This window comes from Ictalurus furcatus, chromosome 7 (genome assembly GCF_023375685.1).
Source record: "Ictalurus furcatus strain D&B chromosome 7, Billie_1.0, whole genome shotgun sequence".
NCBI classification, from domain to species: Eukaryota; Metazoa; Chordata; class Actinopteri; order Siluriformes; family Ictaluridae; genus Ictalurus; species Ictalurus furcatus.
Window position 1 is genome coordinate 33381684 of NC_071261.1, and position 102367 is coordinate 33484050.

Sequence of the window (102367 nt, forward strand, 5' to 3'; positions counted from 1 at the left end):
GATTAGTACAGGAAGTGAGTCTGGAATCACTAACGACTCGTTTCAGCTGTTCAGAATCGGTTCATTCTTTTGGGAGTCCTGAAACTTTGCCGACGTTTTTACGTTCGCAAACAGCTCTATAACACGCTACATGAAAGGGAATATTTGTTACCATAATAGATGCACTTTAAAGAACAACACATGAGGCTTTTTAACCATTTATGGTTATATTTAATGTTGTGGAATGTTGGCGAAACAAGTTAGTTCCCGTTCTCACATATTTTCAGCTATAAACAGTCGTTCCTTCACCAGCCTCCCTGTATTCTCTCTCGAAGTTAATAAGACAACAACAAACAAACAAAAACACAGCTTATTGTGTCATCTGTCCTGAAGATGTAGGAACGCTTAAAGTTACAGCTTGACCTCTGACTGTTACACAGCGCTGACACTGGAGACTCCTTCCGTAAAGGTTAAATAAACATCTCCTTACAGTAAACCTCACCATATCAAAGATTGCACCTGTTTTTATTCAGTTTATTATTACTGACGGGGCGTCTATGTGAATGACAAGTTCCTGTGAATGTGTTACTGTAGAAATGATAACGTATTAGAACAAGCGCATTTATATAAACTAAAGTACTGGTGTAAAGCACTGAATTAAACAGTGCCAGTCAGCACAGAGAGAGAGAGAGAGAGAGAGAGAGAGAGAGACTGCAATCTGGCACAGCTTCGTTCCAACCTGCACTGAGCACTGACATCATCAGTTTTTCCCTCAGCTCCCTCCCTCTCTTCCTCCCTCCCTCCCTCCGTTGCTGTTCCTGACTGTACAGAACAGTGTCTTCCTCTCAATCTGGGACTGCAGCCAGATTCGAAACAGAACTACACCACATCACACCGCTCGCAAACGCAAAGCACAACACACCAACCTTTACACACCAACACACCAACCACATTACACCAAACAACTGTGAACATTGTTTGTTGATGGAATGGCCTCTATGCCCTTTGTTGTTGACTTCTGCAGGCTCAGACAGTCAGCCCTTAATCGATAGGCACTCTGCAGTTTTATATAAGCATGACGGGACGATCAGATTGGGTTTGCTCTCTGCATTAGTCTAGATCGAGTGTGTAATTTCAGAGCAGGTGTAGAATACGCAGTCTGAGATCAGCCTGTTCTCCTCTTCCCTCACCGATCAGCTCTCTCTCTCTCTCTCTCTCTCTCTCTCTCTGTCTCTCTCTCACACACACACACATACACACACAAGAGGAGATACTAATTACATCAGCATTTTGATTCCACTTCTATATAAAAATCCTCCAGGAGAACTCACTGTACTACTCAACACCGAGAGCTCCAACAAACTGACCATGGAGACAGTCGAAATTATGAATTATTTCTCGACTACGACGCCACTCGGGTGACCTGGTGGTCATTTCCGAATTAATATATCGCGGCCATGAGATGCATTTTCTCGAGATCTATTTCATTGCATGTTAAAATGAGTGACAGACCGAGAAATCAAATGAATTACACCACTGTAGCACATTAACAAGTGAAAGTATCTTCAATATAGTTCCATTTATCTAGCATTAAAAAAAAAAAAAAAGATTACAACAAACAGAATAGATTGTTAAATTTATTTAATAACAAGCTTGAAATTGTCTTTTTTTTTTTTTTTTTTTTTTTTAGAAAGAAGCAACCTTATCTGCCAGTGGAAAAATTTGAAATTGAAATGAGTAAAAATTGTCTAGAAATAGGTTTACTAATCTCATATTTGGGTTATTGTAATCTTACCAATAGGAAATACTAAATACATTTAGACTATATTCAAAATATTTTCATTTGCCATTTAATTTTTTGCACTGTAGTGTTGAGACGTGGATCTTCCAGCTCATGGTTAAACATTTCGAGACTCTAATCAGACTCGATTGATATCCTTTACATGTGATGTGAGGACAGAATCTCATATACAGTAAGATATGTTGAACAATACATATTGGCATATACTCTTAAGTAGCTAACTAGCTACCACTCGTCAGTCAGGTTTCTGAAACTAAACACTGGCCTGGGCAGCACACTGGAGCTCGCTAATCAATTTATATCTAATTCTTCATTAGTTATTATAGCTGGGTTGTTGTTTTTTTTTCATTTAATGAAAGTACACAGATGACACAGTGACACTGACACAGCAGTATCATGAACGAGTGTCTCAGATATACTGTAGCAGCTCTGTTTTCTGCCAAACAACTCAATACTGCTTAAGTACTCCCTTCTTGGTACAGAATTAGGATCCATTTCACACCAGAGTCTTGCAAACACGCACACAGTGGATGACATCACCACACACAAAGTCATTTCTCTCTCGGGGCGCCCAAACCCATACGACCTTGTGTTGCGACAGCGGATGACCTTCAGTCCTTCGCAGCAGCTGGATGTTCCACATAGACAAGGCCAGTAATCAGATTTTAGCCAGTCTAATATGTTTTGCTCCACTTTAAGACCATTGTAGAGATGAACTCAAAAGATCCCTGCATTGATGACTCATTTCAATAAATGCAATCCAAGCAACGGGCTAACTCTCCAGTCAGCACATTTCTCAGTGATTAATTAGCTATATATACAGCCGATGAAGGTCTAAGAGTAGCTTGATGGCCGCGTGCCAAAACAACCAACCAGCAAATGTGATAATTACATATCATTACATCATGAAATTTGTGCAAATTGTGCAAAAACGAAAGGGAAAAAAATGTACAACCTGAAATCCACTAGAAGCTCCTTAATGACTGCCCGTTAATCTGAAGCTGTGTGTCCGTAAATCCCTCGCACAAAAAGCCCTTTTCAGTCTGGAGTATGAGTTCTGAAGATTAACCTTTGGGTAATAAAGCATATCCAGGGAACAAAAGGTATGCCTCAGGAATTTACTAATGAAATTCATGTAATTACTACGTCTCTAAATCACCCCCGACAGCCACAGTTCCTGTTTTCCATCCTACACGAAGCAACGTTGAAATTCCTGAAGTAATATTGCATTAAACCACACCCCCGTCTCAAATCTGATTGGTTGTAAAGTGTTGATTCATTTTCTATAACAGCGGCTCTGATTTATATCAATGCGCTTGTTCTAATACGTTACCGTTTCTATAGTAACACCTCATTCACAGGGACTTGTACGGCGGATGCTGTAAAAAAAAAAAAATGTGTGTAATCATTTTCTGTAAGAAAAGCCTTTATTTCAGATTTATGGAAGGAGTGTCCGGTGTCAGTGCTTTGTAACAGTCAAGAAAGGAAGCTGTGACTTTATGTTTTCTGAAATCTTCAGGACAGAGGAGATTATGCTTCTTCGCGGTTTCTCGGTAACACAACACTGCGTTTTTTGCTCTTAGTAACTTCAAAAGAGAGAAAAGAGGCTTTTGAGGGAACGACTAAGTGCAACCAGGCTCATTTAGAACTGAAATACAAGCAAACATTAATTATACAAGTTACATTTCCAAGGAACTTGATATAAAGACAGAATAAAAAGGGGCCTAATACGGAACATTGTTGGTCACCATATTGCAGTTTTTAAGGCTGTAGAGATTCTCTGTTTTCCACCTCTTTATTTTGGTCTCTGCTATTATGTGACAGAACAAGATCCATGGCATACTTAATAACCTGGATGAATAAGTGTGCACACCCTTTTATAATTGGGGGTGTGGCTGTACTCAGTATTTAACGATCACATTCAAACTCATGTTCAAAAGTAATTATCACACAGCTGTCATCAATGACGTGATTCTGATTAACCCCATACAATGATAAACCGTTTCTATAGGATTTTCGTGACATCTCTTCTTGGTTTCATCTGACCATTAAAACCGTGGTCCTCAGAGAGCGTACAAAGCATGGATGGGATCTCACCATCAAAAGGAATCAATCAGGACAGGGGTACAAAAGAATTTCCCAAGCATTAGATGTAGCATGGAACATTGTGGAGGTCGTCATCAACAAGTGGAGGAAATGGAGCACCACATCAACATTACCAAGAACAGAATGTCCCTCCAAAACTGATGAATGGACAAGAAGAACCGGTCAACAATGTGACAACAATCTCTCATATTCTTCACATGTCTGGGCTGTGAGGTAGGGTGGCTACACAGAAGCATTTTCTAACGAAGAAAAAAAATATCCAAGCCCTAAATCACCCCAAACCATGTGGCAAAATGTGTTACGGTCTGACAATACTAAAGGCGGAACTTTTTGGGCATAATTCTAGAAGATATGTTTGGTGCAAAAAGAAGACAGTATATCACCTAAAGAACTCCACGCCCAGGGTGAAGGATAGTGGTGGCAGCATCATACTATGGGGTTGCTCATCTACATCTGGGACTGGGGCTCTAGTAAAGATAGAGGTAATCATGGATAGCTCTATTTTGGCATCTCATGGTGTGCTAAGTCGGTAGACTCTTACCCAAAATGACTGAGTGCTGTATCACAAGCAAAAGGTGCTTTAACAAAGTATTAGTTAGGGGTGTGTACACTTATGCAAGCAGGTTATTGTAAGTGTTTTCTTTTTTGTTTTTTCCCCCTAAAATGTTTCTATTTCTTTTTCTCTTGAATTTTGTTGGTTGCTGAAAAAACATCTGGCATTTTGGTTAAATTTTTTTTTTTTTTTTTTGCATTACAAAATCCTACTATTTTAACAGGGGTGTGTATACTTTTATATGCACAGTATACTAACAGAGAGAGAGAGAGAGAGAGAGAGAGAATGAGAGAGAGAGAGAGAGAAAATAATTCTTCTACCCTGTGAGGACTCGTGACCATTGATGGTACCACTGAGACAATTTACATTGCTGCCCATAACACAGTAGCCACTAAGACAACATGGGTAAGAGTTTATTCCTGACATAAAGACCACGGCTCATGGCTACCAGTTTTGCTACGTTAATAGATTAATGAAAAACTTTACTTCCTGTAGGAGACCCAGGGCTTGGCAGTGAGGAACGGCCGGAGTAGAGTTTGTACCCGACTCTCCCAGCACCAGAATGGGGGGTAATATGTCTCCGTCACCACGGGGCAATTCTCCTTCAGAAACTCATAAAACTTCTTCCCTCCAGATACAAGCTTTGGTTTCTGCAAGAGAGAGAGAAGCATCACTCTGCAGCTCAAAGGATAAACCAATAAAAATGCTTTCCTAAACTCCTACGAGTACAAACTGAACATAAATATTAGCAAGTTTTCTAGCTAACAAAAGCAGAGAATTCTGTTTTCTCACCAGATATACTATTTTTTTAAGCATCAGGAGTACTTCCATGTACAGAACTAAGGAACATCAGAACAGAGGCTTACAAAAAGTTTTTGTTCTAAGGCCATATTTGTGGATAGTAAAGGCCTCTGTATACGTAAAACGGCGATAACATCTGCAAGGGTGTGTGTGAGGACAAAAACACTACCTTCATGAGTTTACAAGCTCACATACTTGGTGGTTTCCGATTAGCCAACCCATACGAGTGCTCCCGCACTGCAGGTGGCGATGTTAAAATTTCACGCCAAATACCATGTCTACAGATTGCTCGCTGCAACGTGCCAACATTTTAAACTAGAGAGGCTCAGTAGGTGTTAGAAGTACTTAAACAAATAATCAACCATGAGCAAGAGGAAGAACCACTTATTTATAAAGAGAAAAGGGAAAGAAAAGTATGCTGCAGTTGGCATGTGAGACCACTAAATAATTTGATGGTTGAAGATAGTGAGTTTAGCATCGTAATGAAACCTATGCAATACATGGAATGATGCAGTTCTGTCATATTGTTTGTGCCAGCAGAAACTCAACTATGCATGAAGTATGTTGAGGCTTTAAGTGTCACTGTGACCCCACACAACCACCCCATCACTGGCCAGTTAAAGTGATGTGATGCTGGTGTAGTTCTGATGACATTACAGATAATGTAAAGACAATTGTCTTTATGGTGACCTCTAAATTGGGCAGTTTATCTCAGGGAGCACAAACTTCACCTATTATGCAGCCTCTTTCTAGTGGAACACAATGCTAGTGATTATCATTCAAAGTGTCCATGATTACATCCATGAGTGCTTGTTAATTATTGCGGCTAATTGGCGGACTTCGCCTAAATGAATTTACTCATGCTAATATACCTGTATACTGTGCCTGTGCTCACACTCGCCCAACTTCTGCTGAACAGAACAAGACAGTATTGGTAGCAATGGTTGAACTAGGAACTTGTACAGAGCCAGAAATCTAGATACTCCGCCCACTGAGTGTCTGATTAAAAGTTTTGTACACTTATCTGAACACAAGCTTCAGAATCTTGAAGATTCTGCCATCTGAATGGTTATTTACACTTCAGTCTGTATGCACCTCTGTGAATCCAGGAAAAGACAAATGGAAAAATAAACATTTAGACAGTGTTTGTCGCCAAATATAGTGATGAAAAATACTGTACTATACTCTTAGCTTGAAGTCATGAATAATGCCATTCTCAGTGTGATGACTGCTGCCTTCATGTAATTTTGTTTTGGGTTCACGTCATGTGCTTTTATTTACATTTACATGTGCTTTTCTGTTCTAATCCTGTATCAGCCCTAGTCCTGTCACTGGTTGATTATCTTAATGTGTTCACCTGTTCTGTGTCTTTGACTTGTTTTGTTTCTGTGCCCAAGACTTATTCTCAGATTCTGTTTCCTGGTTTTGTTTTGATATTATGAATTATCCTGTTTTATTTTTACCTGCCTGTTGACCCCTGCTATGGACTTTGATGATGTTTCTTGGATTGCTTTAAATAAAACACATGCTGAGTTTTTGCACATGCATCCTGCCTTGATTAAATTGGCATAGAAAGAAGTCTACGTAGCAAGGCTAAGCTCAGCTCAACCTGTTAAAGCCATTTTAGCTGGTTTTCTTCATTGGAGTGATAAACTACTGATGACTCAGGGCAATTCCTCTTAATCAGTCCAAATTTAAACAATATTGTAGTGGTTTCCCTCACTAATTACTGAACTCTCACACTGCTGCTGCATTGTTATGTATAACCCCAATTCTGAAAAAGTTGGGACAGTATGAAAAAAGGTATTCGATGTTTTATCTAATCAACTGCATAGTTTTTGCAAACAAAAGTTTATTTTGAAATTGATGAAAAAAAAGCCTTCAAAAAAGGCCTAGTCCTTCAAGAGCAAGGATGGGTCGATGGTCCCCAATCTGCCAACAGATGCATCAGTGAATAATCCAACACTTTGAGAACAATATTCACCAAAGACAAATAGGTAGGATTTTGGGCACCTTCTACAGTTGACAATATAATAAAAAAAATTCAAGGAATCTGGTCAAATCTCTGTGCGTAAAGGGCAAGGCCAAAAACTGCTTCTGAATGTGAAGAGGGAGGATGGACAGAAGGGAGAGAGGGGACAGCCAGAGCTGCCATGTTTACGGATCACGCCAGGATGAGGCCATGCCAACAGAGTCAGATCCGTCAACCCCAGAAAGAGCCAACAAGCCCTGGCTGGCAGGATGCACCTGCTATACACAGAATCCACCCAGAACACCCACCCTGACAGCAAAAGTGGAAGGACAACCAGTTACACCCCAGACCAACAATCCTGTCAAAAAGACCCCAGAAAAAAGGGACCATAACAGTGACCTGCATACACGAGGATGCCTGTGAAATCCCAGCAGCCGAGGTAAAACTACAAAGCCAAACAGGTACCAGGCCACTCCTGGGGGGCATGATCCCTGACCTCTCAGTGCTTCAACTACTGGGGAGAGACTGGTCAGGATTCCCAGATGGCCCAACTCCCAAAACAAAGAAGGCTTCACTACAAGAGAAAGCTCCATGGGTCCGGCAGGCCTACATGGCCCAAGACAAGGGGGACACCACAGTAGAAGGTGAGCCACACACACACACTAACCCAGTGTCGACTGTGCTCCAACAGGTAACATGACAGGGGAACTTCATGCGGGAGTAGAAAGAAGATGACTGCTTGAAACATTGCTGGGCCCAGGTGTGGCAGATCGAAGGGATCGACCAGGACCCAGACCAGAGACTCCCCACAATGTACTTTCTGGTAAGGGGAGGACTACTGTGGGATCAACTGCAGAGGAGAAACCTGCGACCTCCTGGTGGTCCCCAAGGCAAAGACCCAGCTACTAATGCACCTGGCCAATGCCCATCCACTTGGCAGTCACCTGGGGGCACAAAACACCTTGGAAAAATTGCAAGATTGCTTTCTCTGGCCCGACATGAATGCTGATGTTCGAGCCTTCTGCCAGCAGTGCCCCAGTGCCAACACGTCCCCTTTGAGAGGATTAGCATGGACCTCATAGAGCCGCTCCTGAAATCTGCCTGGGGTCACGAATACATTCTGGTCATCATGGACTACGCCACCAGGTACCCTGAGGCAGTGCTGCTACGAAAAGCCACCTCCCCCAAGATCACCAAAAACTTGTGCTCCTATTCAGCCATGTGGGGATCCCAAAGGACATACTAACTGACCAAGGTACACCCTTCACATCCAAACTACAGTAATGACTGATCTGTGTCAACTTTTTCAGATTAAGCACCTGAGGACGTCCGTCTACCACCCACAGATGGATGGGCTTGTCGAACGCTTCAACCAAACTCTGAAATGGATGTTGTGCTGGGTGGTAGATGAGGAAGGTAGGAACTGGGACCTCCTCCTGCCCTACATCCTCTTCACTGTCTGAGAATGCCCCCAAACATCCACTGGCTTCACACCATTTGAGCTCCTCTTCAGGCAGTGATCTTGAGGACTGCTGGATGTGGCCCAGGAGGCCTGGAAGGAGCAGCCTTCAACCGTTTCACTCTGTCATTTTGTGTGCAAGTGCAGATCAACCGAGTGGCCCAATCATCCAGGAACACATGAAAGCCACTCAAAGAGAACAACAAAGGACATACAACTGTTCGGCTCAACCCCAAGAGTTTCAGCCAGGTGATCGAGTGCTTCTGCTAGTGCCCAATGCTTCCTGTAAGTTCAGGAGTAAGTTCACTGCAAATGGCAAGGCCCATACACAGTCCTCGTGAGGGTGAGTCCCATGAACTACTGCCTGCAATAGGTAAGGCCCTGCAATAGGTAAGGCCCTGGTGAGCAGACACTGAAATATACTACATAAACCTGCTAAAAAAAGTGAGTTTAGCCTGCTCCAGTGGTGACTGCCTTTGCTACCCTAGGCACAGATCACAACGACCATACTTTGGTCCACAGGGAGAATACTTAACCTCCATGCAGAACCAGGAGCTGATGGAGCTGGTGGATCAATTCGCTGATGTGTTCTCAACCACCCTGGGGATGACACAGCTGGTCCAGCACAAGATTGAGACCCATCTGCGAGTCATGGTCAGACAGCAGCCCTACCGTGTCCCGGAGGCCCGCCACAAGGCTATTGAGGAGGAAGTTGGCCGAATGCATCATCCGAGATGGCATCATTGAGGAACCCACCAGCCCCTGGTCCATCCCCATTGTGGTTGTGCCGAAGCCCGACGGAAGTATTCGGCTTTGCAACAACTTCCAGAAGCTGAACCAGGTCTCAGACTTCGACAGTTACCCCCTCTCCTAAGTGAACTTCACAAAAGGTTACTGGTAAGTAGCATTAGCTCCAGACGCAAAACCAAAGACTTTGCACCACTGACAGTGCCAGGTTCTCCCCTTTGGGTTACATGGAGCACCTGCGACTTTCCAGAGATTAATGGATGTCATCTTACACCCTCATCTTTGTTCAAAGCCACCTACCTGGATGACATGGTTATACACTCCTCCCCTTGGTCGAATCGCCTGATCTACCTGGGGGAGTTCCAGAAGGAGCTCCGGAAGTCTGGGCTGATGGCCAACCCAAAAAAGTGTCACCTGGGGCTGACCGAGGTACAGTACTTGGGGTACTGCATCAGCCATGGTCTCCTCAAACCATAAACAAAGAAGATTTAGGCAGTCAAAGACTACCCCTGGCCTACATAGAAGAAACAGATATGTGCTTTCTTAGGGTTGGTAGGGTACTATTGCAGATTTTTGCTTAACTTCTCCTCTCTAGCCTGCCCAGATCCTACAAAGAAAGGACAGCTGGACCGGGTGATATGGTCTGCCGAGGTGGAGCAGGTGTTCCAAGCCTTGAAGGAGGCACTCACCAGCGTTCTGGTGCTACGCAACCAAGACTTCACCCTCTCCATTGCAGTCCACACAGATGCATCTGAGACTGGGCTGGGCGCTGTTCTCTCACAGACCTTCAACAGAATAGAACACCTAGTCCTATACATCAGCAGAAAGCTGTCTCCAGCTGAGAGGAAGTACGCTGCCATGGAGAGAGTAGCCGTGGCTATAAAGTGGGCCACCAAGGACCTGCGGTACTACATGGCAGGCCAACACTTCACCCTCGTGACCAACCACACTCTCTTGTAGTGTATGCAAATGGCAAAGAACACCAACACCAGGATAACACGATGGTTCCTTTCACTGCAGGACTTCTCTTTCCAGGTACAACACAGAGCAGGAGTCCTTTACACAATGTTACACCCTGTGGGCCCAGCACCCAGTGACAATGGGCTTGGAGCTGGGGGACCTGTGGGGGACGGGGGGTGTACTGTGACGGCAGGCCGGTGGCCTGCACACTAAGAAAAAATAGCATTCCTGACGCAACTGCCACCACGGTGCTGAAAGAACAACTCTCCTTCAGCACCACTTCTGTTTTGGACAGCTCGACAGTGCGTTGCTGCAAGGCAGGGCTACAGAAACACACACATCTGGTGGCTAATGATCATAGCAGCAGTTCTCCACCATCCTGCAACTTAAGGGAGAGTATAAAAGGGCTGTACCCCTACAGCCAGGTGAGCTATCACTTCCATGACTCTGTCAATGCCTTTCTCTATGTCTCCTGCAAAGGAAACCGGATCAGAGGAAAACTATGCTCCCTGGCTACCTCTCCAGAACCCCCTGGCTTCTCCACAAATCTGCACACCTCCTGGGTCACTCCACAACGCCACTCAGCCATGATCCCTGGATCCCAGCACCGGCCAAGAGCCACTAGAGCACCTCACTCCACTTCCCTTTTCCCTACTTCAAGACACTTTCTTAAATAAAAGAGTATTATTTTTCACCCAATTCACCTCCTTTGAGTTTGTGCTCAGTCCACCACAGCCTAGAGTTGCTACAGGATGAATGGCGGAAAATTCCACTTGCTAAACTTAACCAATTGGTGTCTTCAGTGCCCAGTGTTGTAGTCATCAGATTTGAAATGAGTGTATATTTTCAAAAATAAATTCAATTCACAAAGTAAAACATCAAATAATGTGCTAATAATGTGTTTTCACTATAGTACAGCGTGAATTGAATTAACAAATGACTCTTTTTGTTTTTTGCACTTTCCATACTGTCCCAACATTTTTGGAACAACTGGCATATTTGGTTTATTATATTGTTCCAACATCATTCTGAATATATCTAAATATTGTCTAGGGTTAGTCATGTTGAGTACGTGCTATTTTAGCACTGCTTGAGGTGAATTAATGAACACTGGAGGAGTTAATGCAACAGTGTTGGTGTTATTTTAATACTGTAGCTGGATAATTAAACACCACTTTTGACATTAATTCAGCTCTGTAGCTGTTGTGGATGTTGATTTAACACTGTAGGCTTTACTCAACACTGGAGTGTTCAATATTCAATCAACACATGTGCATGCATGTTAAACATTAAACAAACGTGAAGTGTTTGCCACAATGATAAACTGAAAACTTACAAAACCAATCATTTTTGTTCAATGTATTGTTATATAAATTATTAAAATATGAAATCATTATTATTATTATTATTATTATTATTATTATTATTAACTAAATTAACTACTTGCCGGTGGTAAATGTGTAAAATTATACAATGGGGGGGGGGGGGGGGTGCAGACAGCCAATCAGCTGTTTGTTACTAAGCAATCTGCTTCTTTTTTTTTATGGAATTTATTAGAAAGTGCAGTGAAGATGATGCTGACGAAATAGTGCGAGCTTTGAGCAACATTAATGATCGATGAGGATTTCATATGATCAAAACAATCACCTCCCAGTGCGGTGACGCCCCTAATAATAATAATAATAATAATAATAATAATAATAATAAGAGGAAGAAGAAGAAGAAGAAGAAGAAGAAGAGAAGATTTATATGAGACCTGGATGCTTGTGTGTGTGTGTGTGTGTGTGTGTGTGTGTGTGTGTATGTGTGTGTGTGTGTGTATTTGTATGAGACCTCGATGGCTGTGTGTGTGTGTGTGTGTGTGTGTGTGTGTGTGTGTGTGTGTGCAGGCCTGCAGAATTTCCTGCATCACTGACGGCGCGAGCTCTGCCGGTATATGTCCCATACGCCCCGTGTGCTGTATAACGGTTTCTGACCTTGCTGCCAGTAATGCATGAAATGAACACATCAGTGTCACCCTGAGCCCTCTTCCGGGTGTTACCTTGGCTACAGACGTCCAGTAGTAGCAAGCGTAGGCGACGCCAAAGCCCAGCGCAAGCGCCAGCCCGACCCCGGAGCCGAGGAACCCACCGACCCGAACCTGGTTCTCCAGATACACTGACAGCTCCTTCGTTAACACGTGCAGGTTGAGATCCAATGTCATCATTGTGGGGCTTTTTCTTCTTCTTCTTCTTTATTTTTTTTAATCAAATATATATATATATATATATATTAATTTATTTATAAGCTCGGCTTGGTCCGGAGCTCGTGCGTCAATCACCCGGTGCGTTGCGGCAGAGCGCGAGCCGGCTGAGCGAGCGCGTCTGTTATCCCTCTCCGCGTCCGTGAAGCGCAGTGTACAGCGGCAGAGGAGGAGCGCCGGACTCTCGCGAGATCTACAGATTGGTATGCAAGGTCTGCACGTTACCAAGGAAACGAAACAACGCTTGGCTTGTGGCTATGTCTTATTTAAATACGTTAAAGGGAGACAAAAGTGTGTGTGTGTGTGTGTGTGTGTGTGTGTGATTATGAAGCCTAACTGTCTGCAGATTTCACTGTTATTGTGTGTAAATATAATACATACTTTTAATAATTAATAATTAACTCCAGTATATACCCATCACAGAAATTCTAATGGTTTCCACCACATATACCATTACAAATCATCCATCAGCTAAAACCATTACCATTATTGGTCCTTAATGGTATCCACTAGACATAACATGCCACAAATAGAAGGCAACAAATTACCATTAGAGTTCCCATTAAAAACCAATACAATTCCCATTATATCCATTAAAACCATTACAACTGCTATGAAGTTTTCTATTGTGGGGGTGTTTTTTTTTTCCCAGCAGGGTAGCCTACGTATTTCTTTTCATACGTAAGCTATTCTACTGTAACTTAAACCAAGGTGCTGTTAAATTCTGGATCGTGATTGGTCAGAAGGTGTTAGTTCTCTGTAACCGCAGCTCTGACAGTAGCGCAGCTGCACATCACAGGTTTATATTAATGCACTCATATTAAATACGTTATCGTTTCTATAGTAACAGCTCGCTCACAGGCTCTCATACAGCAGATGCTCCACATAAATGCATTTTTTTTTAAATTTGTAAAATCGTTGATCTGTAAGGAGACGTGTATTTGACATAAATGGAAGGAGTCTCCAGTGTCAGCACTTTGTAACACCATTCCTTTGTAACAGGCCTTTTTTTGTATTATTAATTTTAAGAGAGACAAAAAAAATAGAGTCTGATGAGGGAACAACTGTTTATAGCTGCTGTAATGTAAGTGAGAACAGGAAGTGATGTGTCTCGTGGATGTTCTACATCGTTCTACATTAAAAAAAAACAGATAAAAAAAAGACATGACATTCACTGATAAATAAATGAGGGTGTAAGAGGAATAGGAGGAACACATTTATTATTATTATTATTATTATTATTATTATTATTATTATTATTATTATTATTCTACACTATCACAGCAACCTGTGGATTATTTTCCTATAATCCACACCACAGCCCATTATGTTTTACTGCTTATTTATCTAATGGCATCTAATTAGAATATGGTAATATTAACAATAACATAACACACATAACACTCATAACACTTAATACAGCGTACAAACTTGTGACATGATGGAGCAGTGCATAAAAAGCACTTGAACAGCCTCTTGTGGCTAAATTAATTAAAGCACTTTTAAATGATTGATGTGAAGGATGCCATGAACACCTTAATGTGCAAGGATTGAAGATGATTCCCTCGCAGCATTGGAACTCAGGCACAACGAAATATAGCTGAATAAGCAGACTCGTTTAAACCCTGAAATAGACATTTCCGTGTTAAACGACAAACTTTTTATCAGCCTACAGAGTTAGGGTGGTTGTGGTTGAAAATGAATGAGCATTTATCGAAGGAAAAGATCAGTATAAAGGGCGTAGAATTCAGGAAACATGTTCTGAAAGCTGTGAGGGAAAAAAACAGTCTGAAATGTTTCATAGTTAAAGTAATTGTGGGCTTTAGATAAAAAATAAAAATGAAGAAAGAAAGAAAGAAGTAAAGAGGAAGCTCTGGAATGGAAAAGAATGGAAAGAGGTGGAGAAAAAAAGATGAATATATACAAACAAATGGAGGAAAAAGGAAAACAATGTGAGAGAAAAAGGATCTAGAGAGAGAGAGAAACATGTCCACAACCCCCATTATTTATGTGAGGATGATGGACATGGAGGGACACAATATAATATGGTAGAATAACTCATACTGAAAAGATAAAAACAAACCAAGCACACTTACAAATATAACACGATCCTGGACAGAGTCTCTCGCAGGTTCCTTGTGCCTAGCATAGCTGCTCTTTGCTGAGGTCTTGCTGGTCAGTATGGTCTCTGCAACTGCACACTGCTCCTACTGTTCTCGCTTAGACGCCAAACGGCAGGGCTCCGCTCCAGAAGGCCATCAGAACAGGGCTTCAGTCTTCAAACGCAGTGGGGTGATCCCGTGCGTTTTTGTTTCTCCTTTTGCACTGCATGAGTCAGGTCAGGGACGCATGGCCTGTGCACAGGTGAACTGTGTACTGTAGTGCTATGGTTTGAAGTGCTTCATTCCAGCCACCAGTGCTCAGGTGGAGTCTCTAGTCCCTACCCTGTAACTGTGACACTCCTATTCTTTTGGGGGTTTTTAATGGCATTTTGGCAGATGCCCTTTTCCAGAGCGACTTACATTTATCTAATTTATACAACTGAGCAATTGAGGGTTAAGGGTCTTGCTCAAGGGCTCAACAGTGGTAGCTTGGCAGTGCTGGGACTTGAACTCCTGACCTTCTGATCAGTAACCCAGAGCTTTTAACCACGGAGCCACCCCTGCCCTGTTGTTACTTGCATCCATGTTAAGAGGCTACCTTGCGCATGCAATACTAACACTGGCCTGGTGGTGAGAGCAGCTTGGAGGTGCTTGGAGAATGCGTCCATGAACTATATGAACACCTCATCGACACTGAGGGCATGGATGAGCAGGTCATCCAAGTGAAGTATTGCTTCAGCAGGTTGGCCAGCACCTGTTTCATTAGGTCTTGAAGTTTTCTGGGGCATTATAGACCCCAAAATGGCATGACCATGATAATCTACAGCCCCACTCCCAGGGTGAACACTGTCTTCATTCATCTCTGGAGTGAGTGCCACCTACTAATAATCACTGCACATGTCCAGGAGCTGAAACACTTGGAACTGCAGCCCGGTCAAAGACGTAGTCAGTGCAGGATAACGAATAGGAGTCCTGCTTGGTGGTGGTGGCATTGTGAGGCTGTGGTTATCCATGCAGAACCGCCAGCCCTCATCATTCTTCGTCACTAGCATTATACGGCTCAATGACTCCTGCTGTCATTCACTTTTGCCTCTGCCAACTATCACTTCTCCAGTGGATGATGATGAGGCCAGAGGAGAAACAAGGGCTGCTGTACTGGTGTCAGTGTAGTGCTGGACCATGTCAGTGTGCATGCCATCTTTCTCACAAGCTGCAAAGATATCGGATAGACCTCGTGCAGCCCCCATGGCCGTTGGCTACCTGCCCAAGCCACTCTCTCAATGCGCAGACAGCCTCACTCGCTGCCGTCACTCCTCTACATTCCCCCTGAAGTGAAGACAACTGTGGCGTCTCGTGTTCTTCTCCCCCAGCCATGTCAGCTGTAAAGGAAAGGACGGGTCAGAATGAATTGCAAACAGTTTATTGAGTTATTAACAGCAGCTGACCTATACTGTATACTTGTTCAGTAGACTGCCAGTGGTCTGGCAGAGACACTAAGAAATAGCACAGAAAAGACATCTTGTTTTGTTATCGGTCTGTGAAACGTCCTGTGGTGAAATCACTATTTGGGGTATTTTTTTTACCCTAAGAAAAGATTTTTAAAAAGCTCCGCAACTCACGCGCCCGTATCTTCTTGCATCCTTAAAGTAAACTTGAAATCTTTATTCTTGATTGCACTTGAAATAAAAGCTGGGTTTTGTTGTTTTTGTTGTACTGGTGTGTACTTGTGCAGAATTTGTGTTCAACGTGTTTGATAAAGAGGAACAAAATCTAGCCCTGAACAAGGCACCCAGTTTTGTGGTCGGCCTTGAGACCCAGTTTTTGAGCATGTGATTGTGAATGTGTTTGCACAATATCTGCTGTATTACTGGTCTGGTAGGTGTAAAAAGGCTGTGTGTGTGTGTGTGTGTGTGTGTGTGTGTGTGTGTGTGTGTGTGTGTGTGTGTGTGTGGTGATCTGTCTGAGGAGAAACAGTATCATTCTGTGATAACAGTGTCCGATGGGCTTTCAAACATGCATCATCTCTGTGTTCTACTTTGGGGGCTTTTTGTTTCCTGTCACTGTGGTAAGTCCGAGAACATACAATTACACATAAACTATACTCTCACATAAGGGTTCATTCAAACTGACCCTTGTTTTTTTTTTAAATTAAATATTATCTAAGTTTAATTAATCACATGAAAAATATATTTATTAATTATTTAATTACACATTATTGGGGGTCCAAGCACTTAGACTGGTACTGGTTTTCTTACCCGTAAGGAACGACATTCTTCTTCTTCTACTTCTTCTTCTTCTTCTACTTATTATTATTATTATTATTATTATTATTATTATTACTATTATTTTGTCCTACTTCTAAAGCGATGCAAAAAAATCTGCAGTGATTCATTGTATATGTTTGTCTATTGTCCTTAATCTCAAATCTCAGATATGTCTGGGTTTTTATCTTCTTTTTCAATAAACTGTTTTAAATGACTTGAATTCAGCATGAGGTCATTTGACTTCACTGTACAGCATTATAAAATGCATTTGAAAAATATCCTTGGCTCATCTCTGAAGGTTTAGTCCATTAAGCTTTCAAATGATATATATATATATATATATATATATATATATATATATATATATATATATATGTATATATATATATATATATATATATATATATATATATATATATAACCATTAAGTATTCAAATGATATATATATATATATATATATATATATATATATATAACCATTAAGTATTCAAATGATATATATATATATATATATATATATATATATATATATATATATATATATATATATATATATATATATAGGGCTAAATATGTAATATAATATAATATATATAAACGTTAGACACAATGATTTAAAATTATAACTCAAAGTACTTCTACACACCAATCCTCTAAAAAAAACACTGTACATTTAAATCAAATGTTCCTAAAGTTTTTGTGCAAATGAACACAAATGGATTTTTGAACTTTTTTTTTTTTAAATCATATGTCAGTTATATGGGGCGCACGATGAGTAACACGTTCGCCTCACACATCCAGGTTTGGGAGTTCAATTCCCGCCGCTGCCCTGTGTGTGTGTGTGTGTGTGTGGAGCTTGCATGTTCTCCCCAGTTCCTCACGGTTCTCCGGTTTCCTCCCCCAGTCCAAAGACATGCATGGTAGGCTGATTGGCGTGTCTAAAGTGTCCGTAGTGTGTGAATGGGTGTGTGAGTGTGTATGTGATTGTGCCCTGCAATGGATTGGCACCCTGTCCAGGGTGTAGCCCGCCTTGTGACCCATGCTCCCTGGGATAGGCTCCAGGTTCCCCGTGACCCAGTAGGATAAGCGGTATAGAGAATGGATGGATGTATGAATGGATGGATGTCAGTAATATATGTGCTACCTAAGGGGATAAAAGCCAAAGAAAAATTTCTTGCACCGACATAAGAGTCAGGAGGTGTTTTTGAAATGGAGCATCTCAGTTCGTCTGTCACATCCAGCTTCGAATGATACGTAATAAAGAAAACACGATTGGGCATGTTGTTATAGGAAAATAATCAACATCAGGTTGGTGAAGTATGGCCCAACACAAAGTAGAGCATGTGAATGAAGTTGAATTTGAACAGAAATGTGCGGAGCTGAGCTGAGCAGAGCTTCATAACTGCTTTAACTGATTTATTTATTTATTTATTTAACTGTTTCTCATTTCATCTGACTCCTTATTTCATTTCATCTTATTCATTTGCGGTTCTGAGTTGATGTTCTTATTCCTCTGTGCTTGATTCTGATCCTTTTGCGTCCCCCTTCCAGGTTCCAGAGATCCCTTTTTTGTGAGTCAGTTTCCGTCCACGCTCGTGCTGAGAGGAGGACAACAGGTTCAGATCCACTGCAGCTGGAACGTTAGCATCACCAGCGCAAAAGTGAAATGGTTTAAAGACTACCGCACATTGACGTTGAGCCGAACCGACAGTGTCATTCATACACAACCCAGCGAACACGATTCAGCCTTAGTTATAAAAAACGCTGATTTACATGACGCAGGATTTTATGAGTGTGAAGTTACACAAGACATACCTCATCTGTCGAAGGTGAACGGAACGGGGACAAACGTCACATTTCAGACAGAAACTGGTTAGTGTTAGTGTTTCTCTCAAACTTATCACTTTATAAGGCTTCACTGAGTAAGATATGTGTTTTGGTAACGTAAATGACTGAGAAACCGATCAAAAGATCTATAAGTCCTACAAGTCCTATAAGGGCATAAAAGGTCAAAATTTTGATTAACAATGAAGTTAACCTTTGTTTCAACTCAGCAAATTTATGTTTTACCAGTTTTACAAGTCAAGACAATGGATTTCTTTAAATCAAGAGATGTATTTCAAGAAATAAGTTCACATAGCTTACTGGGGCTATCATGTTTTACAGTGTAGAAACAGCCTGGATGAGACATTTCCTGACATAAGTATCTTCAAGAAGTGTCTCAGAATGAATCCATTATGCTTTGTTCTTCCACACAGGAAGAGATTAGAGAAAAACGTTGTATTTTTGCAGTTTCTGTTTGAGTAACATGGACGAATTGAGCCGTATTTTAAACACACAAGAACTTTTAAAGAGCAGTTTTACACGCCGGCCAAACGGGAGCGCTAGTGCGCTAATGCAGTTCTCTTACTTTCAGCTGGTCAGATTCACATACTTCTACTATTCCTGTTAACAGTGTCGATTTTTGTGTTAGTGGAATAGCCATGTAATACACAGTAGTAGTATCTACAGATGTACTGTATAGTGTTAGTATGGTAAAGAAGTATAGACTGTTGTATGGTTTTAGTATATGTTGATATGTGTTCAATTACCTTCATATTCATACTTTAACTTTCTATTGTTTCAACCAGAGCCTGTGACTACTGTCAAACCCGTTTCTACTGCCTCACCCAGTACAGAACGTAAGTTTTATCTACACTGGTGTAGTGGTATCGATAGTGCTGTAGTTTTAGTATACTGGTGTCTATAGGGATATAGTGTTAGTATAGCAGGGAGGTATTTACATTCTTTACAGTTGCTCATTTGACTGATGCTTTTATCCAAAGTGACTGGCAACTGAAACAGGATAGAACTGAGCAGTTGGGAATTAACAGTGGTAGCTTGGCTATTAACCTTAACCATTAAAGTCTTAACCATTGAGCTACCATTTCCTTTTCCTATAGATATCTATAGTGGTATAGTGTTAGTATAGCAGAGTAGTATCTATACACATATAGTGTTAATATAGTACAATCTGTAGTCATATAATGTTAGTATAGTACAATCTGTAGTCATATAGTGTTAGTATAGTACAATCTATAGACATATAGTATTAGTATAGTACAATCTGTAGTCATATAGTGTTAGTATAGTACAATCTGTAGACATTTAGGGTTAGTATAGTACAATCTGTAGACATATAGTGTTAGTATAGTACAATCTATAGACATATAGTATTAGTATAGTACAATCTGTAGTCATATAGTGTTAGTATAGTACAATCTGTAGTCATATAGTGTTAGTATAGTACAATCTGTAGACATTTAGGGTTAGTATAGTACAATCTGTAGACATATAGTGTTAGTATAGTACAATCTGTAGTCATATAGTGTTAGTATAGTACAATCTGTAGACATATAGTGTTAGTATAGTACAATCTGTAGACATATAGTGTTAGTATAGTACAATCTGTAGTCATATAGTGTTAGTATAGTACAATCTGTAGTCATATAGTGTTAGTATAGTACAATCTGTAGACATATAGTGTTAGTATAGTACAATCTGTAGACATATAGTGTTAGTATAGTACAATCTGTAGACATATAGTGTTAGTATAGTACAATCTGTAGTCATATAGTGTTAGTATAGTACAATCTGTAGACATTTAGGGTTAGTATAGTACAATCTGTAGACATATAGTGTTAGTATAGTACAATCTATAGACATATAGTATTAGTATAGTACAATCTGTAGTCATATAGTGTTAGTATAGTACAATCTGTAGTCATATAGTGTTAGTATAGTACAATCTGTAGACATTTAGGGTTAGTATAGTACAATCTGTAGACATATAGTGTTAGTATAGTACAATCTGTAGTCATATAGTGTTAGTATAGTACAATCTGTAGACATATAGTGTTAGTATAGTACAATCTGTAGACATATAGTGTTAGTATAGTACAATCTGTAGTCATATAGTGTTAGTATAGTACAATCTGTAGTCATATAGTGTTAGTATAGTACAATCTGTAGACATATAGTGTTAGTATAGTACAATCTGTAGACATATAGTGTTAGTATAGTACAATCTGTAGACATATAGTGTTAGTATAGTACAATCTGTAGTCATATAGTGTTAGTATAGTACAATCTGTAGACATTTAGGGTTAGTATAGTACAATCTGTAGACATATAGTGTTAGTATAGTACAATCTATAGACATATAGTATTAGTATAGTACAATCTGTAGTCATATAGTGTTAGTATAGTACAATCTGTAGTCATATAGTGTTAGTATAGTACAATCTGTAGACATTTAGGGTTAGTATAGTACAATCTGTAGACATATAGTGTTAGTATAGTACAATCTGTAGTCATATAGTGTTAGTATAGTACAATCTGTAGACATATAGTGTTAGTATAGTACAATCTGTAGACATATAGTGTTAGTATAGTACAATCTGTAGTCATATAGTGTTAGTATAGTACAATCTGTAGTCATATAGTGTTAGTATAGTACAATCTGTAGACATATAGTGTTAGTATAGTACAATCTGTAGACATATAGTGTTAGTATAGTACAATCTGTAGACATATAGTGTTAGTATAGTACAATCTGTAGTCATATAGTGTTAGTATAGTACAATCTGTAGACATATAGTGTTAGTATAGTACAATCTGTAGACATATAGTGTTAGTATAGTACAATCTGTAGACATATAGTGTTAGTATAGTACAATCTGTAGTCATATAGTGTTAGTATAGCAGAGTAGTATCTGCAGACATATAGTATTATATAGTACAATCTGCTGTCATAAAGTGTTAGTATAGCAGAGTAGTATCTATAGACATTTAGTGTTAATATAATATTATCTATAGTATTAAAGCGTTAGATTAACTCAGCTAATATATTAATATTTTTGCAAGGGTAAGTGTTTAATTACCTGTTAATATTAACATGATCTTCTATTGTTTCAACCAGAGCCTGTTACTACTACCAAACCAGTGTCTACTGCCTCACCCAATATCATATGTAAGTGAATTACTGTATGTAAGTATGTACAGTAACATTTATACTATGGCTGTGGATCAGGTGGTAGAGCGGGTTGTCCACTAATCATAGGGTTGGCGGTTCGATTCCCGGCCCACGTGACTCCACATGCTGAAGTGTCCTTGGGCAAGACACTGAACCCCAAGTTGTTCCCGATGGCAAAGTTATCGCCTTGCATGGCCGCTCTGCTACCATTGGTGTATGAGTGTGTGTGAATGGGACACAGTGTAAAGCGCTTTGGATAAAAGCGCTATATAAGTGCGCCATTTACCATTTATAATATATATCAGTGTTGTGTTGTACATGCACTGCCATGAGGCTTATGTTTCTTTCCTTATCACAGGCTGATGAACAAAAATCTGATCCGTATTATTCAAGAATTCATTATTTTTTGGGAAAACCAGGTTTGAAAGTATAACCCCTGAACTCCATGTTCGCATACTTTTTTGTTGTTGTTATAGTGAACTTAATTTAACTGGAAACACATATAATAATATAATTTCATAACTGTATTGGAATTTGATAACTGATTAAATAAAAACTAGAGTCGGGCCATACTGAACTCCTTATAACACCACTTATCCCCAATAATCCAACCTCCGCATGGTTTGTGGTTTGGACATACTGCACATGCACATCTCTACAGTACTTCCGCACATGGATTAACCTTAAACAGCTTGCACAGTACTACCTCCATTCCACTTTGCACCTGTGTTCACTGCACTGTACTGTATTTATTACTGTAATCTATGTCTCCATGCTCATTCACACACATTATGCCATTCGCAATGTTGATAACATATTTGCGCTTTACTGCCGACCTGCCTCATTGCCTCTACACTTTACACTGACTGCAACTTGCTGTTTAGATGCTAACTGCATTTCATTGGCTTTGTACTTTGCTCAATGACAATCTAAACTAATCTAATCTAGTATGTAAAGCTCTCTTCTTCAATTAATATCAGGGGCTGCGGAAGAAGTTTATGACAACGAACCCATCATATTTGCAGTTCGATGTGTGCCCTTCATCATGTTACTGCTGGCTGTGTGCTTTCTGAACAGAGGCAAAAAGAATAAAAGACCAAGAGCAGGTGAGTAGGAAAATGTCATAAATTTAAAAAAAGGATGTAAAAATCCTGACATGAAAAGCTGATTATTTAGCTAAGCTACATTAGCATCTCTGTAACATTAAAGCTTTCTTTCATACAAATGTAGCTATATACCTAAAGTACCTAAACCACATAATGGTGTCAGAGAGAGAGAGAGAGAGAGAGAGAGAGAGAGAGAAAGAGATGACTCTTTGGCATCAAGTAACCGCAAGTTAAACAAGGTCAGACCAGCTGCTGTAGATATTACCATGTGTATTTATTCTGGGTTTTACGGTAACCACCAGGCACGTAGTGGGGGTGGGTGGGGGCTTCAGGGTTGAGCTGCCTCTCCTCTGTTTTAGTTAAGCTTTAGACACTCTACTGAACATTACATTATTAATTAATGTCTTAATTACTATTCTGCTGTACTGTGCAGAAAAAAATCATTTAATTTAGCATATGTTTGTTCAGAAATATTCTATGCAAGTTCTATCAGTTACACTAGTTAGTTAAGATAGATTATATTCCTAATTATATTGTTTATCCTCATGTAGATGTCAGATATGTGACAGTTCATGAGACAGAATATGAAATAAACCGCTGTGTATGTGTTTGTAAGGTCCACAAACAGCAGAAAAGCAAGACTTAGTCGTGGAGGAGGAGAACGAACAAAAAGGACGAGATCAACTCGGACAAGAAAGAAACGAAGAATAAAGGGATAAACAACTAGGACAGGAAAGAGGAGTGGAAACTGAGAAGGAATTAACGGCAGAGGAAGGAGACGTGAAATAGAGAGCTGAGCAAACACAGGGAAGAGAAGTGGACGTGGTGAATGAATTAACAGGACAAGAAAGAGACTTGAACAAGAGAAGTGAGGAATTGAATTAATGTGTTGAATTAGCAGATTCATGTAAGTGCTAGAAATCATGATTCTTTAAACAACACCCTCGTCCGGAGGGAGTGTCGGAAACAATGCACTAGCTTGTTTATTGGCAACTCATGTGCTAGTATGACACATACTGAAAACAATAACTAACCACAGAGGCTCACATGTATGCAAATTAGTGTTCCTTATACAGAAGGAAGTCCCCCTCAAGAGTCAGTCGTTCCAGTGTCCCAACAACCCAAACTGCAACACAAAACTATTTACGTCTCAGTCCAGGATAAAGGCTTTAACGTGCAGTGGTAGCCAGCAGTTGTGCTAAAACACTCTTCTTTATTTACAGGCTTTACAGTCCTGTACAGAGTCTCTTGCAGGTTTCTTGCACCTGGCGTAGCTGCTCTTTGATAAAGTCTTGAACAGCCTTGTTGTTCAGTGAGGCCTGTGCACAACTTGGGCTGTTCTTACATAGACTTCTAACATTCACAGCAATGGCAAAGCTCCTCAGCACAAGGAATGGGAGCCTCTGTCCCGACCCCTTTCACCCCCCGTCCCTTTTCCTCTATACTGCTATCTCCGAGTTTAGAGGTAAGGCCCGGGCAGATGTGCTGGCATTGTAGTGAGCTGGGACATTTCCCAGACTAATGCGCATGTTGGAGTTGGAGTCAGTGATCCAGATTCACACTGACACCATTGGCTTCACCCCAATCAAGTTTGGACATACTGCATACTTTAGCTGTGAGTATTCTAGGGGGAACATAACACACATTACTGGATTCAGTTTGGCTTAAACCTTTGTTATTTGAAGTGTGAGAGTTGCTGCAAACCTCCAGCGGGTTCTCCCCATTTAAATGACTATACGGGCTCTCAGAAGCACTCAGAACTCCAACCTGATCAAGGGTGTGGTCAGTGCAGGGCAACACATAGCAGTCCTGCTTGGTGATGGCATGGAGGTGGCAGTAATCCACACAGAACCCCAAGATGCTATTCTTGACTAGTACAGCTCGGACCACCCAGTGTCTATTCAATGGCTCAATCATCTCATTTACCTTTGGCTCTGCCATTTGCTTCTTCTCCAACGGGTCTGTAGTGCGATGGGTTGGGGGTGGGGGGTCCCTCGAGTGGTCTTGTCTACCACCTTGTGCTCTCTCCCTTGTCCGTGTCAGTTGTGGATGAAGGGAGCAGTCAAAATGAACAGGAAATGAGTTATTGTGTTATTAACTGCAGCTTACTTGTATGCTTCTATCAGTAGACTGCCAGTGACCAAAGAGAGACAACGGCAGGAAGAGAGACGAAGAAAGACTAGTGGATGAGATTATGATTGGTTTAGTGGTTAGTGTGAGCCAGACTGTGCTCTGTTTTGAAAGTGTGCACTATTTTGTGTATTTTTGTACCCAAAGTAAAGATAAAAAGAGCTCTCAACTCATACACCTGTTTCTTCCCATGTTCTTAGAGTAAAAAACGTCATTCTTGGTTGTACATAAAATAAATCTGGGGTTATTTTGTTTGTGTGTGTTTGTACAAAACTGTATTAAATGTGTCTGACAAACAGGAACAAAACTCAGCCTTGATCAAGACTCTTAGTGTTTTGTGGTCAGCGTTGAGGCCCAGGGTATGAGCATATGTGACTGTGAAGGTGTTTGCATTACATCTTTTGTATTGCGTATGTGTGTGTGTGTGTGTGTGTGGGGGTGTGTGTGTGAGATGGCCTGTGTGAGATGAAACGATATTGCTGTGTGATATCAGAGTTTGATGGGCTTTCAAACATGCAGCATCTCATTCTTCTACTTGGGGGGCTTTTTGTTTCCTGTGCCATTGGTGAGTCCGAGAACTTACAATTACACACATAATATAATCTCACATATAATCTCAGTTTATTTTGAACTGATCCATGTTCCCTTCTTAAACAGATATTAGATATATTGGAAATTATATACATCATATACAAAATATACTATAACACATTATTAGGGGGCCAAGCACTAAGTGCTGGAATTCACTGGTTTTGTTACTTATAATAATAATAATAAAAATAATAATAATAATAATAATAATAATAATTGGTTATTTATTTATACTCCCACTTCTGGAAAGATGGTGTGATAATGAATAATACTGGTATTTAAAACCACATTTTGTTTTCTTTTGAAGAACCTGTAGCGTTTCAGTGTTTACATGTTTGCGCCTGGTCCTTGATTATTTTGCACGGTTTGTTTTATGTCCTTTTAGGGTATTTACATTTTCTTTTTCTTTTTTTTTTTGGTTTAGCTTGAGTAATTTGACCTCACTGTACAGCACAATTAAAATGCAATTTAAAAAAATAGCCTTGTCTCATTTCTAAAAGTTTATTCCACTAACTTAAAGTTTTTTAATATTATATCTTTTTTGTTGTTAAATTAATCACAATATTCATTTATATTCATTGTTTTATATGCATAGTTTCTTTATTTATACAATACGCATAGTTTCTTTACTTTGAAAAAAAGTAAATGTGCCCATTTTTTGTTTGTTTGTTTGTTTGTTTGTTTGTTTGTATTAAAGTTTCTTATAGGTACAGATTTTTGAATGAGAATATTTCCTTTTTGGCGATTGAATTTTTCTAAATTTGCTTTGAGGTATTTTTTTTTTTTTTCATTGTGCTTAAACAATTGTAGCATGTTGTGAGCCATTTTTTCCTTCCTAAAATGTTTATACATTTATAGAACCTACAAAATTATTGGCACCCTTCAAGATAATGGACAAAAATGATTATATAAAATAACCATGACACACTACAGGGCTCATTTACGGATTTAAACATAAATGCGGCTGAGGATGTCTCACGCCATTAAAGTGCCGTGGATGGTACTGCACATGCGCCTTATAGAAGACCGTGGATGTTCTTTTACGCTCTAGTGTCAATCACTGAACAGTCCGTAACGCCACTCCGATACGATAGATGTAAAGTTAAAACTCTACTGCATTCAGAAATGACTGATGGCCAAGTTCCTTTTAACACACTTAGTACTCTGACTATAGAGTATACAGTTATAAAAGAGAAAATATTCATACCAACTCCTGCTGTTTCTTTGCAAAGGTCCAAATACTTCTTTTTCAAAAATTAATTTAAAATAAATTCCCATAGTCCAAAGTTTTTGTTCTCCACTTTAATCTGACTTTTTCAGATCCAAGTTCAGAGTCTTGTGAGAAGTTTTGTAGATTCTTTATAAATAAAATCACTGGTATCAGATCGCAAATATCACGTTTCAGGTCAAATTTCAAACATTTCAACCACTTGTTCTTCTCCGGTTTCCTACATTTCAGCTCATATCTCTTTCTAATGTGTTGGACGTTATCTCCCAAATGAAACCAACCACCTGCTCTCTGGATGCTAAACCTACTAAGTTGTTCATAGACGTACTGGACACTGTTTCTCCTAGTGTAGTCTCCATCATTAATAACGGCCTAGAAAACAGTACTGCTCCATCTTGCTTTAAACATGCCATAGTCCAGCTGCTGCTTAAATAACCAAACCTTGACCCCACTGATCCCAAAAATTACAGACCATTTTTATCAAAAGTATTGGAGAAAGTCGTACTATCTCAGCTTTCCATTTGCTTAGTTAGTAATAATATCTTGGACCCCCTTCAATCAGGTTTTAGAGAGAAACACAGTACCGAGTCTGCCCTCCTAAAAGTACTCAATAACCTTTTATTAACTGTAGATTCTGGAAACTGTGCCATCCTTGTACTGTTGGACCAAACCATGGATCACTATATCCTCCTAAATAGATTCAAACATGAGGTCGGCATCCACGATGCTGCACTAGACTGGTTTCTATGATATCTTACAAATAGGAGTTTTTCAGTGGGAATTGGAGCGTGCTCATCACCCACAGTCCCCATTACCTTTGGAGTGCCACAAGGCTCTGTTCTAGGTCCGATTTGATTTAATTTACATTTGCTCCCTCTTCTGTCCATTTTTGAGTGTCACAAGGTTTTCTACCACTGTTATGTGGACAATACACAGCTTTACCTCCCATTAAAATCTGGAAAAAATTAATTGACGCCTCTTTTAGACTGTTTAAGGGACTTAAAAGGCTGGATGGATGAACATTTCTTCCAGCTAAATGAGAAAAAGACTGAAGCAGTCCTGTTTGGTCCTTCACATTTGATAGAAAGTCTTAGCTATAGTCTGGGAACCCAACAAGACAACACTCTTCGCCAAATCAAAAATTTGGCGGTGATCTTCGATTTGGATTTAAAGTTTGACAAACAAGTACTGTATATTCTGTTGTCGGAGCTAGTTTTTTTTATCCAGCTTAAGGGACTTCGCAAGTTGAAATCTTTTCTCAGATTTAAAGACCTCAAGACCGTTCTTCACGCTTTTATTTCATCAAGGCTTGATTACTGCAATGCTGGAATTAGCCTGTCTTCAACCTTGTACAGAATGCTGCAGCTCGCTTTTTGACTGCGACCAAAACAAGAGAGCACATAACACCCATCTTAGCCTCACTCCACGTGGTCTCAACCCCACATATATTTCAGATCTTCTCTGCGTTCACTCTCCTGCACGTTCGCTCAGATCCTCCTCTTGGTTGTCATTAGCCACAATTCCCAAGTCGCGATTAAAAACTGAAAGCGATAGGGTCTTTTCTGTAATGGCACCAAGGCTTTGGAATAGCTTGCCCCTCTCTATCAGATCTTCCCCTACAACAAATTTATTTAAATCGTCCCTGAAAACGTATTTCTTCTCTCAGGCTTATTTATAATCTGCCCTTTCTAGCTGCTTATTCTCTGGTCTTACTTATAGCTGGTTTGTTTTCTTATAGTTTATATATTTATTCTAATTATATTTTACGCTCTATTTTTGATGCCTTTCTCATTATGCATGATATGCAGCACTTTGGTCAACACTCGTGTGGTTTTAAATGTGCTATATAAATAAATCTGACTTTGACTTTGATTTTGATTATTTATAATCAGACTATCTGATGTCACCCAGATCAGTGTGATTCTTCTCAAGGGTTCTTCCTCATATTATCTCAGGGAGTTTTTCCTCACCGCATCACCTCTGGCTTGCTGATTAGCGATATATTTATAAATAAAAAATTTATAAATATCCGGAATTTATATAATTCTGGAAAGCTGCTTTGTGACGATATCCATTATTTAATGTATTATATAAATAAAATGTAATTAAATAAATCATTTTGACGAGCCTTTACACTAGAAATGTGATATTCATGAAAATCCTGTAAATTCTAACTAATAGTAAACACTAACTAATATAAACCTCTATTTGATCAACTTCATCATATAATTGGCTGCATTACTGCACTTTTATACCTGGAATATACTGTGGAGTTTAAATGGATTATTTTTTATTACATTCAGAGCGTTTAGTAGACGCCGTTATCCAGAGCGATTTATAGAAGAGCTTTGGACTCTCGATCACAAACACATCCACATGCTAGTTCTCTCGGTCATGGACTCAGAGTATCACTGAGAATATTTAGTGACACTCGTGTTATCTTGTCTGAATTAATTAAAGAATCTAAAAAATGTCAGAAAATGAGCCAACACAAATACGTAAATGAAGAGAATAAAATATAATAACAATAATCATTCAGTTATGACAAAAGAAATGGTGTGGGCTTTTCACATGCCTCAGCTTTAGCACTCGCTTATTATTATAAATATTGATATATTATTAAATATTTTTATTTGCACAGAAGTGAGTCAAAATAACTTCTGCTTGACTTTGATCGCTCATTTCGCGCTCCCAGCTATCTGTGCACTTTACCTTTTATAGAGTTTGTTGGCGTCGCTATATGCAAATGTTGGGAAAGTACTTCCACTTTACGGTTGAACAACATACGCATACTTATACAAAGAAACTTCCGAAATGTTTGTAAATTTTTGAAAATGACTTCGGGGGTTGGGGGTTTGGCTTCGGTAAGCATTTACACACAACTTTACTAAAAGATTAATAAACAAGGCCAGATGATTTGTAAAGTAATACTACTGACCATTCCATTAAGAAAATAAATTTTCTAATAACTTCTACTTTTAAATACATGCATTTTCTTTTTTTTTAAGTTCTAAAAATACTTGCAAAAAATAAATGCAAACAAATCATCGTCCTTAAAAAATGTTTTCATTATTTTATTTTGTTTTATTTTGTTTTATTTATTTATTTGTTTGTTTGTTTATTTATTTATTTTCTCAGTCTCTGGGGATTTTCCTGGTTACACTCATGCACAATCCCTTCACCATTCACTGCCAGAGGGAAAGGCTGATAAACATTTTTAACACATTTTAAAGTTAAATTAAACTAAAAATATTTCAAAAGTCAGCTGAATATCAGCCAGGGGCTGGAATTTGGCCATAAACACCATGTTTGTTTATTTTTAAACACACAAAGCCCCTAAACCCACTGTAAAATATCACTTTATTATTTCACAAAGTGCCAGTAATTGTTTAGTTGACTGTATACACTATGCTACTACATAAACATACATAACATACAAACCTGTATATATTTATGGTACACAATCTACATATATTTTGTACATACAACATAGTAAAACATTGAACATGTGGCCTTATATTTTCCAGCGATATTTATATTTTATTCGGATTTATTATCTGAATACTATAGGGTGTTGGTCTGTGCTGTGGCATGTTAATTTTCAAGAAAGTGAATTTGTAATGATCTTCTTTCTCTGTTGCTGATTTTTACCCCTTTGTACCCTCTTCCAGGTTCCATTGATGGTTTTTTCGTGAGTCAGTCTCCATCCACAGTCACGCTGAGGAGAGGAGAACCAGTTCAGATCACCTGCAGCTGGAACATCAGCATCAGTGGAGTAAAAGTGACATGGTTTAAAGACAATCAGAGAGTTGAATTTAAGCAAACTGATAAATTCACAGAAACCAACAACAACACCACCAGTTCAACATTAGTTATGAATAACACTGATATAAATGATGAAGGGTTTTATATTTGTCAAGTTGTACAGGACATACCTCGCCTGGTTGTGGTATACGGAAAGGGGACAATCGTTACATACGAGAGGGAAAATGGTGAGTGTGCTCCTCACAAACTTATCCTTATGTAAGCCTTGTAAGGTACAAATGAACAGCAGAACAGTAGAAACAGCCTGGATGAGACTTTTGAGCTGAGAAGTATCTCAGAATTCATGAATTCTGCATTATTCTTCTACACAGGAAGTGGTTAAAAAACTTTTTTCTACAGGCCAGTTGCTATTTGAGTAACACGGCTGACTTTAGGGACACACCATCAAATAAAAATACACAGAAATATTTAAGATTTCGCTGAACCTGTTTTTAAAAGTATTCCATAATACCAAAATAAAATTAAAAAGTAAAAATAAAATAAAAAGGTGGTGTCATCTTTTAAGTTAAAGGTTCTGCATTTTAAACAGCAGTAACACACACGGGCCAAATGGGAGCGCTGGTGCACTAATGTAAATATGAGTAATTATTCTTTTAACTCTGATCACACTCATGATATTCCTGTTATTTATGTGTATTTTAAGTATTTTTCTGTTAAAGCAATAGCCATATTGGGATATTGTCAGTATAATATAGTAGTATCTGTAGATGCACAATAAAGTGTTAGTAGTATTGTCTGCAGTTGCAGTTTTACTGTGTTGGTATAAGAGTAAAATTAAATGTGAAGTGTAATAATCTTTAATTCTTTCAACCAGAGCCTACTACAGAGCGACTAGTTTCTACTACCTCACCCCATATAAAGCGTAAGTAACATATATAAATACATACTCTGACCAGCCATAATATTAAAGCCCTCTGCCTAATATTGTGTAGGTCCTCCTCTCCTTGTGCTCCCAAAACAGCTCTGAGTCTTCAAGGCATGGACTCCACAAGACCTCTGAAGGTGTGCTGTGGTTTCTGGCACCAATACGTTAGCAGCAGATCCTTTAAGTCCTGTAAGTTGTGAGGTGGGGCCTCCGTGGATCGGACTTGTTTGTCCAGAACATCCCACAGACGCTGGATCAGATTGAGATCTGGGGAATTTGGAGTCTGAGTCAACACCTTGAACTCTTTGTCATGTTCTTCAAACCGTTCCTGAAGAGTTTTTGCAGTGTGTCAGGGAGCATTATCCTGCTGAAAGAGGACACTGCCGTTAGGGAATACTGTCACCATGAAGGTGTGTACTCGGTCTGCAGCAGTGTTTAGGTAGGTGGTACGTGTCAAAGTAACATCCACATGAATGCCAGCACCCATGGTTTCCCAGCAGAACATTGCCCAGAGCATCACACTTCCTCCACCAGCTTACCTTCTTCCCATCGTGCATCCTGGTGCCGTCTCTTCCCCAGGTAAGCGACGCACACGCACCCGGCCTCCACGTGATGTAAAAGTAAACGTGATTCATCAGACCAGACCACCTTCTTGCATCGCTCCATGGTCCAGTTCTGATGTCCATTGTAGGAGTTTTCGGTGGTGTACAAGGGGTCAGTATGGACACTCTGACCACTCTGCAGCTACGCAGCTCCATACACAGCAAGCTGTGATGCTCTGTGTGTTCTGACTCCTTTCTATCAGATCCAGCATGAACTTTTTCAGCAGTTTGTGCTACAGTAGCTCTTCTGTGGTATCAGACCAGCCGTCACTCCTCACGCACATCAGTGAGCCTTGGATGCCCATGACCCTGTCACTGGTTCACCGTTGTCCTTTCTTGGACCACTTTTGGTAGCTACTAACCACTGCATATATGCATATTCCTGGTATACCTGGAACACCCCACAAGACCTGCCTTTTTGGAGAAGCTCTGACCCAGACATCTAACCATCATAATTTCTTCCTTGTCAAAGTCGCCCAGATCCTTACTTTGCACATTTTTCCTACGTCTAACATGTCAACTCCGAGAACTGACTGTTCACTTGCTGCCTACTAAATATGCACCCCCCCCCCCCCCCCGACAGGTGCCACTGTAACAGTATAATCAATGTTATTCCCTTCACCTGTCAATGGTTTGAATGCTATGTCTGATCAGTGTACATAAATGTATCATATTTTACTCACTCACGTATGAATGTATAATATAAAAATTAATTACATAATAACAAATCATACACAGTATTTCTGCTGGTATATTAGAATTAGTAATAGTACTGTTAGTGTTATATTATTAGTATATATTACTATACAGTAGTATTTACAGTAGTATAGTGTTGTACTAAACCCGGAAGTGAGTAGCTATGACCACCACCTTCTACATCCCCCCTCCCCCCTGGCCTGTAGACCTTTGTGTACTAATAAAGCTGCAATCTCAGATATTTGTAATAATATGATATTTTTATTGTCGTAAACAGATCGTGACAGACCGGACTCTCGCTCGAGCCCCGGTACAGAACGTAAGTTTGTGAATTATTCAAATGTTTCAGAAAAATAACATTTATCTCCAGGAGTTTGTGTATATCATATATGTATAATTACATTTATTCACATATTAAAGTCTGATTATACAAAAAGCTGATCCTGATTATTCAAGAATCCATTATTTAACCTAAATCCAGACTTCGAATGTTTAGCTGTGTGGGAAAATAATTTAATTTAACTACTAAAATATGCAATATATTAAATTAAATTTGATAACTGTATTAAAATTGACTCCCTTTATTTTTAATATCAGAGGCTGAAAACGATGGACCAATCGTTTTTGCAATCCGATGTGCGCCCTTCGTCACGTTACTGCTGGCCGTGTGTTTTCTTAGCAGAGATAACAAAAAATACAAACGGCCAAGAGCAGGTGAGTAGGTACCACAAAAGGATATAAAAATCCTGAAAGAAAACAAAAACCATTCATAAGAATTTTAATGAGCAATTTAGGCCTAACTAACAATAGCCTGTCAGTATCCAAGGCAGCTAGCTGATTACTTTTCTAAGTGTTAGCATCTCAGCTACATTAAAGCTTTCTTTCAGAGAAATGTAACTAACTACAACAAGCTACATGACTAAACTAATTAACCGCATAAAGGTGCCGGTGTGGCCAAATTATACAGAAAAAACATGACATCATTAATAAAGTAAATCAAGTATGTGTTTCAACTTTTCAACACATTTCTTTAAATGTTTCCGTGTGGTAATTATGGCTGTAACTAGCTATGAGGAGACTGAGGTCCAGACCTCTGGAGACCTTTTTTGGAAGATTATTTTGCCTCTCATTTAGCCTATTTCCTGCTGTCAAGTTCAAAATGGAAACAGCGACATCCTGTTAATGTTGTGGCTAAATGTAGCCTACGGTACACGTGGTAATGAGGGACAAGAATATTTTGAATGTAGATGTGACAGTTCATGAGAATAAACTGCTGTGTAGTGAAATATAGCCACTTCCGTATGGGACAGAGTATTTGACGCTACTTGCTAATCTTATTGAGAGTGATCACAAAGCTACAAACAAGAGATATAGGCCATTCCCATTTTGGTTCCTTTCTCACACCATGGCCACCTCACTTCCTGTTTAAAATGGCTGCCCACAGGAAGTAGCAAAGGCAGGTGCAATACATATCAACCAACCCCCGGGGTAACACAGAATACAAAAACAAGTATTGGAGCAGACACTGAAACAAATTATAGAACGCAAAGATTAATACATTATCCATTCATTTTATATATATATATATAACCTTATGGCTCCTACGTGTGTGTGTGTGTGTGTGTGTGTGTGTGTGTGTGTGTGTGTGTGTGTGTGTTAGGAATACAGATGGCAGAAGAACAAGCTTTAGTCATAGAGGAGGAGAATGAACAAATGGGACAAAAACAAGAAAGAGAAGAAAAATCTGGACCCAATGAGATGGATGAACAATCAGGACAAGAAGGAGAAGTGGAAGAGAGGGATGAACAATCAGGACAAGAAGGAGAAGTGGAAGAGAGGAATGAACAATCAGGACAAGAAGGAGAAGTGGAAGAGAGGGATGAACAATCAGGACAAGAAGGAGAAGTGGAAGAGAGGGATGAACAATCAGGACAAGAAGGAAAAGTGGAAGAGAGGGATGAACAATCAGGACAAGAAGGAAAAGTGGAAGAGAGGGATGAACAATCAGGACAAGAAGGAGAAGTGGAAGAGATGGATGAACTATCAGGACAGGAACAAAAATTGGAGATGGTGAATGAATTAACAGGAAATGAAAGAGAAGTGGAAGAGGGGGATGACCAATCGGGACAAGAAAGAGAGGGATGAACAAACGAGACAAGAAGGAAAAGTGGAGATGGTGAATGAATTAACAGGAAAAGAACGAGTAGTGGAAGAGAGCTATGAACAAACGAGGCAAAGAAAAGAAGTGAAACTGGTGAATGAATTAACGGGAAAAGAAAGAGACTTGAATGAATGTGTTGGATAGTTTATAATTCAGCAGGTAAAGGTAAATGCTGGTTTTCTACATGCTAGATTTTGTGATTATTTAATTACACATTCACAAATTTACATTTACATTTATTTATTTAGCAGACATCTTTATCCAACGCGACTAATAAATGAGGAAATACAAGCAAAGCGATATATCAAGAGGAGAAGTAATTCAACCATACAAGTAGTGCTACTATACAAGATTTATCATTGAGTGCTAGAGGAGTAAGCTACACAGAGTAGAGGTGTAAGAGCCAGTGTAAGTGCAGATTTTTTAGGGGTTAGTTAAGTGGTCACATTCCACCACTGATGGACAGTCAGTTTGAAGGTTCTGGAAAGGGACCTCATGCCTCATGGAGTAGGCACTATACCAGGCGTTGTTCAGTAACTGATCGCAGGTTGGAACCTCAAGGAGAGTGTTGAGGTATGACGGTGATTTTCCAGACAAGGTCTTGAATTTGATACGGGCAGCTACAGGAAGTCAATTTAAGGAGAAGAAGAGGGGCATGACATGGGTCCTTTTGGGATGGTTGAAAACAAGGCATGCTGCTGCATCATTCTGAATCATCTGAATCATCTGGGTTTTATGGAGCTGGCTGGGAGGCCCGGGAGTAGTGTGTTGCAGTAGTCCAGTTTTGAGATGACAAGAGCCTGGACTTGTAGCTTTGTAGACTGATCAGCGATCTAGGGTCTGATTTTTGATGTTGTACAGAATGAACCTACAGTTGTTGAAATGTGGTGTGTAAAGTTCATGTGGTCATCAAATCGAAAGTCACCCCCGGGTTCCTGGCCGTCCTGGTTGGATTGAGTGTGGCTGAGCCGAGCTGTACAGTGAGGTTGTGGTTGAATGAGGGACAGGCTGGAATGACGAGAAGCTCTGTTTTTGCCAAGTTGATCTTAACGTGGTGTTCCTTCATCCAGTCCGAGATGTCAGACAGGCAGGCAGAGATGCGTGCTGAGACGGATAGATCTTCAGGCTGGAAGGACGAATAGAGCAGGGTGTCATCAGCATAGCAGTGATGTAAGAAGACATGAGACTCAATCACAGGCCCCAGAGATGTAGTATAAATAGAAAAGAGCAGTGGACCCAGAACTGAGCCCTGAGGAACCCCAGTTGTTAGTTACTGAGTTTCAGATACCCCTCCCATCATGCTACCTCAAAGGATCTGCTTGAGAGATGACGACGACGTCTTGACCGGACAGAGTTGAAATTTATTAGCAGATTTGTTCATAATAATAGTGATACACAGAATACGGACAGTCACTATCAACATCCAGCCTTCATTTTTGTACTTTTTATGATACAACAAAAAGGTGTTGCTATAAACAGTGTAAATACACCATGATCATTATAGTACAAACATTTTACAGAGTTTAAATTATATATGTTTTCAATGTAATAATGTTGATGTAATCAAAAGCTAAAAAATAAACATTTGAATGCTAAAAATTCCCATGTTTTCATTTTGGACATCTAAAGTGCATCCACAAAAAGATGCTTCACAGAGTTTTTAGATAGATTATACTGCACATTTGTATCGTTTAAGGTAAAAGAAGAGGTCATTGGGGGTCAAAAACATTTGTCATCCACCAGAAAGAAATGGCAACAAGAAAAATCAATAAATGGGTGCATCAATAAACAGAAATTTCATAATAAAAATGTCATTTTCATTAAGAAAGTGATACAAGTTTCAACCCCGTGAATGGATTAATATCCGAATGCATCTATGATGTAATTGCAATCCAAATACAAAGTTTAAAGAAATTTGGTATTATGGTGCAGACAGGAGCTAGCATAAAAGATGGGAACAAAATTATGATTAGCCTAGGAGCGCACAATCAGCGGATTACAGGGTATCAGCGTAACATTGCATAAAAGCTAAGAAAATATACAATAAACGTCCATTTATAACATTTTCTTTCCAAAGTCTGTGGTGGAAAGCGGAGGCATTTTTAAACTCCTGCTAAACATCAATTAACATTTGTTCCTATTGATCTGCTGCAGATATTCCTCTTTCACATGAGTACAATAACACAGGTAATTTGGGGAGTTTCTACCCAAAAGTGTAAAATAGTGGACGGGGTCAGTGTGAAAAGACCTTTTTTAATTTTGGACCTTGTGTGTAAATTAGTACGACTGAAGGGCGAGTAATACATTTGCGTTTCTATTTAAAGACCAGATAAAAAGATATTGCAGCATATTTTTATTAATGTTTAGAGCCGCTGTAAGGTAAGAGAGAACAGGAACTAAATGCCGCTCAGTATTTTACTCTAACACCAACACACAGTGTTTTATTACACATTTTATATACTCGGAAAAAGTCCTGTACAGATCCCAAATCAGTGTGAGGGCTTGTCAGTGTGTAGGCCGCTTTTCTCTCTTATTATTCTTAGTCTGACTTTAATCACTTACTGTTCAAGCTGTAGTGTCATTTTTAACAGTCGGGTGTACATCCATCCATTTTCTGCACCACTCATCCTACACAGGGTCGCGGGGAGCATGGAGTCTATCTCAGGGAACTCAGGGCAGGGAACACCCTGGGTGGGGTGCCAACCCATTGCAGGGCACAATCTCACACACACACTACGGACAGTTTAGACATGCCAATCAACCTACAGTGCATGTTTTTGGACTGGAGGAGGAAACTAGAGTACCCGGAGGAAACCCCCGAAGCACGGGGAGAACATGCAAGCTCCCCACACCCCGGCGGTGCGAGGCAAATGTGCTAACCACCAACCCGGGTGTACATTAAACTCATTCTTAAAGCATCTTTAAGCTAACTTAACTGAGAGTATGTTTGGGGGAATTTAGCCAAACTCCAAATTGTAGTGTCTTAAACTGCATTGTGTAATAATAATAATAATAATAATAATAATGCAATAATAATTATTTTTCATCACTCTGTGTGTGTGTGTGTGTGTGTGTGTGTGTGTGCTGAGTGCAGCAGTTCAGTCTGTGCGAGCGGAAAACAGCAGCTTTGTGTTTCACTTTGATGTAAAAGGGTATGAAAAGAAAAAGGTGAAGACAGGAGCACACGTGTGTGTGTGCGCGTGTGTGTGTGTGTGTGTGTGTGTGTGTGTGATGGCCTGAGGTGAAACGTTAGTACAGTGTTCAGAGTGTGATGGACTTTCAAAGATGCAGCATCTCTGCTTTACGCTCTATGGGCTCCTGGCTTCCTGCCTCTGTTGTTGGGGTGAGTCAAAAATAACCCACACCATACCACAAACACAAGAGTGTTCGATCAGCCTGTTCAGATAGCTTATATACACATAACTATCTTCTGTGCATGTACTGTGTGGATTTCGACGCTACAGGACAAAACATGATTTCATGTTGAGTGAGTTGTACTGCTATATCAACCGGCACTTTTTATTTTATTCTATTAATGAATCATTTTCGTTGTGGTTTCAGTACAAACTGTTACGTGTGAACTTCCTGCATTAGCACCACAGACCCACAGTTATGTAGGTAGAAAATGTAAGTTAGTAATTTCCCACTTAATTTCCCACTTTTCCCACTTGATGTGTGTGTGTGTGTGTGTGTGTATGTGTGTGTGTTATTAATGTCCACACTTTTGGCCCCAAAAAATTAACACAATGCGTGAAACTCCAACTGATAAGCATAGTTTCTTTATCCACTAGCTATCTTTACCTTAACTCACTAGCTAGCTATGCAATAAGGTACATCAGCAACTATATTATATATACAGTACGTATATATATATATATATATATATATATATATATATATATATATATATATATGTATATATATATATACAGTTTTATTTATTTATTCATCTAGCTAGTTCCTTTCAGCGACAGAGTAACAGATGGAGCGTTCTGAGAGTCCTTGATGTCTCTTTGTTGAAATAAAGCATTGGGTTTGAGTGACGCTGTTGCAGATGAATATTTTCTGTGCATGTTTTCCCACAGAACACACTTTACAACAGTAAAATACTGAAGAGAAATCAGTTATTAGTCGTGTAGTGTTTTATATTTTAGCACAATTCCTGTAGAATCTATTTGTGTTCATTTAATGTCGCTGTTTTTAGTTTTATTTGTTTGCTTTGTGTCCAGAAAAGTGTTCACCGTGATCTGTTTTTCTTTTTCCCTTCTTTTAGCGTTAAATATGAATGCCAATTTTTCCTCTCTGTCTAAATGTATAGGGAATGTATAGTGATTTCATGTTAGATCACGGAGGTCTACCAAATATATATACGGTATATATATATAATTTATTATTTTCATATTTGCATAGTAGAAAAAACTGCAAAGCTTAGTGAGTTAAACAGTGTGGTTTTTTGTTGTAGATTTTTGGCGTAATCTTTGTGTTTTTGTGGTGTATTCCTGTGATATTTTCTGGACCTGAGCTCTGACACTTTCTGAGTGCCTCTTGATTCAGCTAAGCTGGTCTCGATCTTCAGTTATGTGTCTGTAAACACGATGAACTGTTGTTTGTTAGGTGAACACTACGGAGAAAGCTATGGGCTGGAACATCTGCTCGCTGGTCTCCTGAACTCACTGATCTTTGCACTTTTTTCACTGTGAAAGTTTAAAACAATAAATATGGATTTGAATAGACCTCCATGGCTTGGTTTCATTCAGTGTGCGGTGTGTGTTTTATTCAGCCTCTGCTTTGGATTTAGAAAACGTTCTTACTTCACACACCTGAGGACATATTTATCTCATTTGAGCGCAGCTGTCCTTCTACCTTTAGGCATTTTGTGTTTAAATATTATTTTATTTTTATCGATTGATTATTATTGTGTGTTGCTCTTTTTTATTTTTTAATCTTTAATCTTTTTTTCATTCTTCCAGGTTCCAGTGATGGTTTTTTCGTGAGTCAGTCTCCATCCACAGTCACGCTGAGGAGAAGAAGACCAGTTCAGATCACCTGCAGCTGGAACATCAGCATCAGTGGAGTAAAAGTGACATGGTTTAAAGGCAATCAGAAAGTTGAATTTAAGCAAACTGATAAATTCACAGAAACCAACAACAACAACACCAGTTCAACATTAGTTATAAAAAACACTGATATAAATGATGCAGGGTTTTATATTTGTCAAGTTGTACAGGACATACCTCGCCTGGTTGCGGTAAACGGAACGGGGACAAATGTTACATACGAGAGGGAATATGGTGAGTTTCATTCAGACATTTAAAATTTAAAATTTTAAAACCAAATGAGTAATAATAATTATAATACATTTCTAGTAATTATTTCAATATATTCGATTTTTAAATAGATTTTTTTTTCCATTGAGGAGATTGTCTGAAGCTCTAACACCATGCCACGCTCCTTCAAATCAGTTTTAGCTCTGTAATTTATTTTTGTTGTTATTTTTAATCAATTAATATTTCCTTATTTATTGCATGACGGATTGAGTTGCAGGATTATTGTTCCCCCCACGTTATTATCCCCCCCCCCTCCATAACAGCATGTCCCCAAGTGTTTTATTCCTCCTTTAACACTGAAATTACATTTAGTCCTTTTTATCCATTTATTGTTCCATTTAATGGAACGTCTGGCTGTTACAAAGCGCTGACTCTGGAGACTCCTTCCATACTGAAAATGTTAAAGAAACGTCTCCTTACTTTAAGAAAACGTCACCACGTCAGTGATTAGACATGGTATTTTTATTTGTATGTGGAGCGTCTGCCGTTTACATTCCTGCGAACCAGCTGTTACTATAGAAACGATAACATATTAGAACGAGCACGTTAATATAAACGTGTTAGTTGCAGCTGCGCTACTGTCAGAGACGCAGTTATAGAAAACTAATCAACACCTTCTGACCAATCAGAGTCCAGAACTCAGCAGTGCTGTGGTGTAATAATAATAATAATAATAATAATAATAATAATAATAATAATAATAATAGATGATTAACTGTTTCTTTGATTGCAGTAAGTGGAACGAGTACAACTCAATGTGGAACATCAACAACTCGGCCAATCACAGAGCTGCAGAACACACCACAACAGCCAGTAACGCTGCTGGTGGCAACTTTATCCAGTGCCGTGGTCTTTCTGTCCATCTGTGTGTGTCTGAGTGTGTGGAGGATGAAACGAGGCTGCAAACAATCAGGTACGACTCAATTTCAAATAACAGCATCCTAATCAAACGTCTAACTAATTTCATAGCTCTTATAATCCCAATATAACAGCTACACGATATATGTTTGATATTTTATTATATATATTTCCTAACATACCTGAGGTAGGCCAGCTAATGCTGCATTCAGTTGCTTGCCAACATAAAATATGGAATATGTCATACACATTATCTGGCTAAGATTATAAATATATAATAGTGTGTAATTGGCTGCAATAAATAAATAGTAAAGTAAATAGTAAATAAATAAAGTAAGCAAATAAAACAAGAGAATTATATTTTTATAGCTGATTAAACCCTGAGTGAACAAAACTAGAGATGCACCGATGTATCAGCTGATAAAGGTCATTTTTCACACTATGGGTCATCGGCCGATAGATTAAAAACGTCCGATGATCAGGGCCGATTATATCCTGTCAATCAAAAGAGGGCGGGAAAACACATGGATTTGGTGCTGTGTGTAAAGACGATGTCTCTTGTGTGGAATGACGATGAAACTGCAGTGTGTAATCTCTGTAATCTCTGCACTGATCAAATTTTACACCGGACGAGTCTAAATTGAATTTTTTTGCCAAGCTGCTCGTGCTGAATTAAAGCTCCGGTACACCGTTTAAAGATTTAAATGAAGATGAGTCGACAAAAAGTATATATATTGCACAGAAAAATATATTTGTAGAGTAGTGTATTTCATATCCAGTGAATATTAATGTATAAAAAGTGTATAATATATATGACCAGTTTGATGTTCAGTGATGGAGTAGAAACGCCTGTGAGTGTGGAGAGTGAATGTGAGACTAACAGGAGGATTTTTACAATTCAGTCAATGTTAATATGAATGAATAACATTCAATAAGTTAATAATCTTACTTTAATCTTCAGAATCGAGTTCATGTGTTAATGTTAATTAGGGTAAAGTGTTTTGTGTTTATGAGACCAGTTACTGTCAAACAACTTACTGAAATGGAGAGAATAACGTTTTTATTTGCATTTCCTTCAGAATTGTGGAATTAATTATTATTCATTTAAAAGAAGGCATAAAAGGCAGAACTGTCGGTATCGGCCGATCTCACTCTGAATAATCGCTTATCGGTTTCGGCTGAGGAATTTAGTATCAGTGCATGTCTAAACAAAACATGTAACTAGTCACACACAGTAAATGTATATTTAAAAAAGAGACAATTATGGTATCTACTGTACACAATGATGACACATAGCCACGCATCTACTTGGTTGGCTTGGCTATGGCAGCACACAAAGCACTAAAATGGACACACTGACGACTAAGACGGCGAAACCATATTTGAAGGTTTTTCACTGGTTCAAAATAGAGAGCTACAAAACGGAAAAAACTACAAAGCTAAACGATTGCGTAATATTGATTATGGGCTCGTTAATAGGCCGTGGTAGAATGAATGCTCTTAAGCCAAGTTGTGTTGTTTAAAGTGTAACGTCACGCGCTGTTAGATTGGAGCAGTGGAATAAACCGGTGATTCCGAGTTCGATGAAGACATGAGACCTTGTGTTGAGTGACAGAATAAAATAAGAGTGTGTGAAGTACTGAAGAAAAGCAACAGCGTGTATACAACGCAAAACTGTGTCCGTGTTGTAGAGAGAATGGTGATAAGGGAGGGGCCTCCGAGTGAAGGGACCGAGCCGGAAAACAGCGAGGTTGGAGGGAGCTCAAGGACGTCCAGAGGATCCACACAATGGGTAAGAAACACTGTGAACTGTAGGGTTTTTAACACAATGTTCTTCTCCCATCATCAGTAGAAGGAAAGTTCATCAGATGATTTTAAAATGTGGACTCCACTGTAGACTTCATAGATTTCAGAAACACCAATTACCCAGGAGCCTTTTGTGTACTCAGTGTACACATTTTTTTTAACAAGTGTGAAAGTTTTATGCCATCCTTGCACTTTTGTAACACTCGAACACAGCCGTTTGCGTTCACTTCCTGAGAACTCGGGAGGCGATTGTGTAAAAGTGGTCCCCTTCCTGCAAATAACATGATTGGTTGAGCTTGTTACATGACTTCCTGTTTCAGGTTTCACAACAGCTGGGATGCCTTTTTGATTTATAGTATATTCTACTGAAGCAGACAATTGTATAGAACGTCTTTGGGCGCTGTAGCATTATAATTTCCCTTCACTGGAACGAAGAGGCCCGAACCTGTTCCAGCACCACACAAAGTGCACAAAGTGAGCTCCGTGAAGACATGGTGTGCTAAGGGTGGGGTAGAAGAACTCAAGTGTCCTGCACTCTGGAATGGGATGTTCAATGGGTGTGGGTGTGATGGTCAGGGTGTGTTAAACATTTGTATTAGTTAACCCACCCATGTTTTATTCTGGAAATTGATTCAACCAAACAGTGAGAGCTAATATAAGACAATAACGTATGGTTAGCTTGTTCGTTTATGAATGCAATCCTAAAAAAACGAACGATTTTATTATTTTTTTTCTCTTCTATCAAAGTTTGAAATGTAGCATGTTGTGTTTGTGACCTTGACAAAAAATCAGCAACTCCTTGACCAATGTTTCAGCTATGACCTGTTCTCTCCTCACATCATGTCAAAACATTACTCGAGTCTGGCTAGCATCTTTGTTTTCCTGCTATATGTTTAACCACGAGGTGTATGATGGCTTTGTGCTAAATTTTATTCCGGTTTCTTTGTTAATTTGGATTTGTGCTTCGGGTCATTATCGTGCTGGAATTATCTGTGTAACAGAGGCCTGCAGGCTTTGTGCAAAAAAAAAAAAATCGATCATACTGCCACCACCGTGCTTCCCGGCACGGTGGCTTAGTGGTTAGGCACATTAGACATGTTTAACTCGCACCTCCGGGGTGTGGGTTCAATTTCCGCCTCCTTCCTGTGTGCACGGAGTTTGTATGTTCTCCCAGTGCTTTGGGGGTTTCGTCCCCCAGTCCAAAGACATTCTCTGTAGGTAGTTTGGCATCTGTAAATTGTGTGAATGGGTGTGTGATTGTGCTCTGCAATCGGTTGGCCCCCCATCCAGGGTGTCCCCCGCCAAGTCCTGTAGGATAGTCTCCAGGCTCCCCATGACCCTGTGTAGGATAAGCGGTACAGAAGATGGATGGATAGATCGTCATTCTGCCTTAACGCGGAACATCACAAATGGTTTGACAAAAATTAGGCGAGCTTGGACGTTCTGTGATTTTAATCTGCCTAGTAAAAATCACTCTAGATAGCAAATCCAAATTTTGTTTTATGAAAGTAAAAAGGGAGTAGGTGTTTCCTCTTCAGCTTGTTAACAGCTTGTGTGCTGGTCCACTACGATTAAGAAACTAGATACCGAACCCCAGATACTGAATCTGCAAGTCCAGGTCATCGTGGCTGCTGATTTGTCCAATCCTGTTGTATGTAGACGTTGTATATTGTATGTTTTGGGTTGACCTGATTCCCTGCGCAGAAGAACAGTAATAATAATGAAGGGATACACGTCTTATCTCCTATTTAGAAAAGATCTTGAGTGGTTAGAAGGAATTTCCCTGTGTGAAAGCAAACCTGGGATGATGACGGCCCAGGGAAAAGCCCAGAATCGATCCGTAACTCAAGCATTTTGTCTCAAGTATGAAAATAGCGTCATAGCTTCATTTTCACAGTCGGCTCCTCCTACACATCATGTCTGTGGTTTATTGCTAGAAATATCAGATGGTGACTCTTCCGGTGAAGATGGGCATTTCTTGGACTCTCTGTAGCTAGTGATAAAACTTTAAAAGACTGATTTTAGCTACATGAAAGAGAAGTTACAGATGATTTCCTATACAAAAGCAGTGATTTAGGATTTATATGCATAGCTGATATTTGTCCTTGTTCCTGATCCCCCCAGTATATGGTTCCTGTGTACGAGTCCTACTTCGATCTGCAGAGGAGTGACAAGGAGGAGTGTGCAGACTCAGACAACACCGCGTGTGCTTCAGCTCTCAAATGATCATGCAGATAACGATGAACAACAGGAAGTACAGTCAGAAACCCCAGCTGCGCTGGAAATGACAGATAGAGTTAAAGATGCTAATGTTGTTTTTTGTCAGCAAAATGTTGGTCATTTCCGTGGAGTTCACAGCGAGTAATGGGTTTTGTGTCATAAATCCGTTTCATGAGCAGAACTTTGCATCGAATTCAACTTTGCTCGCAGGGAATTCGCATCATCATCTTCCAACAGCTTCGACTGTGTTCATCTCTGAAAAGGAGGTCCTTTCATCCAGAATGGAGGAACCACTCATTTTATTACAGTGCAGAGTTTATCAAACACAGTCAGTCATACGCTGTTGTTTTCTTTTCTTTCTTTTTTTTTGTTTAGCAAAGTTTAGCAATTTAGCAAGACAGATAGATTGCTAAAAAAAAAAAAAAAGCCACCAAGAGGTACAAGTCTTTCCAAGAAGCTGGTACGGTATAGCGCTGTTCAATTCACTTAGCAACGTTTCATTGCATTTACAAAGTGTGTCAAACCAAAATTAATAAATAACCACAGCTTAACTGCTAAGTCACCGCTAGCCTTTTTGCTGCAATGCTAATTTTCAAGTCCTGTCCCTGTTTTGCAAGATTTCCAGCATATTAGCGTGTATTATATGGTTTTAAAAAGTAAAGGGAAGCTAATTAAGCATTTAAGCCCAGACATTAAGTCTCTCTTTCTTATCCTCACCATCTTCTTGCTAACAAGTCTAACCATGTAGCGCATGCAGTGTGAGCATTTCTGTGGTAGTGTTTGATGTGTGTTAGTGCTGAAGTGTTTTATCTATGTAAATCGTGTGTGTGTGTGTGTGTGTGTGTGTGTGTGTTTTCTAGCTGAGGGCAATGTGCTTCTCGGTAACCTAATCCACTTTCTCATGATAATAGCATTCATTACATTGTGATTGAGATAAGAGACTAAAGTGTATATCTGTTTTTATTAAATAAATGAATATTTAAATACAAATGATTTTGGGTCTGTTTTGACGTGTTTATTTCTGTAGTAGAAGCTCAGGTGGTAGAAGCTCAGGTGTAAGATGTCACCTGCAACATGAAAGATCTTAGACACTGTTGAATAATTTTGGATAATTTGCATATTGCTTAGTTATTATTTCGATTGTTTGACATATTGCTGATTAAATTTAGAATAATATCCAGTGATATATATATATATATATACAAATTTTAGTTTTTTTAAGTCTACACACCCACGTTAAAACAGTTTCTTGGTGGGAGATCTTTGTTCAACTTTAATGTGATATAGAAACCAACAACATTCCAGTGAGAAACACATGGATTTGCGCTTTGGGTCGTTATCATGCTGCAGGTGAAATTTATCTTCATCTTCAGCTGCAAGATTTGTGCAAAACACAGATGGGCATTTAGAGCGATCCGTGATTCCCCTCTATCTTGCCCAAAGCCACAGTCTCAGCTGAAGAGAAGCAGAACCGTAGCATGGTGCTGCCACCACCGTGCTTCACCATGAGGACGGCGTTCTCTTGCTTTTTGCACCAAACAAATATTTCACAATTATGCCCAAAACATTATTAACATACATAATTTAAAATAATTTACATCATTTTAGTAGGAATGTACATATTGCTCAGAAATTTTGAATATTTTGCATATTGCTGGATTTACATACTGCTTTTTGGTAACTTCTCAGTCAAAAGTTGTAGTTTTTTCAGTGTTAAGACGGGTGTTAGTTGTCGTATAAATAACAGGTTTTCTGACACACTTAAAACTCTCACATAGCTGGAATAAATGATATAAAACACCACATGGCAGTTTGGAATAGTGGGATTTTTTTTTGATTGACAGTTAAAGACTTAAATGTTAAATCTGTAAAAAGGGCTTCTAGTAAACATGCTATTTGTGGCTATTTGTGTGGCGTTGTTTTCTTTAAGGCAAGACCCACCACGTCAGCTAGACTGATCCTGCGTAGGTAAGAGCGTTTAAGTGTGTGCGTGCGTGCGTAATCAGGCCACGGTGGAACGTTCAGCGGCATTATGAAGGTCAGTGGTCGGAAATGGAAAGTTTTAAGGTCACTTCACTTTTGTTGATGATTTGAGGCTGAACGCGACCTGTTATAATATTTCAGCTGAGATAAAGTGTTTTTAAACACTGTCCTGATCGCAGCTTACTATCTGAATGGGTTTCCTCTGGGTTCATGTGTACATGCATACAGTTGTGGTTTTGTGGCCTAATGTTAGAAGAAAAGAAGCTGCAGTTACATTACTTTCTCTCTCTCTCTCTCTCTCTCTCTCGCTCTCTCTCTCTCTCTCTGTTTCACACACACACACACACACACACACACACACACACACACACACACACCACTCTTCAGGAAGTGCCTGTTCGGACATGAGGTGCAGAGAAAGAAAAGTTCACACGGTCAAGAATGTTTCGAGTTCATTAATGTAAATGAAATCTATCTGTGTGTGTGTGTGTGTGTGTGTGTGTGTGTGTGTGTGTGTTACACACGTGTATATCTAACATCAGTTCAACAGATTTTTAAATTTTATTTATTTATGTATTTATTTATTTATTTATTTATTTATAAAGAGTCCTGATGATTAAACAGTACTTCTAAAGGTAAATAAAAAGTATCCGTAAGCATGAACATGTACTTATACCATGCACCAAAAGTAAGCAGTCTTTTAGTGAAGAACAGGTATATACTTTTGAGTATATATGATGTTATACTGAGATGAGATGAGACTGAGATGTTCCTCAGCTGCAGGAAAGCTGACCTTGCTTTGACTATTCGTGCCCTTGCATCAGCACCTGTACTGTAACCTCGACATGTCGACGATGCTGCCAAGGACAGTGAAGCTCTTCACCTCCTCTAACGCTTCACCTTCTATAGTGATGGAGTCTGTATTAACTATCTTGACCTTTAAGACCTTGGTTTTCCCTGTGTGGCTGTTAAATCTGGCTGCACCACTAATAATAATAATAATAATAATAATAATAATAATATTCAAGTATCTACTGCAGGAACCAGGAATACAATTATTCGTAATAACATTGAAGGTGATGGAGCTTCCTAAAGTTCTCAGGAACAACATTTTTAAATGCAACGTGAAAGAAAACGCTATAGAGCCACTGCAAATACCTTAGACGTCCCTGTCCATACAGTCTGCTTCTCTAATATGCAGGTGGAAAGTTCATGGAACCATAACATCCAGGCGGGTTCGGTACACAAGATTTCAAACCGCACTCTCAGACTAATTATAGGAAAGGTAAGAGAGAAGGCAGCCGTCACTCGAAAAGAATTGCAGGACGAGCTGAAAGCAGCAGGAACAACAGTTACACAGGAACAACAAGCAATGAACTGCACTGCAATCATCTCTGTTTCTCTGCTTCACGCTAAAGTCCCCTGCTGAAAAGGAAGCACAGAGATGCGTGTCTGAAAACATTTAGACAACTCAGAAGCAATTTGGAAGGATATATTCAATTCAATTCGATTCAGTTTTATTTGTGTAGCGCTTTTTACAACATCATTGTCTCAGAGCAGCTTTACACAAACATAAAAAACACAGGATAGAGATTTTAAGTGTGTGAATTTATCCCTATCGAGGTACGGTGACGATGGCGGTGGTGAGGAAAAACTCCCTGAGATGATATGAGGAAGAAACCTTGAGAGGAACCAGACTCAGAAGGGAACCCGTCCTCATCTGGGGAACGACGGATAGTGTGAAAGTAAAAGAAAGTTCATTATGGTTTTATATGAAGTCTGTTTGTTGAACTAGTCCACTGTTCACTAAAGGAGACTTGAGTGCAGAACTGCATGTGGTAATTACAGTCCCAAGGCCATCGCTGCAACCGTAGTCCCAGCAACCACAGTGAGAACGTCCATGTGGAATTGAGGTCCAAAACTATTTCCTGGCACTTCAACGGTACCAACCTCAGCAATCTCCAGGCTCTATCCTCCAGTTGATGAGATCTCCATCCAGAGGTAGGGCATCAGGATGGATCAGGCAGGTCCGGAGAGCAGTAAGGATCAGGATCACCGACATCTCCATAATATCATGTGTGGTCCCATAGATCCATAGTGAATCACGGTGATGAGAGCACCACAATTTGGGGCTGGTTCTCTGCAATCAGTACTGAGGCATTACACGTCATCGATGAAACCTTAATGAATGGAGTGATGTACCGAGACATAATAGACATCTCATTGTCCAAGATGGACCCTTCAACAAGACAACACCACGAAACATACAGCCACATTAGCGCAAGACTGGTTTCTTAACAAAAAAAAAAAGAAGATGATCTTGCTAATCTCCTGACTTTATTTATTTTGAAATTGCGAGTCCATCAGAGGTACGATTTGCTAAGAGGAATGGGCATGGGCCAAACTCGAACCACAATTCTGCAAAAACCTAAACCTGTAGTCTGTGTACTTTTTTCCTATTCATTTTTTAACCTTTTTTTTTTCACCCAGTAGGATCAGCAGTATAGAAAATGGAATGGATGGAAACATTTTTTTATGCTCATGAATACCCACTTTTTTGTTCATGTTTATAACTACAAAGTAAAAAAGACATTATGTGTATAAATTTGAAGTATATATGTGCACTGGACGTGTACACAAGGTTCAAGGTTATTAAATACCAAAAAAATGTCTGAATATTTATTACCCCTAAGTGTACATACAAGTATTTCATATCAATAAAAACTGTGCAAACCAGAGCAGAAAAATGTGACAGTTTATATAGAATGAATTTTTTAAATAAGGTTTAGACCAGTTTGAGATGTTCTGGAGGTCATTGTGGAAGAAAATATGAACGCTGAACGCAGTCATTTGGATAGCAGTGTGTGATGCTGAGCTCAGTGGCGCCCTCTCATGCACAAAGAGAAACAAACATCTATTCACTGTACTGCAGATGAAGCATTTGTTGGTCATAATATATAATACAGTATAAGACTCATAGTCATATTATTATTCTACTCTATATATGGCAATATATAGGTCTATTAAAAATAAGTCTATTCAACTGGATTGTAAATCTTTAGCTGTGTCTGGGGAATAAAGTCAAATTAAAATATCCAGATCTAGCAGGTCACATAAAACATTGTAATATTTATATTCATAAATTCATATGCAACTTATTGATGATGAAAGCTTCCTGGAAGATTCTCTTACTGATAACTGAACTCTTAAGTAAGGAGAGGTGTGATGAAGCGGGGTTTTTTATTCCTCTATTAACTTTACAGCTTTAGCTCTGAGTTTCTAAGCTCTGACACTGGAGACTCCTTCCATAAACTTTACAGAAACATCTCCTTACAGAAAAGTTCACCATATCAACAATTACACACATTATACACATATTCTGTTTATGTGGTGCGTCTACCGTACAAGTCCCTGAGAATGAGCGGTAATGATACTATGAATTCAGTGCTGCTCCATCCATCCATTTTCTATACCGCTTATCCTACAGGGTCACGGGGAACCTGGAGCCTATCCTAGGGAGCATGGGGCACAAGGCAGGATACACCCTGGACAGGGTGCCAATCCATCGCAGGAAAAACACACTCACATACACACTCACACACCCATTCATACACTACGGACACTTTGGACACGCCAATCAGCCTACCATGCATGTCTTTGGACTGGGGGAGGAAACTGGAGTACCCGGAGGAAACCCCCGCAGCACGGGGAGAACATGCAAACTCCGCACACACAGTGGCGGGAATCAAAGTCTCCCAACCGTGGAGGTGTGAGGCGAACTAATAACCACCGTGCACCCGATTCAATTAATCAACACCTTCTGACCAATCGGAATGCAGAACTGAGCAACACTGAACATGGAGTATAGTTTCTGAAAACGTGACAGCGAAAAGCATAAAACTGGACCGTACCATTATTATACCGAGGATTTATTTCTCCATTTCACCATTCAGCTGTTCCCAATGCAAACCGAAGAGGAAGCTTGATGAACCAGAATGAAAAGTGCTTGATAACTGGGATGCGGTGACGCACCAAGTTAGTGTGCGTGTAAAAGACGTTCCACACAGATTTGCATTGATTTGCTTGTCTCCAAATGATCTCTACACACACAATAACATGTATCTCGGTGACTGCTTGACTCAGAACACAAAAGGGAGGCTGTCCTTTATGTTATTAATGCGGATACTTTAATAATAATAAACATTAATAATAATAATGAAAGCTCTCACGTATCTAACGCATAGCTCTTCTGCGCTTCTTCTCTCTTATTATTCCAGGCTTCACCCTGACTCAGTGTCGTAGTAAATTCTGTTGAGTTAGCTACAGTGCTAGCTAATTCGAATATAAATCTTAATCAGTGTTATTAAAATCTGCGAATACGACTAGAAAGATTAGCTGGTGTTAGCAGAAAGCATTGGATGAGGAAAAAGTCATTTTGTTCACTACATTACATACTGTATGTTGTATGTCGAGCATTTACGTGTTCTTTGGTTAAGACATTGGACTTCAAACCCCAGCACCACCAAGCTACCACTGTTGGGCCCTTAAGCAAGGCCCTTAACCCTCAACTACTCAGTTGTATAAATGAGATAAATGTAAGTCGCTCTGGATAAGAGTGTCTGCCAAATGCCGTAACTGTAATGTAATGTGATGTACTTCCACCTTCTAATCACGCTGTACGACATGAGCTGGTATTTTTTTTACAGTCATATCAATTTGCATTCCGACCCATGTTGCATGTTGTTGGTCCAGAGTTCCCCTACAAAACAAATATTCTGAGTTCAGTTTAAAGGTCGCTGACTAAGAAACATTGATGAGAAACGCCACTCTGTTCCTCCTGATAATCAGCCTTGATCAGCGGTTTAATCAGCGGTTTAATCCAATCCAGAGACTTTAACACAATCAGAGATAATGAACAAAGGATGAAGTCTCGTCAGCTTTATTCAAAAGTGTGCTTGTTTCTGGTCAAGTACTCTAAAGCAGATAAGGAATTTGACGCGGATGTTGAGCTTATAGACATACAGACATCACAATAACATAACAGAAACAAGGACATAGACGATACTGTTAATATAAAACAAGTTAGATATGAACACACAGTACTACTATCTATTGCACTGTAAGTAAAAAATATTACATAGAGGAGAACGGTGCACAGATACATACTGCAGACAAGAGCGTCTTAAACACACAGCCCACAGCTGTCAGTGACCAAGTCATCATGTTCGTGAGGTTATTAAGTGGTTATAAGTCTGATTGCATGTGGGGGAAAAACATCTTTTTCCGGCGTCTGGTGGTTTTGACACACATTCTGCTTCTGTGACTCAACGTCCGACATTTTTTCAACCATTTTATCACATGTTCCTTCTTTATTTGTTCATTTGTTCACTTATTTATAGGTTAATGACAACTTTTAGCATTATAAAATTAGTTAAATATTTAATGGACCTACAACAAATCAGCCAGTTTAAAGGGCCTTACTGTTTATTAAAGTAGTTAATAGTGTTAATGAAGCCTTTAAGGTGTTTCACAAGTGTTGAAAAAAAAAACAGCAACACCTTTTAATCTGAACTCAGTAATAATAATAGTAATGCTAAAATAAAATAAATAAAACAAAGAAATTGAAAAACCTATCCACTCGAGATACACACGAAAATAAAACTACATTTCACATGAAAGCTCAAAGATAATGACAACACAGTTCTGCGATTGGGTTAAATTTTGGTTTGCTGTTGTTTCTTGTATAAAAGTGTCTGTGAAATTAATTTTATTCATCTGGACTGTGATTTTAAGGTTTTTTTAAAATCTATTTTGCATAGATCTGGATATTTTAATGTGTCTTTATTCCCCAGACACAGCTAAAGATTTACAATCCAGATTAACAGACCTATTTTTAATAGACCTATATATTGCCATATATAGTCTACGATAAATACTTTATTTTTTTTCCTAAAAAGATCATAAAAGCCTAAATACTGTGTACGAGATTTGTGTGTCGGATTTTATTGTCTGAAAATGGAATAGCTAAACAGTGGATGAAAACAAACACATAAAGTCATTGTATTTATGAGGTATTTCAGTTGTTTTTGAATTATGTATAAATTTAAATGTTTTAAATTAATATTTAATTTAGGTTTTTTTTTTTTAAAAGAAAAGCTATATCCAAAAGTGCTCACTTTTCACTTCTCTGTACACTTCATTTATTAACATCTATTAATATGTTGTTGGGGGGTTTTTTTCGACACCTGATCATGTTTTAATATTGTACAATACTGTGAGTCTACTTTATCTTTATTTAAGAGCTGCGTTTTACATCAGAAACCTTTTTTTAATCGTTTATAAAAAGGTAAAGTTTACATCGACATTAGACAGCTAGCAACACTGCATTTCACAACAGGCTCTATTTAATCCTCTGATGCAATCGGGCGCGGAGGAATACACCTGTCATTAGAAGGGCGGTAGAGATTCGTCTTGTTGCCTTGGAGACGGGTGAAAAAGTAGTGCGACGGAAACTAAACTTCATTTCTCCGCCATCTTGGCTCTAAGTCAGCGTTTGTGTGTACCCGCGCGCAGCTCTGTGCTCAGATCCAAAATGGCGGCAGTTGCTTTGCTAAGCTGGGTCGGGATAAAAACACGGTCAGAGCCCGAGCTCTGGAGCGGCCGGCAGCGGGAGAGAAGTTACCGCTTCTCCTGCTCCGCTTTTCCCCTGATCACACTGAATAAAAGACAGGTAAGAATGACATTTATTTGTCTTTATTTCTTTTTTAAGCACACAGTCTTTTTTTCCTCGTCGGAGATGTGTGATTTGTAACGGAGCTCGGTGTCGGGAATGTTTACATTTAAATTTAAACGTCTCTTCGATACAAACGTCACTAGCGCTAGCTTGCCGTAGTTTAGCCTAGCCTAGCTTAGCTTAGCTTAGCATAGCATAGCATAGCTTGGTTTGGGTCGTGTAAATAAACTGTAAGCGTCTTCCTTCGCTGATGTTGGAACATTATTGTCATTATTATTATTATTGTTGTTGTTATTGTTGTTGTTGTTGTTAGTATTAGTATTAAATCGATGTAGAATGATTTCAGTTGTAAAGCTGTGACTTGGGTCAGTTTGACGGTTTGGGAAGTGGAGCTGTTTGGGCTGGGAGGCGGTTACCAGGCCTCATATCCAGCTAGCTTCCTAGCTAACTAACTAACTAACTGACTGACTGACTGACTGATTGAGTATCCTGTCAATAATAATAATAATAATAATAATAATAATAAACAGGATACTACTGATTAATTGGGAATAATAACAGCTTAAAATATGTGAGTAATGAAACAGCCGAGTGTCAGTGTTTATTCCACAATAATAATAATAATAATAATAATAATAATAATAATAATAATAATAATGCATGTTATCTCATTTTCACTTTAAGCTAAGTCTAAAGCAGAAGAGTTATTTAGTGCTTTTAACTGTCCAAGAGTGAATTATGAGTGAATCTGTATCAGAGAGATGTATAAATACTCTGTAAAGTTATTAGGAGTGTGATGGTGATGAATAATAACATGAGTGTATTTAATAAAAACAATTAAGCTTATTTCTAATGCCTTTAATTTTACTGGCTAACATGAAGATGGAGTTTAACATGTTTGTTTATGTTAAATGTCTCAAGCATTGTGTTTAAAAATTAGAAAATAGTTTTCTGGTTGTTTTTTTTTTTGCCAGCCTGATATCCGGGTTTTAGGGATCTGGTTGTAAGACCCGGGGATCTGGTTTTTAGACCTGGGGGTCCGGTTTTTAGAACTGGGATCTGGTTTTAGATCCAGATTTGGTACAGACAAACTTTCCACGTAAGTAACATTTTGCCTATTGTTAAAAATAGAAAGAGAAAGTGTAATATCCTCTTTGTCGTGGTGGAATGTTTGACCGGTTGGTTAGGATGAAGCATGCCCACGCCCTATTCAGACGGGGTTAGTTCTTCCACAAAGAGGTGTCATTATTCAGTAGTTATTCCCAGAGTATCTGTGGAATTTTAGTTCCATCATGGGAAGTGCGTTGGTTTTGGTTTCTTTTCTTCGGGCTGTGCGTACACTAGGGCTGCACGATTACGGCCAAAATGATCATCACCATTATTTTGATAAATAATCATGACCTTAATATTGATCACGATTATTCATTGATTTTAGGGACAACATACTTTTAAAGCACTTTCACATTTAAATAAACAGACCACTGCTTTCAGCTCCATGTTGTGCTACATTCCTGCTATTGTACAAATCTTTACATCAAATTAGACTGGTCCTTAAAGTGCATCATCTCGTAGAAGCAAAATATCAATAAAATTGTACCCAAAATATAGGATAAGTAAAAATAAAAATGCCATCAACTAAATGAAAACAATTCAGGTGAATGCAGAAAAGGCAATAACCGTGTTTACAGGAGGAGAGACGCAGACAAATCACCCAATAGAGCCGTGACGCAGGGATTACGCCATTTTGTACCGGAACCCGGAAGTTATCATCACACCGGTTCCCTCATCAAAAATAGGCTTTGGGATTATTGCAAAAAATAATCTGTGATCAACAAAAGTTTACAATACTAACATGTTTTGTCCATCAAGGTAATTTTCACAAATGAACACAACTTTTATGAAGTTTGAAGCCTAAATACAATCGCCAGAAATAAACAGCTAATGGTCGCTCGACTTCACCGTCACCAAGCTTCCGACTACTTTCCCACACTTTATTTAAAACATTTTCCATAATACGGATTTACTCTGTGGATGAATCTTCATCCATGGTTTTTCTTTTGGGAATTGTGCACAGCAAAGCTGAATCAGTTTATCTGCAAAGGCTTTTCGTCTGTACGTCTGTACGTCTGTAGTGCCATTTAGCAACTTACAACTTACTCCACGGTGCCTGGAATGATTACGCTGTATTTTGCGTGCGGTAGAAATGACTCCAGGTGGTCTACCGAGTCTCCCGTTTGAACCGACATGTTGCGTGATTTATTCCCTACAGGATTTGATTGATCAAATGTTTGATTTCACTGCGGGGGGGGTTCTTTTTTTTTTTTCTCTTTCTTTTTCAAAATTTGCGATGCCATGTTTTGGCATGTAAACACGTCATGAGCTTACATGGTCAGTATCGCGGGATGACAAATTCTTATCATGGGAAGGAGCTGTACCGGTGTATCATATACAATACTGCACAGCCCTTCCTCCACCACACACATCAGAAAACTAATCCCGTCTGAACAGTGGATTCACACCAGATGACTTACAACGATATTTTAAAGAGTATAGATTTATGACTGGATCTCGCGCACACACACACACGCACGTATGTACAGCTGAGATGTGAATTGAGGACGGGTTCATCAGCATGTCTGAGCTGTAAATGAGCATGACCTAATTGATGAATAATTGTGTGGGTTTGTATGAAGGACTTGGGAAAGGGCGAGTGACGAGGACAGGAGTTTATTAGCAGGGTTCACTGACTGATCTCTCACTCTGCAGATTAATCACCATGATGTATGTGTTTACACGACAAGATCTTACATCACGTCGGCTTCCTGACGCAGCTGTTTTATATAACATGTCGTGTTTACTCTCTAACAGGTACTAAACTGTACTTTTCCTTTTGTACCATTGGAATGTAGCTTGTAGCATGAAAGGTTGAAGATACATGTTTTTTATTATTATTTTTTAAACAATAAACACTTACTTTGAGGCCTGCAACAACTAATCGATAATTGAAATAATGGACAACGAATGTCATTATGGATTAGTCGGATCAGTGACGTCATTGTGGATACTCCCCCCAGTCTGTGATGACACTCTGGATAACACCATTTCTGAACCCCCCCCCCCCCCAGTCAGTGACGTCATTGTGGATAACCCCCCCCCTTCCCCGCCAGTCAGTGACGTCACTTCACGACGGTGAAAAATGCATTTTTATGAATAAAACCCGTGTGAAAAACAGTGGAGGTCACAGAGTGAGCTGCTGAGGGAAAGGTGCAGGTCGTCCAAAATATGAGTGTTTTTATATTAAGCGCTTCAAACAAACTGGTACGTGTATTAACCTGGCTCGTCATGTCGGACACCGCAACAGACGCGTGTGCTGTTTAATGTGTTCCATACGTGTTTTCTTCAGTGCAGAAATGACATTTTTACCTTTATATCCTTATCTGTAAATATTAGAAATTCACATCAGTATTTCCATTTTACATAATTAAAATGGAAATACTGTTCCAAAATAATTCCATTTTTCAGTCAGGCTCATCCTGACTGGGAGCGAGTCTCCGTTAAACTCGAGTCCACGCCTGCGCCTCAATCAAACGGCACACGATAACTGACTAAAACATGACGGATTAATCCATTAACAAAATAATCGTTAGTTTCCTCATAAAAGTCGTCTTTGGTCATGGCACCACAATCTAACATTTATTCACTATATACTACTTTTATATAATTTACAGGCATCAAGTGTAAACGTGCTCAACATTATCATCTCAAAAGTGTCCCAAAACAGTTTACTTAATCCTGTACCTTATGTGATGATGCGATGGTGTCAGCCTTGACTGTTGTGTAAAATAAAAGCAGCATTTTGATTATTTAAGCCCTAAACACGGCTTGGTCACATCCCTACATGTCCTGTTTGCTACCTGTGTGCTCTACTTGGGGTATAACGTAACTGCTTTCTACCCCTCATGTGGTGCAGTACTGTACATTTCATTTGAGGTTCAGCAACAGAAATAAAATGTCGCAGAAGAACAGCTGAAAGTACGTTTTATGTCTGTACTTGTGTGTATTTTACCCATACACAGTCACTGCTGCACAGTACATTTTATGCAAAACCAAGCTTGCTTTAATAGCGAATCGCAGACATGCTTCTGCTTTTCCGGACCAATTCCTCCTTGTCATTTGTGCTGCTTGTTTTTTTTGTTTTTTTTCAACGTCGTATACAGCAGGGGTCAATTATTTCCAAACTCCTAGCTACTTAGGTTCTGAACAAGTGAGCTTTGGGTTGACAGATTGTTAACTCTGTCCACTCCCATGTTTTGGTTGTCCGAAAAACTGACCAGGTTAAAAAATCAGTAGCTAAGGTAATGATGCACGTCGAGCTAGTTAGCTAGTTAAATGCGGACTAAGGGAAAAGAGCAAGTAGGCCGATATGACTACCCCCCCCAAACCCTAACCTAAGTTTTCCTCCGAGTGCGATACAATGCCCCAGCAGGTTGAAAAGATGCGGTTGGTTGGCTTCATGTGTCTCTGAGGAAGCATGTGATGGCCTTCACCCTCCCAGCTTGGTAGCTGAGGTCCTGCAGGGGTGACTTGTGGGTCGGAATTGGCCGAGTATAAATTAAGGAGAAAATCTGGGAACGATACCACCCCCCAAAAAATTCTAAGTAGTCTCCATTGTCGTTTCAGGTGATTCCGGAGTGATCCGTCACCCACCATGAAGATGTCTGATTGCAAGCTGAGCACAGTGTGTGTTCTCCTGTAAGCTGCATGTACTTGCCTCTCTGAACCATGCCTGAAGATTAGAGCACCTCTCCTTGCCAAATACCAGTAAAAATCTACATGACCCTCCATGTAGACGTCCCCTCGTCCGTCCCACTGGAGTGAGCCCCCTAGTCTTGATTCCTTCCCTTCCCGTCGACATCATCCTTCGTCAGCCTCTTGAAGACAAACCGGGACAATGTCCCTGCATTTGAAAACGGCTCCTACATAAGACTCTTCAGTCCCATGCGTCCTGTAAGCGGAGATTCGTCTGGTGCTGCCCCTCCCGAGAGTGTGTCGTTGCTGGGCTCTCTTTCCCCGTCCGATATGTCCCTGCTGCAGTCCCTGGGCCCAGTGCAGAGCTGGCTGGGCCAGGAGCTGGAGAAATGTGGCATAGACGCCATGATCTACACTCGATACGTCCTCAGCCTCCTGTTGCACGACAGCTACGACTACGATCTGCAGGACCAGGTATGGTTTTCCTGTTCCTCTATCCTGATCTATCAGGACTTCTTAAACCTTTTATTATTATTTTTTTTTAAATCATGGATCAACAAAGGATGCCATCTCAGATTTTAAAGTACACTAAAGTTCAGCCAGCATGGTTTAAGGTTTGTGCTGACATTGTGAGAAATAAGTAAGAAACCAATATAAAGGTGTTTTAGTTTGAGTATTTTGGCAATCCTGATTATTTTGCATCTGCATCCACTCAGTCTGCCAAGTGGCATGGCATGTTCTTATCTCTACAGATGGCAAGAATAAACACTATTCTTCCAAGAAAGGGAACTGAACGCTCTTCTAAGGTTGCTTTTTCCTGCTAATGTCAAGTTATGTCAACACAGCTTTAATTCACAGTTTTAGTTCCTGGTTAAGTTGTAGCACATCTGCTCGTTGATGTCTTGCTGAGTCATTAACTGTTGCTCAGTCTGATTCAGGCATGTAGCATTTTTGGTATCTGGGACTATATTTAGATTAGACTTGTGCCAGTAAAGGAATCCTCTTATTTGGGTACCTGTGTGGAAAATTACTGCAGTAAATGTTTTGTAACAGTATTTGATTTGATGCAGACTTCCAGTACGGGTTCCTGATTAGATTATTATTTTTTCATTATTATTATTTTTTAAAACTTTCCTTTAGCATTATCTCAATACATTATAATACAATACAGTATGTAAGTTATTAGGTATCTGGTATTGGGCTAGCATGTGTCGTCTGATCATACCTTTCGCAGGAGAACGACATCTTCCTGGGTTGGGAAAAGGGAGCCGGCAAAAAATGGGGGAAGAGCAAGAGGAAGGGAGGGACGGACCTGAGTCTGGAGGAGATGAAGAAGCAGGCCGCTGTGCAATGCCTACGTTCTGCTTCTGATGAAGTAGGAGGTTCATTTGCTTAAGAAACCACTGTGCAATGGTTTACTTCTGTATTTTGTTCATATGCTGTAACCTTTCGGATTTAGTATGAGACCGCATGTACTCTATCCTAGTCGCTTACCTGAGAATGTTCTACAAATACTTGTGCAATTAAGGAATGAGTAATTAAGGAGTTACTGTAACTACCTTGAAGAAGACTTTAACGTTTTTATATAACAGCACCCCCTGAATTGTTCCTGTTTTTACTACAGCAATTTGTTTACTGTTACATTTACTTCATATCTTGTGTTCATGGGTTGTTTTCTCTGTCAGAACTCTGGAGTCGAAAGTTTGGTTGAGGAGCTTTGCTCCAAGCTCAAGGACATTCAGAACAAACAAAAAGGTTTGTTGCTCTTTTGCTTCCATTTTCAGCATGACTTGATCTTTCTACACCTCCCCTCCCAGAGATTTTTTATCTTTTGAATTGTCGATGTAAACGTTTTCACACACGCATATTTTCTCTCATTTTTTTATTTATATTTTTTATTTTGCTTTATTTTTGACTTTCCCTCTCTTGAGATGTGTTGGTGAATAAAATCCTTCTTTGTAGTATTTTTTGTTTGTTTTTGATTTGTTGGTGTTTCTTTCTGCTTTTCTTTCCTCATCTTTTAAAAATAGCTTAAAAATAGTCCATTAAAACGTATAATTATATATTACTAACAAAAACATCTGAAGCATTGATGAAAGAATGCCGTGGTTCTTGCAGAAACGGAAAAGCAAACGATTAAGAAGTCCGATGAATCCCGATCTCCTGAATTGGCTGAATCACCTTCTTCTAAAGACCAGGTGGAAATGTAAGAAGCTTCTCGAATTTCTAGAAAATGCGTCTTTTAAAGTGAAGTCTTCAAATCTTAGCCCTTTTTTAATTTGTTTACTTTTTTCATTTTTTTTATTTTTTTATTTATTCAAGGTACTATGAAGCCTTTCCACCTCTATCAGAAAAATCTGTTTGTCTCCAAGAGATTATGACCGTGTGGAACAAGGCTAAAGCAAGTGCAAATTCCAGCTCCTCTTCTGCTGCCCCTCAAACAAGCACGGACACCTCCTCCCCAAAAGAATGCACCAGTGAGGGTGAAGTCTCCAAGGACAAAGCACCCGATGCGTTGGTCACTACCAATTATAAGGCTCAACACCGACGCAGCAAGAAAGAAAAGGAGAACCGGTACCACGGGGGTGCTTCTGGGGCTTGCAGCGACCAGGTTGTTTCTCAGAATAAAAGGCACGCCAGACATCGATCTGATTTGGGACACCGTCCCCGGTCCTGGTCCTCTGGCTCCAGTGAGGGTGGCTCAAGCTCCAGCGGTAATCAGGGTGACACGAAGACCTGTAAAGGAGCTCGGATCAGACACCGGTCTCGCGAGGTTAGCGGCAGAAACAAAAAAGGGCGAAACCATGGGCAAGTCAAACTGGCCCTAAAGGCTATTGACAAAGAAGAGCGCAGAAACACAGGTAGCAGTTGCAGTGCCTCCGAAGGCCCTTTGAAGCATCAACAGCACTACACGAGAAAAGGCAAAAAGCCATTAAGGGAGCTTCGGAAAGATCCCAGCTGGGTTGACTTGAAAGAGTCCGGAGGTGAAACCAATAACAACAGGGAATATATGGAAGAACCCCTTTGGTACACCGAGCCCATATCGGAGTATTTTGTCCCATTCAGCTGGAGTAAACTGGAGACAAAATATCGAAGCAAACCAGATTCCCCTAATGACCTAGCGACGTCCATTGACGTGGACAGTCTGTCGGAGCAGGTCCAAGGGATTTGCATTGCCAACACTTCGTTTCAAAGGGCGTACCTTGCAGCAGGTACTTTCGTGGATGGGCACTTTGTTGAAGTGTCCAGTGAGGGAAATGAGGAGGCCACTGAACTGAATGGGACCTCAAGCTGCCCTCTTCCTGAGGATGGTAAAGATTTAGATGATGAGCATCTGTCTGAATTCACTCACTTCTATGAAGTTGATATATATCAATCCATATTGGATCCCAGTGCCTCAGACGCAGTACAAGAAAGTCGAATCTTGAACATGATTCGGCAAAAGAGCAATGAGCCAAGAGACATTGAGGCAGGGTGTTGTGTAGTTTTAGATGGCTTTGAACTGCAGGGGGAAAGTGCAATAAAGGCAGATTCTTTGGGAGCTTCGGGGGACGACGTGATTCTTACGCAAGACATGGAAAACATCGCTCACATGTGGGAGTGCTGCTCGTCATCTAGTTCTGAGGAGTTGGAAGGAGAAAGCTGTGCAGGTGACTCTCCAGTTAGGCTCTCCCCACTGTTGGGCAGCGTACCATTTAACATGAGCAGGTTGTCCGGCACTTTTGGAGAGCCTCCTGTTCAAGATAGGAGCACGTCGGCCCTAAACTCCTGTTTCTCGCTCTTTGAGGTGCAGTGCGATAGCTCTGCTTTCCCCTTTTCCTGCGACTCGCTCGCATCCAGTCGCGAAAACATAGATTCAAGTAGCTGTCTAGATCCCCATGCGAACAAACAGTCTCGCTTGCTAATTTGGACCAAAAATAGTGCCTTTGATGAGAACGAACACTGCTCTAACCTGTCGACGAGAACGTGCAGTCCGTGGTCCCACTCGGAGGAGACTCGCTCGGACATCGAGCAAGTCTCTGGCCAAGCCGATGAGTCTTCTCAGTTTGGCAGTGATGAGGTTGGCTGTATAATTCCTCCAGTTCCAACTTCATACCTGGAGGAGGAGTTTTTGGATTTCTTGCAGGAGAGCCCAAGTCACCAGCAAGATGAAATGAGTGCAGGCATAGTGTCCAATCAGACCTTCAACAAGGTATCTAAACTGGAGTCTGTTTGTGGAATCGCATTAGAGCAGGACGAGAGCAAACAGTACAACGCTGTTTTGTTTCCAGAAGACACCAACCAACAAGATGATGACTACAGCTCAGGAATAATAAAAGATATTTGGATGGCTATTGGAGACCGAGATTGCGTATTAGCCCTTGAAGTGGAGAAAGCGGATGATGACTTGTTTTCGGAGGAGACGCCCAACTATCAGTGTGGCTGTCTTGATGGTGATGCGAAGGAGCCCATCGAAAAGAAGGCCGTACAGCGCTCGGAGTACCACTTGTGGGAGAGTCAGAAGGAGGACCAAGGCCTGGCCAAAAATAAAGTCTCCAAATTGGACAGAGGGGACTACGCGACACCGGCCAGACCTTGGGATGTTGATTCGGAGAGGGACAGTACATCATTTATTCTTGGGGGAGTGTACGGAGAACTAAAGACCCTAAGCGGTGACGAGGAATGGACTGTGGTTCCACCCGTCGACACCTGTGAGAGTCTGTTGCAGTGTGCATCAGCTTCCTCATCCGACGTGGTAACCATTGCAGGGACGGACGTGTTCATGAATACAGGCAGTTGCTTTGCTCCTGGTCATAAGCCTCTATGGCGACCTCTGGTGTCCTTTGGACAGAATGGTCAGGCTACCAAAGGGTCTGGGGAAGGACTGAATAAGGGGTTTTCTGTTATCTTCCATGAAGATTTACTTGGATCCTGTGGAGGCTATTGTGGAGAGCAGCAAGGACTTGATTATCACTTTTCATCCTTTGATCTCAATAACCCCTTTTCCCAGGTCCTGCATGTGGAATGCTCCTTTGAACCGGAAGACATGGCCTCGTTCAGCCCAGGATTCAAGCCAAAATCCATATTGTGCTCAAACTCCGACAACGAGCCATTCAGTCCAAGGCTTTATGGCATCAACCGCACTCAGTATCGGGCCATCCGCATATCCCCGAGGACTCACTTCCGGCCTATATCGGCTTCTGAACTTTCTCCTGGCTGGTGTAGCGTGTCTGATGGAGAGTCTGAAAAGGAGGAAATGAGTCTTCCCGTTCCAGGTCAGACCGAGCTCTTTGACGACCCGCAGGCAGACCTCAAACCCCTGGAGGAAGACGCCGAGTGTGAAGGCCCTTACTACGGAAAGTCCGAACTGGAATCTGGTAAATTTTTACCCAGATTAAAGAAGTCGGGCATGGAGAAGAGTGCCCAGACCTCACTCGATTCCCAGGAAGGTGGGGGTACGACTCTGACAACTGTCGAGCAGGAGATTTGCTTGGACTGCGAAAACACAGGAAAGTCCGCAGCAGCCGTGTCGGCTGTGAGCTCTCGCGTGGAGGTGCCTGTGGATACGCTTCAGAAAGAGGAGTCCTGCGTAGACAAGGAGGCCTGTAGTTGTGTCGGAGCAAGCCAGCTTCTGGAATTCGGGAAATCGTACGACGTGGTTCAAGATTTGCAGGAGGTAAGAGCACTAGTGTGCGGTGTAATGAAAGTCACACGCAACCCATTCATAATACCAGTTTAAGATCTAGATCCTTTGGGTGCTTTCACACAACCCAGTGAGAATTGATGTGTCTTGGGCTTGTTATACCAAAACGTCATGTTGCTTTAGGATCCAGAACGGTGTTGTGGTATGCCTTTGGGCCGCATTTAGACCAAAACGTCGGTTTGAACCGGCATGTTTTATATACAGTAATGTCTTAAAGTATCAAGTCTTGCCCCAATTTACTTCCAGTAGCGTCCTCGGCATGACTAAGTTCCTGTTTTACGATGCCGGTTTGGCTTTGTGTGCGAGGTTCCTGAGGGATGTAATCAAATTCTTGAGGTTTGTTGGGGTGAATAGGGTGTTCTGCTTCAGTTGAATAACTAATAGAGCGCACTTACCCTCTGGCCCCGAGTTGGATTATGTAATAAAAATACCTTCTTTCGTTTTTTAATACTGAGAAGAGCTTCTCGGCAGTTACCACCCAAAAATAATGGTTTTGAATAATAATGAGTTGATGTAACTGGTTGTTTGTGTAGCCAGACTCTTGGTGAGTCATGCGAGTTATTCGGTAGAAGACTGGAATTTGAATTTTCCGAGAACGATAAAGTTTTTATGTTTTGCTAGGCGGGACTGCACAGTCGAAAACTACTCTGCTTTATGAGCTTCTGTATTTACAGATACCTCTAATGTCAGTTTTTAGGAAACGAGAGCAAAGCGTGTTCCCGAAACACCTTGGGGTAAATGTGGCTCGTAATCAAAGACTCATTAAAAGGTTCGCCTGTTTCGACTAGCAATGGTATGCATTTTTTTTTTTTTTAACCCTCCATCCCATGTGGCCACAACATGTTTACATTTGGTGGAAATTGAGGCCTTTTTAAACCTTTACCACATTTTCTATGTCTTTTTTTTTTTTTTCTTCTTCTTCTTTTTAGAAAATAGTTTGAATTCTTGTCCCATGAATGATTTCTTGTGTAAGGGACTTGCACAAAGTCCAACATCTCTTTTGTTTGGATTCTCTAATCCCCTCTCTGCTTTGGTCCTTATCTGCTTCCTCCCGTCAGTGTTCCCTGTTGAGTTTCGGGGAGCGGAGTGTGACCAGTAGCCAGCGTGAGGATTGCTGGTGGCAGAATACGCTTTGTTCCCCCATGTTTTCAGGATCTCGATGCACAGGTAAGAGAACAAACAGGCCTGAGCTAGTCCGTTTTAAAACCTATATCAAATATATAATTTTTTTTCTCGTTATGTTTGTAGAACTTTTGATCCGGAAACGAGCGCTTAATATTCTTTGTTGGATTTAAACACTTTAGTATCAGCCTTTACCCTTACATCCACCTCTCTGTCTTTGGTTTTGCAGAAAGCAGTAACATATGAGTTTGCTTCTGAGCGCTGAGGCACGGTAAAGCAGAACCGAGGTGAAACGCTTCAGAACCTCAGCTCTTTTCTCCTTCAGGACGAGGAGCGGCTTCATCAGAACAGGACATCAAAACCTCTATTAATCTTTACGTTTATGATCCCTGTCCACCTGCCCCTCCTCTCACCCCACCTTCTGTAGTCAATACAATACCATCTATTAGAAACGTAACCGAAGGGAGGCTGTGTGTGTGTGTGTGTGTGTGTGTGTGTGTGTGTGTGTGTGTGTGTGTGTGTGTGCGCATTCGTTATGGATTTGTTTGAAGTGTGTATTAATCAGCTTTGACAAAGGCACCTAGGTGATGATCCTTAGATGAGTCAGGTGATCTTTACTTGAACTATCTGATTTATTTTTTTGTGCGTGCTCTAGCTCACACTCTAGAGTCGTACTGTCTGATTGGTGTGTGTGTGTGTGTGTGTGTGTGTGTGTGTGTGTGTGTGTGTGTGTGTGTGTGTGTTGGGGGGGGGGGGTCACACTAGTGTGACTCCTTTACTAAGCTAACCTAACCATAACAGTAATGACAAAAGTCCGAAAGCCCTGTAATTGTAGCCTGTCACTTTCTCACACCAGCAGTTTTGTCCTTTATTTTTTATTTATGATTTAGTGTTTTACCGTTTTGAAGGTGTGACATTTACTGAAGATTCTTCCTTATTCACAAATACGGAAAATATGCGAGAAAACAAAACCTTGTTTTTTTTTTTTTTTTTGGTTTGGTCCTCAAGCGTAGCGCTAATGGTTTGGTTTGCGCTGTTGAAAACAACGATCTTCCCCAAATAACCGTAATATCCTTTTGTGTAATGAATCAAAAAAAAGGGGGAAGCTGAGAGAGAGTGAAAAAAGGTTTGAGTTCTGCATTTCCACATTATTACAGTTTACAGCTTTTGCATTTAAAAAAAATTATTATTTAATAAAACTAAATATAAACGCATATATAAGCTATAGGTGCGACCTGATGTTTGGTTTGTTTTTTTTCCTTTTTGTTTTTGATGATGGATCATCTGTAGCGCAAAAAAAACAAAATCGGTGCGGTCGACGCTTTAAAAACATTCGTGTGCCCTTCAGATATTTTGTTGCACATCAAATGCGTTCCCCAAAAATGAGCGGTGCCGAGGGTTTCCTGCTTTACGTGCGCGTTTTATTTTAAGATTAGAATTTAGTAGCAGAATGTAATGGGTTTTATTTGCTTAGAAAGATATGACTTTTTTTTTTTTTTTCCTTCTTTTCTCAATTTTTTTTTTCTTCATTTAAAAAAAAAAAAAAACCAACAAAAAAACGTTTCGGTGTAGACTTGTGTGTTTTGGTGTGGGTTGCTGCGTTTTCGTTTGAAAGAAAGCCGGTAGCATGGCGACCTGGTTAAAGAAACAGTTCGGCGTTTCAAATAATAAAAAGTAATAAAAAAGGTAAGCGTTCCTGTGTTTGCGAACGTAGCTGATCAGTCTGGGTGTGGACTTTTTTTTTTGTTTTTTTTTTTTGTTTTGTTTTGTTTTTTTTAATAAAGTGTTCTTTTGTACAAAAGTTACGAGGCTGCATAAGACTTAAATAAAACAAGCGTAATTGTTTCTTCTCTAAGAAATAAGTTAAGAATTACATTTTAGTCAGTTATTTATTTACTTTTAAATAAATAAATAAATAAAATGTAAGGGGGGTTGCTAGCTGCCTTAGCCTCGTAATTCTAGTGCGAAAGTTCTGGATGTGTCTCTGCAGTTCGGCTGTTTTTGCTGAGCAGGAACCGTTTTGGTGAATAATAATAATAATAACATCGACACACTCTGCTTTTTGTGACTTTCTCCTAAAGGAAGGTCTCAAATCTGAGGTCCTGTTCGAGCAGGTGAAGATGTCTGATGTTCGCTTCGTAAGAACGTTTCTGTTCCTCATTTTATTTAAATTTTTTTCCTTCCTCACGTTTACCAGTGTGCTCCTGTAGAACATTCTAGTAAATAAGTGACGAGCATTAATGTGTACAGAGTGAAGACCAACAGAGATTTATGGCTGTGTATGATCAAGTATGAATTTGGGGAACTCGCGTAGCTTGATTGAAATGTAGAGAGGTTTTTAAACCTTTAGAAACTAACACTACACACACACACGACTTGTTCTACAGCTTTGGTCTTCACTTCTCATCATTAATGTCTTATATCTGCCCTCTGAGCCAGCTAAACCTATTATTATTATTATTATTATTATTATTATTATAAATATTAGTTGTTAGAAAATGATTTTTTAAATGTCCTTTTTTGTATTGTTTAAGAAGGATGTTCCAGATGTGAGCAGAGAGTTGGGGATTTCACATTTATGCAGCGATTGATGTGTAAAACAGAAAGCGGGAGGAATTATTAAAGGAGTGATTTGTTCCGTATCGAGCTGACGCCGGTCTGACACTGAACCCTGATCAGACTGGTATTTTCACATCCACCGTCTGACTTTATTTAAATAAAAATTTTTTTTTTTTTTTTTTTTTAAAAAAACAACGTGATGTTGACTTGCACAACAGTGCTGCATGTGAACGTCACGCCCGTGGTGGTGCTGGTGATTTGCGTAACAAACCTCAACCATTTCCTCTGAGGATGAACTCGTTTTATAAATCTTCCCGCGGCAGTGTGATAGCTGTCCGAAACCTCAGGCAGCGTGCTTTAGGGTCGTGCGTGTGCTGTGGCGTGTTGTGACGGTCAGCGTGTTCCTCCTCATGTCTTGGTGTGGGGTTTATTTGGTGCGAGTTGCTACGTAGCCTGTAGCACGATGACCAAAACAGAGAATAAAATCGCTGTGTTCCTCTTAAACTCAGTATCGAATATAAAGTCGATCAGCTACCGGGTGTGACTTTTTTTTTTTTTTAAAGTTACAAGGTGAATTAATATTTGTATATTTACTTCATAAATCAATTAAAAAAAACTGTTTTCTTCTTTTGTAATAAATAAATTGCAGACCAGCCACAGTTTAGACGTGTTTATGTAGAATATCGTTTTGCGTTTCCGGTGGAAGACTGAATTTTTTATTATTATTATTATTATTATTTTAATTAATGGTCCTGTTAAAAATGTTTAGTCTGATACTGAGCCAGAATTTCAGCCCGATTACTCTGGATTGGATTGGTGCAGCTTCAGTTTCTTGGCGTGTTTTTAGTAAACACATTGGGCCAGACGGCTCTGTTCAATTCAAAACAGCTGTTCATTGTTCAAAGTGAAGAACTGTATCTAGAAATGTATCTAATTTTGTCATTGAAGCGTTGAATGTGAGCTCTTTGGCTGCTCTGATTTCTGGAACATCCTGTAACCTGCATTTTTGCTGTGTTTTAGTTTCTGATTGCGCCTCCTGGTGGCTGCAATAGTGTAATGCACACAGTGGATGAAGCACACATTGCTTTTCCTTTTATTTTGTTTGTTTGTTTTTGGGAGTTGGAAAAAAATGAGAAATGAGTACAGTATATGGAAATCAATTATTCAACCCATATTTAACACTTGATTTAGTAAAACGGATTTAATTCCGCAGACATGATGCTGATATATTTTTCTAATACACTTCCAGAGGTGGTACACTTTTTTTTTTTTTTTTTTTTCTTTTTTTTCCTCTTCTTTTTATTTTTATTTTATTGAAAACACTGAGATAAAATTAAATAAGCGGCATTATTATTAATTTATTATTAGTTATTTCAGCCTAGACAACACCCAACATCTGCGAAAAAGACAAACGAGGTCGGTGGGGAAAGAGGAATTGAAACGAATAAAAGATGCATGAGGTCGTCGAGGCTAATAATAATAATCTAGTAATCGGACATCACGGTCCCTAATTTGCTTTGCTTTAAACTGCGAAACAAGTTTTAAAAACTTTAAAAACAACAACAAAAAAAAGTGTGCAACTAAGTTTTATTTTCTTTTTTGCTTTTAACTATTGCGTGAGTGAGTATATGTGGGTCCTCAAAATAATAATAAAATAAATTTTAAAAAGACAAAAAAGTATGAGAAATTGTTAGCATATGATATGTTTATGAGAGACCACCGTGTAACAAAGTTCATGTTTGTGTGTGCGAGGTCGGAGTAGTGTGTGTGTGTGTTACTCATACTAGACTTTGTCCTGCAGTTCTGTTCCATGGTTTGTTTGTGTTGGGAGGGACACGCTTCCCGAATGCGAGTCAGGATCGCACTTTGAAGCATTGAGGGTTTTTTTTTTCTCTCTCTCTTTCTTTATTTGGTTCTTTTTTTTTCTGTCCCTCTGTTCATGTTTGTATCTCATCTATGCAGCCCGGTGGGGTTTCATGCCTCCGTCACCATCTCCGACCCGTGTTCATCACTTAAACACCTCAGTGCCACCAAAAACCCAAAACATGGTCACATTTGTTCTAATTCCATATAAAAATCCAGCGGAGATTTGTTTCATTGTTGAGTTTCTGAATCTAATAAAGGATTGAGTACATTTTGCTTGTTGCTTGAATTGATGTGTGATGATGAGAATAACGGTGAAGATCCTGATCTAGAAAGTTCATGTACATGAAGGTTGGAAAAGCTCAGTGTCCCAGTTCTGTTTACGGAGCATCCAGGCATATGAAGAGCTCTTCCGTTAGTTCGGAGAGGAATAACGCGCTCGGTGTGGTGCTGTTGGAGGGAAATGATCAGTGATGTGGTGGTGAAGTGAAGCATGGTTACTCTTCCCATCACTGAAGGGGATTATTTTCTCACAACAGCACGTCGCATCCCAGAGTGTTCTTTCTCTCATACCGCAGCAGTTTAACGATATGATGATTACGTTATTTTACTTATTAAAGAATCGCACGTCATTTTTACTTTTAACGTACGCGAAACGAATGACGTGTTGTAGTCTCTTGCGTTATAGCAGCTATAAACGGTCGTTCCCTCACCAGAAACTCTTGTCCTGAAGAAGTTTGAACCTTGGACTGTTACAAAGCACTGACACTGGAGACTCCTTCCATACACGTTTTTAAAAAAGACAACAATCTTACAGAAAATTTCACATCAACAACGATTACACGTTACTTTTATTCGTTTATGTGGAGCATCAGCTGTACGAGTCCCTGCGAACGAACTGTTGCTATAGAAACGATAAACTGGAACAGGCGCGTTATTATAAACTGTCAGAGCCGCTGTGTTAGAAGATGAATCAACACCTTCTGAAGAGTCAGATTCGTTTAAATCGTTTTCCTTGCCTCAACTCCACGCGCTCATCCCCTCATCATGCTCATGTGACTCGGGTATGATGTAGCGCTGTGTTGGAAGAGGAAGTGTGTGGGGAGACACCGGTGGTCACAGGAGCAGGAAGTCTTTGAGGATTGATTTTTATGCGCATTGTTTAGCTAGACAGCCTGAATGTCATGTGATGACAATGTCCACCATGATGTAAGATCTGGACCACACTGGGTGATACTCAGCTGATTCTGAGGTTCCTGATGGTTGCACAACGTGTCCTGGTCTTAGACTGGTCGATCTTCCTACGTGTAAAATCAGTTGTCATGACGTCGTATGTGAAGGAGAAATAAAGCGGTCTTCTGCCATGTTTATTTTGATCCAAAGTCACATTTATTTAAAGAAATTCTTTGAATCAGGATCATGGGTTTTTTGTAGACATGTCTTATCATGGGTAGGGGTTTGATCACTGAAGGATGATCCCAGAAGAAAAACTCACTGAAATCATTTGTTATGTATCTGAGGCCTCATGTTTTTCACCATCGGTACTATCTCCCAGGTCTTAGGAATTCCACTACCTCCACATTGTTTCTATCTGTATCTGTTCCAGCTGAAGCATAAGCCTTTTAAAGAGCACGCATGCAGGACTCCTGAGTTGATATAAAAAAAGCAAATAATGTGCAATTTTGTGCAATGTTTTTGTAAAAAAAAAAAAAAAAAAAGAAAAAAACTAATAAACTGCACAATTATAACATAACATTGACCTGCACCATTACAGAAAATAAAAACTATCCATCCATCCACTTTCTGTACCTACACAGCGTCATGGGAAGCCTGGAGCCTATCTCGGGGGACTCCGGGCACAAGGTGGGGCACACTCACACACACACACATTCCCTCACTATGGACAATTTAGAGATGCCAATCAGCTTATAACTTGTCTTTGGACTGGTGGAGGAAACCGGAGTACCCAGAGGATACCCCCGACCCCTGAGGAGAACATGCAACGCAGGGCAGAGGCGGTAACGGAACCATGGAGGTGCAAGGCAAATGTGCTCACCACTAATCCACCAATTTCATTCCAACTCAACATTACAAATATTCTTCTGAGTGCTGTAAGAGATTAATTCTAGAATGTTATTTAGACCAACGCTTTCATATGTAGTAAATTCTACTGAGTGTGTTGTGTTTGTACAATATCAGAATCTGGTGATGAATCCCATTATTGAAATTGAATTTACTGATGCTAAATAAATACAACACACAATATTGAAGGGTGAAAGTAAAGGCCAAACCAATGAAAACATGCTGTCCCAAAATTCCCAAATATGATGTTTAGATTCCTAAACATGCTGTTCCAAGATTTCCTAATACACTGTCCCAAATGCTCCAACACTGTCCCAGGATTCCCAAACATACTGTCAAAAATTCCCTTACACTGTGTTAGGGAATCTTGGGACAGCATGGTTAGGAAATTTGGGACAGAGTGTTGGGGAATCTTGGGACTGTGCATTAGGGAATTTTGGGACTGTGCGTTAGGAATCTTGGTACAGTGTATTAGGTAATCTGGGGACAGTGTTAGGGAATTTTGGGACAGTGTGTTAGGGAATTTTGGGACAGTGTATTGGGGAATCTGGGGACAGAGTGTTAGGGAATCTTGGGACAGTGTATTAGGGAATCTGGGGACAGTGTTAGGGAATTTTGGGACAGTGTATTAGGGAATCTTGGGACAGTGCGTTAGGGAATTTTTGGGACAGAGTGTCCTGGAATTCCCAAACATACTGTCAAAAATTCCCAAATACGATGTTACAGATTCCTAAACATTTTGTTCCAAATTCCCTAACACTATCTTTAATTTCTAAACAAATTCCCAAGCATGGTTTTCCTTAACTTTCGACAAAAAGGTATCTAGGATACGATACAAACATTTTTCCTTTAACATGTGGACAGTCAGCACCGTGAAGATTTCAGGAACGCGCTGCATGTTGGGATGTACTGTTTTATTAACAGCTAAAAAAGCCCAAGTGTAAATTCCCAGCGTCACAAAACCAGCAGTCCCTGAATGCACGCTGTAACTGAAGGCCCTGTCTCACCGTGGACAGGTGCGCTGCCTCTCTGCGCATGCGCAGTCCTCCCGGCTCGGCAAGTTAGTGTTAAAATGGCGGCTGCCGCAGCGGAGCAGGTAACGCAACCTGTTTAATCTCCACTGCCGCTCGGCGTCACTTCAACTCGGGCGGTGCTGCTGGAGGAAAAGTGGACGAGTGTGGATTTATTTCTCGGAGCCTGTCAGTAAAAGTGCGTGTGTGTGTGTGTGTGTGTGTGAGAGGGAAGTAGCGCTGTGATGAAGAAGCAGGAACAGAAATGCACAGATGAGTGAAGTTCAAACTGAACGGAAGTGAACTTCACATGCCTCCTCCCCGCCGCGGCTCGGGGTCATTAGAACGCGCATTAGAGCGTTATTAACGCGACCTTATGCAGTTTAGGCCGGAGGGTTAACTCCTGCTCTCAAGTTCATGCCGGGTTTCTGTGTTTGAAGAGAAGCGCCGAGTCCGAGACACACACACAGAGAGAGAGAGAGAGAGAGAGAGAGAGGTGAAGTCTGTCCATCATCATCATCATCATCATCATCATCATCATCATGGACAGGAAGGTGCAGATAAGATGTGTAGAAGTGTTATAAAGCAACACAACACGGAAGAAGGGATGGACACAGAAGATACGATGAGAAACCCGGATGGAAAAGGTGTGTGTGTGTGTGTGTGTGTGTGTGAAAGGCATGAATGGGCACGGCATGTGTTTAATCGTCATACTGACGTCATCTGTGTATATGGATGTAAGACACTTGTGATACTATTGTACTAAGTGTGTGGAGAGCACGTGCAACAGGTGTGTGATCATTATACTGAATGTAGGGATGTGAGACGGGTGTGTGATCATTATACTGAATGTAGGGATGTGAGACGGGTGTGTGATCATTATACTGAATGTAGGGATGTGAGACGGGCGTGTGATCGTTATACTGAATGTAGGGATGTGAGACGGGCGTGTGATGGTTATACTGAATGTAGGGATGTGAGACGGGCGTGTGATCGTTATACTGAATGTAGGGATGTGAGACGGGCGTGTGATCGTTATACTGAATGTAGGGATGTGAGACGGGCGTGTGATCGTTATACTGAATGTAGGGATGTGAGACGGGCGTGTGATCGTTATACTGAATGTAGGGATGTGAGACGGGCGTGTGATCGTTATACTGAATGTAGGGATGTGAGACGGGCGTGTGATCGTTATACTGAATGTAGGGATGTGAGACGGGCGCGTGATGGTTATACTGAATGTAGGGATGTGAGACGGGCGCGTGATGGTTATACTGAATGTAGGGATGTGAGACGGGCGCGTGATGGTTATACTGAATGTAGGGATGTGAGACGGGCGCGTGATGGTTATACTGAATGTCGGGATGTGAGACGGGCGCGTGATCGTTATACTGAATGTAGGGATGTGAGACGGGCGCGTGATGGTTATACTGAATGTCGGGATGTGAGACGGGCGCGTGATGGTTATACTGAATGTCGGGATGTGAGACGGGCGCGTGATGGTTATACTGAATGTCGGGATGTGAGACGGGCGCGTGATCGTTATACTGAATGTCGGGATGTGAGACGGGCGCGTGATCGTTATACTGAATGTCGGGATGTGAGACGGGCGCGTGATGGTTATACTGAATGTCGGGATGTGAGACGGGCGCGTGATCGTTATACTGAATGTCGGGATGTGAGACGGGCGCGTGATGGTCATACTGAATGTAGGGATGTGAGACGGGCGCGTGATCGTTATACTGAATGTAGGGATGTGAGACGGGCGTGTGATCGTTATACTGAATGTAGGGATGTGAGACGGGCGTGTGATGGTTATACTGAATGTCGGGATGTGAGACGGGCGTGTGATGGTTATACTGAATGTCGGGATGTGAGACGGGCGCGTGATCGTTATACTGAATGTCGGGATGTGAGACGGGCGCGTGATGGTTATACTGAATGTCGGGATGTGAGACGGGCGCGTGATGGTTATACTGAATGTCGGGATGTGAGACGGGCGCGTGATGGTTATACTGAATGTCGGGATGTGAGACGGGCGTGTGATGGTTATACTGAATGTCGGGATGTGAGACGGGCGTGTGATGTGAGACGGGTGTGTGATGGTTATACTGAATGTAGGGATGTGAGACGGGCGTGTGATCGTTATACTGAATGTAGGGATGTGAGACGGGCGTGTGATGGTCATACTGAATGTCGGGATGTGAGACGGGCGTGTGATGGTCATACTGAATGTAGGGATGTGAGACGGGCGTGTGATGGTCATACTGAATGTAGGGATGTGAGACGGGCGTGTGATCGTTATACTGAATGTAGGGATGTGAGACGGGCGTGTGATGGTTATACTGAATGTCGGGATGTGAGACGGGCGTGTGATCGTTATACTGAATGTAGGGATGTGAGACGGGCGTGTGATCGTTATACTGAATGTAGGGATGTGAGACGGGCGTGTGATGGTCATACTGAATGTCGGGATGTGAGACGGGCGTGTGATGGTCATACTGAATGTAGGGATGTGAGACGGGCGTGTGATGGTCATACTGAATGTCGGGATGTGAGACGGGCGTGTGATGGTCATACTGAATGTAGGGATGTGAGACGGGCGTGTGATGGTCATACTGAATGTAGGGATGTGAGACGGGCGTGTGATGGTCATACTGAATGTAGGGATGTGAGACGGGCGTGTGATGGTCATACTGAATGTCGGGATGTGAGACGGGCGTGTGATGGTCATACTGAATGTCGGGATGTGAGACGGGCGTGTGATGGTCATACTGAATGTAGGGATGTGAGACGGGCGTGTGATCGTCATACTGAATGTCGGGATGTGAGACGGGCGTGTGATCGTCATACTGAATGTCGGGATGTGAGACGGGCGTGTGATGGTCATACTGAATGTCGGGATGTGAGACGGGCGTGTGATGGTCATACTGAATGTAGGGATGTGAGACGGGCGTGTGATGGTCATACTGAATGTAGGGATGTGAGACGGGCGTGTGATGGTCATACTGAATGTCGGGATGTGAGACGGGCGTGTGATGGTCATACTGAATGTAGGGATGTGAGACGGGCGTGTGATGGTCATACTGAATGTAGGGATGTGAGACGGGCGTGTGATGGTCATACTGAATGTAGGGATGTGAGACGGGCGTGTGATCGTCATACTGAATGTCGGGATGTGAGACGGGCGTGTGATGGTCATACTGAATGTAGGGATGTGAGACGGGCGTGTGATGGTCATACTGAATGTAGGGATGTGAGACGGGCGTGTGATGGTCATACTGAATGTCGGGATGTGAGACGGGCGTGTGATGGTCATACTGAATGTCGGGATGTGAGACGGGCGTGTGATGGTCATACTGAATGTAGGGATGTGAGACGGGCGTGTGATGGTCATACTGAATGTCGGGATGTGAGACGGGCGTGTGATGGTCATACTGAATGTAGGGATGTGAGACGGGCGTGTGATGGTCATACTGAATGTAGGGATGTGAGACAGGTGTGTGCTGGTTATATCATTTATATTAGTGTTTGTGTGGGAGTGTAGTATAGCATATCTCAGTAGCATTGGGTCTTCACGGTGATGTTACAGCTGGTGTGAGGTTGAAGTTACAGTTCCTCCTGAAGCTCCTTCTGAAAGAGAAGTGTGTTGTGAAACTGATGTGAGACACATTTGGGAATGTTGAAATCCGCTCCTGTGTGTCAATGTCCTTCAGTTGTTCTCTAAACGAAGGATGAAAGCCCCGCTTGTTTATCTTGGGTTTTTTCGATCTGAATAAAAACTCTTTCAGCGAGGAGGTTAGTCATTAAAATTAAATCAATTAGAGGAATCATTAAAATTGTGTTGTATTGTTTATTTAGTCCTGCCCTGAATACACTATTTCACATAGCAGATGATTACGTATAGTCCACGAGACACACACATACCTGAATTTACACAAAGGAACCAGTTCAAAAGTTTACATACCCTTGATTATTAACCCCGTGTGTGGTTACCTGGATGATCCATAACTGTGTTTATGTTTTGTGACGGTTGTTAACGAGGCCGTTGTTCTTCAGAAAAGTCCTCCAGGTCCTGCACATTCTTTAGTTCTCCAGCATCTTCTGTATATTTGAGCCCTTTCCAGCAGCGACTATATGAGGGACTCGTACACAACTATCACAAAAGGTGCCAACGTTCACTGACGCTCGTGAAGGCAACACTAAGAGTGCATTAAGTGTTGTGAGGGGGGGTGTAAACTTTTGAACAGGATGATCGGTGTAAATTGTTGTTATTTTGTCTTCTGGGATACATGTAAAATATCTTATGTAGCTTCTGAAGGACCGGACTAAATGGAAAAAAATCCGATCTTTAAATAAAACTAACAATTTAAACGGTGGAGTTAGTAAAAGTGAAATGATGTAGTGTAGTGGAATGCAGAAAGGTGAAATGAACGTCAAAGAGTGGGTACAAAAAAGGAAAGGACGTAAAAGATCTAATCAAATTGATATATTTATGTATATTTATATTTATATATACATATTATGAGGGGTGAGCCAAATGAAAAAACCTTAAAAGGGCGACATGCATGAGAATAAAATTGTTTTTATTTCCTGTCCTCCACTGTAGATTTTCACGCTGCTGAAAACGGCTCTGTCGTCGGTTCACACACTCCCGATCTCCTTCGCGGTGTGTGTTTGAGCTCCACGCCGCTGTACTGCCGCTCGGCCTCAGCCACTACCTCTCTGCACAGCGCCTCCTGTGGTGAGGAGGAGGAGCAGCACAGCGTGGAGTCGCAGGACTCGGGCATCCCGACCCTGGAGCTCAGCTCACCCGAGGGTAATGAGTTTCAAACAGTACTGTACGGTGTGTGTGTAAGTATGTATGTGTATGTGTGTGTGTGTGTGTGTGTAAGCATGTATATGTGTGTGTGTAAGTATGTATGTGTGTGTGCAAGTATGTACATGTCTGTGTGTGTGTGTGTGTAAGTATGTATATATGTGAGTGTGTGTGTGTGTGTGTGTGTGTGTAAGTACGTATGTGTGTGTAAGTATGTATTTATGTGTGTGTGTATGTATATGTGTGTGTGTGTGTATGTATGTATGTGTGTGTATGTATTTATGTGTGTGTGTGTGAATGTATGTGTGTGAATGTATGTGTGTGAATGTATGTGTGTGAAAGTGTGTGTGTGTGTGTGTGTAAGTACGTATGTGTGTGTATGTATTTATGTGTGTGTGTAAGTATGTATATGTGTGTGTGTGTGAATGTATGTGTGTGAATGTGTGTGTGTGTGTGTGTGTGTGTGTAAGTACGTATGTGTGTGTAAGTATGTATTTATGTGTGTGTGTAAGTATGTATATGTGTGTGTGTGAATGTATGTGTGTGAATGTGTGTGTGTGTGTGTGTGTGTGTGTATATATGTGTGTGTGTGTGTGTGTGTGTGTGTGTGTTTTATAAGCAGATTGGGAATAAGCGCTACAGGACAGTCTGTACGAGTCCAGGAGCAGCTCGGGTATGGATCTGAAAAGGTTTTCGACGCGCTGTGTTATGGATGTTGGAGCTTTTGTTTATTTCGCGTTTTAAAGAGCACTGGGAAGTTGGATCGCAGTGGTACGTTGGTCTGATGAGTAAAAATAAAACACTGATGCCGTTAGCTAGAGCTGGGATTCCTGATGATGCCACGGCCGTCTCTGTCGAGCGTGTTCAGTGGCCGTATGACCCTCCATGAGCAGCTGAATCATTTATTTTATGATTCATCTGGAACTTGACCGTTGAAGGGCTGGAAGGACTCAGAGTCGGACATGACGGAGATCCGTGCGTGTGATGGATTGGACAATTTCAATCTGCTTGCGTCCGCGTGCTGATTGGCTCGTAAATCACACACATCATTAACCTAATTATGAAATTCACCCATGCCCCAGTCTTTTACTTTAGGCATTTCCTTTGTGTTTTTCTTTTCTTCACCAGTTGTGTCAGAACAGCCAGTTATTTTACGCTAATACACAAATGAATTGGCTCATCATTTCCTGGGAATTGTACGGGGATTTAACCTCTCTTGACCCCTGCCTGATGAGTTTCAAAGTGTTTTTCAGAGTCTGTTTGGTGTAAAGCGACTCGATCGCGACTCGTTTTGCGTTCACAGGGACGGAAGAGTCGCACAGCACCGACAGACACCGAGACGCTCCGGCCACGCTGAAGCTAGAGACGACGGGTGAGGGCGGGGCTTCAAGTCAGGTCAGGGGCGGGGCTTTAAGCTACCGAGACTCCACCTCTGTGTGCAGCACCTCCAGTCTGAGCACAGACTTCTCGGCCACGCTGTCGATCGGCAACGACGATGGCGCCGGCGACTTCGTGGTGACGTCAGACTCGAGCGCCGTCGTCGATTTTCACGACTGTAGCGACTTCTCCCGGTTCCCCCAAGCCATAAATAGCGCACACGGAGACCGTCACAACGAGGTAGCGACGAAGAAAGAGAGTCCAATTGTGAGCTTCTTCAACAGGTTTGTGTGCGGGCGTGTGTTGAGAATCGCTTGCATCATAATATCCAGAATACAGAAATCCGGAATAGGCCACACCCCCACGTTCACGTCTCTCTTTTTGTTCCCCAGGAGTCTGTTTTCTAAGAAGGGGAGGGACGCTGGAGGTCCGAGCGCTCATTCCGACCCGAACCGGAGGCTGTTTGGCAGAGATTCACCCAGACCGACCCAAAGAGTTCTGAAGGTAGGACTCGCATTAATGGAAAACGTCCATCGTGGTTCCCAGTGAAGAGTAAAGATGATATCAGGGTGTGGGCGTGGCTTCAGGTTTCCATTCCAGAAAGGTAGAAGCCACACCTACTAGTCATTTATAGAGCAAGATTGATTAGATAATAAATCAGTTGAACTGAGGCGTGGCTTCTGAAAACTAATCAACACTTTCTGACCAATCAGAGTTCAGAGATGCACAGCAGTGTTGTGTAGCACGGCGTAAACGCTGATCTGGCGTGGTATTATCCTGCGCAACTGCTTGGGCGAGTTATCGTGCACCTGACACCCACGCGCACACGCAGGACAATAGACTTGTGTTACACAATCACGGGTGTAACCATGGTTTAAAAAGTGCTGGGGATGGGAGTAATGATGCAGGCTGAAACAGAAAGGAGTCCTTCCTTGCCTGCGTCTCGAGAAAGAACCGTGCTTCAGTTTCTAGCGCTCAAATCCGCATCGGCGTTCCATAAGGACAGAATGATGGACAGTTTGGAAGTGCGTTCAGATTTATGTTGTTTATGTGGGTTACGTCACCTGCGCTGCGTATGGGGAAGTGGATGAGGGTGGATTAACAACAGGATTTGGGACGCTTCCTTCGTCTACTCTGGATTTATTACGGCTGAGACGAAGGAGTGAGTCAGAGAACTGCAATACTGACTAATAGCACCGTCTCTCACACACACAAACACACGCCACATTTGGAGGCTCTGCATGGTTAAAATCACGCTCTCCTGTAAGTGTGTGTGTGTGAGAGACAGAATGAGCGAACCTGGAAGAGAGAAAACATATGAGACAGACAGAAGCTACGGATGAGAGACAAAACAGTGAAATGGGAGAGCGAGAGAGCGCAAAAGAAATGGGAGACGGATGGAAGAGCGCTAGAAGCTGAGAGAGAGAGAATATGAGGCATAGAGAAGACAGGGAGAAAGAGAGAGAGAGACGAAGCGCGAGAGAGACTATAGGACACACAGACGTAGGGTGAGAGAGAGACAAGGACAGAAAGATGAGCGAGAGTAAGACAGGGGGAGAGAGAGAGAAAGAGAGAGGGGCACGAAGCGCGAAAGTGACAGTAGCTAAGAGCTGTAGAAGCAGAGTGAAAGACCGAGAGAGGCATTAATACGAGCAGTTTGGAGGACAGACGGACAAAAACAGAAGATACTGGAATCAGTTCAAATCCAACTTACAGGAGAGACTGAGTTACGATCTGTACTCCATTTTTAAAGATTATTACATAATGAGTGAGGCTAAGAGACACGATTTGTCGGCTAAGTAACTTGTAGTTAAACTAGCAGCGGTGATGGATGGAAAAACAAAACAACACAATGGAAGGCGTATCAGGAGAGCCTTTCCCTCACTCGCATGTCACGAGTGCAGAGGACAAGAAAACCTATAAACACGGCCTGCTGAAGAAAAATCCACAGGCAGACCTTTCACGAGAAGGAGACCAGGCAATCATCACAATTCTGCTCCTCTACACAGAAGACTGTAGTATACTCGGCGCAGGGTTATCTGTACGTATTACAAACATATCATCTGTAATGGTCGACAAATTCATGAAGAAGACGACGCAAACAAGGCATTTCTAACTGGAAACATCTAGCGTAATGTTCCAGGAGAGTGAAGCATGCCTCAGCTCTGTTCAGGCTGTGAAGATCAGGACTCGGAGGAAGGGCCGGAGGGGGTGGAGCCTAGGATTAGTAACTGAGACTCACAGCTGGAGCAGTCTGTCAGTCAAATCGGAAACCGCCTCTCCCTACCAGAGGTGGAGCTGGTAGGAATCAGGGAACATCACGTACAACACCTGGAGAACAAACTCAATCAAAAGATACAAACACTGTTTTAAAAAAAAAACCACATATACAAACATGTATATATACTTAGTTAGAGTTGGGTTTGTATTACTCCAGAGGACTGTGAAGATTGTTCAATTTCTTAATCTTCTTGAGCAAATGAAATCATTAACTACCACAAAGTGGAACGTTTGAAGAAAACGTGTCAGATACGGACATTATAATATTACAAGAGACACGGCGCAGAACTGATCAAGTCACTCTTTATCCTTCAGGTTACCATGAAATATCTATAATCCTCCGGAAAACCTGAGATTCAGGGGGCATCGTAATCTGGCACCAACTAGAACTTGATAAATACATCCAAACAATTTGAAAAATCCCACGTTCCGCTCAAGAGCAACTAACACCTTAGCCAATCAACAAAGATGTTTTCTTATGTGCTCTTTTATATTCCTCTCTCGGAATCTCCGTAGTGTAATGAAGACATCGTGGAGATGCTACATACAAGTGTGTTGAGCTGTGGGGATCTATATGCTAGGACCTCTGCCTGACTACACCATGACTATATATAACTACACCATGACTACATATAACTACACCATGACTACATATAACTACACCATGACTATATATAACTACACCATAACTACATATAACTACACCATGACTACACCCTAATTGCACCATAACTACATATGACTACACCATGACTACATATGACTACACCATGACTGACTACATATGACTACACCATGACTACATATGACTACACCACGACTACACCATAACGGCATGTAACTACACCATTACTACACCATAACTGCATGTAACTACACCATTACTACACCATGACTACATATGACTACACCACGACTACACCATAACTGCATGTAACTACACCATTACTACACCATGACTACATATGACTACACCATGACTACATATAACTACATCATAACTACATGTGACCACACCATAACTACAAGAGTAAGACAGGGAGAAAGAGTGAGGGACAGAACAACACAGAGAGCGAGAGAGAGAGACTCTAAAATGGAGAGAGGGAGTAAGACACGGTGAAAGAGGCAGAAAGACTGAGAGACAGAGAGAGAGAAAGACTTTGGTGGTAGAAGCAGAGAGAGAAGCAAAGGGCAAGAGCCAAAGCAGTGAAACAGGAGAGTGAGGGAGTGGAAAAGACAGAAATAAACAGAATAATAGCTAGAAAAGAAAAGAAAGAGCAGGGGTGAGAGTTATAAAGAGAGATGGATACAGAGAGAGTGAGAGCACTGTTAACTAGTGAGTAGGGAAATACAGGACTGATTGAGGGGAACAGAGATAGAAAACAAGGTTAGTGAGAAATCTAGGGTGGGGGGGAGAGAGAGAGAGAGAGAGAGAAATGGACTGCGAGAACGGGGAAGACAGTAATAGAGTAAAAGCAAGAGACGCTGAAGAAGAGACTGAAAGTGAGGGAGGAGAGAGAGTGATAGGTGAGAGAGAGATGGACAGGGAGCAGGGAAGGCAGTGATAAGGAGCGATAGAGAGCATGATTGCTGAGTGAGAGTTAATGAGAGAGAGAGAGAGAGAGAGAGAGAGAGAGAGAGAGAGATGCAGTATGGGCGTGTCCTGTCCTCTTTCCTCACGTCATCATCCTCCACTTTGTCCTGAGTGTGTGTGTGTGTGTGTGTGTGTGTGTGTGAGTGTTTGAGAAACTGAGACGTGTGCCTTTATAGCTGCATGTGTGTGTGTGTAACGACTGTGTGTGTGTGTGTGTGTGTCAGTGTCAGGCGTGTGTTTGTGAGGGAGGCACTCGCGGCCATGACGGATTATGGGGTACGAAACACTGAACTCTAGATGCCTCATCAGCATTGTCGTGTTCATGGTGAGTGTGTATTGTGAGGAAGAGTGTGTGTGTGTGTGTGTGTGTGCGCGCGCGCGCGTTAACTCCAGTGGGGGTCCTGTTACTGCTTTACCCATAATGCAACACAACAGAGTATTGGGAATCAAACGTGTTACAAATTTAAACCGATAACAGCTAACATTCTTGTGTCTGTTTGTGTGTGTGTGTGTGTGTGTGTGTGTGTGTGTGTTGCAAGTACAAGATGCAGAAGACCAAGTTTGTCACATTTCTATTTACAGTAAGAGAGGTGTTAAAAGAAATCCGTATATAGTGTGTTAGTGTATGTACTGTAGTCCTGCTCCAGCAGTGTGGATGTTAGTAGTCCCTCATATAGACCACCAGAACAGACCTCACCTTTTCATGATGACTCATTCACCCTCTCTCTCTCTCTCTCTCTCTCTCTCTCTCTCTCTCTCTCTCTCTCTCTCTGTGTGTGTCAGGGCTTTTAGATTATATACACTGACAGAGTGCTGACGGTTCTTACCGTGTCTCCCATTTCAAACCTCACTGTTCCTCTCGTCTGAGGCACAAAACAGCACAGGTTCAGTTTCCTGTCTGAATAGAGCCAGTTCACATTATGGCACACTGGACCCCCTGGATCTTCATCTCCGATCACCTTTATTTATTTATGTTGCTGCTCTACTGTGGGTTATTTCTCTGAAATATTTGCAACAAAAAATATTACTTTTGATGACTCTGTTATAGGCAAAACCTGTACTAAACAGAGTGGACTGAGCCATAACAGGATGGACACGACAATAACAGTGGACCCGACTATTAAAGGATGGACACGACAATAACAGTGGACCCAACAATAACAGGATGGACATGACAATTAAAGGGTGGACACGACAATTACAGGATGGACACGACAATTACAGGATGGACATGACAAGTAAAGGGTGGACACGACAATTAAAGGATGGACACGACAATGACAATGTACCTGACTATTAAAAGATGAACATGACAATTAAAGGGTGGACCTGACAATTAAAGTGGGGACACGACAATTAAAGGACAATTAAAGGTTGGACAACAATAACAGGGTGGACATGACCGTTGAAAGGTGAACCCGACAATTAAAGGGGGGACATGACAATAACAGGGTGGACCTGACAATTAAAGGATGGACACGACAATAACAGTAGACTCGACAATTAAAGGGTGGACCCGGCAATTAAAGGTTGGACATGACAGTTGAAAGGTGGACCCAACAATTAAAGGGGTGTACATGACAATTAAAGGGTGGACACGACAATTAATGGGTGGACAGGACAATTACATGACAAGTAAAGGGTGGACCCGACAATTACATGACAATTAAAGGGCGGACACGACAATTAAAGGACCATTTAAGGGCAGACACGACAATTAAAGGGGGGACACGACAATTAAAGGGTGGACACGACAACTACAGGACAGTTAAAGGTTGGACATGACCGTTGAAAGGTGGACACGACAATAACAGGGTGGACACGACAATTAAAGGGTGGACATGACCGTTGAAAGGTGGACCCGACAATTAAAGGGTGGACATGACCTTTGAAAGGTGGACCCGACAATTAAAGGGTGGACACAACAATTAAAGGATAGACACGACAATAACAGGGTGGACACAACAATTAAAGGGTGGACCTGACAATTACATGACAATTAAAGGGTGCACATGACAATAAAGTAAAATTACAGGGCGGACGCTGCAGCAGTACAATTACAGGGCAGACGCTGCTACAGCAGTGAAATTACAGGGCGGATGCTGCAGCAGTGAAATTACAGCAGTGAAATTACAGGGCGGATGCTGCAGCAGTGAAATTACAGCAGTGAAATTACAGGGCGGATGCTGCAGCAGTGAAATTACAGCAGTGAAATTACGTTGCAGCAGTACAATTGCAGGGCGGACGCTGCAGTAAAATTGCAGGGCGGAAGCTGCAGCAGTACAATTACAGGGCGGACACTGCAGTTAAAGGTTGGATGTGACAGTTGAAAGGTGAACCCGACAATTAAAGGGGGGACATGACAATAACAGGGTGGACCTGACAATTAAAGGATGGACCCGACAATTAAAATGTGGACACGACAATAACAGGGTGGACCCGACAATTACAGGGCGGACACTGCAGCAGGAAAATTACAGGGCGGACGCTGCAGCAGTACAATTACAGGGCGGACGCTGCATTAGTACAATTACAGGGTGGACGCTGCAGCAGTACAATTACAGGGCGGACGCTGCAGCAGTAAAAATACAGGGTGGACACTGCATTAAAATTACAGGGTGGACGCTGCAGCAGCACAATTACGGGGGGACGCTGCCGTAAAAATTACAGGGCGGACACTACAGCAGTACAATTACAGGGCAGACGCTGCAGCAGTACAATTACAGGGTGGACGCTGCATTAAAATTACAGGGTGGACGCTGAAGTAAAATTGCAGGGCGGACGCTGCAGTAAAATTGCAGGGTGGACGCTGCAGCAGTACAATTACAGGGCGGACGCTGCATTAAAATTACAGGGCGGAAACTGCAGCAGTACAATTACAGGGTGGATGCTGCATTGAAATTACAGGCGGACGCTGCAGCAGTACAATTACAGGGTGGACGCTGCATTAAAATTACAGGGCGGACGCTGCAGCAGTACAATTACAGGGTGGACGCTGCATTAAAATTACAGGGCGGACGCTGCAGCAGTACAATTACAGGGTGGACGCTGCATTAAAATTACAGGCGGACGCTGCAGCAGTACAATTACAGGGTGGACGCTGCATTAAAATTACAGGGCGGAAACTGCAGCAGTACAATTACAGGGTGGACGCTGCATTAAAATTACAGGCGGACGCTGCAGCAGTACAATTACAGGGTGGACGCTGCATTAAAATTACAGGGCGGAAACTGCAGCAGTACAGTTACAGGGTGGACGCTGCATTAAAATTACAGGCGGACGCTGCAGCAGTACAATTACAGGGTGGACGCTGCATTAAAATTACAGGGCGGACGCTGCAGTAAAATTGCAGGGTGGATGCTGCAGCAGTACAATTACAGGGCGGACACTGCAGCAGTATAATTACTAGTTACAAAAGCAACTGCAGACTTAAGCATTATTCCAAAGTTTCACGCGAATTACACACACAGGGGCGGAGTTTGTCTAAAACAGGGGCAGGTCTCAGCTATGCTTGATTCTGATCTTGAACTTAAGAACATTTTTCATACGTGACATCGACTCGAGTGAGGAGCAGAGTTAAGTCCAGTGCCAATGGATCCACAATATGTTACGCTGAAACGTACAGTAGGTTGTAAATGCACTCAAAAACACTATGGAGTGTCATTCGAGGATAAAATTAAATACATGAATATAACTGTATTGAATAATGGATAAGATGGAGGACATTCAAGCGGACGAGTCTTAATCAGAGACATTTCTTCCGTGCTGAGGGTCATGTTTTATCTATGAAATAGTTTAATAAACACTTGCTTCTTACTTAAATGAGAAAAATGGCCAAAAACATTTTCTCATCACTTTCCAGTCTGCTGTGTATAAATAATGGCACAGTATTAATACTTCAAAACCCAGAAGTGTGCTCAAGCCCACTGTTTACATGCTACAGTTATTCTACATTAAAATTATTCACTGTTGCTTCATTGATATCTAGCATTAGTGTTGTGTATCAGCATTAGAGAAAGATATCCTGAGGGTAGCCTAAAGGAAAAGCTATACAGTGTGTGTGTGTGTGTGTGTGTGTGTGTGTGTGTGTGTGTGTGTGTGCGTGCGTGCGTGCGTGCGTGCGTGCGTGCGTGCGTGCGTGCGTGCGTGCGTGCGTGCGTGCGTGCGTGCGTGCGTGCGTGCGTGCGTGCGTGCGTGCGTGCGTGCGTGCGTGCGTGCGTGTTTTGTGCTAGCTAAGTTTCCGCTGCTGATAAGCGCCTGAAACTCCAGCCTGCCTCTGAATTATTTACAATCCAGAGAAACACAATATAGAGGAGCTCAAACACAAAGTGTCCTTACATACACTGGAAACTGGGGCAGCCTTGTGTGTGTGTGTGTGTGTGTGTGTGTGTGTGTGTGTGTCGGGTTCTTATCAGCTTGTCAAGTTAACCACATACTCTTGGTTTGAATTATGCAGTACACACACACACACACACACACGTACACTGTCCTGTATTTCTCTGAATACACATCATTCTACTGTATTTGTTAAAGTTGTGTTCTATATAGATTATATAAGTGGTTATAAACACTATATAGTTAGAGTATGGCACTACATGGGGCATTATAAACGATATATATAACTCATATACAGTATAGAGTTACATAGAGGCGATATTCATGGCGTACGGATACACTATGAAGTCACACCAGGTGCTGCATGTGCTATGTAAGGTGCTATAGATGTTATTTGATCTAGAGTCTCACAAGATGCTGTAGATACCATATGTACAGATGTGATGTTATAAGCAGTTGTCAATGCTGTATGGATTATATCTAGGGCCAGTAGATGTATGGATTATATAAAGGGTCATAAGATGTTATAAAGGCTATATGAATTGCGACTGTAATAAGGTTAAGATGTAATAGGTGCTGTATTGGTGTTACTGATGCAGTATGGATCATGTGAGGTGTTTTAGATGCCATATGGGTTCTAAATAGGGCATCATAAGGTGTTCTAAATTCCATATGAACAGATAATTCCATATGAATTATATAGGTATAATAAGGTTAAATAGGTACTCACCTGCTGTAGTTGGTATATACATCATACACCGTGTCAGGAAAGTGTTATGAATTCTGTATGTCTCATATGAACAGTCACATAATGTATATTCGAGGTTATGTGGATTATATAAGGTGCTATAAATGCTATATGGATCATCCAGTATATTAGCTCAGTAATAAACAGTAAGCGGTGTACAGAGGTGAAGGATGATGTACTGTTAACAAGCATGTTCTGTCTGTCTGTGTGCGTGCGTGTGTGCGTGTGTGCGTGTGTGCGTGTGTGCGTGTGTGCGTGTGTGTGTGTGTGTGTGTGTTTTGCAGGAAAATGAAAAGGCCGGTGATTCTGCATCTCCTAGACAGAGTGTGAGGAAACATCTGGAGTTTGAGCCGCTCTCCACCACCGCTCTCATACTGGAGCACCGACCTGCGTGAGTTCATTTATATCTCCAGAAAGATGTATTTTATATATCTTTTATATCATTTATATCTCCAGATCTCTTTATAGCACCTTATTACGCTCTCCATCGACCAATCACAATCCACTGTATTATCACCCTCTCCCTCAACCAATCCCGTATTACCAGCCTCTCCATCTACCAATCCCAATCCACCGTATTATCACCCTTTCCATCGACCAATCCCAATCCACCGTATTATCACCCTTTCCATCGACCAATCCCAATCCATCGTATTATCACCCTTTCCATCGACCAATCCCAATCCACCGTATTATCACCCTCTCTGTTGACCAATCATAATCCACCGTATTATCTCAGTTGACCAATCCCGATCCACAGTATTTTCGCCCTCTCTATGGACCAATACCGATCCACGGTATTATCACATTTCTACAATATCAGTATTGAGAACTCATAGTTCTTCAGTTGAACTGTACTGTTCCAATAGTATTGGCACCCACAAATGAACACTGTGTGTGTGTTACAGGAATCTCCCAGCGAAGCCAGCAGAAGAAGCTCAGAAACACAAACAGCAGTATGAAGAGATGGTGGCTCAGGCCAAGAAGCGAGGTGGGTGTGTGGGTGTGTGTGTGTGTGTGCGCGCGTGTGTGTGCGCGCGTGTGTGTGTGTGTGTGTGTGCTGAACGTTACACTTCTCTCAATGTGTGTGTGTAGAGCTGAAGGAGGCTCAGAAGAGGAGGAGGCAGTTGGAGGAGAGAGTGCGATTAGAGGAGAGTATCGGCAATGCAGCACTCACCTGGAGTCAAGAGATCCTGCCAAACTGGCACAGCGTGTACACACTGTCTCACACACACACACACTGTCTCACACACGCACACTGTCTCACACGCACACTGTCTCACACGCACACTGTCTCACACGCACACTCTCTCACACACACTCTCTCTCACACACTCTCACTCTCTCACACACTCTCTCTCACACTCTCTCTCACACACTCTCTCACACACTCTCTCTCACACACTCTCACTCACACACACTCTCTCTCACACACTGTCATACACTCTCTCTCACACACTCACACACACTCTCTCTCACACACTGTCATACACTCTCTCTCACACACACTCTCTCACACACTCTCTCACACACACACACTCTCTCACACACTCTCACACACACTCTCTCTCACACAGTCATACACACTCTCTCACACACACTCTCACACACACACTCTCTCTCTCACACTCTCTCTCACACACTCTCTCTCACACACACACACACTCTCTCTCACACACTGTCATACACTCTCTCTCACATTCTCTCTCTCTCTCACACACACTCTCTCTCACACACTCTCACACACTCTCTCACACACTCTCTCACACACTCTCTCACACACACTCTCTCACACACTCTCTCACACACACACACTCTCTCACACACTCTCACACACACTCTCTCTCACACAGTCATACACACTCTCTCACACACACTCTCACACACACACTCTCTCTCTCACACTCTCTCTCACACACTCTCTCTCACACACACACACACTCTCTCTCACACACTGTCATACACTCTCTCTCACATTCTCTCTCTCTCTCACACACACTCTCTCTCACACACTCTCTCACACACTCTCTCACACACTCTCTCACACACTCTCTCTCACACACACTCTCACACACACTCTCTGTCACACACTCTCTCTCACACACACACTCTCTCACACACTCACACACACACTCTCACACACAATGAAACTTCATACAAGCCATATCAGTGCATAATCTCTCTCTCTCTCTCTCTCTCTCTCTCAGGCACAGCTCTAAGCGAGTGAGGGATTTGTGGTGGCAGGGAATTCCCCCGAGTGTAAGAGGACGAGTGTGGAGCCTCGCTATAGGCAACGAGCTCAACATCACACACGGTGGGTTTGTGTGTGTGTGTGTGTGTGTGTGTGTGTGTGTGTGTGTGTGTGTGTGTGTGTGTGTGTATTAGTGATTATAGTAATGAATGTGATTGTAAGTTTAGAGATTTGTATCAACTGTCCATCATCCCTTCAAAAAAAAAAACCTGTTTAATGATGCTTTTCTTTAATGTCTTAAAAAAATCTATTATTTATCACTGAAAAGGAAATGCTATCTATTTCAGTTATATCATTATATTAATGACATCATTAGATTCCCCGCTTGTTCTCACCGGTGTGGGATTGTTTCATCATCAGTGCTGAGCTCAAACACACTGATCAACAAACTCACACTTCTGCTCTACAAAAGAATCTTTAACGAAACATAACTTCTATTGTGTAGTGATTTCCCCACCTGCTGGTAAAGTGTTCGCCTGGCACCCTCATACTGTACATCTGTGATATTTACCACTTGGTTTTCATACGATTAAAAAAAAAAAAACTGTAATAACAGTTTTATTTTATTACTTCATGAGATTTTAATGACTCTGGATAATATTTGACAGCATATTTGTGTAATTTTGTCTTCTTTTTATGTTCAGGGATATTTGTTAATGATGCGATTGTGTACCGAATGCTGATAGATTTTTTTTTTAAATAAATCATTTTACATATATATATATATATATATATATATAATATTACACACACACACACACACCACCGGTCAAAAGTTTGTGGACACTCGACTGAAATGTTTCTCATGATGTTAAAATCCTTTTGATCTGAAGGTGTGTGATTAAATGTGTGAAATCGGTGTCATAGACAAAAATATAATCTTGCCGACGTATTCGTTTCTTTCATTAGAAAACTAACATCTTATTTACAAAAAATTTTTTATTTAAACCGACGACTCTGAGCAAATATTCCGAATAGCAGCCGATAAGAGTCCAGCGTCGGTGTGAACTCCTTTAATACTGGTTAAAAAGCATCTCAGGGAAATTCCTCAAGAAATCGCTCAAGAAAATGCCAAAAACACATTTATGGATATTCTAGGCGAAAAGCGTGTCTACTTTGAATATGCTATATTAAATTATTTTGATTTATTTTGGATTTTTTATCACAGCACAATTCCCATAATTTGTGTTATTCCAGAGTTTTGATGGCTGTATATATATATATATATATATATATATATATATATATATATATATATATATATATATATATATATATATATATATATATTATCCTAATAATGGTTATTTAAGATTGACTAGACTGATATTTTGTGTGTGTGTGTGTATGTGTGTGTCAAGCAGAGCTGTATGATATCTGTTTGGCGAGAGCGAAGGAGAAATGGAGCGCTTCACCTCCATCAGTCACCACAACAGAAAACGACACAGGAGGTGTGTACCATCACCTTTACTCGTCTTTACACCACGGCGCTGTCGAAGTCTGCATCGTGATTGGTCAGAAGGCGGTGATTAGTTTTCTAGAACAGCAGCTCCGACAGCGGCGCAGGTTTATATTAACGCGCTCGTTCTAATACGTTATCGTTTCTATAGCAACGGCCTCGTTCACAGGGACGCCGTGCTAACAATAAACCGGTTATAAAACGTGTGTAATCCAGTGTGTTTAAGAAAAATTTTAAGAGAGAGAGAGAGAAAAAAGGAGGCTGGTGAGGGAACGACTATTTATCAAAGAGAAATATATATATAGATAATATATAAATGTATAAAAGTAATCTAATATATGAAAGATTGTACTTGTTGCTTGATTGTGAGGTATAAGTAGGGTAAGTTTAATTTCACAAGCTAAAGACTATTCAGTATTTTTCAATTCAGATTAGGGGTGTTAGAATTTCAAATTGTGGGATTTCCGTACATCTCAGGAATCTCCAAATCTCAGATTATGTCTTCCAGACCTCCGTCAGCCCTTTCAGCCTGTTCTACCATTACTTCTATAAACTTTTAGTTCTGTGCTGCTATGAGCTAGAAAGTGTATTTTACCGTGGAGCGTTCAGGCCTCCTGGGGGGTCTAAAATGAACACACACTGACTTCATGCATGCTCACACAGAAATCCCACTTTATTCATGCAGAGCAGAAGTATTTATACAAATTGATAACGGCAGTGCGTGGACGGTTTCTACTGGCGCAGGGGCCAGACAGATAGACAAAACAAAAAAACACACAGCACACTATGAAAATCAGTCTTTTCAAGAGACAGAAAATACATGTGCCAGCTATAAGAAAGGATGGCAGTTGATCAGCTTATTTAAAGAGGTCATTAAATGTATACATTCATCATAGGTATTTAATAGCACAGAGACACACAAACAGAAACTACAACCCAGTATTCCCCGTATCCAAGGTGTCTTAATACAGTTCAAAATATGAGAGTGCATGATATAAGAGAATTTCCTTTCAGGATGAGTGATATAGTCTTGAAAATGTATATCATTAAAAAATTATAATATATACTTTACATTTTTTTTAATCATTATATCTCGTTTGTTGTACTAGTTTTAAACAGGAATTCATTTTCATGTCTTGTGTTTTGGTATTTAATTGTATTTTTATTATTCCGTATGATTTTGCTTTTTGTTTTTTTTTTGTTGTTTTTTTTTTTTTTTACAGATGCGGGTTTGTCTCATGCCGATCGCGAGGCAAGTTTAGAACTGATAAAGTTGGACATTTCCAGAACGTTCCCCAGCCTCTGCATATTCCAGCAGGTCAGATCTTCTGTTTAATTGAATATTTATGTTTTGTTATTGCTGGAGTTTTGGCATCGTTCTGTTTTATTTGCTGTATTTTTGATTCTGCGCTCTTTTGTGTTTCTGTGACGCAAAGGGTTCAGTTTACGGGGTTTAAAGGTCACGGAGTTTCGGTTTTAGTGTAAAATTAGACGTAGAATTAAATGGGATATATGAAGCGTGAGTAGCTGCTGTATATATTGGAGAATTGTTTCGTCTGGTTTTAAACTTGGACTGTACGCCTGTTAATTACCTCTCTGACATCGCTCGTGACAGCAGCAGCCTCGGGGCATAACGCGGTCTGGAGGCGTGTCTACGTTCAGCCGAGTTAATGCCCCGCCCACATGTACAAAAAGCTGACTGCTACGGTAAATGTAAATGCAGGATGCAAGTAGATCTTTATCTTTATTGCCATCTCAGCCGAACACAGTGAGATGAAATGACGTTTGTGTGAGATGCATGCACGACATACACGGTGCTGACAGGACACAAATAAACTGCAACAGGAAGTGAAGCCCTTCAGATGATTCAGACCGCAGCAGAACGCCTTGCTTTCAACCAGCCCAAAAGGACGCACGCTCCCTCCACTGGCTTCCTGGGCCTTGATGCTCACGTACAAGACCTTGTCTGGGAAAGCACCCCTTTACCTCAGCACTCTTCTTGAGGTTTACGTGCCCTCACAATCTGTCACTATCTTCAAAAAACAGCTAAAGACCCACCTCTTCCACAAGCACTTAACTAACCCCTAACATTTAAACAGGACAATAAGACCTTGCAGTAAACACAGGGTCCAAAGCTGCAACTAGAAGGTTATGGAGTTCAAACACTGTTTTAATGCTGCTGTTGTTCTGAATGGTCTGTTGCGCAACCGTTTGAGGAGGCGCCTTGTGGTCAGGACCGAAAACCTCACCGTAACAGTGTCAGAGCTGCTGCTGTAGGCGATCGGTCCACACCTTCTGACCAATCAGAATCCAGAATTCTACAGCAGTGAAGGAGAAAGCCTTCTAATATCTTGATATTGTGGTTTGTTTGTTTTTTTGTTGCACAGGGAGGACCTTATCATGATGTCTTGCACAACATTCTGGGAGCGTACACCTGTTACCGGCCTGACATGGGATATGTACGTTACTGCAACACACACACACACACACACACACACACACTTAAAAGGAAATCACTGGGTTCCTCCGTCATTAACTCCGTCATTTTGTCATGAAAGACAAAAGAGAGTGAGAGGCTTGTTACAGGGTATGTCTGTAGATAAACATAGACTTCCTGTTTACAACCATATGACCGCTGTAACCTGGCGTAATAGTATTCAGTATACTGTATATAAACAAAAGTGTGTGTGTGTGTGTGTGTGTGTGTGTGTGTGTGTGTGTGTGTAGGTACAGGGAATGTCATTCATTGCTGCAGTGTTGATCTTGAACATGAACACAGCTGATGCCTTCATCGCTTTTGCCAACCTGCTGAACAAACCGTGTCAGATGGCTTTCTACAGAGTGGACCATAGCCTTGTGAGTCTCTGGTGGAAACACACAAAGACACACACACACACACACACACAATAAATGACAATCCATTTTTCATTTCTCATTGTGTAAATTTACATATAAGGAGATGCACTAATGTGAACCCCGATTGATTGGCTTCAGATTGTATAATTGTTGCCAAGTTACGTAAGGGAGAATCCACGGCTAGGTGCGTCACACGATTTTAAAGCACGACACGAAGGCAAGAAACCACCCGAGTGCGTTAAAATGGTGTAACGCACACCTAGCCATGGATTATCCCGATTATACCATGATCGCTCGGCAGCCCTGACCAGTTAAAGCTGTCGTTGATGTTTGCAGCGATAACGTAGATACAGTAGTGCGACAAGATTACATTTATTTGAATGAATTATAATACAACCTAGTCTCTACTAATATTGAAGCTGTGAGTTTAACTGTATGTTACTATGGTTACGGTCGCTTATAGGCAGCGCGTTAATTTAGGACGGTGATTAAACGGACTGGAACTACCTGTACATTATACGGTTTGAGCCACACACCTGACAGCCAATCAGAATCGAGTATTCAGACAGAGCCCGTGGTAGAATGTGATGTTATATACAGTTTAAGTTTAAGTCATTCCTTTATTTCAGTTGCTCACCAGTGTAAGAAACATTTTGTGAAAGAAAGCGATTGCAAAACAAATCCATAAATTAAGAAGTCTAGCCATTTGATGGGGACAAAAGTAATGGCGCCCTATGAAAGGCGGTAGTGTTAGTGTGTGTCTGTGGAAGCCAACGCGCTGCAGTGGCTGAGCTGCGTTACTGGAAGAATTACACTTATGACCGTTTGGCGTTTATCAACATAAACACACGAGTATGGAGAAAATCCGAGGCTGTTGTGAATCTGGTGAGAATTTTAATTTTAGTTCACTTTGGCCTCGGAAAACGTTTACGACTTTTTTGCAAAACTACGAAAATATGCAAAATATTCATAAATGATACCGCATGTTATTTGAGATTTTTTTTTTCATTTGGCAAAGTTCTCCTCTCATTCCTATTTCTAACATGAATAACTGCTAATAACTATTACTGTCGACTAGTTAAGACATTTACATATGAATCACTGAGTTTTATCACTTTTATTGCTTTTTTGGACGATTCGAATCTGCTGTAATCCTGCCTAACATTGAGGAATAACAATGCATGGTGATTAATCTTTAATAGCTAATGAAATAAAAACAGCTCCGTGTCATCCACACAAAGTTTTGATCAAATATTAAATAATAATAATACTAATAAAACAGACATACAGTAAAGGTTTCCTTAATGCTGTATTGTTTTGGCTTTACTCAGATGCTGATGTACTTCGCTGCATTCGAAGTGTTTTTTGAAGAAAACCTACCAAAGCTATTTGCACATTTCAAGAGTAACAACTTGACACCTGATATTTATCTCATTGATTGGTACGTATCTCCTTATTTTCTGAGTCACGTTGCGTTTCCGTTAATAATGATGACATAATGTAGATTGTTTAAGGCTTTCGGTTCGTCAGTTGGGTAAAATGATTCATTTACAGAGTTTGATCGTTTTCTCACCAAGACGTCCCTCAGGGTCGTGAGAAACTCGGCCTGTTTGTTTTCATTATTTTACATTCTTCTCTTTTTTTTTAATTTCAATTTAAATTCAGATCTTATTTTAAGGGCTTCATAGTAAAGGGGGTGAATACATATGCATGCACCGCTTTTCTATTTTAAATTTTTTTAGAATTTTTTAAAACAAGTTGTTTTTTTGGTTTGTTTTTTCTCAGTTCACTTCAGCAATTTGGACTATTTTGTGTATGTCCATTACATGAAATCCAAATAAAAATCCATTTAAATTGCAGGTTGTACCACAACAAAATCTGGAAAATTCCGGGGGGGTGTGAATACTTAGATACTAAATTCACTAGATTCACTAAATACTAGATTCCCACCCTGTTCTGCATTTGGGCCTCATTTCTGTAGTTTCTGGGAAATCTGTATTTCGGAATCTACCTTGAACTAAACAGTGATTTGATTCATTGAGTCATTTAATTGAATCATTATTAGTTTGCAAATCAAACGAAACAAAAGCGAGAAATCGTGAATCGATTACTGCTGTTGCGTCTCAGGTTTTTAGTTTCTAGACTACGCTTCATTTCAGAATCCATTTTATTATTATTTTGTCTAGTATTCTAGAATTAAGCAATTGTTTTAGGGTTTTTTTTTCCCTGAAAACCTGAAACCTCAAACAGTTTGTGTATTGAAAACGCTGATTTTATTTTGTGATGACGAAGACAAAAATGTTTCACACCTCCTACAGTAGGTTTCTGGAAGATGACCCCCTCCTCTTCCTCTTCTTCGTCAGCCCGGTGTGGTTAACACGTTTAGTTCAGAAACTGTTTATGCATCGCTTTTGTCTCACTAGAAGATTCACACCTTTTTATATTTATAATAACTGGGGTCGGTTTGACGGTGTATGTGCAAGTAAGTGCAAGATCGTGTGTGAGATTGTGAGGTTCAGTTAAGTCTGAGAAATGCATAAAGTTACAGACAAACACACTGTTACTGAGCACGTGCCAGTGCTTCTACATTAATAAAGTTAATAAAGTGCTATACAGAAATAATGACGAGTCACAGTGTCACGCCGTCATCTTCTTCTGGCTTAGTAGGAACATTTACACTTCTATAGTGAGTGTGAGTGTGTGGGTGTGTGTGTGTGTGTGGGGGTGAGAGAGAGAGTGGGTCAAGTGTTGGTTTTCATACCATTTTTAGTCTTTCCTCTCATATTTCTGTGAAGACAATGGCGGAAATGTTCCTCTTTGACTCTTCACCCAAAATGGCGGGTTTTCTGTCCAATGCTTTTTCTTTTTTAAAGATCTGCACATGCTTACACGTTATACGTTTTCTCCTCGCAGGGTTTTTTAGCAGTAACAACACGGCAGCTTATAGTTTTGGTCCTTTCAGAGTTCATAATCCAGCCAACTCCTACCTGCTGTTAGTTCCCATTTACAGTTTGACACACACACACACACAAAAAGCTTACAACCATGGTTTCTTCTTTTCCTGACGTTAAACAACGTCTCATTAAACGCGTATACAGACAGTATGAAGAAAGATGCAGCTCAGAAGGAAGTCAGCACATCGGCACCTCTGGTGAGGTTTGAGAACGAGGCTAGCGCTAAGCTGAGCATGCTACAGTGTAAATCAACATGGAAGACATTGTGAAGAAAAGTGATGTGTTGTAATAGTATACTGAAATACACCACCAGTGTATATGTGCGTCATATCCTACGGGATGAAGGAGAAGCAGCGTGTGCGCCTCGCCATTACGGCCGTCTGTCTGTCTACGTCTGGATCCACAAAGCGGTTCGGACTGGCGGGCAGCGCGGCGCTCTACTGCCTTCACTCCCATTGGTAGTCACTGCACCAAGTCACTCCAAATTTGCATAAAATAAAACTCTTCCGAACTTTGGTCACGTCACAGTCACGCATGCCGCCGGAAGTCACCAGCTCTCGCTGAAAATGAACACTGCCCGGTCGCTCTGTGTGTGTGTGTGTGTGTGTGTGTGTGTGTGTGTGTGTGTGTGTGTGTGAACGAACCTTCAAGCTACAAACTACAACCAACACGAGCAAATTGTCATTTGCTAATGCTGATTTACCCTCTACCATTTTTTGTCAAAATAATAAGGACGCGTATAAAAAATTGTGCCTCGTGAAAGAATTCCTTGGCCAATTCAGCTTCTTTGTGGCCAAAGATGTCCGATAACGAAGTTCTGATAAAGAAATGTGTGAAATTTAGGACCAGAAACAGCAGCGTCGCTTCTGACTTTCAGTGGGCTTCCAAAGGAAGTGTTGTTGTTTTTGAATGTGTGTGTGTGTCTGTGTGTGTGTGTGTGTCCGTATATATGTGTGTGTGCGCGTGTGTGTGTGTGTGTAATCTTTACCTGGCCTCTTGGTTCTGGTTAAATTAGTTTGAGTAGTTGGGTTTTGTGTGTGTGTCTGTGTCTGTGTCTGTGTGTGCGTGTGTGTCTGTGTGTGTGTTTGTATAACATGTCTATAGCATGTCATTACTGCGGTGTGATGCATTGTGTCTGACTGTGTGTAGGATCTTCACCCTGTACAGTAAGTCTCTGCCACTGGATGTTGCATGTCGCGTGTGGGACGTGTTTTGTCGAGACGGTGAGGAGTTTCTCTTCCGCACGGCTCTCGGGATCCTGCGTTTCTATGCCGATGTCCTCACGCACATGGACTTCATCCATATGGCGCAGTTCCTGACACGGCTACCGGAGCAGATCTCCACACACACACAGTCGCACACACTCTTCTCCTGTATCAGCAGTGTCAGCATGAGCTGCAGGAACAGGACTTGGACACAGGTGGCGCTGTCTTTCACCAGTCTCTGTTTCTGTGTTTCTTCTATATGAAGACCTCATTCTTCTTTTCTTCATGGCTGTGTTTGGGTCTCTTACAGGTGCTCCAGGCTCTGCAGAAGGAGTCGGAACATTCCAGTCCTGTGCTGAAGCATTGACCAATCACACACTCGCATAGAGACTTGAATAAAGACGTGTGTGTGTGTGTGTGTGTGTGTGTGTGTGTGTGTGTGTATGTGTGTGTATGTGTGTGTATGTGTGTGTGTGTATGTGTGTGTATGTGTGTGTATGTGTGTGTGTATGTGTGTGTATGTGTGTGTATGTGTGTGTATGTGTGTGTATGTGTGTGTGTGTGTGTGTGTGTGTGTGTGTGTGTTAAAGCTAAACCTCCAGACTCAGGACTTCTGTTTGTGTAATTCAAACAACTTTTTTTGGGGAGTGAAGATCGAAGGCATGAGACTTAATGCAGTACACACACACACACACACACACACACACACACACTGCTGGGACTCCGACACAGCAAGCCAAACGTTTGCTGATGGTTCCTGAACCTCTGCGTGAGACGCCAGTGGTGTTATTGGCTGCTCTGGAGAAGAGAAAGAACCTAATGACCAATCAGAGCCGTTGAAATGGTACCTGGGTTAGTTTGTCTGGTGAGAACCACGTACTACTGCACTAAATAGTAAGTTACAATAGTAATCGGCACTATAGGTACTTTTTTATTTGAAAGAGACAGCTATTTCCTTCCATGCATGCACTGAGCATGCGTGGTCGGTTCCTCCAGTCTGCTGTCGTCCATCTGTTCATCCAGTTCTTATTTTATTTCTGTGTGATGTATACACTATATGCTGTGGCATTACAGTTTCCCTTCACTGGAACTCAGAGACTCAGACCTGTTCCCAGTGTGCACAAAGTGAGCTCCATGAAGACGTGGTGTGTGAAGGTTGGAAGAAGGTGGAAGAACTCGAGTGTCCTGCACATATCCCTGACCTCAACCTCACTGACTCATCACCTTTGAGATGAACTGGAACTGGAGTCTCCTCACATGATCATCAGCACCTGACCTCAACCCCACTAATGCTCTTGTAGCTGAATGAACACAAATCCCCACAGCCACGGCTCAAAATCCCCACAGCCACGCCCCAAAATCTAGTGGAAAGCCTTCCCAGAAGAGTGAAGGAGGTTATTATAACAGCAAAGGGGAATAAATCTGGAATGGGATGTTCAAAAACACGTGTGTGATGACCAGGTGTCTACATACAGTCTGCTCCGAAAGTATTGGAACGGCAAATCCAATTCTTTTGTTGTTTTTTTTGCTATACACTGAAGATATTTTGTTTTGAGATAAAAAGATGGAGATGAGACAATAGATCAGAATTTCAGCTTTCATTTCCTGGTATTTACATGTAGACGTGTTAAACGACTTAGAACATGGCACCTTTGGTGGCAGAGTAGCTAGATTATAGGTGAAGCAAAAGTATAGGAACAGATGTCTTGAAGTAAATGAAAGTAAATGACACTTAATATTCGGTTGCATATCTCTCATTTTAAGTAACTGCATCAAGCCTGCCATCCATGGACATCACAGAACTGTTAGTTTATTCTCCTGTGAAGCTTCTCCAGGTTTTTCCTGCAGCTTCTTTCAGTAGTTGTTTGTTTCGGGGGGGTTCTACCTTCAGTCTCCTCTTCAGGAGGTGAGGTGCTGATCAGTTGGGTGAAGGTCTGCTGATTGACTTGTCCAGTCTAAAACCTTCCACTTTCCCCCTGATGAAGTCCTGTGTTGAGGTGGAAGTGTGTTTTGGATCGTTATCTTGCTGCATGATGAAGTGCCTCCTGATTCATTCGGATGCGTTTCTCTGTAAATCTGCAGACAGAATGTTCCTGTAAACTTTTGAATTCATTCTGCTGCTCCATCATGAGTTCATCATCAATAAAGATTAGTGAGAATGTTCCAGAAGCAGCCATGCAAGCCCAAGCCATGACACTACCTCCACCATGTTTCACAGATCAGCTTGTATGTTCTGGATCGTGAGCAGATCCTTTCTTTCTCCACACTTTGGCCTTTCCATCACTTGGGTAGAGGTTCATCTTGGTTCCAGAATTTTGTGGATCATCTCTGTATTTCTTTGTGAATTCCAGTCTGGGTTTCTGACTCTTACTGCTGATGAACGGTCTGCATCTTGTGGTACGGTCTCTATATTTCTGCTCTCAAAGTCTTCTTTGAACACTGTATTTTGCTACCTTCACCCCTGCCCTGTGGAGGTTGCTGGTGATGTCACTGACTGTTGTTTTTGGGTTTTTCTTCACACAAAGGTCTCACAATGTTTCTGTCATCAGCTGTTGTTGTTTTCCTTGGCCGACCCGTTCCATGTCTGGTTGTTAGTACACCCGTGTTTGTTTGTTTTTCTCAGGACATTCCAAATAGTTCAATCCTTGTGCAATGGCTCTGATAGATGTTCCCTCTTTTTTCTCAGCTTCAAAATGGCTCACTTTTCTCCTATAGACAGCTCTCTGATCTTCATGTTGGTTTATCCTTTGTAACAACAAATCTAATCTTCACAGCTGAAACCCAGAGTTCAAACCAAGAGTAGATATTCAGAGCTATTAATTGTTTAAACATTCACTTCAAAAAGGCACCCAGGCAGCAAGAAACATCTGTCAGTGACAGATGTTCCATTATTTTTGATCACTTGAAAAATGGGTGGGTTGAAACATGTTCTAAGTTGTTTAACACGTCTAGCTGTAAATATGAGGAAATTAAAGCTGTAATTCTGATCTATCCTATCATTCATCATTTGATCATTTGAGTGTAAAGCAAAAACTAAAGTGGCCTAACCGTTCCAATATTTTTTGGAAGGGACTGTACTGTTGGTCATATATTGTATCTCTTAATGTATTTTGTTTTCATACTTCTGCTTATTGAACTTATGTTTGTACACTGTTGTGCTGCTTAAAAACAAAAAAAACAGTGTTTGGTTTTGAAGTTTTTTTTGTTTTTTTCTTTTTGCGTGCGTTTTTGTTTTGTTCATTATATTATTTTCTAGTCTTTAAGATTATTGAGATTATCTAATGTTTTT

General features: G+C 40.9%; 6 protein-coding genes across 17 annotated transcripts in view; 5 read left to right on the top strand and 1 right to left on the bottom strand.

Annotated features, from left to right (window-relative positions):
* abhd3 (abhydrolase domain containing 3, phospholipase) overlaps nucleotides 1-12893 on the bottom strand; it is a 27129-nt gene extending 14236 nt beyond the window's left edge. The window contains exons 1-3 of one of the 5 annotated variants that reach the window (XM_053629920.1): nucleotides 12420-12893; nucleotides 4926-5089; nucleotides 4270-4353 (exon numbers count right to left, since the gene is read on the bottom strand). In XM_053629920.1, the coding sequence (XP_053485895.1) occupies nucleotides 4270-4353; nucleotides 4926-5089; nucleotides 12420-12584 (413 nt within the window). In that variant the 5' untranslated portion in view covers nucleotides 12585-12893. Of the gene's footprint in view, nucleotides 1-4269; nucleotides 5090-6112; nucleotides 6338-12419 lie in introns of all 5 variants that reach the window. The other 4 variants (XM_053629922.1, XM_053629924.1, XM_053629921.1 and 1 more) reach the window with 4 other exon arrangements.
* Nucleotides 12894-25486: 12593 nt separating this feature from the next.
* LOC128610547 (involucrin-like) lies at nucleotides 25487-36708 on the top strand. The gene is made up of 6 exons (XM_053629925.1): nucleotides 25487-25802; nucleotides 30728-31048; nucleotides 31696-31743; nucleotides 33322-33363; nucleotides 33642-33758; nucleotides 34705-36708. The coding sequence occupies exons 1-6, from the start codon at nucleotides 25703-25705 to the stop codon at nucleotides 35187-35189; spliced, it is 1113 nt and encodes a 370-aa protein (XP_053485900.1). The 5' UTR covers nucleotides 25487-25702; the 3' UTR covers nucleotides 35190-36708.
* A 1451-nt stretch (nucleotides 36709-38159) lies between these two features.
* Nucleotides 38160-46562, top strand: LOC128610548 (uncharacterized). Of its 2 annotated transcripts, XM_053629926.1 has the most exons (6): nucleotides 38160-38548; nucleotides 38767-38832; nucleotides 40176-40496; nucleotides 41266-41445; nucleotides 43082-43182; nucleotides 45321-46562. In XM_053629926.1, the coding sequence occupies exons 1-6, from the start codon at nucleotides 38491-38493 to the stop codon at nucleotides 45420-45422; spliced, it is 828 nt and encodes a 275-aa protein (XP_053485901.1). In that variant the 5' UTR covers nucleotides 38160-38490; the 3' UTR covers nucleotides 45423-46562. The 2 variants fall into 2 exon arrangements, with proteins under 2 accessions (XP_053485901.1, XP_053485902.1); XM_053629927.1 differs by lacking the exon at nucleotides 38767-38832 and having other exon boundaries at nucleotides 38167-38548; nucleotides 45321-46560.
* Nucleotides 46563-53428: 6866 nt separating this feature from the next.
* Nucleotides 53429-70379, top strand: kiaa0232 (KIAA0232 ortholog). 3 transcript variants are annotated; one of them, XM_053629928.1, is made up of 8 exons: nucleotides 53429-54129; nucleotides 58813-59355; nucleotides 60116-60256; nucleotides 60567-60636; nucleotides 61000-61087; nucleotides 61204-64537; nucleotides 65623-65731; nucleotides 65916-70379. In XM_053629928.1, exons 2-8 carry the CDS (start codon nucleotides 59131-59133, stop codon nucleotides 65930-65932), a joined length of 3984 nt encoding a protein of 1327 aa, XP_053485903.1. In that variant the 5' UTR covers nucleotides 53429-54129; nucleotides 58813-59130; the 3' UTR covers nucleotides 65933-70379. The 3 variants fall into 3 exon arrangements, with proteins under 3 accessions (XP_053485903.1, XP_053485906.1, XP_053485905.1); XM_053629931.1 differs by lacking the exon at nucleotides 53429-54129 and adding an exon at nucleotides 54731-57000; XM_053629930.1 differs by lacking the exon at nucleotides 53429-54129 and having other exon boundaries at nucleotides 57326-59355.
* Nucleotides 70380-73180: 2801 nt separating this feature from the next.
* On the top strand, nucleotides 73181-79945 carry LOC128610752 (uncharacterized). Its single transcript, XM_053630170.1, has 4 exons — nucleotides 73181-73847; nucleotides 77810-78019; nucleotides 79323-79680; nucleotides 79789-79945. Exons 1-4 carry the CDS (start codon nucleotides 73766-73768, stop codon nucleotides 79943-79945), a joined length of 807 nt encoding a protein of 268 aa, XP_053486145.1. The 5' UTR covers nucleotides 73181-73765.
* Nucleotides 79946-80495: 550 nt separating this feature from the next.
* On the top strand, nucleotides 80496-100359 carry LOC128610550 (TBC1 domain family member 14-like). 5 transcript variants are annotated; one of them, XR_008386377.1, is made up of 13 exons: nucleotides 88337-88390; nucleotides 88638-88744; nucleotides 89262-89344; nucleotides 89449-89566; nucleotides 90561-90667; nucleotides 91969-92055; nucleotides 93287-93381; nucleotides 94451-94522; nucleotides 94791-94919; nucleotides 96251-96360; nucleotides 99023-99293; nucleotides 99389-99972; nucleotides 100153-100359. XR_008386377.1 is itself a non-coding variant. In XM_053629934.1 (12 exons), exons 3-12 carry the CDS (start codon nucleotides 89320-89322, stop codon nucleotides 99443-99445), a joined length of 1071 nt encoding a protein of 356 aa, XP_053485909.1. In that variant the 5' UTR covers nucleotides 80496-80558; nucleotides 88638-88744; nucleotides 89262-89319; the 3' UTR covers nucleotides 99446-100359. The 5 variants fall into 5 exon arrangements, 4 of the variants coding, with proteins under 4 accessions (XP_053485909.1, XP_053485910.1, XP_053485908.1 ...); XM_053629934.1 differs by lacking the exon at nucleotides 88337-88390 and adding an exon at nucleotides 80496-80558 and having other exon boundaries at nucleotides 99389-100359; XM_053629935.1 differs by lacking the exon at nucleotides 88337-88390 and adding an exon at nucleotides 80530-80659 and having other exon boundaries at nucleotides 99389-100359.
* The last annotated feature ends 2008 nt before the right edge of the window (nucleotides 100360-102367 follow it).

Bases quoted from the DNA above. Each gene is read 5' to 3' on its own strand.
- LOC128610547 (XM_053629925.1), top strand. From the start codon at position 25,703: ATGAAACGATATTGCTGTGTGATATCAGAGTTTGATGGGCTTTCAAAC. The intron at 33,364-33,641 runs GTAAGTTTGTGA...TTTTAATATCAG, and splicing joins CTCGAGCCCCGGTACAGAAC to AGGCTGAAAACGATGGACCA. The intron at 33,759-34,704 runs GTGAGTAGGTAC...TGTGTGTGTTAG, and splicing joins ATACAAACGGCCAAGAGCAG to GAATACAGATGGCAGAAGAA.
- LOC128610752 (XM_053630170.1), top strand. From the start codon at position 73,766: ATGTGTAGAAGTGTTATAAAGCAACACAACACGGAAGAAGGGATGGAC. The intron at 73,848-77,809 runs GTGTGTGTGTGT...CCTCCACTGTAG, and splicing joins GAGAAACCCGGATGGAAAAG to ATTTTCACGCTGCTGAAAAC. The intron at 78,020-79,322 runs GTAATGAGTTTC...TTGCGTTCACAG, and splicing joins GGAGCTCAGCTCACCCGAGG to GGACGGAAGAGTCGCACAGC.
- kiaa0232 (XM_053629928.1), top strand. From the start codon at position 59,131: ATGCGTCCTGTAAGCGGAGATTCGTCTGGTGCTGCCCCTCCCGAGAGT. The intron at 60,257-60,566 runs GTAGGAGGTTCA...TTTCTCTGTCAG, and splicing joins TACGTTCTGCTTCTGATGAA to AACTCTGGAGTCGAAAGTTT. The intron at 61,088-61,203 runs GTAAGAAGCTTC...TATTTATTCAAG, and splicing joins TCTAAAGACCAGGTGGAAAT to GTACTATGAAGCCTTTCCAC.
- LOC128610548 (XM_053629926.1), top strand. From the start codon at position 38,491: ATGCAGCATCTCTGCTTTACGCTCTATGGGCTCCTGGCTTCCTGCCTC. The intron at 38,833-40,175 runs GTAAGTTAGTAA...TCATTCTTCCAG, and splicing joins CAGTTATGTAGGTAGAAAAT to GTTCCAGTGATGGTTTTTTC. The intron at 43,183-45,320 runs GTAAGAAACACT...TGATCCCCCCAG, and splicing joins CCAGAGGATCCACACAATGG to TATATGGTTCCTGTGTACGA.
- LOC128610550 (XM_053629933.1), top strand. The intron at 88,745-89,261 runs GTGAGTTCATTT...TGTGTGTTACAG, and splicing joins ATACTGGAGCACCGACCTGC to GAATCTCCCAGCGAAGCCAG. The intron at 96,361-99,022 runs GTACGTATCTCC...GACTGTGTGTAG, and splicing joins GATATTTATCTCATTGATTG to GATCTTCACCCTGTACAGTA.